We start from the raw sequence: 122,932 nt of genomic DNA, 5'->3' as shown, positions 1-122,932 counted from the left end.
GTTTTTTCTTGAATTGTCGTTTTTGGCTGAATGCTGGTGAAGAGCCACTCCAATACCTTGGTCTTTCCCTTTTTCTTCAATTGTGTGAGGGCACCTATGAACTGTGATTGTTCTTGTAAAATTGTTAAGTCCACTGGAAGAGACGGATCTATTCTGTCTACTGCACGATCTACAATGATTTCAGAAAGATGTTGTACCATGTCTAATTGTTCTTTTGTAGGTTGGATAGGTTGTGCTGGATCTGTTCCTTTTAATAAGGGTCGCAAAACCTCAAGCTGGTCGTTGGAAATTCCTACCACTGGTCTGAGCCATTGCAGATCTCCTAATAATCTCTGCGCATCGTTTACAGTCTTTAAGGACATATTAAGTGTTAATTTCTGTGGTTGTATTTGTGATGCAGTTATGGCCCAGCCTAGGTATTTCCATTGAGGAAATCGCTGAATTTTTTCTTGTGCAATAATCAGTCCCTTGATGGTCATTTGTCTAACGATGTATTGTTCCTGTTGTTGTGTAAAAGGCTGTTCCTGGGCGAACAAAATGTCATCCATGTAATGATATATCATTGTTCTCGGCCATTCTTCTCGTATAGTTCGCAGGGCAACATCAACAAATATTTGACACAGTGTTGGGCTATTCTTCATTCCTTGAGGTAACACTGTCCATTCAAATCGAAGATCTGGACTTTCTCTGTTGATTGCAGGCAGGGTAAAAGCAAATCGTTGAGTATCATTAGGATGTAACTGAATGGTAAAAAAGCAATCTTTCAAATCGATGATTAAAAGATGCCAATTCTCTGGAATCATTGCTGGATTAGGTAAACCTGGCTGTAATGCCCTCATAGCTTGCATCTGTTGATTAACTGCTCTTAAATCATGTAACAAGCGATACTTGCCAGATTTTTTCTTTATGACAAAAATAGGAGTGTTCCATGGGCTAGTAGAAGGTTTCAAATGTCCTTGATTTAGCTGTTCTTGTACTAATTGATGAGCATGCTGAAGACTTTCCCTTTTTAGCGGCCACTGCCCAATCCATACTGGCTCATCTGTTAGCCACTTCAAAGGGATCGGGAAAGTCCATTCTGCAGTGACCGATATTAAAAATGTGTCTCAGTAGTTAATATCACACCAAGCTGATCAAGAACATCTCTCCCCAAAAGTGCTTGGACCCCTGTGGGTAAGGGCATGACAGTAACAAAGAGCTGTGCTGTTTTTCCTTCTAGTGTGACAAAAACTCTGTTACAACTTTGTTTTACTGCTTTTGACCCTCCAATGCCCTCTACACCTCCAAAAACTGGGCGCAAGGGCCACTGAGTTGGCCACTGTTTTTCTGAGATGATGGTGATATCGGCTCCCGTATCTACTAAGGCATCAAGTCTCTGATTTTCATTTAAATGTTGGAGAATGATAACAACAATTGGTCTCTTGCTAAGAGGCAGAGTTAACAAAACCATTTGTCCTGTTGAACCAAATCCCTCATTCTGTCTGGCCTCTTGTTTCAGTGGCACTAAATCTTGAGTATATTGTGGAATTGGAACCAATTGAGCAATCTTGCTCCCTGCTGGGATATGAATGGGGGGAAAGTTTGTTTGAACTACAATTTGTATTTCCCCTGTGTAGTCACAATCTATCACTCCAGGGAGAATAAAAAGACCCTTTAACCCACTGGAGGATCGTCCTAATAACAATGCCCCAAAAGGTTGATTATTAATACACACTGGTCCCCTTATTCCGGTTGGTACTTTTTGTGGCTGTTTATCAATCAGGGTTACATCTACTGTGGTTGCCAAGTCCAAGCCGATGCTTCCCTTGGTTGCTGGTTGTAAGCCGTTGTCAGACCTGAATTTGTTGACTGATGCTGAACCAATGCGGCAGCTCGTGGAGTCGCATTTGGGGTCTGCACGTGGCGACTCTTCGCGCTCATTCCTCCGTTTCCCGAGCGACGACAGGCTTCAGCGTTATGATTATTCATTTGGCATGCTGGACACCAGACTTTCATCACCCTGCAATTTCTGCGCATGTGTCCCAATCGTCTGCATCGGAAACATCTCATGATTTCTTTTCTCTGGGTGTTAGCCAGAGGACCGTTAAGTGGTTGCAATGGTGCGAGAGCAGCAAATACTTGAGTCTGCGCTTTAATCAAGTTGTCCCCTAATTCTTTAATTGTTCCCACTAAAAGGGCCTGATTCCCTACTGGCACCCTACTCATCCTCTCTAGCATGCTTTCAATAGTGGCATCAAGAGGGAGAGTTACTAAAATATTACGTGTAACAGCATTGCAATTTTCTAAAACACACTGTTTTAGTATGGAAGCTTTCATAAAGTCAGGCAAATCAGTGCATAAAATAGCGTCCGAAACTCTGTCTACAAAAGAAGCAAAAGATTCCTCCCTGCCTTGTTTGATAGACATGTACGATGGAGTAGTGGGGGAGGTCTTAACTCATTGTAAAGCCTCTCTGGCTAGCCTCATAGATTCCAAAAGGACATGCGGTCCCGCCTGAACTTGCATCTCAATGGTGGCAAAAGCTCCCGTGCCGGTAAGTTGTTCTGCTGTAACTCCTACTAACCTATCGCCTTGATCTCTTGGGGTATTAGCTGATAGCTCACAAAGACGTGTCCAATGTGCTGAGAATAAAAGCTGTTGAGACTGCTTTAGAATCAGCCTCATAATATTTTTTATGTCTTCCGAACATAAAATTCCACTGCCCCAGATGTAGTTAATCATTTGCCTTACTGGCTCACTATGCAGACCTGATTCATTGACAGTATTTCTAAGCTGATTTAAAATTTTCCAATCCAATGCTTCATGTGCTCCAGCTAAACCCCCTGCATTATCCATCTGATATACTACTGGAAAAGCAAGGGAATCAAGTTGTTCTAAGATTTCAAAATCTTGTTGCACCATAGCCTCTCGGGCTATATCTCCCCATTTGATCCTAACAATTTGTGGTCGTCTTTTGTCAGGATCTTGGCATTTTTCTTCCTTTACCTGCGTAGACTCTGTGCTCGTGCTAACCGCATCATCATTTGTCGAACCCTCATTGTCTGCCTGTTCCTCCGGGGGTGCCGAAGGTTGGACAGATATTCGGGGTATCTCTTGTAGCGGTCGCACTGGAATAGGTATTCCCGTGGGGGGTGGAGAAAAATAATCATTGCCAAATCCAAGACGACCATTATTTGGATCTGAGGGGTTAATTGGATCTGAGGGGTTAAGTCGTGCTGTAGCAGCTGCAGCAATTCGTTTTTCTGCCTGATATTTTTTCAAACAATTTGTAACCTCCCTCCATGATCTCATTAATTTTTTGGCTGTTTTATCGTTATCTATTACTGCATTCCATAAGGTTTCTCCTAAATTCTTCCATTCCTCTACTTCGAATACAGTATCTGGATTCATAAAATACCCCTTTGTTTTCCCTAGAGATATTAAACCTGCAAGGTCTTTCATAGGACCTGCTCCCAGCTTTTCTAAAAAGCGTTGTAAAATCTCAAGTGCTACCTCCCGCTCCATTGCGCGCGCTTACGGACCCTCTTATGTTAGCCGGTCCGGACCCTCTTAAGTTAGCCGGTCATTAAAAAAAAAAGGTGCAGCCTTACGTATCGCGAGTCAGGTAGTCTTCTTACTCGGCCGGCGAACCCCCTTTTTTGTTATCCGGGTTCAGGCGCGGATCGTAAGTACTGATTCAGTGTTGCCGATCTTCCGCCCCCTGGTCGCTGCTACCAGTGCTTCGCCGAGCTCGCCGTCCGGTGGAAACAGAGATTGGGGGTCCCTGTTCTTTTCGGTCCCTGTTCTTTACAGGTCCCTGTTCTTTACATGTCCCTGTTCGGGCGCCACTTGCGACGGGCGAGGGAAGCAAGCGGACGACTCAATATGAGTGATAAAGCAAGCTTCAACTTCATTCAAAATCAGCCCGGATTATATACCCTAACATTCAAAAGATGCTTTGTGCTTTATGCTTTATGCCTTAATGCTTTGTTACAACTTATACATGATTAGTTACTTAAAACCATTTGCTCTTTGTTAATTCATTATTGATTCATTGTCCGTTATTAATTCATTATTACAATATTGCTACTTCGAGTTTCATGTATCTTCTTGCAGGTATGTTACAGTTCAGCACTGAATACATTATTAGTTACTTAAACTATTTGCTCTTTATTAATTCATTGTCTATTGTTAATTCAGTGTCCTTTGTTAATTCATTATTACTATACTGCTACTTTGAGTTGTGTCTTTCTTGCAGGTATGTTACAGTTACAGCACTAAATAGTTACTTAAAACTATTTGCTCTTTATTGATTCATTGTCTATTGTTAATTCATTATTGATTCAGTGTCCTTTGTTAGTTCATTATTACTATACTGCTACTTTGAGTTGTATCTTTCTTGCAGGTATGTTACAGTTACAGCTGGGCTCAGTGCTCCATCCTGTTTCCTTGGGAAAGATTCACTTGTCCTTCAAAAGTTTCTTCTTAGAAATTCCTTCTTGTATGCCTTCTTGTTCTTTCAGTCCGTATCTACACTCAGAATTTAACAAGGTTTCTACTTTACACAATACGTGTCTCACAAAGCTTTTCTGTTAAATCATGTCCTTGTTCACTTAACCATTCCTCAATCCATTTTTCAACATTCTCATATCCTTTTTCACTTAACCATTTCCCAACAAGCAGCGATGTTCCTGCATTGCACCCGAAGCAGGACCTGCAGTAAAACACCCCGTTTGCTGTCTGAGGTGGAGTGTTCAGCGCTCCGAGCAGGCTCTGCCGATGCTGCTGCCCATCTCTCCATCTCCATTCCTTTGCTGGGACTTTGCAGCCCCGTGGCAGCGTCTGTTCAGGCCGAGGGCTCGGTCTGCTGCCTTTCCAGGTCAGAGAATCATGGAATCATTGCGGCTGGAAAAGCTCTCTCAGCTCATCCGATCCAACCATCAGCCCAGCCCCACCATGCCGGCTGAACCGTGTCCCCAAGTGCTGCGGCCACACGGTTTTTGGACCTCCCCAGGGATGGAGACTCCACCATTGCCCTGGGCAGCCTCTGATAGGGCTTCAATCCTCAGGAAAGACATTTTCCCCAATATCCAATCTAAGCCCTCCCTGCTGCAACTTTCTTCTCGTCCCATAACCTGTCACTTGGGAGAAGAGACCAACACCCACCTCACCACAACCTCCTTTTAGGTAGTGGTAGAGAGTGATGAGGTCCCCTCTCAGCCTCCTCTTCTCCAGCTAAACAGCCCCAGGACCCTCAGACGCTCCCAGAACCCCTGTTCTCCAGACCCTTCCCCAGCTCCGTTCCCCTCTCTGGATGCACTCCAGCCCCTCAAGGTCCTTCTTGCACTGAGAGACCCAAAGCTGAACCCAGGATTCGAGGTGCAGCCTCACCAGCACCAAGTCCAGGGGGACGATCCCTTCCCTGCTCCTGCTGGCTGCACCGTGGCTGATCCGAGTCAGGATGCTGGTGGCCTTCTTGGCCACTGCTGGCTCATGTTCTGAAGCCCCTGCAGGCGCTTTCTGCCCGGATCCCCTGCTCTGACCCTTGGGTGAGGGGTAGGGGAATAAGGACAATAACCAAGCAGTCAGCGGCTGCGGCCGTTTGAGGGTATTGGGGATTCCGCTTTGCTTTCACAATGGTTTGTAAGTGCAGAAGGGCGAGAATCCACTTGGAAAACAGAATTCCCTTTTGATGTGGGCTTGCAAACTCAGCTCTGCAGGCGGAGCCCTTCACCAGGCACCAACTGACCTTCTGCCTGACGTGGATGGCTACGAACTCCCTCCAACATCACCCTTGGTGACGTTCATTCTCGCTTCGGGCTCCTCGCCGTAGCCAGTTGTTCAACGTGAAGCCGACGCTGATGGATTTCTGGGCGCGGGTTTGTTTTCCCGCAGGTTGAGGCTCGGGACCACATGGAGTCAGTGTTGCTCTGTGCAGGAGACGCTTCCACCCAACCCCTCCAAAGCAATGGCAGAGCAGCTCCTCTGCCCTCTGTGTCCCAACAGCCTCCCCAGAGCGTTTGGTGGTGGCTTTTCTCAAAGCGACACTTTTCTGGCATTTTATTTTCATGAAACCGGCTGGAAGCGGGGAAAGAAATCCCTCCCCTGTGGGTGGCTTTGGCAGCAACGTTTTGCAGCCACCGACGTCGCGGTTCGCGTCACCTCTGCGGTCGCAGCCCTGTGGTAGTCGCGGTGACGTCCCAGTACGGGTGATGGTGTTTGCTGGTGTGGGGTTGGGGGGCAGAGGTGCCGCTGCCCGTCACACGCGGGAGTCCATCGCGTACATCTTGCGGGGCTGGGGGTGGTTCTGGGGCTGCCGGCGGCTGTCGGGGGCTGCCAGCAAAGAGTTGGGGTTGTGTCACGGCTGGCAAATAGTGGGGGGCTCGGGGTTGCCACAGCATGGGGACATGGTGGAGAAATCATGGAATGGGTTGAGTTGGAAGGGACCTGAAAGATCATCTAATTCCATACCCCTCCCCTGCCATGGGCAGGGACACCTCCCACTGGATCAGGGGCCCAAACCTCCATCCAACCTGGCCTTGAACCCCTCCAGGGATGGGGCAGCCACCACTTCTTGGGGTGTTCCAGGGCCTCTCCACCCTCATTGTGAAGAAATCCCTCCCTATGTCCAGTCTAACTCTGCCCCTCTCCAGTTTACACCCATTGCCCCTCATCCTATCACTCCAAGCCTTTGTGAACAGCCCCTCCACAGCTTTCCTGTAGCCCCTTCAGGCCCTGGGAGGTCGCTATAAGATCTCCTCGGAGCTTTCTCTTCTCCAGGCTGAACAAGCCCAGCCTGTCCTCGCAGGGAAGGTGCTCCAGGTGAACCCAGGTGGCCAGGGCTGTGGGGTCACCTCCCACTCTGTAGGGCCAGGCACCAGGGTTGGAGAAAGTGGCTGCCACAGTATCTCCTGATGGTGGAACAGCCAGGTTTCTGCAGGCGCATCGTTGTGACCGCCGGCTAAGGCTTTGCCTGGTCACTGAGTTCCAGCATGGCCACTACTTTAGGTAAAGGTCAACTCGCCTTCACCAGGACCTCAAGATCATAGTATCATAGTATCATAGAACAGTTTGGGTTGGAAGGGACCTTAAAGATCATCCAGTTCCAACCTTCGTGCCATGGGAAGGGACATCCCACTGGCTCAGGCTGCCCAAGGCCCATCCAACCTGGCCTGGAACACCTCCAGGGATGGGGCAGCCACCACTGCTCTGGGAACCTGTTCCAGGGTCTCACCACTCTCATGGTGAAGAAATTCTTCCTAATGTCCAGTCTAAATCTGCCCCTCTCCAGTTTATATCCATTCCCCCTCATCCTATCCCCACAAACCTTTATGAACAGCCCCTCTCCAGCTTTTCTGTAGCCCCTTCAGGCATTGGAAGGTCACTATAAGGTCTCCTCAGAGCCTTCTCTTCTCCAGGCTGAACAACCCCAACTTTCTCAGCCTGTCCTCGTAGGGAATCCACAGGAATCCTCTTGTAAAGATCCCACAGGAACGTTTCTGCACCCCCTCCGTGCCCCTAAGGGGCTCACGGGGCCCTCACCCAGTCCAGTCCTGCCCGGTGTCCTCCTGGTTTGGCGCTGGGCCCCCACCCTCTGCTCCGCTCCTTCATCCCATGCGTATCTCTGAGGGGGCAAAGGGTGTCTGGGGTGGGACAGAACAGACCGACCTGTGCAGGCGTGGAGGCAGCAGGTGAGCAGGATGGATGCCACAAGGCAGCCTGTTGAACCAGCCATCCCCAACCAGCACGACCACCCGAAGTCGTAGTGGACCCCCAGGAATATATTGTGGGACACCAACATGGCCCTCTCCACGTAGACGTCCACCGCGTACCACACGGAGCCCACAAGGCCCAGGATGCCTAGGAGGAATGGGGCTGGTTAAGAAAGAACTGTAGAACCCCCCCAACTCCCCAAGACCCCTCTTGGGTGTCCAAGCTCTCAGCATCCCCCCCTGCTCCCTGTTGGGACACCAGATCCATTTGCCCCGAGCTCTCCCAACAACGCACTCCCAATGCCGAGGATGACACCGGCCCCGTAGCACATCTTCAGTTTGACATAAGGATCTTCCTTGAGGAATTTGATGCAGTCAAGCCCAAGGAGCAACGTGGTCAGAGCCAGGCCAGCCAGGAGGTCCGCTGCGATCAGCAGGGTCCGCGTCACCACGATCTTCACTGGGCAGGGGAGGAGAACCAACAGAAAGGAGACTGAGGAATGGTCAGATACATGATGGGGGATGATGTGACCGAGAGCAGCCCTGAGGAGAAGGACTTGGGGTGCTGGTCAAAGAGAAGCTCGACATGAGCCATCAATGTGTGCTCACAGTCTAGAAACCAACCGTGTCCTGGGCTGCATCAAAAGAAGTGTGACCAGCAGGACCAGGAAAGGGATTCTGCCCCTCTGGTGAGACCTCATCTGGACCCTCATGTCCAGTTATGGAATCCTCAGCACTGGGAGGACATGTTGCTTTTGGAGCAAGTCCAGAGGAGGCCACAGAGATGATGCGAGAGCTGGAGAACCTCCTGTACGAGGCCCAGCTGAGAGGGTTGGGGCTGTTCAGCCTGGAGACGAGAAGGCTGCGGGAGACCTTATAACGACCTTATAGGAGCTGCACCTCATCTCGGAGTGCAGAACACCTTTGTTGAGAGATGGCAGAATTTCATGACCTCTCTCCTACTTGGTGCCCCCATGGCAGACCTCCTGGCCCATGGGTCGCTGCCCAAACCGTGTAGATGGGACAGGAGACCAGGAGAAACCTTAGGCCTTCATCACTAAGTGGTGAAGGCCACCCCTTTGCAGCAAGGGTCATCTTGTCAAAAAGGGAGGACAGGAAACTCTTAGCTGTGAACTTAACAGATGTCTCGAGGCCGTGCTGTCTCACCTGGATGGTCAGCCAAGATGGAGTCATACTGGTCACAGGTCCTGACCCCATCCTGCATGTTGGTGACACACTCCCTCCAAAGGCCTCGGCATTTGTGGCTCACCTGGAGGCAGGAGAGAGACACTCAAGCAAAAAGCACCAAGAAGCACCCTGGCTCCCCAAAGATGTCCCAGCCTGGCAAGGCAGATCTCCAGCTCCCTCCACCCAAGCTGGACACATCCTGGTGACTCCTTTCCCATGCCTTGCTCTCTTATCTTCTTCTCCTGCTCCAGCATGTCCCTGCCTCTCTCATCCTCCAACTCATGCAGAAAGGGTCATGTCCCACCATGACCCCTTTCCAAGCCCTCAGAGACGTGGTGCAAGCCCATGGATGTCAAGGCACCCACCACTTTGCTCCCAGTTGCTAACCTCAAACATGACTGTCCTGCTAACCTCAAAGATGGTTGCTCTGCTCACCTCCAAGCTGTCATCAGCGTTCACCATCCAGCAGTCGGTGCACGTGGCCAGGAGCAGGAAGAGGGTTGAGAGAAGAGCAAGACCAAATGCCGTCATCTGCAAGGCTGCACTCATGAGGTCACCTGCAAGTGTGCAGAGAAGTCCACCGCTTCTTCTCTGGCCACTTCCCAGGTACCTGATCTACCAAGGACATGGTGTCCTCTAGATCCCTGTGGGTCAGCTGGAACCCATCTCATGGTCCTCAGCGCCTCCAAAATGCTCTGATACCCTTAGGCAAGGTTGGGCCACCAGCTGGGCACGTAGACTGGGTCTTCAGGGGGGACACATGATTTTGCAGTGGAGACACCGGGGCTGCTCTCTGGGTGGCTTCTCTTCCAAACAGAGTCTGAAGTTTCCAACTGGCCCTTTGGGAATGAAGAGCTGCTGGAAATCACGGTCAAATCCTGATGGCAAACCCTGTGATCTCTGCATGTGCCTCCTGATATCCTGAGGTTTCTCTTGATGCCTCCATCTTCACGTCCATGTGATTCCCTGGGCAGGTCGCCTGCTTTTTATGGATTGTTTGGTTTTTTGAAGAAATTTCATCAAGTGTGGAAAGATCTGGAGTGGGGAATCAGCGAGTGTCCCATGGAGATGTCCTAAACGCTAGCAGCAAACCCGAAGAAAACATCTCCCACTGGGGAGGTTGGTGGTGGCTGATGGGGAAGGGAAAGGGAAAGGGAAAGGGAAAGGGAAAGGGAAAGGGAAAGGGAAAGGGAAAGGGAAAGGGAAAGGGAAAGGGAAAGGGAAAGGGAAAGGGAAAGGGAAAGGGAAAGGGAAAGGGAAAGGGAAAGGGAGGGAAAGGGAAAGGGAGGGAAAGGGAAGGGAAGGGAAGGGAAGGGAAGGGAAGGGAAGGGAAGGGAAGGGAAGGGAAGGGAAGGGAAGGGAAGGGAAGGGAAGGGAAGGGAAGGGAAGGGAAGGGAAGGGAAGGGAAGGGAAGGGAAGGGAAGGGAAGGGAAGGGAAGGGAAGGGAAGGGAAGGGAAGGGAAGGGAAGGGAAGGGAAGGGAAGGGAAGGGAAGGGAAGGGAAGGGAAGGGAAGGGAAGGGAAGGGAAGGGAAGGGAAGGGAAGGGAAGGGAAGGGAAGGGAAGGGAAGGGAAGGGAAGGGAAGGGAAGGGAAGGGAAGGGAAGGGAAGGGAAGGGAAGGGAAGGGAAGGGAAGGGAAGGGAAGGGAAGGGAAGGGAAGGGAAGGGAAGGGAAGGGAAGGGAAGGGAAGGGAAGGGAAGGGAAGGGAAGGGAAGGGAAGGGAAGGGAAGGGAAGGGAAGGGAAGGGAAGGGAAGGGAAGGGAAGGGAAGGGAAGGGAAGGGAAGGGAAGGGAAGGGAAGGGAAGGGAAGGGAAGGGAAGGGAAGGAAAGGAAAGGAAAGGAAAGGAAAGGAAAGGAAAGGAAAGGAAAGGAAAGGAAAGGAAAGGAAAGGAAAGGAAAGGAAAGGAAAGGAAAGGAAAGGAAAGGAAAGGAAAGGAAAGGAAAGGAAAGGAAAGGAAAGGAAAGGAAAGGAAAGGAAAGGAAAGGAAAGGAAAGGAAAGGAAAGGAAAGGAAAGGAAAGGAAAGGAAAGGAAAGGAAAAAGAGCCCTATTCAGACGGACAAGGGGCTCGGGGGCAACAGTACCTTTACTGCCAGGTCATCACTGCAGTGGAACTATGGCCAACCTCTTTGTCGCCGATGGCTGAGGCTGCGGCCGTGAGTCATGAAGGCTTTCAGGTGCCAATGGGATTTAATCCTGACCCACCTGCTGGAGTCCCGGCGATGCAGCACCAGACGGAGCCTGCGCTGGGCTATTTAAGGTTTTTCCAGGGCACGTCAGATGGGGTTTGCATTCCCCGGCGTGATGGGCATCCCTGCTGTGAAAGTGGTCAGAGGTTGGAATGGAGCCTCCTCAAAGCACATCACGTGTGGAAACCTGCGGGAACCCACTGGGAACGCTCCCTGGGTGGTGGACGCTGTGTCCCGGGCAAATATCCCACAATTTTCAATTAGACCTTTTAATTACTGCCCAGGAGCGAGTGGCGTGAGAGATGCTGGGACTCCACAACTGGTGCAGGAGAACCAGGGGGGTGCGGGTGGCTGGAGAAAGCAGCTGAAATGCAAGGAGGAAAGTAAGAACCCTTCGGGAGGGCTTGTGGCCCATCATGAAGACCCTGTTTCCCTCTCCATTAAGTGGAAACAAGTGACAAACACTGCAGTGGCTCTGGCTCAGGGGTGGTTATGGCTCAGGTGAGGCGTCCAGGTGGACCTCAGGGAGGTTTTTGTGACCCTGGGAAGTGGTTTCCCAGCTGCCCGGCACCGGGAACTGCCCCAAGGGATTCAGGTCCGTTTCCTGGTCCCCCGTTACTGGTAAAAGAAATTGCTTTTGCTCTTGAGCGATGCTGCATCAAACTGGAAACACAGGACATGGGGCTGTTGGAACGGGTCTGGAGGAGACCACGGAGATGATCCGAGGGCTGGAGCACCTTCCGTATGAGGACAGGCTGAGAGAGTTGGGGTTCCTCAGCCTGGAGAAGAGAAGGCTGTGGGGAGAGATTAGAGCAGCTTCCAGTATGGAAAGGGGCTCCAGGAAAGCTGGGGATGGGGTCTTCATCGCAGAGTGCAGGGAGAGGGTGAGGGGGAGGATTTTGAGCTGGAAGAGGGGAGATTGAGATGAGATCTTAGGGAGAAATGCTTTGCTGTTCAGGTGGTGAGGCCCTGGCCCAGGTTGCCCAGGGAAGCTGTGGCTGCCCCATCCATGGAGGTGTTCAAGGCCAGGTTGGATGGTTCTTGGAGCCCCTGATGCAGTGGGAAGTGTCCCTGCCCATGGCAGGGGTTGGAACTGGATGGGCTTTGAGGTCCCTTCCAACCCAAACCATTCCATGATCCTCTCCTCATCCCTGGGACCACCCTCAGCTCCCAGACCGGTGGAAAACGCAGCCTCACTCCCTTGTCACGGGTTAGATTCGAGACCCACTTGGGTTTTTAGGTTCGTTTGGGTTTTTTTTTTTTTTCCCCTCTCACTAATCCTCTGTGGCGTTGAACTGTGGGGATTTTGGGAACACAGCTCATCCTTGGCAAAGCTTTGAGCTCCAGCCCTGCAGAATCACCCGATGTGTGCAATTGCTAAGGCTTTCTTTGGGGTTATCCTGTTTTCCTGGGATTTCAGCACATGGCAGGGCCAGTGCTTGGGTGAAAATATCCAGGAGGATGTTTTCCTTCAGTTCCCAACGAGAAATCATGGTACTTGGATACCTATGACAAAGGTAAAACCTATTGCTAAAACTGCAATAGGTTTATATTCACAGAATCACGGAATCACCAGGTTGGAAAGGACCCACCGGATCATCGAGTCCAACCATTCCTAACACTCCCTTAAACCATGTCCCTCAGCACTTCATACTTCAAACAATCACTTTATGAGATATATATATATATATAAAATAATCAACTTGATTGTTGATTCCCACCTGAAACCCTTTGGAGGGGTGAGAAGGTGTGGGTAGACCTACCGGCCAGTGAAAAATGAAGGAATTTCCCTGGTTAATGAGGGTGAAAATAAGATCTTGTGGCCCACGAGGGTGGTAAAACCCATTTGTTAAAAAAAATGGTGCTGAGAGGAGACCCCAAACCTTTGTATTTTAGCACATGCTGTGCAGGATAAACCTGCTGTGGCTGGAAGGGAAAATAAAGAAATGAAGTTGTTTTCATCGCCTGGACGAGGCGGGGAGGGCTCTGCAGATGCCCTTGGGGCAGGGCAGCAAGTGAAAATGAATAAAAAGGATAAAAATGGATAAAACCACCATGGAACACAACCAGTCACAGCTCAGAGGCGTGAGAAACGCTGCGCTGCATGCAGAGCAGCTGCAGGCGTCGTGCCGAGGGCAGCAATGCCACAGGGATTTCTTGGTGCTAAAACCACCGTTAGCAAAGAAACGGGCTTTGAAAATTATTTTAATAGTTTTAATTTTAAGAAAAAAAAAAAGATTATTTTTATTTTCCTGCTTTATTATCTTGGTGGGATTTGCTGCGATCAGGGGTGTCATTTTCCCTTATTTCTGCCTATTTTAAAGTGGATGTGAGTTCATGGATTGATAGAATCATGGAATGGTTGGAGTTGGAAGGGACTTTAAAGCCCATATAGTTACACCCCCTGCCATGGGCAGGGACATCCCACTGGATCAGGGGTTCCAAGTCCCATCCAGCCTGGCCTTGGACACCTCCAGGGATGGGGCATCAATGACTTCTCCGGGCAACCTGTTCCAGGGCCTCCCCACCTGAACAGCAAACATTTCTCCCCAAGATCTCATCTCCATCTCCACTCTTTCAGCTGAAAACCCTTCCCCTCATCCTCTCCCTGCTCTCCTGATCCAGAGCCCCTCCCCAGCTTTCCTGGAGCCCCTTTCAGCCCTGGAAGCTGCTCTAAGGTCTCCCTGCAGCCTTCTCTTCTCCAGACTGAACAACTCAAACTCTCTCAGCAGGTCTTCATAGAAGAGGTGGGACTCTACAGGGATGTCCCTGCCCATGGAAGGGGGGTTGGAACTAGATGATCATTAAGGTCCCTTCCAACCCAAACTATTCTATGATTCTACAATTCTAAGAGGTTCTCCAGCCCTCAGATCATCTCCATGGCCTCCTCTGGACTTGTTCCAACAGTTCCATGTCCTTCCTGTGATGAGGACTCCACAATTGGACACGAAGTTCCAAGGGGGTCTCACCAGAGCGGAGCAGAAGGGCAGAATCCTCTCCCTGGTCCTGCTGGTCCCACTGCTCCGGGCGCAGCCCAGGACACGGTTGGTTTCTGGGCTGTCAGTGACGCAACAGCTACACCAAAACACCTCAATATTGTTCATCACACTGATTTTTATTTGGCAAAAGCAGAGTGGTGGAAGGGGACGGACACATTTCAGCCTGGATGCGCTATGGACAAAGGCAGATCCCACGTATTGCAGTGAGCCCAACATCCCGTTCCCATATTTTATCACGCTTCGCCCTGTGCAGAACACACGAGGGATTGTTTGGAGGACAGTGGGGGCCTTTGTACCCCCAAACACGTTATCGCAGCTCAACTATTTTTCCCACCCAGCACCCCACCCTTGACGTGCTTCCAGGCTGGGCATCCATTCCCAGGGAGCCCTTGGGTGACCCACAGAGCTGTCACGGGAGTCACCAAGGACCCCAAATCGCTGTTTGCAGAGGTGGGATGCAGTGTATCCGTGGTCCAGGTGCTGTGGGCAGGACAAGGATGCTGAGATAAGACATCAGCCATGTAAAAACGTAGGTGGGAAGCATCATCTTCCAAGGAAAACCAAGCATTGCATCACAAGGAGTGGTCCCCGCCCCTCCACAGGGAAAGCAAAAATCAGCTTTAATTAGCAAAGCAGCCCGTTAGGCACAAACCAGCTCTGAGATGACAGCAAATAAAGGAAAGCCCAGCTTTGAGGGTCCATCAGAGGAGGATGCTGGTGACATTCCAGCCTCCAGAAGAGCCCTGCGAGGGGACTGAACCTGAGATCCTCGGTGCAGCGCTGCTCTGGGGGACACCTGGGCTCTTCTGTGGGCTCAGCCTTAAATCCAGCACTTTTTAAGGCCAAATTCCCTCCTTTCACAGCAACACCTAGCAAAAAAAACTTGAGTTTTTTTAGCCAGAGACGCAGAAAACGGTCAGGATGGGGAGAATCCCCTTCGTCGAAGCCAAGGAGCAGCTTGGGATTTGGGAGAGGAAAGAACAAAGAGGCGATTGCAGAAAGATGACCACAATCAGAAATATTTTAATACCACTGAGTCACAAAAAAAAAGCATTTAAAACCCCAACCCGGCCCCATTCCCACCACACACCCGGAGGGGAGTGAATGTAATTTTATAGTAAAAGAATAAAACCGTTTTTTTTTTTTTCCTGCAGCACGCTGGGCTTGATACAAAAACATCTTTGGGATGGGTTTTCTTCCCAATCCTCACACGGGAGCTTTAGGTGGGGGTTTCTGGACCCCCATCACTTGGGTGCAGCCACCCCAGCACCCATGGGTGAAGCCAGGCTACAGGCGCTGCTCTGCCCTGAGGGGTGAAGGAGGCTTTTTTACAGGGGGTCTGCGATTTAAAAGAGAAAAAAAGGGGCTGTCAGCCTGCGGGAGAGAGAGAAATGACCCCCCTGGAGGGAAAAACCAGCATCGCTTCCCATCCAGCAGGATCTGACCCGAAGCAGCGCACTGGCATAGAATAAAATAGAGGGAAAGGAGGGAAAAGAAGGGGGAAAGGAGGTAAAAAGGGGGAGAAAGGAGGTAAAAGAGGTGGGAAGGAGGTAGAAGAGAGGGAAAGGAGGTAGAAGAGGGGGGAAGGAGGAAGAAGGGGGGAAAGGAGGAAGAAGGGGGGAAAGGACGTAAAAGAGGGGGAAAGGAGGTAGAAGAGGGGGGAAAGGAGGTAGAAGAGGGGGAAAGGAGGTAGAAGAGGGGGGAAAGGAGGTAGAAGAGGGGGAAAGGAGGTAGAAGAGAGGGAAAGGAGGTAAAAGAGGGGGAAAAGGAGGTTGAAGAGGGGGGAAAGGAGGTAAAAGGGGTGGAAAGGAGGTAGAAGAGGGGGAAATGGAGGGAAAAGGAGGGAAGACGGAGGGAAAAGGGGGGGAAACGGAGAGAAAAGGGGGAAATGGAGGGAAAAGAAGAGGAAGTGGAGGTAAAAGGGGAGGAAAGGAGGGAAAAGAGGGGAGAAAGGAAATTAAAAACATAGAATTATAGAATGGTTTGGGTTGGAAGGGACCTCAAAGCCCATCCAGTTCCACAACCCCCGCCATGGGCAGGGACACCTCCCACTGGATCAGGGGCTCCAAGCCCCATCCAACCTGGCCTGGAACCCCTCCAGGGATGGGGCAGCCACCACTGCTCTGGGCAACCTGGGCCAGGGCCTCCCCACCCTCACAGCAAAACATTTCTCCCTAAGATCTCATCTCAATCTCCCCTCTTGCAGCTTAAACATCAGCTACTTCAGGTCACTGGGATTAGAAAACACTAAAATATCGATATTCAAGCTCTTTGGGTCATTCCTGCTGGTTTTCCCTACAGGACACCTGGCCCGGCACATGCGATAAGGATGGATGGATGGATGGATGGATGGATGGATGGATGGATGGAGTTTCAGTGGAATGGGGGGATTTACAGAGGTATCAGAGCTGCGGTGCTCAAAGAGACGTTAGTAGTGCTCCAGGCGAGGTACAAGGAGGTGGAGGCAATTAGAACATCAGCATTTGGAGACTTCACCACCCACTTCAGGGGATTCTGTCAGGGCAAGAGGGATGCAGACCCAGCGGGGAGGCATCAGACCCCATGGCTCTGTCCATCTGTTACCTGGAACAGCCGCGCTGGGCACCAAAAGTGAAAACAAACCACAGCTTTGTGCTCCAAGCCCCTTCTTTCCCTGTTTTAATTTGCCCTACGCCGTTTATTCTTCTGCCTAACAAGGCTACATATTTGTGCCTGGGGAGAAACGAGCCCCGGGCAGGTTTTAGCTCAGCTGGATCCCAGCAACCAGTCTCCAATCAAGAAGTAATCATGATTATAATAAAGCGGCGTTCGGGTAGCAGGGAGGGAAGGGCCTCGCACCCCGATGCTCTCTGCCAAGGCTGGGCTGGCTCTGATGGAGGTGGGTGCTGCTTCATCCCGGGAAAACCAAGCATCGTCTTCATTCCCTGCTTGTTCCCCAAACCAGGGCTGCAGGAACAGCAGAGGAGGACAGCACAAAGCGCCTCTGTGCAGCCCACCCCCGCGGGACCAGCATCGCGCCCCCATGGGACCGCAGCACCCCGGCGCTCCGCAGAGTCCACGTGATGGATGGACGTGGTCCAGCCACCCACAATCCCGGCCATCCTTGGTGGGGGGACCCACCCGGCAGCCTGGATATGGAAGCTACAAGCCCCAAATCCCCTATTTTAGAGGCTGGTGCTGCACACAGCGCCGAAACCTGGAAGCTGAGGAGGAGCAGAAAGGTCTCCTGGGGCATCCAGGGACGGGATGCTCCAGGGTCTTGCCTGATTTTGGGAGGGAAGGGAGCGCTGGGCAGTGGGAAGGGTTGGGATCAGACGTACTCCCGAGCCGTGGAAGGCTGCGACTGCCGGTAGTACGGCTGCGCCCGACGCTCCTTGGTGGAGCAGGAGCAGCAGAGCAGAGCACCTCCCAGCATGCTGAGGCTGGCGGCCCCCCAGCCGATGAAGAGAGCGGAGCCGAACTCGTACCTGTGGGGAGAGAGGGGAGCGTCAGGGAGTGGGGAGAAAAGGGAGAGCAAACTGAGATGGGCACAGGGATGCTGGAAGCCCTGGCAAGGTGATGTTGAGGCAGATGTTGGGTCTTCTTCGCTCTGTCAATCCCCATCCGTCACACTGATCCAGCAACTATGTTTAATCCTCCCTTGCTCTGAAACTCATGGAATCACAGAATCATGGAATGGTTTGGGTCAGAAGGGATCTAAAAGCCCATCCAGTCCTACCCCCTGCCATGGGCAGGGACACCTCCCACTGGATCAGGGGCTCCAAGTCCCATCCAACCTGGCCTGGAACCCCTCCAGGGATGGGGCAGCCACCACTGCTCTGGGCAACCTGGGCCAGGGCCTCCCCACCCTCACAGATCTTATCTCAATCTTCCCTCTTGCAGCGGAAATCATTCCCCCTCATCCTATCCCTGCAATCCCTGATCCAGAGCCCCTCCCCAGCTTTACTGGAGCCCCTTTCAGCACTGGAAGCTGCTCTAAGGTCTCCCCATAGCCTTCTCTTCTCCAGAGTGAACAGCCCCAACTCTCTCAGCCTATCCTTGTACAGGAGGTTCTCCAGCCCTCGGATCATCTCCATGGCCTCCTCTGGGCTCTCTCCAACAGCTCCATGTCCTTCCTGTGCTGAGGACTCCAGAACTGGACGCAGAGCTCCAGGTGGGGTCTCACCAGAGCAGAGCAGAGAGTGAAATCCCTTCCCTCGCTCTGGATGCATCCTAGGACACGGTTGGTTTCTGGACTCCCCATGAACACTCTCACTCTGCCGCAGCGTAAACTCATGGGTGATACCAACTAAGGCATCAGGGAGATCTAAAACACAGCAGCTATTGGTGACACAGGTCCCACCCTGGCTGCCCGGCACGTCTGCCCGTGACCCAACATGTTGACAGAACCAGAGAGAGAAGGTCCTACGGGATTCAGATAAAGAGCATCCCCCAAGCAGGGCTCTTACTTGGCATTCTTGGGGACACCGTTGTCCCTGAAGAACTCTTGAGTCACCCGTGCTGCATACATGGACACGGCGGTCAACGTGCACAAACCTGGACATAGAATCATGGAATGGTTTGGGTTGGAAGGGACCTTTAAGGTCATTTAGTCTACACCCTCTATGAGTCTATGATTAAATGAGCAGTTCAACCAGACGTCAAACATCAAACATCAGCAACACTCAGCCCATCACCTCCTTCCATCAAACAACTCAAAAGGTGTCTGAGGTCTTTTGCATCAGAGAGGTGCAAATGTTGGAAAACGTTAATTGCACCACATATAACCTTCCTGGAATGGTTATGTGTTTGTCTCTACGCTAAAACAAGGGTTGGAGCTGCCTTACCGGAGAGGATGAAGAAGACACCACCAGCAACAGCAACGCGGCCCTTGGTAACGGGATCACTTTCCCCAACTTTGGTGCATTTCATGCCCACCACGCTCACAACGACTCCGAAGAATCCCAGGAGGAGAGAAATCACCATGAGAGCCCGGGTGGTCTGGATGTGAACTACAAGGGTGAGGGAGAAAAGCCGCTCGCCAAGGGTGTGCTTTCGGCCACAGCCGTCTCTCTCAAAGCAAGGTCACCTCAACCCACGCTGGGGATGAACCTGTCCTTAACCCCATCCTCGCTGCCGCGCTCCCATGTCACCTGCACAGCTGGTGGGGAGCCCTCAGCACAACCCAGTGCCCTCCCTGACCTTCTCACCCATCACACTCCTCCTCGCTGTGATTTCCCAAGCTGGGAAACCCCTTGCCTGCAGCGCTGCCACGGTCCACAAATGCCACAGGGGTGACACAAAGTCCCTGGGCTGTAATATCCCCATGCGGCACTGTCTGTCCCCAAACGTGATGCCCACCCTGGAGCTCAGACCCACACAGACCGGGGGTCTCAGACCCACAGAGGGGCTCAGACCCATAGGAGAGGGGTGTCAGACCCACAGAGGGGCTCAGACCCATAGGAGAAGGGTGTCAGACCCACAGGAGAGCTCAGACCCATAGGAGAAGGGTGTCAGACCCACAGAGGGGCTCAGACCCATAGGAGAAGGGTGTCAGACCCACAGGAGAGCTCAGACCCATAGGAGAAGGGGGGGGGGGATCAGACCCACAGAGGGGCTCAGACCCATAGGAGGAGGGTGTCAGACCCACAGAATATCTCAGACCTATAGGAGAAGGGGGGGATCAGACCCACAGAGGGGCTCAGACCCATAGGAGGAGGGTGTCAGACCCACAGAAGATCTCAGACCCATATGAGAGAGGTGTCAGACCCACAGGAGAGCTCAGACCCATAGGAGAAGGGGGTATCAGACCCACAGAGGGACTCAGACCCATAGGAGAGGGGTATCAGACCCACAGAGGGGCTCAGACCCATAGGAGAGGGGTGTCAGACCCACAGAGGGACTCAGACCCACAGGAGGGGGTTCAGACCCGCAGGGGGGACTCAGACCCAGAGGTCCCCTGACTCTCCCCGGGCGGAGCTGCCCCGGTACCCACCGTCGAGGGAGAGGAGCGACTCGTGGAGGCGGCACTGCACCTGTCCGGTGCTCTGCGCGGCGCAGCTCATCCACAGACCCTGGTGCAGCCCCACGGCCGTGATGATGGCGTCCCCGGCGTAGGAGCTCTGCCTCCAGTGGGGCAGCACTGCGGCCGCTATCGCCGCCACCCACCCGCCCAGCGCCGCCAGGTACCCTGCGAGCTCCCGTGCCGCGCCCATCGCCCCGAACCGGCCCCGCACTAACAGCACCGGCCCCGCCGACCGCCCCGCACCGAACGGGCTGCCCAGGACCGGGACACACCCGACCCCGCCCCGCGAGGCCCCGCCCCAACCGGCATGGCCACGCCCCGAGCCAGCATGGCCACGCCCCCAGCCAGCATGGCCACACCCACGTCCAGTATGGTCCCGTCCTCAGTCAGGCATGGCCACGCCCCCATCCACCATGGCTATGCCTCCATCCAGCATGGCCACACCCCCAGCCAGCATAACCACGCCCACATCCAGTATGGCCCCATCCTCTATCCAGCATGGCCACGCCCCTGTCCAGCATGGCCACACCCCCACCCAGCATGGTCACGCCCCATCCAGCATAGTCACGCCCTGTAAGCATGGCCACGCCCCCTTCCAACATGGCCACGCCCCATAAAGCATGACCATGCCCCCAGCCAGCATAGTCCCGCTCCCCATCCAGCATGGCCACGCCCCATCCAGCATGGCCACACCCCATCCAGCATGGCCACGCCCCTTCACTCTAACCACGCCCCACTAGCCCCGCCCCAATCCAGCCTGGCCGTGCCCTTATTCGGTCTGGCCACGCCCCCCAAAGATGCCCACGCCCCATCCATTTTGGCCATGCCCCTTCAACCTGGCCACACCCTATCCAGCCTCTACATCCCTATCCCGACTGGCCACGCCCCATCCATCCTGGCCACGCCCCTTCAGTCTGGCCACGCCCCATCCTGCGCCTCTACACCCCTATTCCCACTGGCCATGCCTCCATCGACCAGGCCACACCCCCACTCAGTCTGGTCACGCCTCCAACCGGTCTGGTCACGCCCCCATCAGTCTGACCACGCCTCCTTCAGCATGGCCATGCCACAATCCAAGCTGACCACGCCCCTATCTCGAATGGCCAAGCCCCATCCCACCTGTCCACGCCCCCATCCCATGTGACCATCCAGCCCCAGCCCCGCCCCATTCTCTCTGGCCACGCCCCTATCTTTTCTGGCTCTGCCCTCACCCCACTCGACCACGCCCCATCCTGGCAAGCCACACCTACTTTCCCAGCCTGGCCACGCCCCTTTTCACCAGGCCACGCCCCCAGGAGATGGGGTCTTCCCAAGAGGAGGGACAAGGGCATTGGGGGGGGCAGTGCAGGGGGTCCTGGCAAGGGGAAGATCCAGGGCCTTCGGGGAGATTGAGGGCTTCTGGGGAGGAGATAAGGGTTGGAGGGGAGATTTAGGTGGGAGTAGGGAGAGCCTGGGATTCCGGAGCAGATTTGGGTTATGGAGGGGCAGGAGATTTGGGGCATGGGGGAAAAGACTGGGGTCCAGGGGAGGGGTGATGTGGAGTCTGAGGAGGAAGATTTGGATTTTAAAGGGGAGATTTGGGCTGGAGCCGGATGGAGGCGGGAATCCTGGGGCAGATTTTGGTTGGGTGGGAGAAGATATGGGGCCTGAGGGGTGAGTTTTGTGTAGGAGATGGAAGGTTTAGGGCTTTGGGGAGTGATTTAGGGACTGGGGGGGGAGGATGGGGGTTGAATGAGGGCAGATTTGGGTCTGAGGTGGGAGATTTGGGGCCTAAAGGGGAGACGGGTCCTGGGCGTGTCGGAGAGGGGGAAAAATTTGGGGACTTAGGGTGGGGATTTGAGTCTGGGGCCAGAGATTTGGGGCCTGGGGGGGTGACTGGGGGCTCGTGGGGGGAATTGGATCAAAGGGGGGGGAGATTTGGGGTCTTAGGGGGAGGCTGGGGTCCTGGGGGAGATGTGGGTCGAAGGGGGCACAGATTGGGTTTGGGGGGATTTGGGGGGCAGTCGGGGGTCCAGAGGGGGGAGATGTGGGAGGAAGGAGAGGCTGAATCTGGGGGAATGTGGTTATTGGGGGAGGTGTGGGGGGAGATTTGGGTCTGAAGGGGAAAACTAAGGACCTGGAGGAGGACTTAGAGTGATAATTGGGTTGGGGAGGGGGGAAGATTTGAGGGGATTTGGGTCCTGGGGGGGGATTATGGGTCTGGGGTGGGGTGTGGGAAGGCCTGGAAGGGGGTGTGATTTGGGTCTAGAGGTGAAGACTTGGTGCCTGGGAGAAGATTTGGATCCAGAGGGGGAGATTTGGAGCCCGGGGATGGAGGGGGAGACTGTTTCCTGGAGGGGGGATACTGAAGTTCTGGGAGGGGGCAGCAACTTTGGGGCTGATTTGGGACCAGGGAGGGGAGATTTAGGTCTTGAGGGAGATGGAGATGGGGCCATGGTTGTCCCCAAGGGGGGGCACACCCCATCTTTGGCTCATGTGCCCCTACCGTGGGCCAGGACCCCCTCCCTGGCTGCAGAGGCCACAGGAGTGGGTGGTGCTCCTCTCACCTCCTGGCCAAAGACAACACCACAGCCTCAACAAGAGCCACCATTGATGGCAGAGTCCCCGCCGTGGGAGGGGGACACAGGGCGTGGGGAGACACACACGTGCCACCGCCCTGGTGACACCAAGCAAGTGGCAGCCCCAGGACCTGGCAATCATTAATGAACCCAACCTCATCAGCAATCTGCTCACGAATGCGGCCACCCGGGGTCGGACACCGGCATGGTGGGCAATCCCTGGTGGAACCATCCATTCCTCCTGGAGAAATTGTCCCCCAGGGTCCCCCTTCCACGCTGGTGCGGAATGGGCGCTGCTCTGCACCCTCTCCCCCCACGATAGGGGTGCTGGGCTCGGCCAGGATTCATTTACTCACATTCCCGGCGTGGTTATGGAAATGGCTGGGGCCCAGCTCCTACAGGAACAATTCCATGCCCTGTCCGGGGGTGCCCCGGCACTCAATGTCCTTCTTGTTCAAGGACAGATCCCTCCTTCCTGCAAGCGCGGGGCCCTTCCCACGCGGGGACCAGGGATGCTGGGGGGCTAATGGAGGAGATGCAGCGCACCTCGGACCTCCTTGCCCCTCAAAAAGACCCCTTTGCCCCCAGAAATGCCTTCCTGGGGTCGCACAGCTGCAAAACCCTGGGCTAAACATACAATCATGGAATCACAGACCACTTCCAGTGATGGAGCATCCCCAGTTCCTCCAGGAAACCCATCCAGTGTCTCACCACCTCCATCATAAAATAATTCTTCCTTATCTCCAATCTAAACGATCAATCTCGTTCAAATCGCTGCCCCTGGCCCTACACTACAGGCCTGGGTTTAAAGTCTCTCACTCTCTTTCTTATAAAACTCCTTTTAGACCTGGAAGCTGCTCTAAGGTCCCCCCACAGCCTTCTCTTCTCCAGCCTGAACAACCCCAACTCTCTCAGCCTGTCCTCGTACGGGAGGTTCTCCAGCCCTTGGATCATCTCCATGGCCTCCTCTGGACTCGCTCCAACAGCTCCATGTCCTTCCTGTGCTGAGGACTCCAGAACTGGATGCAGAGCTCCAGGTAGGGTTTCACGAGAGCAGAGCAGAGGGGCAGAATCCCCTCCCTGGCCCTGTTGGTCCTACTGCTTTGGATGTAGTCGGCCTTCTGGCCTGCAAGCGCACATTGGCGGCTCACGTCCAGCTTTTCATCCACTTAATCCTTCTCCACAAGACTGCTCTCAATTTCTTCACCCCTCAGCCCGTACTGACGCTGGGGACTGCCCTGACCCAGATGCAGGACCTTGCACTTGACCTTGAAGCCCATGAGGTTTGCACCAGCTCACTTCTCAAGCCTGTCCAGGTCCCTCTGGATCCACCCCTTCCCTCCAGCAAATTATTGGCATCACTTATAGAATAACAGAATGTCCTGAGCTGGAAGGGACCCACAAGGATCATCGAGTCCAACTCCTGTCCCTGCACAGCACACCCCAACATTCACACCGTGGGGATGAGGGCCTTGCCCAAACGCTTCTGGAATATTGTCAGGCTGTGACTGCTTCCCTGGGATCTGTTCCAGTGCTCCACTACCCTCTGGGGGAAGAACCTTCTCCTAATGTCCAATCTAACCCTCCCCTGGCATCTTCCTGCCATTCCCTTGGATCAGAGAGAAGAGCTCAGTGCCTACTCCTCCTCCTCCCCATGTGAGGAAGCTGCAAAGCATGATGAGGTCTCCCCTCAGTCTCCTCTTCTCCAGGCTGGACAGACCAAGGGACTTCCCTGCTTTTCATGCTCTTCCCCTCTAAACCCTTCCCCAACTCTATGCCCTCCTCTGGATGTTCTCCAGTACCTTGAGATCCCTTTTATCCTGTGGTGCCCAAAGCTGCCCCCAGAGCTCAAGGCGAGGCCGCCCCAGTGTGGAGCAGAGTGGGACAATGCCCTCCCTCACCCGGCTGGCGATGCCGCGCTGGATGCACAGGACACAGTTGCCCTATTGGCTATAAACTGGAGAGAGGCAGATTTAAATTAGACCTAAGGAGGAACTTCTTCACTATGAGGGTGGGGAGGCTCTGATCCGGTTGCCCAGAGCAGTGGTGGCTGCCCCATCCCTGGAGGTGATCAAGGCCAGGTTGGATGGGCCTTGGGCAGCCTGAGCCAGTGAGAGGTGTCCCTGCCCATGGCAGTGGTGTTGGAACTGGATGATCTTTAAGGTCCCTTCCAAACCAAACTATTCCATGATTTCACCAGGGCCCTGCAGGCTCGTGTTCCACCTGAGGGAAGTTCACAAGGAGGGAAGCATGTGTCCCAACACTGGAGAGCAGCCAAGCAGGGGACCGCAGCCTCCAATCCCTGCTCAGCAAGGAACAACTTAGAAAAATCTCTCCTTTATTCACCCATTTTCTGCAGAAGGCACTTAAATAGCGGCAGCCTGAGCCAAGGGGAAGGCACAGCACCAGGTCCTCACCCTCAAAGAACATCCCTCCCTCGTTCCCATGTCCCCACCCTAGAGTCTCTGTGACATCCCACATCAAGTGGCAGCTCCACAGGGCGATGCTGGACCCAGGAGTTGTGCTTGGCACCCCCAGTTCCCAGTCCCTGAGGGGGTCCCATCCAGCAGCTCAACAGCCTCCTGAAGCCACAATGCTGGTGTTGCCGGTCCCAACAGGGATGTCCTGGTCCCTGTGGGACATCACAGCTCGTCCTTCACCACAACGGCAACCGGTGGTTTCTGCTCCAGCTCCTGCAGCAAATCCCTCTCTTCCGTGCCAAAAAGCATCTTCACCAGGTCATCCGCCTGCACGCGCTCCTGTGGGGCAGCCCCATGAGCTTGAGCATGGCCACTGTCCCCTCAAAGCCACCCACCCGCTGGAAAGGGAGCTTACCCGCTCGCCGTGGCGAGGGTCCAGGGTGAACCAGAGGGCGATGGCGCAGCGCTGGCCCTTGGTCACAGCTTTCACCCCATGGGGGTTCTCTGAACCAGAAGAGAAGCCCACAGCACGGCCACACTGTGGCTGCACCTTGGCCTGCGATGGATGGGAGACTTCGGTTGGGATGCAATCGGTGGGAGAGGGCATGAGTTGGTCCCCTCAGCCCGTGAACCCAACTTCACCCCTTGTGGTGGCACAAGGGCAAGAGCTGGGTTTGGTGCTGCATGTGGATCCTCAAGGAGCTGAGCTACTTACAGTCTCTGTCTTGGCATCCAGCTCGGTGAAGTAGAAAGCTCCTCCTTCGAAATCCCCATTGAGGTAGAGGATGGCACTAAAGGAAGCAGGAGACAAGTGGATGTGACAATCATCACCACTGGTCCTGCAAGCACGTGAGTCTGGAGCTCCCCAACACCACAGCAAGAGCCAGAGGTAGGAGAACCCAGGCTGGGTTCTCCTCTCACCCTGCTCCTCCCATCCCAAGCCATGGTGCCCTCAGGAGGGGAAGCTCTGGCTGACAGACATCACCAGTACCTGTAATCCCGGAAGGTGTAGGCTGGAGGTTCTTTCACACACACCAGAGCCTCCGCGTTGAGGATGCAGTTGTCCACATGCACCTCGTGACTGTTGTCACTCCGGCCTTCTTGCTTCTCTAGGGTGGAACGAGACCTCCCACATCAGGATCCCTTTGTCCCTCCGAGACTCGGGTCTGCCCCCGAATGCCACATTCTTGGAGGTGACAAGATAGTCACCTGTAGTCTAAACCCCTTCCAGTTGCTGGAGCGTGGACCACGAGAGGCCATTTAGGTGGCACAAGCCTCCACTGACTTGTCCCATGGTATCTCCATAACCCTCCAGACACAGTCTATCTCAGCATCCAATCCCAAATACCTCCAGATGCTGAAATCCAGTATGGCATGAAGCCACCTGTCCCACTGGAGGCAGCCAACAAAGCTGCTTATCTTCCCAAACCAGGCTTAGGGACAAACTCCGCGCACCTTCCTTTTGGGAAGAGAAGGTTAGGGAGCAGTGAGGACAGGTCCAAAGCCAGCCCAACCCAGCTGCTGGAGGGGACCTAACAGGACAAGAGGCTGGAGAAGACTCATTTCTCCTTGGGTTGTGCTCCTCCAAGGCCGTGCTCACCATCGATGGCTGTGCGGCACACCAGGTGGGAGTAGGAGAAGTGGAGCGGGACCTCCAGGCGGAAGTAGGACTCCATCATGTGCCGTACCTTCTCCGTCACATTGTAATAGAGGTAGGCGCTCCGCAGGGGCACCTTGCCCTCCTGGCCCAGCTGTGGGGACAGATGGGACACAGGCTCAGCCCTACGCAGGTTGGGTGAGCGTGGGCAGCCACCTGCATCCCAACCTCCATCCCTGGTCTCCACAGTGTTCCTCTCCCCACATCCTCACCAACCTTGAGGGCCTTGAGGACAGTCACACCATAGAAGGTCTCGCTGGGGGTGTGAGGAGAAGTCTTCCCACGATAGCCATCCCCGGCTGAGGCAGCTGCCTGCAAAACGCAACTGGTGTCACCGGTTCTTCTGAGCTGCAAGGTGGGACCCTTCAGCATCCCCCACCCCATCCCTGCCCACTCCTCCCATCCCCGTGCTCACGTTGGTGAGTCTCTGCAGCTCACGGCACTCCTCATCAGAGAGGACTCCATCCACCACAACGCGCTGGGAGCCGTTCAGGGCTTTGGAGTTCATGGTGACACTGGCTCCTTCATACACCAAGGGGCCACCTGCGGCACAAACAGGATCAGGAAGACACAGAGATGGGTGCCACCAGCTCTGGGGTACGGTGCTGGGGAAGCTGAGCTCCTGCCACCATCCACGTGGAGGGATTGTGAGCTGGCAGAGGGTACATGGAGCTTCACATCCCACCTCCCCTTCCAGCCCTCCACACCTTCTCGGATGAACTTGCTCATATCAGCAGACTCCTTGGCCTTTTCCTCCACCAGCGTCTCAATCTCCTTCATGAGGTTGCCGATCTCCTCTGAGATGCGTGCTGCTGTCTCCCGCTCCACCCTGGACATGTAGCAGCCATCAGCTCCATCGCCCCACTGTCCCAGTGTCAGGAATGAGGGACACCAGGACAAGGGCAGGACAAGGGCAGGACAAGGTGTCTCCAAGGGCCAGTGACAAAGTCCAAGGCTTTGAGAGTCATTTCAATGCATCCCACTCCCTGAGATTCCTGGGATGTCCTACCTGTTATCATCCCAAAGGGTGGATGGGGAGCAAAGTTCTGCCCTCCAGCAGCCTCTCCCAGCCCCAAAAACACCAAAAAAATCCTCCCTGGCAGCAGCTCCATGGCCTCTGAGCCAAACCCCAGGGAGGAGGTATGTCCCACCAGCCCCACCACTAGGTAGGCTTGGCCACCAGCTTCAGAGAGCACTCACTTCTGTTTCTCTCGTAGCCTTTTTGGTATCACCTCCTCAGGTGTCCACGTGTCCTGCCGCCAAAAGAACATCATCAGAACCTGGACAAGGATCTAATTGGGTTGTAGAGGCCTCATCCCTTCCCATCTGCTCACTGTGTCCAGCCCGGTCCAGCACCACTCACCGGGTCCACAAAGGGGATGCCGAAGACATCGTAGCTGAAAAAGAGCAGCTCTTTCTCCATGAGGCTTCGCTGGTGGTACGCCCGGATCTCCTGTGGGGAAAGGCAGAAGGATGGGGTTAGGGCATGGCACGAGGGCTCCGGATCGGCTCTGAGTGAAGGCAGGAAGGTGCAGTGTCTACACCATTCCCGCAGTCCTTGCTCCAGACCCACAGCCCTGCTTTCCTGGTCCCTCTGGCAGCCAAGGAAGCAAGGGCTTTCTCCATCCTGCATGAACTTCCCTGCCCCATGTGGATGAGCTCTGGGAACAGGATGGGGGAGACAGGCACGGGCACGTCCTTCCTGCAAGAAGCTCTTTGGAAGCAGAACCCTTCCTTGCTCCAACTGACATGGGGTAGACAACTCCATCCCTTCCCACCACTGCCCAGACAGCACCTAATCCAGCTATTTTGAGGTCAGATCCTCTCTTTTTTTGAAGTTTCACTTCAGCTGGAGAAGTCCATAGCAGAGGAGGTTCAGATACTCCTAAGGAGCCTGTCTGTCTGCCTCTCGCAGACCTCTCCCGCAGCAGCTGATCCATCTGTCCAAGCCATCAAGCCTTCACTTGGCCAAAGATCCTTCGACAGTGATGTTCCTCAGTCCCTCAGCCGTTTTCCAGCCTGCTGGGTCTTGCATCCATCCACTCCTCCCCATGCCACCACCGATGAATGACTGGACCACAGCAGACCTCAAAAGCTCTGCAAGGGTTACAGGCCCTGGGAGTGGAGAAGATGTTCCTGCAATGGCTCATTCCAGCCAGTCACTCACCTCTCGGGGTTGAATGGGTCCCGCCAGTTTTTCCCCCAGAACGGCAGTGTAATAGGCCAAATTCTGGTTCATCACTTCATCGTTTGGGAAGAAGAGCAGGTAGGTCTTGGCGCATTCAATGGCTTTTTCGTAATTCCCGTCTGCAAAAAGAAAAGCGGCTCTGACTGCACGGCCAAGAGCATTGGAGAAAGAGCACACAAAAGTAGACAGAACCATGGAATGGGTTGGGTTGGAAGGGACCTCAAAGTCCATCCAGTCCCAGCCCCTGCCATAGGCAGGGACACCTCCCACTGGATCAGGAGGCTCCGAGTCCCATCCAACCTGGCCTTAAACCCCTCCAGGGATGGGGCAGCCACCACTGCTCTGGGCAACCTGGGCCAGGGCCTCCCCACCTGAACAGCAAAACATTTCTCCACAAGATCTCTTCTCAATCTCCCCTCTTGCAGCTGAAAACTCTTCCCCCTCATCCTCTCCCTGCACTCCCTGATCAGGAGCCCCTCCCCAGCTTTCCTGGAGCCTCTTTCAGTCCTGGAAGCTGCCCTAAGGTCTCCCCACGGCCTTCTCTTCTCCAGCCTGAACAACCTCAACTCTCTCAGCGTGTCCTTATATAGGAGGTGCTTCAGCCCTTGGATCATCTCTGTGGCCTCCTCTGGACTTGCTCCAACAGATCCACGTCCTTCCTGTGATGAGGACTCCAGAACTGGACTCAGGGCTCCAGGTGGGGACTGACGAGAGCAGAGCAGAAGGGCAGAATCCCCTCCCTGGTCCTGCTGCTCCCACTGCTTTGGATGCAGCCCAGGACACAGTTGGTTTCTGGGCTGTGAGCACACGTTGCCAGCTCATGTTGAGCTTCTCCCCCTGCCCACAGCATCCCAAGCCCTTCTCCTCAGGGCTGCTCCAAATCCATTCTCTGCCCAGACTGTGTTTGTGCTGGGATTGCCCTGACCCAGGTGCAGGACCTTGCCCTTGGCCATGTTGAACTCCAAGAGGTTCACACAGCCCCACCTCTCCAGCCTGTCCAGGTCCCTCTGGATCCATCTCTTCCCTCCAATGTGTCGACTGCATCACATTTTGGTGTCATTGGCAAACTTGCTGAGGGTGCCCTCAATCCCACCGTCCATGCCTGCGACAAAGATGTTAAACACTGGTCCCAGTAGTGACCCCTCAGGAATACCACTTGTCACCAGTCTCCACTTGTACATTGAGCCATTGACCACAACTCTTTGAGTGCAAACATCCAGTCAATTCTTTATCGACCAGGTCGTCCATCCATCAAATCCGTGTATCTCCAATTTAGAGACCAGAATGTCTTGCTGGATTGTGTCAAAAAAGTTCATGTTGTTCTTCAAAGTGTTTCCCAAGTCGGGTAGATACCCTGGAGCAAAGATTACTCCTGCCACAAAAGCAAAATTAAGAGTCCAAGCTGCTCTCCTGCCTCAAGAAACCACCTCACCAGAAATCAGGGCCACTGCCTGGGTGGTTTGCCTGCTTGGAAAACACAGAATCATGGAATCATTAAGGCTGGAAAAGCCCTCTCAGCTCCTCCATCCAACCATCAGCCCAATCCCACCGTGTCTGCTAAACCATGTCCCCACGTGCCATGGCCACATGGTTTCTGAACCCCTACAGGGATGCAGACTCCACCACTGCCCTGGGCAGCCTCTGCCACAGCTTCACCATCCTGAAGCCCATCTCCAGGCAACATGACCCAACCATTTCCAGGCTAACTTGCAATTTTCAGCCACTTTTTCACCCCGTCCCATGTCTATCTGCAGGACCAAAGCCTCTCAGGCTTCTTGGACCTCAGTTTTTCTCTCCTTTTGGAGAAATTTGCTCATAAACAGTTGAGATTTTTCTAAGGAGGTGAATAAAAACAATAAAATGGGGGGTTGCCTGGGTTGTAATAGTTCTGGAGCAGGAGGAGGCATTGTGGTTTGGAGCAAGGGGTGGAGATCCGGCAAGAGTGAAAAGAAACGCTTCTCTAGGCTGTTCTTTCACTTGGAAAGTGAACTTGTCTGGGAACTGGCAATTCCTGAGGGAATTGGCTGATGTGGTGGCCAAGCCACTCTCCATGATATAAGTGATAGAAGCCACTCTCCATAAGTCATGGCAGTCAGGAGAAGCTGCCGGTGACTGGAAGAAGGGTGACACTGTGCCCATTTTTAAGAAGGGTAGAAAAGATGACCCTGGGAACTCCCAACCTGTCAGCCTCACCTCTGTGCCTGGGAAGATCATGGAACAGATCCTCCTAGAAGCTCTGCTAAAGCACATGGAGGACAGCAAGGTGATTAACGGCAGCCAGCACGGCTTCACCAGGGGCAAGACCTGCATGACCAACTTGGTGGCCTTCTGTGATGGGGTAACCGCAGCAGTGGACACGGGTAAACCGACGGATGTGATCTATCTGGACTGCTGTAAAGCCTTAGACACAGTCCCCCACAACATCCTTCTCTCTAAATTGGAGAGAAATGGATTTGATGGGGTGGAATGTTCAGTGGGTAAGAAACTGCTTGGATGGTCATATTCAGAGAGTAGTGGTCAATGGCTCAAAGTCCAGATGGAGATCCATGACCAGTGGTGTCCCTCAAGGATTCGTACTGGGACCGGTGCTGTTTAATATCTTCATCAATGACATAGACAGCAATATCGAGTGCACTCTCAGCAAGTTTGCAGATGACACCAAGCTGAGTGGTGCAGTTGCCACACTGGAAGGACGGGATGTCATCCAGAGGGATCTGAACAGGCTGGAGAAGAAGGCCTGTGAAAACCTCATGAGGTTCAACAAGGCCAAGTGTAAGGTCTTACACCTGGTCGGGGCAATCCCCAATTTCAATAGAGGACGGGGGTGATGTGGTTGAGAGCAGCCCTGCAGAGAAGGACTTGGGGTGGTGGTTGATGAGAAGCTCGACATGAGCCGGCAATGTGCGCTCACAGCCCAGAAGGCCAACTGTGTCCTGGGCTGCATCCAAAGCAGCGTGGCCAGCAGGGAGGGAGGGGATTCTGCCCCTCTATTCCTCTCTTGTGAGATCTCATCTGGAGTATTGTGTCCAGTTCTGAAATCCTCAATGTAAAAAGGAGATGGAACTTTGGAACGGGTCCAGAGGAGGCCACAAAGATGATCTGAGGGCTGGAGCACCTCCCATACGAGGACAGGCTGAGAGAGTTGGGGTTGTTCAGCCTGGAGAAGAGAAGGCTCCGAGGAGATCTTACACTGACCTTCCAGTACCTGAAGGTGCTACAAGAAAGCTGGAGAGGAACTATTGATAGAGGTTTGTGGGGATAGGATGAGGGGCAATGGGTATAAACTGGAGAGGGGCAGATTTAGACTGGACATAAGGGGGAATTTCTTCACTATGAGAGTGGTGAGGCACTGAAACAGGTTGCCCAGGGGTTTGGAACTGGATGTCTTTAAGGTCCCTTCCAACCCAAACTATTCTATGATTCTATGATAACTGAGCACCTAAAGTGACACAGAGTTCTTGGAACCAGGCGCAGTGAGATCCAGTTCTTCCGCTCCACATTCCAGGTTGGAGGAATGGGGCTGGATGAACCTCATAAAGATCAATTAGGTTAAGTGGAAGGTCTTGCACCAGTATCAGTGAAGACTGGGAAATGGATGGATTCAGAGCAGCCATGTGGGAAGGACTTTGAGATTCTGGTGGATGAAAAATTAGACATAAGCCAGCAACGTGGACTTGTAGACCAGAAAGCCAGGAGTATTCTGGGCTGCATCACAAGAGGCGTGGCCAGCAGGTCAATGGAGGTGATGCTCCTTCTCTACTCCAGTCTCACGAGATCCCACCTGGAGCTCAGTGTCCAGCTCTGGAGCCCTCAGCACAGGAAAGACATGGACCTGTTGGAGCAAATCCAGAGGAGGCCAAAAAAATAGCCAGAGGGATGGAAGACCTCTGTGAAGAAAGGCTGAGAGAGATGGGGCTGTTGAGCCTGGAGAGGAGAAAGATCAAGGGAGACCTTTTTGTAGTCTTTCCATATAGAACAGGGGCTTACAAGGAAGATGGAGACAACCTTTTCCCAAGGCTGGTAGTGACAGGACAAGGGGCAACAGTTTTAAATAAAATAAAAGGTGGGTTTAGGTTGGGCACAAGAGGAAATCTTTTGCTGTGAGGGCAGAGAGGCCCTAGGTGCCCAGAGAAGTGGCGGCTGCCCCATCCCTGGAGGTGTTCAAGACCAGGTTGGATGAAGCTTTGAACAACTTGGTCCAGTGGGAAGTGTTCCTGCATCTTGGGTTGGACTAGATGACCTTTGAAGGTCCTTTCCCAATCCAAACCGTGAGTCTCTGCTTTCTGCCCATGAACAACACTTTACGCAGAGCACAATGTCCAACAGAAGAGAGGGCAAAGAGGCACTTACTGTTGTAGTAGGCAAACTGGAGGTAGTTGAAGTGTGAGGGCAGGAAATCCTCCAAGGGCTTCTCCCTGCTGGGCTCAGAGGCCAGCTCCGTCACGCAGCCCTGCTTGCAGCTTAGCACCTGCATGTAGTGATCTGAGGGAGAAAAACCCCGTGTCCATCCAAGAGGTGGTGGACAGGCCCTTGAGGGGCCTCCACTCCAACCTCCTGCTCCTAGTGGAGCTGCTGCCAGCTTTTTGGTGGTGGAAACCCTCAATTATGATGGTTGCCCACCTCTGCGCAATCAGTAGTGGGGCTATGCTGCTCTCTGGAGGCAGAATGGCCATGCCCAGCCTCCTGCCTTTGTGTCCTGGTGACCCTCTGCCAGCCCCTCTCCTGTTTCTCTATATCCCTTTGGAATTTTGGGGATCCCTGGACATCATCCGCAGTACCAAGCATGAGCAAACGCCTCCTGCCACTTACTGGCCACAGAGAAACCTAGGATGGGCTTTGAACTCTTTGGTGACTCATCATCCCCCAGATCTTTGGAGACACACCACCCCCTTGGTCTTTGGGGACACTATGGGGACTACCGCCCTCCAAGACTGTCCACAACCCTTGAGGTGGGATGCAGCACGTGCGGCTCCCACCTGTGATGGCCTGGAAAAGGTCCGCATTGTACTCCAGGTAGTTGTAGCCCTCGTAGTCGTAGGGTCCCTCGCAGAGCGCACGGCACTCAGCATCTGCCACAAAATACTCTTCCAGCGCCTTCTCCAGGTGCAGGATGGCAGCAGCTGGCTGCTCCTCCGAGTAAAACCGGACACCGAGCCTGAACTCCTTCTGCAAAGGAATGAGAAACAACATGGTGAGATCAAGGCTTCCCAGCGTGCCTCATCCTCATGGACTGCCCCATCCATGGAGGTGTTCAAGGACAGGTTGGATGGGGTGTTGGTAAACCTCATCCAGTGTGAGGTGTCTCTACCCATGGCAGGGAGATCGAACTGGATGGGCTTTTAGGTCCCTTCTAAACCAAATGATTCCATGATTCTGTGATGTGGGATCTCCACGCTGTCCATGCTTTATGTGCTCTATTTCACATCCCAGAGCGGTTTTGGAGTGTGATAGCTGGATTTGGATTAGGTAAAACTGAACTGAGTGATGTCTGCCAGCAGCCAGTGGGGACAGTGGCCCAGGTTGCCCAGAGCAATGGTGGCTGCCCCTTTTCTGGAGGGGTTCAAGGCCAGGTTGGATGGGGCTTTGGTCAACCTGATCCAGTGGGAGATGTCCCTGCCTATGGCATAGGGTTGGAACTGGATGGGCTTTGAGGTCCTTTCAAACCCAAACCATCCCACGGTTCTGTGATTCTACGATCTCCACCTCCACGAAGCCTCACGAGCTGTGTGTCAAGCGACGTCACCTGGGCTCTGGCCGAGAGGCAGGAGCATTTGCTGCCATCTCTTTTCAAGTGTGGAAATGTTAAATTTGATTTTCAGGTCTTTGTACGAAGCAAACAGAGATGCTGATCTGCACCATGTGGCCTCGTGAAGAAGCCAGGGAATGTTTATTGCATGTACAGGCGGGAGAGCGGCCAGTGATACTTCTCCATCCTGTTTCCCCAGGTGGGTGGGAACAGCCCAAAGCAAAGCATGGAAGGAAAGACCAAACCATTCTGTGATTCTATGATGGACTTGAGCACCATGGTGGCATCCCGTGAGCTTGTGAAGCCAAAAGCCGTGGTGGGACATGCCCAGGTCTGGCACTGGAGGGGTGCTCTGGGAGGGGGGTATCTCACCAGGTGGGGTTTGGCCTCCAGGTCGGTGAAGTCGTCCTCACGGACACCTGCCATAGCTTGGTAGTACTCCAGGTTCTGCCGCATCTCCTGGTGCCCGGGATTGGCCATGAAGAAGGTGTGCGCGGCTGCGGCCGCCTGTGCCGGCCGGTTCATCTGGGTGGGATGGGACCCAGAGGTGAGACTATGGCCACCCCATGGTATGGAACCCCAGGAACAGAGGGGACCTTGGGAGAGGAGGGAGACCCTGGGAACGGAGGGGACCCTAAAGCGGGGCAGCAGGGACCTCCAGGAGCAGAGGGGGAGCCTTGGGAGAAGAGGGGATCCCAGGAGCAGAGACGGAACCCTCGGGAGTGGAGGGGGACCCTAAAGTGGGGCATTAGGGACCCTGGAGAGCAGAGGGGGACCCTAAAGTGGGACAGCAGGGACCCTTGGGAGCAGAGAGGGACCCTGAGGACAGAGGGGGACCCTGAAGTGGGGCATTGGGGACCCTTGGAAGTGGAAGGGACCCCCGGGAGCAGTGGGGAACCCTAAAGTAGGGCAGCAGTGACCCCCAGGAGCAAAGAAGGACCCTGGGGAGTGGAGGGGGACCCCCAGGAGCAGAGGGGAGGGCCTAAAATAAGGCACTGGGGACACTTAGGAGCAGAGTGGGATCCTGGGAACTGGAGGGGGACCCTAAAGTGTGGCAGCAGGGACCCCCCGGAGCAGAGGGAGAACCTTGGGAGCTGAGGGGGACCCGAAAGTTGGGCACTGGCGACCCTTCGGAGTAGAGTGGGACCCCCGGGAGCAGAGGGAGACCCTAAAGTGGGGGATTTGGGACACTTGGGAGCAGAGTGGGACCCCCAGGAGCAGAGGGGAACCCTTGGGAGCAGAAGGGGGGCCCTAACACGGGGCACTGGGGACCCTGGAGAGTGGAGGGGGACCCTGGGAAGTAGAGGGGGGACCCCCAGAAGCAGAGGGGGGACCCTAAAGTGGGGCACTGGGGACCCTCGGGAGCAGAGGGGGACCATAAAGTGGCGCAGCGGGGGCCCTTGGGAGCCCAGGGGGACCCCGACGAGGGGCAATGGGGACCCTGGGGACAGACAGGGGACCCCCGGGCGAGGGGGGGGTCCGGTAGCCGGGGCGGGGGCGGGGCGGGGGCGGCCCCGACAGCGACCAACGTGGCACTGGGGGGGGGGCAGGGAGGGGCCGGGGCCGCCGTTCGATCCCCACCCCGGCACAGAGAACCGGGTGCCGAGCATCCCCCACCCCCCGGTGCCACCACTGCGCCCCAGCCCGGCTCCCGGGACCCCGCCGGGCATCCCCCCTACCGCCGCTCCCGCTGCACCGGGACCAGCCCCGCCCCTTACCGGGAGCCTCCGGCAGCCCCCCCGCTGCATTCCCGGTCCCGGGGGCTCCGGACCCCTTCCGCCGCCCTCCCGGTTCTATCGCCCCGGGACACCCCTACTGCTCTCCCGTTACCGATGCCCCGGGACTCCCGTTACTCTCCCGTTACGGGGGCCCCCCCGGGACTCCTGTTGCTCTCCCGTTACCGATATCCCCCAGGACACTCCCGCCACTCTCCCGTTACCGAGGACCCACGGAACACCCCTGCTGCTCTCCCGGTCCCGGTGCCCCCCAGCCCCCCCTCCGCTGCTCTCCCGTTACCGATACCCTCGGGACACTCTTATTGCTCTCCCGCCACCGATATTCCCCGGGACACTCCTGTTATTCTCCCTTTATCGATGCCCTCGGGACTCCCCTGTTCTTCTCCCGGTCCCGGTGCTCCCCGGGACACCCCTATTGCTCTCCCGTTACCGAGGACCCCGGAACACCCCTCCGTTGCTCTCCCGGTCCCGGTGCGCTCCAGCCCCCCCCCGCCGCTGCTCTCCCGGTCCTATCGCCCCAGGACACCCCCATTGCTCTCCCGTTACCAATTCCCCCCGGGACACTCCCGTTGCTCTCCCGTTACCGATGCCCTCCGGGACATCCCCATTGCTCTTCCGTTACCGATGCCCCACGGGACACCCTCATTGCTCTCCCGGTCCCGGTGCCCCCCAGCCTCCCTCCGCTGCTCTCCCGTTACCGATGCCCCCGGGACTTCCGTTGCTCTCCCGGTCCCGGTGCCCCTCAGCCCCCTCTCCGCTGTTCTCTCGGTGCTCTCGCCCCGAGCCACTCCTATTGCTCTCCCATTACCGATAACCCCCAGGACACCCCTGTTTACTCTCCCGGTCCCGATGTCCCCCGGGACACCCCGTTGCTCTCCCGGTCCCGGTATTCCCCGGGACACCCCGTTGCTCTCCCGGTCCCGGTATTCCCCGGGACACCCCGTTGCTCTCCCGTTACCGATGGCCCCGGGACACGCCGTTGCTCTCCCGGTCCCGGTCCCGGTTCCGTACCTTGAAGTAGGCGACCTGCAGATAGTTGTAGGGGCTGCGCTTGGCGAACTCCCGCTCCAGCTCCTCGCCCAGCCGGTACCGGGAGGGCGCCCCGCAGCCGCGCAGGCAGGCGGCGCGGCGGAGCAGCGCTCGGAAGAAGAGTAAATCGCGGAGCACGGGCTCGGTGCGGGGCTCGGTGAAGGGCTCGGTGCCTGCCGTAACGTTTGCGCAGCGCAGGCGGCACCGAACGGAGCGGGAGCGCAGGGCGGCTCGGGCCCGCAGCGCCCGCTCCATGTGCAGCACCACGGCGGGCCAGTCCCCCCGCGAGTAAGCCTCGGCACCAGCGGCGAACAGAGCGTCCGGGGGCTGTGCCGGGAGCGGCGGATCCACCGGCTCCGGGGCCGCCCGGGCCAACAGGGCCAGCACCAGCAGCAGCGCCCGCAGCGCCATGGCTGAGCCTGGCGGCTGCACCGCCCCGAACCGAAGCCGAAGCGCGCCCCGCCCGAGGCCACGCCCCTCCGCGAGAGCCAGCCAATCAGCGCCCAGGACCCTGCCCGAAGCCACGCCCCTTCCTGACCGCCGGCCAATCAGCTCCTGAGGCCACGCCCAAGCCCCAGCCCCTTCCAGCGCAGCGGCCAATCAGCACGTGAGGCCCCGCCCAAGGCCCCGCCCCTTCCTGACCGCCGGCCAATCAGCGCCCCAGCCCCTCCCAGGCCACGCCCCTTAGGCGATGTCGGCCAATCAGCGGGCAAAGCACCGCCCTCCGCTCGTGGCCCCTACCCTCCTGTCAATCAACTCCTGCAGTCTCGCACCGCACCGCCCGTATCCAAGCCTGTCATCCAATCGGCGACAAGGGCTCCGGCCCTCCCGCCTCGCCGTCGTGACCCCGCCTACCACTAGCTGCCCCGCCCCTCTCGACGGACAATCAGTGCCCGCAGCCCCGCTCGAGGCCCCGCCCAATCAAAGCCGGCAGCTCCGCCTCTCCCCTCGCTCCGCCCATTGCCTTGGCCCCGCCCTTTCCGCTGGCCAACCAGAGCTCGCATTCTCTTACGTCATCGCCCTTAGCAACTCTACCGCCAATCAGCTCCTGCGGCCTCGCTCTGCCCCGCCCACCTGCCAGAGAGCGCCAGCGGCACAGCCCCTTTCGCCAGTGGCCAATCAGCGCCCCAAGCCCCGCCCAGCTCAGCGCGTGAAACCTCCCCTCTCCCTGGCCCCGCCTCCCGCCCAATCAGCGCGAGTGTCCCCGCCGCACGGGCCGGAAGTTCCGCCCCGTGGACCGGAAGGGTCGAGTACGGCGGGTGGCGATGGCGGAGGAGGAGGGTGGTGAGGGGCCCGGGGGCGGCGCGGGGTTTGCACTGGTGGAACGCGGTGCCCGCCGCACCGCGGAGCCCGCGGACTTGGTGGCTCTTGCCCAGCAGGTGCAGCAGGTGAGGCGCCCGCCGCCCCGGGGTCCTGTCGGTGGGGTCACGGTGTGGCCGCCCGGTGCTCCCGTGCCTCCCAGTGTCCTCCTGTGCCTCCCAATGACTCCCACCACCTTTCCGTGTCCCCCCAGTGCGCTACGCGCTGCTCCAGCACCTTCCCTTGTGTCTGGCTGCTCCCCAGTGATTCCCAGAACATCCTACTAAGCTCTTGTTGCATCCCAGTACATCCCACTGCTTCTAGTCCACCCCAGTGTGTCCGGATGTGTCCTGCCGCCCACTCTCCGTCCATTCCAGCACTCCTTGACATGTCTTGTTTGATTTTCAGTGCCTTCCAGCCCATCCCAGTACCTTCTGATACATCTTACCGCCACTCCTAGTGCCTTCCTGTCTATCCCAGTGGCTTTCTGCCCTAGTCCCTCCTGATAGGTCGTAGTGCCATCCCAATGTCTCCCAGTCCATCCCAGTGCCTTTCAGCCCACCCTAGTTCCTTCTGATATGTCCTACTGCCATTCCCAGTGCCTCCTAGTCCATCCCAGTGCCTTTCAGCCCACCCAGCGCCTCTCACCCCACCCCAGTCCCTCTTGGTAAGTCCTACTGCCATTCCCAGTGCTTCCCAATCCACCCCAGTGCCTCCCAGTTTATTCTGTTATCGCCTCAGAGCCTCTGAGCACATTCCAGTACCACTTCTTAGCCCAGTGTGACCCCTAGAGCTTCTCAGTCCACCCAGGTGACTCCCCCTGAGTCCTCCTGCCTCTTCCCAGTGCCTCCCAGTAGGTCCCACTGCCCTAGTTCTCTGCCTCCCTGTATATCTGGGCTGGAATCTCCAGTGCCCAGTCCCAGGCTGTCCTCCTGGGGGTGCGGTGGCCAGTTCAGCCACACATGGAGTGGCTTTCATGCCATCCACGTCCTTGTGAGGTCGAAATGGCCGTGGTTCTTCCTTGTCCTGTCCAAACCTTCTTTTTCCTTGCAGGCAGATGACTTCATCCGAGCCAACGCCTGTAACAAACTGACTGTCATCGCCGAGCAGATCCGGTACCTGCAGGAGCAGGCTCGGAAGGTGAGGATGAATCTATGAGCTGGGCAGAAGTCTTCTTGCCTTGTGCTTGCAAAAGGACATCAGAGTCCATCTTTAACCACCAGAGGATTGGGAAGAGCCGTGGCTTGGATGAGAATGGTAGCCAAGAGCCAAGAGGAGGAGGTTCTGTGGGAAAATAGGGAGGGTTTATCATCTGGTGGCAGATGGGGACTGGTCTGGTGGTGGTGGTGCTTCCCCGAGTCCGCTGCGACGGTAGCTGGTCAAGACCAGCACGGGTGTCAAGAAGGATGGGGAGGTGACTCTGGCTTTGCGACGACAACTTTTGCCACCGGGACATGGGCACTGTGCTCCCAAGAGGACTCAGTAGAGTTGGGGGACAACGCGGCTCTGGCTGGATTGGAGCCCCTGGAAGCAGATGAGCTGTTACCTGTCCCCAGGCTTGGCTTTCCAGCTTCATAGAACCATAGAATCTAGGTTGGAAAAGGCTTTTGAGATCATGGAATCCAACTGTGCCTGTCCATTACTGACCCATCCCTTAGCACCTCATCCACCCGTCCTTTAAACCCCTCCAGGGATAGTGACTCCACCACCTCCCTGGGCAGCCTCTGACAGTGCCCGAGAACCCTTTCGGTGTAGAAATGTTTCCTGATATCTGATCTGAACCTCCCGTGGCACAACTTGAGGCCATTTGCTCTCGTCCTGTTGCCTGTCACTTGGCAGAAGAGACCAACACCTGCCTCACTACAACCTCCTTTCAAGCAGCTGCAGACAGTGATGAGCTTGTCCCAGTAGCCCTGCAGTGAGCCCAGCGGGGCTTGGCTGTCCCCTTCAGTGCTGGCTTCACCCTTGGAGGTGGAATCCCAGGGCCTGAGTGGGGAAGGATCTGCCAGGCCCTGCGACTGGCCCGCTGCCACCAAGGCCACCAAGTCACATAATTCTTAGCTGTTGGAGCCAGAGCTGTGGAGATGAATTCCCTATTGTCTGCTGTCCCTTGCCTGGGGAACAGCAACAGCGGAGCCAGGAAGCCCCCAGGGTCTGGCAGCTGCCTACGGAGGCAAGGAATGAGCCCAGCATGGTGGGTCAGGCACAGAGTGAACTTAGGGCTGCAGTGAAGCTTGGAGGCTGAAAGAGTTGGGGTTGTTCAGCCTGGAGAAGAGAAGGCTGCAGGGAGACCTTAGAGGAGCTTCTCGTACTGAAAGGGGCTCCAGGAAAGCTGGGGAGGGGCTTCTGATCAGGGAGTGCAGGGAGAGGATGAGGGGGAATGGTTTGGGTCTGAAAGAGGGGAGATTGAATCATAGAATCATCATAGGCCCCATCCAACCTGGCCTTGAACACATCCAGGGGTGGAGCATCCATCATTGAGATGAGATCTTAGGGAGAAGTGTTTTGCTGTGAGAGTGGGGAGGCCCTGGCCCAGGTTGCCCAGAGCAGTGGTGGCTGCCCCATCCCTGGAGGGGTTCAAGGCCAGGTTGGATGGGGCTTTGGGCCCCTGATCCAGTGGGAGGTGTCCCTGCCCGTGGCAGGGAGTGGGACTGGATGGGCTTTGAGGTCACTTCCAACCCAAACCATTCCATGATTCTGTGATTTTATGATCTTCACCTCCATGGGTGCAGGCCCAACTGGCAGAAAACTTGGAGAAAACTTTATCTCTTTGGTAAAGATCTGCTTCCCGGGTGAAGTAAAGATGTGCCACGTGAAGCCAGACGTGCTGAGGAGGATGAGGCTTCGCGAGCCGTGTGTCAAGTGACATCACCTGGGCTCTGGCTGAGAGGCAGGAGCATTTGCTGCCCTCTTTTTTCAGGCGTGGAAATGTTAAATTTGATTTTCAGGTCTTGGATGAAGCGAACAGAGATGCTGATCTGCACCGTGTGGCCTGCAACCTCGTGAAGAAGCCAGGGAACATTTATTACATGTACAGGCGGGAGAGCGGCCAGCGATACTTCTCCATCCTGTCTCCCCAGGTGGGTGGGAACAGCCCCCAAGGAAGCAGGGAGGGAAAAAAACCCGTCTGTGGGGCTTGGGTGCTTCTGGACCTTGGTCAAAAGCCCCAACTTGTTGGGACATTCGTTTGATTGGCTCCTGCTCAGCTGGCATTTCTCCTTGTGAGTTTGTCTTTATCCAAGTTTGTCCTTGTCCGAGTTACTCTGCTAGTGTGAGAGCCTCATTGTGAAGTTCTCTTGGCTCTTGGTAGATGGTGGGCAAGGAGACCTTCAGTGCATGGACCTCAGTTCTGCCTTTCAGTCCCTGCAGTTCTTCCTCTGGCAGTCATAAACTACATCCATGCCCTGGGGCCTCCCTGTTCCGTGTGGATTTTGGCTTCCCAGGTGTCTCAGTCCAGGGTGTGGCTCTGTCTGCATTCAGCAGGAGTGGTCTTGGAGGCAGTATCATAGAATCATGGAATATCCTTAGCTGGAAGGGACCCACAAGGATCATCACGTCAACTCCTGTCCCTGCACAGCACACCCCAACTTTCACACCATGGGGCTGAGGGTCTCGGCCAAATGCTTCTGGAATATTTTCAGGCCTGGCACCATGACTGCTTCCCTGGGATCTGTTCCAGTGCTCCATGACCCTCTGGGGGAAGAACCTTCTCCCAGTGTCCAACCTAACCCTCCCGTTGGCATCTTCCTGCCATTCCCTTGGATCAGAGAGAAGAGCTCGGCACATGCTCCTCCTCCTTCCTGTGTGAGGAAGCTGCAAAGCGTGATGAGGTCTCCCCTCAGTCTCCTCTTCTCCAGGCTGGACAGACCCAGTGAATTCAGATACTCCTCACAGGCTTCCCCTCTAAAGCCTTCCCCAACGCCATGCCCTCCTCTGGATGCTCTCCAGCACCTTTAGATCCTTTTTTATCCTGTGGTGCCCAAAGCTGCCCCCAGAGCTCAAGGTGGGGCCATCCCAGTGCGGAGCAGAGTGGGACAATCCCCTCCTTCACCTGGCTGGTGATGCCGCGCTGGATGCACCCAGGATGTTGTTGCCCTCTGGGCTGCCAGGGCCCTGCTGGCTTGTGTTTCTCCTTCCAGGCCACCCCTTTTCTTCTGTGCAGAGTGAAGGCTTCAGAGCAAAGCACTGAGCACTCCGAGGAGCTCTGCGCAAGTTGTGGAGATCCCCAGCACTCCCTGCACCAGCAGCTCTGTAGCGTGACCTGGTTGTAGACTCAGGCCTAACAGCTGAGCCTCGTTTTAGGTTAGAAAATGGGATGGCCACGTAGCTGGGGCAGCTCTAAAGGTGTTAGGGCTGTCCATCATAGGCAGAGCTTGGGCTGAGGGACAGCAGAGCCCAGCTCCAAGGGAGACAAAGCTGGGAAGGGTCTGGGGAACAAGTTTTATGAGAAGCGGCTGAAGGCTCTGGGGCTGTTTAGCCTGGAGGAGGCTGAGGGGAGATCTCATTGCTCTCTGCAGCTCCCAGAAAGGAGGTTGTGGTGAGGTGAGTGCTGAGCTCTCCTCACAGGTAACAAGTGACGAGAGGAAATGGCCTCAAGTTGTGCCAGGGAGGTTTAGGTTGGATATTGGGAAAAATGTCTTTACTGAATGAGTTGGGAAGCCCTGTCAGAGGCTGCCCAGGGCACTGGTGGAGTCTCCATCCCTGGAGAGGTTCAGAAAACATGCAGACGTGGCACCTGGGGACATGGTTTAGCAGGCACGGTGGGGTTGGGCTGACGATTGGACTGGATGAGCTTAGAGGTCCTTTCCAACCTCAATGATTCCACAATTCTATGAAACTGTGAAGCAATTCCAATGTCTCCTTTCTCCTCCAGGAATGGGGGACCAGTCCCCACGAATTTCTTGGTGCCTACAAGCTCCAGCACGACCTTTCCTGGACTCCGTTTGAGCACATCGAGAGACGAGATGCTGAAATAAACATCCTGGATAAGCTGCTGAGCCGGCAGGCAGCGCTGCCACCGTGTACGGAGCCCAATTTCCAAGGCCTCACCAAGTGACAGGAGTGACTATCTGGGACCCCTGGATCAGGACATGCAGGGTGAAGAAAGAGACCAAAAAACAGAAACGCTGATGCCGCCTGTTTTGCTCTGTGCTTTAATGAGACTTTAATTCCGCATTCAGTCCTACTGGATTTTCTTGTAATCAAGTGATTTATTTCTTTGACTCATGCTGAGCTGTGGCTGATAAAATCAGGTGGAGTCGATGCCAAGAGGGCTTGGGGCAAGAAGCAGAAATGCTTGGGGCAGATGTGATAACACTATAAAATAAGCCCAGCCTGTCTGGCTCCGATGCCTCACTGTGCCTGGCAATGAGTTCAGGGCTGGATTCTTCCCCTGCTTAATATATTCATGTTTAGGAAGCTCAATGGCCTGGGAAGAGCGGTCAGAACCTCGCCCAGAAGGGGCTGTTGTGGCTGGAGTCTGCAGGTCTCTGTCTCACTGGTCCGGACCCCTGGTCTGGCATACAGGGTGACCTGGAGCTCTCTCTGCTGGGAAGAGCGTTCTCGAAAGTGCCACATAGGCTTCAGGTGCTCTTCGGGAAGTGGGTGTTTCACAGCCCTTGTGTGTTCCTCTGGGCTTCAGGTGGGACAGGAGCATGCAGGCATGCTGAACACCTCTGCCAGGGTAGAAAACAAATCAGTCTTGATCTCAAATGCACCTCTGAGACACCTGCATCCTGTCTGCGTGGCAAGCATCCTGCTGGCTTTCACAGGGAGACTTGGTGGCATGTGGGACTAGTAGGACATCTCCAGACCTTCTTTTTCCACCAAGAACCGGGAGAGGCAAAGGTCAGAGCTGCTGAGATGTCCTCCCTCTGCCTAGTGTGCAGAGCTCCTCCAGGAGCTCACCTGCTTCTCTGTGAGGAGCCAAGTTGGGAATGAAGATGTTCAGGTTGGATGTAATATCAGATCTGGTCAGATCCTCCCAGGGTTTGTTCATCTCCCCAAGACAACAAGGCAGTGACCTTACGTGCTGCTGAAGGTATCGCAGTACGTTGGCCTCATCCTCCTCCTCCACTGGGGATGTGTGAGGGCTGGGGAGTGGGAATTGTGACCCTGGGGTCTGGGCCCACCAAGAGTGAAGGTGGTGCTTCTTGGTGGAGCTCAACCACGAGTGCCCTTGTGTTTGGGCTCCACCAAGAGGCTGCCTCCCCCTGTGTTTGTGGTTAGGTTCTCCCGGCTTCCAAGGTGGTGGTGAAAGAGCTGGGGTCGTGTTCTGCATGGCCCAGTCATGACCTTCCTGGGGGCTGGCTCGTTCCTGGCAGTCACTCATCTCCAAGTGACCTTCCCAAGTGTTGCCCCGTCTCCGTACCCACTGCCAAGGAAGACCCTGCTGCCTTCGCCTCTGCTGGGTGACTCCTGACACAATTTGGGGCTTAGTCAGTGCCTCAGGCTCGGATCAGATCATGCATGCGCTCTCAAAACAATCTCTTTAACTCCATTAAAATTCCTTGTTCCCTTTCTGGCCGTGGTTTGTCTCATGCCAACTCTCCAGTGCTGTCACTGCCACCTGGGAGGGCTCTGGGTGCTCCACCAGAGGCCGATGCCACAACACGGTGTTCTCCCAGCGCACCCTCAACTCGTGCGTCTCCATCGATGTCTGAAACTGCTGCTCAGGTCAGGGACCGCAGTGACTGCCGAAGGCTGGGAGGACCTCTCTGCATCCCCGAGAGACCCGTGGAGACCAGCACCATCGTTGGCTCTCGCCATTGCTGCAATTTATTTCCCTTTGGTAGCACCTGGCTTCGCCTCCAGCAGCTTCACGGCCCCACCCCCTGGGAGCTGCCTTGAGAGATGCGTGGGGCTGCCGACAGCACTAGATTCCCCCAGGGAAGAGCCATGGCAGAGGGATGGGAGGTTTGAGACAGCTCCAGGATGTTATTGACCTAGATTTTCATCTCGCTGCTTAGTAGCTTAGCCCCATCCTGGCATGGCTGACCCTCTGGCTGGCAGAAACCTAGTCATGGAATCACAGAACCATGGAATGGTTTGGGCTGGAAAGGACCTCAAAGCCCATCCAGTTCCACCCCCTGCCATGGGCAGGGACACCTCCCACTGCATCAGGGGCTCCAAGCCCCATCCAACCTGGCCTTGAACCCCTCCAAGGATGGGGCAGCCACCACTGCTCTGGGCAACCTGCGCCAGGGCCTCCCCACCCTCACAGCAAAACATTGTTCCATAAGATCTCATCTCACTCTCCCCTCCTGCAGCTGAAAATGTTCCCTCATCCTCTCCCTGCACTCCCCGATCCAGAGCCCCTCCCCAGCTTTCCTGGAGCCCCTTTCAGTACTGGAAGCTGCTCTAAGGTCTCCCCACAGCCTTCTCTTCTCCAGGCTGAACAACCCCAACTGTCTCAGCTTCTACTCATACAGCAGGTGCTCCAGCCCTCAGATCACCTCCATGGCCTCCTCTGAGGACTCCAGAGGAGGGTTGAGGACTCCAGAACTGGACGCAGGGCCCTAGGTGAGGTCTGGTCTCACTCCAACAGCTCCATGTCCTTCCTTGTCCTTGGAGTCAACATGGGACACTCCAAGCACCTTTTCTCAGTTTGTGTTCCCTCCCTGGGAGTGCAAGGGCAGGTTAAAAGTGATGTGTTGTTATTATTAGACCAAGGTGTAATTAATTCCTTATCGAGTCACAAGAGTCTAATTTGATGGGTTTTTTCCCTGCTTGTTACTTCGCCCCAGGTTGGATTTTGCTGCATGTTATTAAATCTTAACTTGGAAGGGGGAAAGTTAATTACTGCATGGGCTTTGCCATGGTGCTAATTACAGTAGCATCAGAGATCTTCAAGTGTTGATTTATGCTCCTCTGGGAAGAGGGGATTCTTGACACAGTTTTATCCCAGTTTCCCATCATTACAATCTGTATGATGTTGTGTGTGTGGGGAAGGAGCCTCTACAGAGCTGAGGAACCATGGGAAATGGGCAAGGATGGAGCCGGTGGTAGGAATCATAGAATCCCTAGGTTGGAAAAGACCTTTGAGATCACGGAGTCCAACTGTACCTGTCCTCTACTGAACTATCCCTGAGCACCTCATCCACCCATCTTTTAAACGTCTCCAGGTATGGTGACTCTACCACCTCCCTGGGCAGCCTCTGACAGTGCCCAAGAACCCTTTCAGAGAAGACATTTTTCCTGATGTCCAATATAAACCTGTCCTGGTGCAATTTGAGGACATTCCTTCTCGTTCTATCGCCTGTCACTTGGTAGAAGAGACCAACACCCACCTCGCTACCACCTCCTTTCAGGCAGTTGTAGACAGTGATGTGCTCTCCCATCAGCCTTCTTTACTTCAGGCTAAATAAACTCAGTTCCCTCCGTTGTCTCTCATAACCCTTGTTCTCCAGACCCTTCCCCAGCTCCATTCCCCTCTCTGGATGTGTTCCAGTCCCTCACAGTCCTTCTTGTAATGACGGGCCCCAAAACTGAAACCAGGATTCAAGGGGTGGCCTCACCAATGCTAAGTACAGCGACACAATCCCTTCCCTGCTCTTGCTGGCCACCCTGTTTCTGATCCAAGCCAGGATGCTGTTGTCCTTCTTGGCCACCTGGGTCAAGGTGAACTGAAGTCTCCTGCAGAGCTGAGCAACCATGGAAATGGGCAACAATGGTGTGGAAGTAGGAGGATGAGCTGGAGCCTCCTGCAGCACCTGGCAGTGCTGTTTCTAGAGAAGTGGCGCTCAGTGGAGGATTCCTTGAGGCTCACGGTATCATCTGCTCAGCTTCAGCCTCTACTGAGCTGTTCCCTTTATGGGTTTTTGGTTTGATGGAGCAAATGGTTTGATGGTTTGATTGCATCAAAAAAAAACAGCTGGGAAGGGCCAGCAGGACATGGTGCTGGAAGGCAGAAGAGGTAGAGGGCATGTCTTGCTCCAATGTGTTTTCCAAGCCGGCCATTGAGGAGAGCTCATCCTCTGCCCTCTGCTTTGCTCTGAGGAAAAACGAGGCAGGTGAGGAATGAACAGGGAAGAACTTGGGGCTGTGGGCTGTTGGCTGCTCTTCCCACAGCCGGATGTAATGCGTTTGATAGAATCATGGAATGGCTTGGGATGGAAGGGACCATGAAGCTCATCCAGCCCAACCCTTCATAAAAAGCTTAAAAATCAGCTGCCTCCTCCCAGACTTCATCTCCATTCGTGGTTTCATCTTCAAAGTCCATTTTGATAACATTCCTCGCCCTTTGGTGAGCACTTAGGGCAGAGGTGGGGATGGTCCAAGATCCCCAGGGATGGAGAACATCTGCAGGAGAAGGCGGGGTTGTGCTTCTGACACCATTAACCTTGGGCAGAGAGGTTTTCGCTCCATTTTTGGACACACTCATGGAAAAGGCTGATGGAACGATGCTCCTGGTGCCTGTCCTACTCCTGGTTGCTCCCCAGGGCCGATGTTTGTGGACTTGGAGCCTCACAGCCTCGAAGAAATCAAATTTCTCTGACCAATTTTGTGTTTCAGGGCAGATTTTGGCTCCTGCTTTGCAAATCGGCAGGGCTGGAGCCTTCCCTCCTTGCTCCCGAAGGGCAGTTCTTATTTTATTTGGGTTTTTTTGGGAGGTATTTGCTTACAACGGCCTTTCACGGCGGGGTCACCTCCTCCTCCGACAGGACTTGGGTTTTTTCGGACTCCTTTTTATTGCAGCTCCAGCGAGGGGAAAAATGGGATTAAAACTTGAGGCAATTTGATTGAGGGGCACCCGCTGGGGCAGGCCTGGAGCCCTCCGGGTGCTCCTGCAGCCCCGGGGGGTGTCCCCGGTTTCTCCCCCCGGTTCTGCTCCCTTCCCGGCCCGATCCCCTCCCCGCTTCGGTTCTCTCGCACCGCCGCCCCCCCAATCCCCTTCAGCGCCCGCCAGCCCGCAGTGGGCGTGGCTTCCCGCCCCGTGCGCGATGACGTCAGACGGCGTACCCTGTGCGCGATGACGTCAGGCGGCGTGCCCCTGCGCCGCAGCCGAGGAGACCCCGCAGCGCTGCCAACGCCCGGCGGAGGCTGAGGTGAGCGGCGGCCGGGGCAGAGCGGGGCGGTGCGGGGCACCCAGCCTCGGGGCCCGGGCTGGGGGGGCAGGGCCTGAGGATGAGAGGGGCCCGGTTGGGCCGGCGGGGCTCGGGGTCCGGTGCCCGAGGAGGGAGGCTCGGTTGGGGCCGGAGCTCGGGTCCCGGTGCCTGAAGATGGGGATGGGTTCAGTCCTCGTCCCGGTGCCTGTGGAGGTGGGGGCTCGGTTAGGGTAGGGGGCTCGGGGTCCAGTGCCCGTTTGGGGCGGGGGGCTCGGGTCCCGGTGCCCGAAGTGGGGAGGCTCGGTTGGGGCGGGGGCTCAGGTCCCGGTGCCTGAGGATGTGGGTGGAGCTCGGGGTGCCGGTGCCCGAGGGGAGAGGCTCGGTTGGAGTGGGGGTTCGGGCCTCGGTGCCTGAGGATGGGGATGGGTTCGGCCCTCGTCCCGGTGTCTGTGGAGGTGGGGGCTCGGTTGGGGCGGGATCTTGGATCCCGGTGCCTGAAGATGGGGGTGGGTTCGGCCCCCACCCCGGTGCCTGTGGAGGCGGAGGCTCGGGGGGAGGGCTGTGAGAGGTCGGTCCAGGTTCCCGTAGGAGGCGAGGGCTCCGTTGAGGCTGCAGGGTTGGGGCCCCGGTGCCTGAAGATTGTCGGGGCTCAGTGTCTGAGACGGAGAGGTTCGGTTGGAGGGGGGCTCGGTCCCGGTGCTGAGATCCCCGTGAAGGCGGGGGCTTGGATGGGGTGACGAGCTTGAGGCCCGGGGGCCTGGGATGTTCGTGTCCCGGTGCCCGTAGATGAGGAGGGGCACTCGGTCCCGATGCCTGAAGACGAAGAGTCTCGTCCTCCGCCCCGGTGCCGGTTGGGGCGGGGATCCCGGTCCCGCTGCCGGGGGATCCGGGCCGCTGTGGAGCGGCGGTGCCGGTTCCACGCCGCCCGCTTCCCCCCCTTCTCCATCCCGGCTTCCCGGTGCGGCTCGGGGGCTCCTCCCCGCGGGGCCGGCCTTGACGGGCGGGGACGCCGAGGGGCTCTGCTGGGGAGAGAGGGGCGGCTCGGGGTTCCCCAGGTTTGGGGGCCCTGACTTGTGTGGGGATGCCTCGCCTTTGCGTGGGGACTCTTGCCATAAGTGGTGATGATGCTGGGTAGGAGCTTCGAGGGCTGGCGTTGATATGCATTTTTTCCTCCTCTCAAATCTCAGCGTGTCTGTGCTGCAGCAGTGCTTGCCCAGCTGTATTTAAAGGTTTGGCCCAGCGATCAGGGCTTTTCAGCAGTGTTTTTGCTGTATAAGCGAGTGGAATTGCAGCTGATGGCGATGCTCACATAGCCAGGGAGCTGCGAGCAGAACAGCCCACGTTGTGAAATTTGTGCTTAATGAAGAATTGCAAAATGGGCTGAATGCCTCTTGCCCGGTCCGTGTGGGTCCTGCAGGTGGTGGAGCTGGGGCAGCTTTGCTGTGTGACAAAAGCCCAGGGAAGATGGGGCCTTGGCAAGGAGGCCATGTTAGATGAGAACTGTGCTCAGGAGTGGTTCCGTCTGGCCATCTGTGATGGGCTTTTTCTCATGTTGATCTGTGCTGCTTCTCTTGGAAAGGAGATGCGAGCTCTTTTCATCCAAAGTGTTGGATCGTGGTACCTCATGGCTGTTTCTTTGGAAGGATGTTTAAAACCTGGATCAGGCTCCTCAAACTGCTGATTGGGATAACTCAGGAAAGCACTTCTCTCTCTCAGCTAGCAAAAGGGGTTTATGCAAAACCAACTTCAGATAGAAAGCCTTTGTGTTCAGCCAGCGATATGTGGGGAATCCGTTGTTCTGCTTTGTAAACTGCTCCTCCTTGTTGGAGTGGGATTGTGGGGGAGCAGCAGGGGCAGATGTGTGTTGGAAACGGGTGTGACAGTCGCGCGCCGGACTGGAATCTTAACACGGGAACTGTAGGAACGATTCCATGTGAGAAGTGTTCACTCGTATGCATTGGTAACAATGAAGAAAGGGACTTCTAAGTCTTGGCAAGGAATAAAAATGACTGGGATACAAGATAAAACATGTTTGCAGTTTGGTAATGTGTTGTAGGCAGAAATTTTAATCATTCAATTTGCATACTTTGAACTTGGTTATTCCTGACCTGCAACTGATGCTCCTTGTTCATTGTGTGCCCTGCTTTGGGGCTGTTTGTTTGCCTGGAACCGGTGGCAACTTCTGAGAGGTTTGTGGTATTTTCACTGCTTAATAGAAAAGATCTGGAAGTCCTGGAGTGTCTGGAGTATTGAAAATGGTAGCTCTACTGACACAGCAATAGTAGAGCTGTGGAGCCCCCCTGAAGCTCCTAGGGATTTCCCTGCTGAGTGTGCGACTGTGCTTTTCTTGCTTTCCTGTAAATCACACGGCAGGCTGATGCAAAGGGCAGTGTGAAGCTGAGTTCTCGTCCTGATATAAGAGTTCCTTTTGGTGAAACTACAGCTGTAGCATTAAAATTCTCAAGCCTCGCATGCATGGACAGCCAAGCATCTTAATTAAATCCCAACAGCTCCCTGTTACCTTTTGAGCCTTGGAGTTTCTTGCTGTAGCTGGGTTCCAGCCCTGCCTCTCAGAACCTGTACAATAAAGAAGTGCGTGTAACAGTTAAGGTGTGTGATCCTTTCTACACTATCATGAGTGCTCTCAGCTTTTAAGTCATCTGAGGGCCTGTGTATCTCAGCCCTCTCCTTCCTCTGCCTGCCCTTTGTGGTCAGCCGAGCTCTCATGCTGTCGTTAGGCTCAATCATATGAATTTCAGCACTCTGAGCCTTTGGAGTAAAAGCCTGTAAGGAGGAGTTGTGGGGGATGCAGTTATCCTTGCTCTTGAGGCTCCGTTCCTCAGGAGAGAACACCACCTTATTTTTGTAGCAGATGAAGGTGCTGTCAAATTAAACAGAAGCAAAATTGATTCTTGGTGCTCCAGTATCAAGAAGCCCTTTAACCCCTTAGCACACTGTAGGCCTTTGCCTCGGCTCCTCTCACCCATTATGCCCAGTGCAGGTGAAACCCCTTATTTTAGTAGTTCATATATGACAAATAAAACAACGTTTTTACTAAGCATTTAAATTGGGGGGGGGAGGACAGCTTCCTCCAATTCACTTCAACTAGTTAAGGGTGCTCATCACAAGGGATTGCTCCTGGAAATGGCAGGCAAAACCCTTCCACTGGGGCCTGGCTGAGCAAGCCCTCCTGGCTGTGTGGCCGTCCTTGTGCAGGGGCCACTGTCTTGCGCAGCCCCGGCCGCATCCCGGTGATGGTGTGTAGGTAGGTGACAAAAATGGCACCAAGGCAAGGGATTCCCAGCTTCTGGTGGGGGATCCTTGGGATTGGATCCTTGTGACTGTTGTTGGATGGAAGAACTGGGTTTGTTTATCCAGCTCTAGGTGTACAGTAAACTTAAAATAGTGAGCACAAGCAGCAGGGTTCCAATGTTGGTGCCATGTTGTTATTCTTTGTGATCTTCCCTTTGAATTTCAGATGCCACTTCTGTTTTAATGAATTTTACAAAGTTTCAGAGCACCGTTTGGCTGGTTTTCTCCTCAGTGAAGCTGCTGACCTTTCTTTGAGATGTGCTGGCTTTCGTTCTAAATAAGTGACACTTCGTAAAGAGAAAACGAAGAGTTGATTCTGCAAAGCTTTTAAAACCCCTTGTTCTGTTTACGCACCTGTGCTGTGAATTCACCCCATTCCTTTTGAATGTTAAGGTCTATTTCCTGGCATGGGAGCTGTTCTGTGTGCTATTCCCTGCCCTCTGAAAAACCAACCCAAACCAAAATAGTGTGTGTGTGGCTTTCTTTGAGCCTTTTCATCTGGAGGTGTGTGGATAGCAGCTCATCTGTATGGAGACGTATGCTGGTGATCAGATTGGTGTACACTGAAAACACGCACGGATACAGTGCAAACTCGGGGAGGGTGGATGCTTTCACTGAGCTAATACGGTGTCAGAGGAACCTTGAGCTGCGTGGTTGAGGCCAGTGGCAGTTACACACAGAGAGAACCGCTGTCACTCGTGGTGCCAGGCTCCCAGCAAGAGCCACGGCTGCTGGAATTGTCGGGTTGGAACAAGCTGGTTTGAATTACTCAGCTCTCAAGTTGAAGGATGCTGTGCTGTGCTTTTGGCCAATGACGAGTATTCTGTTTTGGAGCAAAAATGACCCAAATGCTCCTGCAGCTTTGGCTGTAAGGGGAGAAGGTGGCCTCGGACCCTTGATAAGGTGGTGTAGCTGTGTGCGTAGCTGGCTGAGGTCAGTAACCAGCTGAAGGCAGCAGGGGTGGCTGTGGTAGGGCGGTGTGCTGGGGTGGCTGCAGGCATGTTGTGGTTCACCTTGGCAGCACAGCACGTTGAAGCAGTTAGCACGACTTCAGTGATGTTTATTTTAGTGCTCATGAAGTATTGCTGAGCTAAAGGCTTAGTTCCGCTCTGAAGGATCCTTCTCTTCCATATCCTGGAGTGGGGGCTGGTATTTCTTCTCAACTGTCTTCCTCATCTCTGGTGCTGCTGCCTCAGCCGTGGTGCTGCAGGTGGCTTGGCTTCTGCGGGGGTTCCAGCTGCTCCGGTGCCTTCCACTGGTGAGTGTATGCTGGAAAACCTCTCTCACTTAAGTCCTGCTGCTAGTGAGCTTTCCAGCTACTTCGTTAGATTTCATAGGAACACCAAGGTAGCTCAAGGGCTGGGAAAACCTCTTTGGGAACATTTTTTTAACACTACTTCGTCTGTGTAGTTGTGAGGTGACTTGGCCTGAGCTGTCCCCTGAATACACCGTTCCCGTGAGGCACCAACCCTCCGGGCTGCGTGCCCCTGGCACCTGCAGCCATCCTGTCCCCTGAGTGCAGCAGGAATGAGGGGGAGCTCTGCTGCAGCTGGTGTTCATGCAGGGGGCTTCCCACTAGACAAAAATGTGCCTCAAAATAGAGGAACTGCCACCAGGGTCTGGTTTACCTCTGTGAAATGCAGTGGCTCTGGGTATGGGGAGAGAAACATCGAGGCTGGTGCACGCCATGAGCTGTCAGCCTGTTTGAATAGGAGCATAGGTATGGCTCGTGGTTTTGAACAACAGCTGTATGAAACCAAGCTGATAAAGGTAGGGTTTTAATGTGGTGTTAAAATACTGAACAAGGGTTTGTTACACAGTGCAGTAGAACAGATCCTGTGGAGTGTGGAAGCAAAGAGGAATAATGTAAGTTTAAAACACGTTTGACAGAGAAGGGCTCAGAGTAAGCCCACACACGTCCCAGTGCTTCACTAGGATGGGTTTTCCCAGTGCTGATGGCTGGGTTTGGCAGTGTAACCTTAATGCAAATCGTGACAGAAGCTGACACTTTTGCTTTTTTCTGTTGAGTTTGTAATAAAGGTGTGACTATTTGAGCCATGCAGTGGGATGGGTTGGCAGTGCTGGTGCTGAGGCGAGCAGAGGTGGGCATGGCTGTATTGCACCAATTGGGGTGGCTGCAGGGCCCACTGAATCCCCCTCTGTCTGACTGGGCTGCAGGGACAGCTCTCTATTTGAAATTAGTACCAAAATGCACTGACATGGCTTTCCTCTCTTTTTTTTGAAGTCATAGAGCTTGACACAGGGCTGCTGGTAGCTTAGGCTGAGGCCTTTAAAATTCCCCCACCCTGCTGCTTCACTTCCTATCTTGAGCGTGCCTCTGCTTCACTGGTTTGTTGCAAGGAGCCTTTGCGGAGGTGTGCAAAGAGCTGCCAGTTCTTGCAGAACTAGCAAAAGAAAGCTTCATGAAGTGTAGAAAATACAAACTGGTCTCAGACAGTTGCTTTTTGAGAAGAGTTCTCTTACTTCTTCATCTGTAATTTGCAGTAACTTGTCCAGAAATGAGTGCTTCAAAACCACAGTGGTGTTTGCATGCACACACTCCGAGTGGCAGCCTCAGGGATGCTCCAGGATCCCAGTCACTAGCTTCGTCTCAGACAGGGATTCCCATATGACAGCAGTTGTGCGTATCAAGCACATCATCAGCCAGAGCACTAAAGTGGGTCTGTGTGGTGCCTGTGCATTGGTGATGGTGATCCCGGCTCTTTTCACACGACTTGTTTCTGTGGGTCTGCTGGATATTTCCAGTTCCTGCATCCAGCTCTGGGATGAGTGTGGGAGATGGAGCCTGCATGTGTGCTCTGCGGCTCTGAGGCTCTGTGGCTGCAGACAGAGGTCTGCCGGCTGCAGATCTAGATCTTTACTCCAGTTCTTGTGTTTGCCCTGGCACCAGCTTAGCACAACAAGGCTTTTCTTGGCTCTGTGGCTTATGTGTGGCCAGCAGGATGAGGGAGGGAATTCTGCTCCTTTCTCGTGAGACCCTACCTGGAGTCCTGTGTCCAGTTCTGGAGTCCTCAGCACAGGAAGGACATGAAGAAGTTGGAGCAAAGCCAGAGGAGGCCACAGAGATAATTTGAGGGCTGAAGCACCTCCTGTTCAAGGACAGGCTGAGAGAGTTGAGGTTGTTCAGCCTGGAGAAGAGAAGGCTGTGAGGAGACCTTAGAGCAGCTTCCAGTACTGAAAGGGGCTTCAGGAAAGCTGGGGAGGGGCTGTTCACAAGGGCGAGGAGTGATAGGGTGAGGGGGAATTTTTAATTTGGAAGGGGGGAGATTTAGTCCTCTTCACGCTGAGGGTGGGGAAGCCCTGGCCCAGGTGGCACAGAGTAGTGGTGTCTGCCCCATTCCTGTAGGTGTTCAAGGCCAGGTTGGATGGGGCTTTGACTCCCCTGATCCAGTGGAGGGTGTCTCTGCCCTTGATAGGGGGATGGAACTGGATGGACTTTGAGGTCCCTCCCGAGCCAAAGCATCCCGTGACTGTATGATAACGAGGCACCTTCTACACAAACCAAATAGCAGCACTCTTCTGGGGTGGTTCTGCCTTGTAGGGAGCAAGTTCTGAGGCAGGATTTAAAGGAATGTCTGCACTCTTAGTGGCTGTTAAAAAAAAAAAAGCAAGCAACACTTACAAAGAAAGATGTTTTTGTCAGGATCCTGTACTGATATGATACAATATTTTTTTGAGTTGGTCCCTTCTGCTCTGCAGGCTTTGCCTTGGACTTGGTGATTGCAGGGCTCTAATGGAGAGCAGCTGCTATGCGAGCAGGCAGTTCAACAGTCTTTAAGCTCTATTTAAGAAACTGAATACCCAGGTGTTATGCTTGGCTTAGGCCCTTTGGAAACATGTTTGTGGATGGAGCTGATGTGCATGCAGTCTGAGCTGTGAGCAAGACGGTAGATCATCCTGGGCATCAGGTGGGTTAAAGCATGATACGTGCTTTTAAACTTCATTTACTCCATGGTTAGCATGGAAGTGGTGAGTGTGTCTAGTTGTGGGGTGAGATCTTGATGCAGGAGATTCTTAGTAGTCTTCAGGGTGGGCTTTGGGCTGGAGGATGTGGGTAACATCGTAAATGGCTGCTGTGCATCTGCAGAGGAGAGCACTGACCATGGGAATCCTGCTTGGGAAACCAGTTTCGCCTTCTGTGTCTGTCTGTCTTCTTGGAATTCATCCCTTAATCAGAGTGCGGCTTCTGTGGGTGTTTTGCATTGTAGGTTTGTGGCACTATCAGTGTGCCAAGAGGTCCAAGGTCTCTTAACTGACAGCTGAACTTGTGTGGTCTCTTCATTAGTGGTTTGCGATCTCTATGGAGAACTGGTGTTGTGTGTGGCGATCCCTGTGATGGAGAGTCCATTGCGCTGGGTTTATAACACCAGCATGCAGCTGATACCTCCTCCTGATGGGCATCTTTGGTCAGGATCACAGGAGCTGGTTTTTGCTTTGGCAGCCCTGATTTGGGAGACTCATTGCTTCGGAAAGCAAGGGGAGAGGTCCAGAGGGACTCAACAGGCTGGATCCATGGGCTGAGCCTAATTGCATGAGGTTGAACGAGGCCAGGTGCTGGGTCCTGCACTTGGGTCACAACCCCGTGCAGCACTCCAGGCTTGCAGAGGAGTGGCTGGAAAGCTGTCTTGAGGAGAAGGACCTGGGGGTATTGGTTGACAGTGGTTGAACATAAGCCAGCAGCGGCTTAGGTGGCCAAGACCACTAACAGCATCCTGGCTTGGATCAGCTGTGGGGTGGCCAGCAGTAGGGAAGGGATCATCCCCCTGTACTTGGCACTGGTGAGGCCACACCTCAAATCCTGGATTCAGTTTTGGGTCCCTCACTCCAAGGACATTGAGATGCTGGAGCCTGTCCAGAGAAGGGTTTAGAGCTCAAGCCTTGTGAGGGGTGGCTGAGGGAGCTGAGTTTGTTTAGCCTGGAGAAAAGGAGTCTGAGGGGAGATCTCATTGCTCTCTACAACTGCCTGAAAGAAGGTTGTAGTGAGCTGGAGATTGGTCTCTTCTCCCTGGTAACCGGTGACAGAACAAGGGAAAATGGCCTCAAGATGCACCAGGAAAGATTTATTTTGAATATCAGAGGAATTTCTTTACTGAAAGGGTTCTTAGGCACCGGCAGAGGCTGCCTGGAGAGGTGGTGGAGGCCCCATCCTGGGAGGGGATTAATAGACGAGTAGATCTTGTACTTGGGGACATGGTCTGGTGGCAGACTTAGCAGGATCAGTGCTTGGACTTGAGGATCTTAGAAGTCTTTTCCAACTGAAACCATTCTGAGGTTCTGTGAAAAGTCTTGGTTTGTAGTGGAGGTAGAGGAGATGGTAGAGGGCAAGGCCCTTGCAATGGATGTAATTAGTCTGGGAACAAATTATCAAATACAAATATTTTATAGAAATGTGTGGATTTTGTAAGATTGGAAATGAGGTTTGTGTAGAAGGGTAAAAGTGGTTGAGATGAGCACAAATGAAATGCTGGGAATGTTGTTTCTTTCACTGCAGACTCCTGAGCGCTGTGACCCCACAGATGAATAGCCTGTCAACTGTAAAATGACATTGATTTTTGGGGGAAGAAACTCTGTGGTCTTAGTGTTCAGGGCTGTGCTTGTCTTCTTGCAATGTGGAGCAAGCTCTCCAGCAGGATCAGGAAGCTGTGGTGGGCTGGTTAAGCCTCAATCCATGAGTTAATGGCGTGTGCTACAGAGCATCCTGAAATGGTTCTTGGCCATCGGCTGCAGCCGCTTGCAGCAAGCTGCCTGAAGCCGGTACCTGTGATGAAATGGCAGCAGTTTCAGTCCCGCCTGAAAGAGGAAGCTGCGGGGCTGCCGAGACTCTGCAGGAAGCTGGTGCCGGATGTGTAAACAGATTTGACAGCTCCATTTCCTCTGGCTGGGAGAATGTACATGTTTTAACCTGAAAACAGACTTCAGGAGCTTAAAAATAAGAAGAATCTTAATGAGCTTGAAGGCTCGTAGCTTCTACTTCAAATTGCAGGTACAGCAGGAGTGAAGGCAAGACTGCAGATTCTGACCTCTTGGGGTAGCAGGGAACGCCGATTGTGTGCAGAAATCCACAAAATCTCCCTTAATTCTTCACAGCCTGGAATAAACCACAGCTACTCTGACTTATGGGCAGTTTTTAAAGAGCCTCATGGTGACACTGCATTTCATGTGCCTGCTGCTAAGATGGGAATGTCAGTCTGGCACAGGAGGGGTTGTGGCCCTTGGTGTCGGGTGCATTTGGGACAGCATTCCTTGCAACTTGAGCTTAAAAGTGGAAATGTGCCATAGGCACCATAGATTTCTTCAGCCTTTGTCATCTGTCAGAGTCTTCAGGTCTGTGAACAGGCCTGTGAGGAGGCAGCGCAGCATTCCAGCTGTTCCTTTGTACCAGAGAAGATTTTCTGTCCACACAGCAGCCCATGGAGACTGCAGTCAGCTTTCAATGCTTCCATCTCTGCTCTTGGAGATAAATCCAAAATGCAGATGAGCGTCTGTCTTAAAGATCTAACCGAGCTGTAAAGCGAAACTCTGAAATGGGCTGTTTTACCTGGAATATGGTCTTGACAAAGCTTCCAAGGCTTTGTAATCCACGGTTCCCAGGATACTGTATCCTAGTTTTCCAGGATACTTTAGAGTTCTGTGCAGTCCTGATGGTGTGATTGCGTTGAAATCCCCCAAAATTACAAGTATGATCAGTTAATGTGGACTATAGTGAGACATTTATTGTTTTGATTACAGTACAGAGAGCTATGATAAGTTATATCAGTTCAGAGTTGTGTGGGTGGCTTTTTTAAGAAGTTTTTTGATCTTGTTGAACAGAACAGACTCACATTGCCTGGCATCACATTCCCATCTATTGGCTCTCCTCTCTTGTTTGGGCTTGGCTGGATGGCTCATGATTACATGGCTCAAAATCCCCTCCCTGCACTCTGACTGGGATGGCTTTTGCACTTTCAGTTCCCTCAGATATTTAAAGCTGTGTGTTTTCTGGCCCCTCTCGGTACTGTGTACATGGGCTTCCTGTTCTTCAGCTGCTTCGGAGGGGAACAAACCCAGCCCCTTGTCTGGGCTTTGCTGCTTCCTTCCTCGGCATTGCCCCTTGGGATAGTTTGTTTTCCAGTTCTATCTCAGATTGGACTGAATTGCTTCTCAACCACAGTCAGCGATGTCAGTGTCTAAAGTTTTTCCTGCAGAAGAGTGGGTCCCAGGATGGTACATCCCGGCTCCCTCAAACCGAGCTGTGTCAGCTGTGTCTGTGGGCCTCTTGAAAGTGGAGAATAAAGGAGCTCATCTAGCTGATTGAGAAAGCTGCCTAATCCAAGTGAAATATCTTATCTACTGGCTCCACTTTCCCACCAGTGAGACTGGGGGTGTGTGCTTGAGGCTCTAAATCTGTTTAAAACTTAGGCCATCTGATTTCAGTATTTAAAGGTGAAGTTCTATTCCTGTACCTGAAGATGTATTTGAACACAGTTTGATCCTTTAAAGATGCCAACCTGAAGTGCGCGTTTGGGAGGAGTGGAATTTAACAACAGTGTGAGGGACATGGTTGCCCCTTGGTCCACAAATGCCTTTCAGTGGCTGGTTCAGTGTTTTTGTGGTGAATTTTGTTAATGTGTCCCTTTAGAAAGGAAAAAAGAACCACCCTGCCCTGCTCAGACTTTTCCAGGCCTCTCTTGTGCAGTTTGGGTTCTGCCTTGTGTTCCAGAAGGAGACTGTGGGGTGTTTGCACTCTGTTCTGTTCACACTGCAAGAAACCCTTGAGGATGGGGTCATCTTGTAGGAAAAGGCAGTTTTGAGTTCGGAGCCTTTGCTTCATGCTCAGCCCAGCGCAGCGTGGTGCCCGTTTTATCTGGGCTTGCCTGAGTGAATTGGAGCCGCAGGGTGGGAGTAAGCAGGGCTTTTGTGGAAGTGTTCTGAATTTGGGCTCTCTTTGAGAGCTGTAGTTTAGGGAAAGCTGATCGTTTGCTGGGAGAGTTGGACTGTACGGGAGTAATGCAGTCTGTGTGGCAGGAGTGTGTAGAGCATGTGCTCCACCTTCACTGGAGGCTTCGACCTGAGCCCCTGCAGAGCGCAGCAGCTTCTCTCCCGGTCATGGCACAGGGACCTGGTGGTCGCTAAAACCAGGGAAGCCTTGGAGGTGGCAGCACAGTCTTGTGTCTTGATGCACCTTCTGGTTCATCTCATTGCTTGCTTGATGCCCTCTGGAGCAGTGAGTTTTAGAAAGGAACACTAAACACAGCCATTCTTTTTTCATAAAGGCACAAGCGAGCTTTCCTTGTCTGAGTGCATGTGCAGAACGCTCAGGTTTGGACTTACTCACAGGTTGGGATGATGCAATGTGTGGGAAGGGCTTCAGAACCTGGACTTCCCTGGACTCTGCTCCACAGGTTCTGGAAGGGCTGTCTGGAAGCGGTCGTGTAGCCTACACATTGTGGGCAAACACGGAAATGCGAATCTGTTTGCAGGAGGGTGGGAGGGAAGTGGAGCAGGCAGGAAGGGGAGGAACACGGAGAGGAGGTGGCGCCCACAGGGGCGGGGTGGGGAGTGTAATGAGATTTGTGTGAGCATGGCTGCACGGTGCTGTTAACCTGAAACTGGGTGGACTCGGCACTGGGGGCGAGCAAGCGCAGCCAGAGATAGGGTTTCTGAGTCTGGGTGGGCAGCGCAGTGAATTCCAGCTGGAGCTGGAAAAGCATCCAGCGAGTGGCTGGGAAACCCAGTGTGGAGAGTTGTTCTGTACTGCATTTATTGACTCTGAGGGGAGTTCATGAAGGCTTCTGCCTGTGTTGTGCAGTGACAAAAGGCAGATGACGCTGCCTTACTGTGTGGAGGGGGCTGGCCAAAGCAGTGAGGCACTCCAGTAACTGGGGCTGGTTCTAGTTGGAATGTGCTTGAGTTGGATAGCAAGGCCTCTTTTGATGTGTTTTCCTTTTAAAATCTACTTAACTAGTGACTCATCCCTTTCCACCTTTGCTTTGAGCTTGAAGCCTCTGTTAATGTGGGGCTGGGCTGCTCAGTTCCGTTGCCTGCTTGCTTTCTGGTGTTTTTTTTTAATCCTAAATGTGATGTTTCCTTTCTGACTGGTGTCACCAGTGCAGTGAGGTGGGACTACAGCAGCGCCTGAGCAGCTGGGGCAATAGTGACTGCTATCAGTGGGATTTAAACAATTGGGCTGACCTGGACACAGAAAACATAATTTGAAATGAAAACAATTGCTTTGTCCTTCTGAGTAAATGTGTTTGTGTCAGGGCTGCATTTTGGAGCTTTCTGTGGTGTTAATGAAGCTGTTGGTGGGACTTTATCCTGTGCTGCTGATCCTGCCTGAGCTGGGCCTGCTGCATCCACCAACAGATTGCTGGTCTGACACTGAAATATGGCATCACGTAGAGGACTGGCAATAACGCCCAATCCCCCCACAGATCAGTCATTGTCTCTGTCTATGCTGAAAGCAGATGTATAGATAAGTGTCCCAAGTGCCTGACACACCAGATGCTGGTGGATGTCCTCTTCACTGCCATATGGTGTGGCCAGCAGCAGCAGGGAAGGGATCGTCCCCCTGGACTCGGCACTGGTGAGGCTGCACCTGGAATCCTGCGTTCAGTTTTGGGCTTCTCACTACAAGAAAGACAGTGAGGGGCTGGAGCGCATCTGGAGAAGGGAACGGAGCTGAAGAATGGTCTGGAGCCCAGGGGTTCTGGGAGCAGCTGAGGGCCCTGGCGTTGTTAAGCCTGGAGAAGAGGAGGCTGAGGGGAGTCCTCATCACACTCTGCAGCTCCCGCAAAGGAGGTTGTGGTGAGGTGGGTGCCTGGCTCTGCTGCCATGTAACAAGTGATAAGATGAGAGGAAATGGCCTGAAGTTGCACCAGGGAAGGCTTAGATTGGATATTAGGGAAAAATCTCTACTGAAAGGTGGTAAAGCCCTGTCAGAGGCTGCCCAGGGCAATGGTGGAGTCTCCATCCCTGGATGGTATCAAAAACCATGTGCCTATGGCACTTGGGACGTGTCTTAGCAGGCACGGTGGCGTTGGGTTGATGATTGGACTGGATGAGCTTAGAGGGCTTTTCAACCTTAATCATTCTGAGATTCCTAACGTTGGCTTCATGTGGATCTGTCTGTGGATTGTGGGAACAGCAGGGATTAATATTCCCCTACCAGTGCTGATTTTAGGAACTTTTGAGGATGTTCATTCTGAAGGCAGCTGGCTTTGTCTACAGCTTTGAGCATCCCTGCCCCATCTGTAGAAAGGCTACTGGTTCAAGCTTTGTTATGAGTTGCTAGCAATGGTGTTTCCTTGCAGGTGTGAGGATGTGATCCACACCATCAAACCATGTTGCCAACTGCCAGCAGAGCACTCCAGAACCTGAAGGTGCATTGTGTTTCTTCCAGATCACTCTGAGGAGTGAAATCCCCAGGAGGTGCCCAAATGCACAGTTTGGTAGGGACCAATTTCATAGGTTTTGTGTAGTTCCCTAGAACTGAGAGCTGTGGCAGCATCTTTGCTAGGGTAAAGCACGGCTACCGTCCTGAAGATCAGTTTGCTGTGGTGAGTTTCTCCCCTCGTCTTCTCCCCCACGCCCTTGCGGGGTAACTCACTTTGTGAGTCTTTACTGCTGTAAATAAAACTGCTTCCAGTAATACAGAAATTCTGGAAGTCAGTAGGAGCTTTGCCACTGGTCTGGGTTTGGGATTTCACCTCTGTGTGTGGATGAATTGTCAGGAATCTGATGTCTTTCTAATTAAATGATATATTAATGAAGGGCAGTTGTGCCTGGCACTGGAGGAACCTGGCTGTTGTTTGCAGGATGTATTGATAGCAAATACTGATTCGGGTCATGTGCTGAAGTCTGTGCTGGGACACAGGTGAAGTAGCTGGGTCCCTCATGATTGTGTCGTGTCTGGAGAGCGGTGGGGTGGCTCCTTTGGATCCAGGTGCCCCACTGGACTGCTCAGCACTGTTGCCCACTTCAAAATACATACTGAGCAGCACCTTTAACCAAAGGAGTGGGGACTGTGCTTAGGCCTTGAAAAGGATAAGAGGAGGAATTAATCATGTTTGTCTGTACCTGCTTATATTTACCCCATAAACTGGCTTTAAAGCTCATGCTGCTGTGTTTCCTGCTGAGCTCTGCTGAAGGTCCTTTACAAGGCTTGTGTTACCCAGCAGCTGCCAAGGCCCACTTGGCATTTGGTGCATCGAGCGCTGGGCGCTTCCATGCATTAAAAACAGTCTGGAAAGGCCTTAAGACCCTTTATCCATACTTGTAGGTAAAAATCACACTGGATTTGTTTAGCCCTTCATCCCAGGGTAGGAAAGCGATGCTGCCAAGCATTGTCATAGGTGCTGTTTGGTGATGATTTGTGGTGGGAGAGGATTGGCTGCTGGGAGGAGGTGTTTGCATTTATGAAAATGAGCAGTTTCCTCTCTCATGTGTGTGATGGAGAGAGCGAATCTGTCCACTCATCTGGGAACATCTTGCTCTCAGCTCTTGTAAGTGCCATCAGTGCTTTGGGCTCCATCAGCGACACATTCTGCTATCAAGTGACAGTGAGAAACACCTAAACACGTTTGCGTCTTTTCTTTCAGGTTCTCGTTGGAGTCGCTGTTCTCGTAGCCTTCAGCCATGCAGACGATCAAGTGCGTAGTCGTGGGCGATGGCGCTGTTGGTAAAACCTGTCTCTTAATTTCTTACACAACAAATAAATTCCCATCGGAATATGTACCAACGGTAAGTGGCAGAATGGCTCCAGCTGTTCTTTGGGCATAAGGGGGTAGGGCAGCAAGAGTTTCCTTCATAACCTTTGTGGCCTGCGTGCCTTAATTCTTGTTCTTACGCCTTGCTTCCCTGTTGGAGACTGATGGATATGCCATGGGAGAGCAGTGGCTGGTGTGTTTGCTGCACTGCTGTTGTCTCTGTATTACCTGCTGGTGCTGGGATGCTTTTCCTGTGTCTGGTCCATTCCTGCAGGATCTGGGAATCCCTGGCTACCAGCTGGATTGTGGGAGCAAGGTTCTTTTCTGTTGTCGGGACTGAGCAGAAAAATGCCCGCTCAGCTCTTGCCACGTCTTTGTCCTTAGGGATGGCAATATTGTGTGTTGCTGGAATGGTTTGCGACTACAGGTGACGTTTGCTGATGCTCAGTTTTGCTCTGCAGCTCTGGAGGTCGTGCAGTGACCTGTGGAGAGTGGCTCAGTGTTTCTCTCATGCTTGGCGGAGGTCAGGTTTGGATCTAGACCATACAGTCTCATTCAAGTTGTACTTCCAAACATTTGCCAACTATGTGTAGTCCTGGACTCCTCAAGTAATCTTTTTGAGCTTCGTTTGCTGAGGTACTGAATTCCTTGGCTTATCTAATGATGGAGGCCATTTGATGGCCAGCGGGGCTCACGTGCATGCTCTTTTCAACAGAAAAGTTGACATTGCATACACAGAACCAGTGTCCTGATACGGAGTAGCTCAGGGTTTTAGTGAGGTTCCTGCAAGAGGCTTTGACATCTGGATGCTCTTTTTACTGGTTTTCTCTGTTACGGCCCCAAAAGGCCATCTTCTGTGGGTGTGCCCAATAGAGAGCTCACCTGGGGACCTCACACCAGTTTGGACCTGGAAATAGGTAGCAAAGAGGTTGAACACCTGCTGATGGAAGGGTCAATAATTCTTTCTGCTATTATAAAGCAACTGGAAAGACAGATGGCTCTTCTGAGACAGTAGACAGCAGTGCTGGATCCCTCTGCTGGAATAGTCACCACTTCATGGAAACACCTCTTGCTGTGGCAAAGGAGTTGCAGTGGATGTTATGGCCTCTTTGAGGTGTGGGCTCTGTACGCTGTCCATGGATTTCCAGCTTGCTGAATGTGAAGTTTGTTAGGAACAGAACAGAACTCCACAGGGTGAAAAGGTTTGTGTTCAGTTGTAGATTTGGATCTGAAGATGAAAGGGCTCTCAAAGCTGGGAGGGTTCTGGTTGGACGCAGTGGCCGCTGTTAGGAACTGGGGAGTTGTGCTATGGGTGTGGAAACCCACATTAAGCTTCTCTCGTTGGGGTCCCCTGTTATAGGCTGGTTGCATTTTAAGCTGCGTTTTGCCATTCTCAAGTTTGAGAGTGGTGCAGGGTATCCTGGTGTGATGCTTCCAGGGCAACTGCATGCTGTGCTGGACCTGTAGCAGCTGGCGTACCATACTGAAGCAATGTCTGGATGTCTCGAATATCCCTGGAGGTGCTCAAGGCCAGGTTTGTTGGGGCTTGGAGCAACTTGATCCAATGGGAGCTGTCCTTGCCTGTGGCAGGGGAGCTGAATGGGCTTTGAGGTCCCTTCCAACTCAAACCATTCTGTGATTCTGTGATTACGTTGCAAGGCTGTAGGTGTCAGGTCTGTCTGAAGGCTGGTCTGTAACCCTGGGCTCCCTGGGACTGAACCCTAGAGCTGGTCGATCGTGGCTATACCTTAAACACAAAATTCCCATTTTGCAGACAGAAAGCTAAACAAAAAAAATCATCCTGAGGGAGCAGGCATGTGGATTTCCCAAGGGCAGCTCCTAGACTTCCTGTTCACTGGGTGAAAGTGAAGGGAAGTCTGTGGGAAATTGAGCTGCAGAGACCATCTTAGGACTGAGAGAGATGGGGTTGTTCAGCCTGGAGAAGAGAAAGCTCCGGGGAGACCTTAGAGCAGCTTCCAGTAGTGAAAGGGGCTGCAGGAAAGCTGGGGAGGCTCCCTTGATCAGGGAGTGCAAGGATAGGATGAGGGAAATGGTTTTCAGCTGAAAGAGGGGGGCTGAGATGACATCTTAGGGAGAAATGTTTTGCTGCGGGGGTAGAGAGGCCCTGGCCCAGGTCACCCAGAGCAGTGGTGGCTGCCCCATCTCTGGAGGTGTTCAAGGCCAGGCTGGATGGGGCTTGGAGCAGCCTGGTCTGGTTGAAGATGTTCCTGCAAGGTGTTGGACTGGATGACCTATAAAGGTCCCTTCCAAAGCAAACCATTCCATGATTGTTTCATCTTCTGACACCTGAAAGAGCAAATGCTGTGACCTTCAGCACAGAGCATTCCAGGTTCTTGTTCTTTACCTCACAGTAGAGGGGTTCTTATCCCCACCCGTGCTGAGGAGTCTCGAAGTGGTGGTCACAACATCTGTAACAGCCTTGGAAACTGCTTATTGTTCTCTACCACCCTGAGGCTGTGTTTGTAGCTGGACTCTTTCTGGGGTGTCCAGTCAGGCAAACTCTGTGCTGTGTGTGAAGGATTGGACTCCAGGTGAGGGTATCAGCCTGAAAAATCTCTTGCAATTCTTTAAAAGCTTGAATGCTAATCCTGAATAGTTTGAGAGGAGACTTGTGCTTCCAGAAACGTTCCTGGGAACAGGCAGCATGCAGCGGCTGTAGCTGTGAGCTGAGAAAAGTTGAAGCAACTGGTATCTCGGGTCTTGCTTTAACCAGGACAGCTCAGTGGGAAGGAGATGGGTTGACACTCCTGGAGGTTCAGCCTTGAAGCTCTGTCTCACTGGTCTTATCTCAGTTTTCAGTTGGATTTGTTCAAGGCCAGCAGCTCTCACTAAATCCTGTTAATGGCTGCAGGTGACGGCTTATTGCTCTGTGTCCCTCCATCCGCACTTCCATGAAAAAGCCTTTGTGATGGCTGCTGGCCTCTCATGTAGGGTTTACTCCAGCTGCAGGAGCAGCTCAGACTTCACTTGTGTTGAAGCAGAACTTCCGTACTCTTGTTCAGCGATCTCAGCTGTCTCCTAGCCTGGCTTTGCAGCGTGCAGGGGCAGGCTGGGTTGTTTCGCAGTGGGAGTGGTACAGGTACTTTCTGTTGCCGTGCTGAAGATGAAATGGTTATGGAAATTCTGGATGCTAACTTAAGTCTGCTGAATGTGTAGGTGTTGGAGAAGGCTTTGGGCAGGTCCTCATGTTCACCTGTGTTGTAAACAAGTTCCTGGGTGGAACAACTTTAGCAGTGTTGGCTGCCCTAGAGGACAACTACTGGAAAGGAGGTTGTGGTGAGATGGGTGCTGGTCTCCTCTCCCAAGTAACAAGTGATAGGGCAAGAGTAAATGGCCTCAAGTTGTGCCAGAGGAGGCTTAGATTGGATATCAGGAAAAATTTCTGTACTGACGTGTGGTGAAGGCCTGGCAGAGGCTGCCCAGGGCAGTGGGGGAGTATCCGTCCCTGGAGGGGTTCAAAAACCGTGAGGCCATGGCACCTGGGGACATGGTTTAGCAGGCATTGTGGGGTTAGGCTGACGTTTAGACTGGATAAGCTTAGAGGTCTTTTCCAACCTCAGTGATTCCATAATTCTATGACTGGGCTGTTGTGCTGGATGCTGTGCAGAGATGGTGGAACTTGGCATGGCAGAGCTGGGTCTTCTGCTTAGACCGAGAGTGACTGACACATGCTGATTTGTGACCAGCTCTATTGTGTCCTCCAGAGGTTCCTGCTGAGATGAACTCTAGACTGAAGTCCCTAGATGTCCAGCAGGATGAACCACAGAGGGCTCTGGTGCAGCCCCATAGCTCTGTATCCCAGTGGGCTGGGCTGAGGTTGATCAGTTCTATCTGTGCGGGGACGCATTTGCTGTGTCAGACTGGGTGTGGAGGTGGGAATTTCTGTGGCAGTGTGGGAAATCTCTTTGCAATCACAGGCAAGAGCTGTTGCAGGTGTTGTTGTGCTCGGTGGCTTTTTACCCTGTTACCTGTGCTTGTATCCCCATGTGCCTTTGCTCTGGGTACCTCATGGAAACAGCACCCGCATCCCTGTTCCAGACTAAAATGGGCCCCTCGCTACAAGAAGGACCTTGAGGGATTGGAAAATGTCCAGAGAAGGGATATGGAGCTGAGGAAGGATCTGGAGAAGAAGGGTTATGAGAGGTGGCTGAGGGACATGGGGTTGTATAGCCTGGAGAAGAGGAGGCTGAGGTTAGACCTCATTGCTCTCTGCAGCTCCTGTAAAGGAGGTTGTGGTGAGGTCGGTGTTGATCTTTTCTCCCAAGTAACAGGCAATAGTACAAGAGGGAATTGTCTCAAGTTGTGCCAGGACAGGTTTAGATTGGACATCAGGAAAAATTTCTTCACTGGAAGGGTTCTCGGGCACTGTCAGAGGCTGCCCAGGGAGGTGGTGGAGTCTCCATCCCTGGAAGTGTTTAAAAGACAGGTAGATGAGGTGCTCAGGGATGCTTTAGTAGTGGACAGGTACAGTTGGACTCTACCTCAAAGGTCTTTTCCAACCAAAGGATTCTGTGATCTGTCTGCAGCCTTGTAAGCCCCCTGGCTTCTACTCTCCTGTGCGGACACCTCTTGTAAAGATTGGAACAGGATGATGGTTTGAAATATGGTATATTCACCTCCTTTAAATGTGTTTCTCTTCACAGGTTTTTGATAACTATGCTGTAACAGTGATGATCGGAGGAGAGCCTTACACCCTAGGCCTCTTTGACACCGCAGGTGAGAGATTGACTGCTTGTGCCCCTGTAATTGCCCAGGGTTTGGTTGGTGTTGAATGAGGAGACACACAGCTGGTTCCTTTTTTAAACTGTTTTTTAGTGAAAGGGGAAACTCCTTCCTTGTTTTTTTGTTCCTGAGCTCTGGAGAGTTGCTAGATTGAATTTATTTAAACAAAATCCCATTCAACCAAACGAAGAAGCCGTTCCATTTCTGTTAGAGCTATTTTATTTTGTGATACAGGTGACAAGGTTCATATGTCCACCTCTAATCCAGGTGAACCTGAAGGACAGGGATTCTCTATGGTTTTAAAGAAAATCAAAGGAGAAGGTTGTGTTGAATAAAATACGTGGGTTGTATAATGTTTTTTTGTTGAGTAAATAGCTTGTTTCTTGACCAAATGTCAAGACAGAATGGCTAATGTGAGCATAGCAGGTGACATGTCTCTGCGTTTGTCACACAGGTGAAGTCAGGATGTTAGGTGGACTTTTTTGAGATGAAATCTGCAGATTTTGGTTATGGATATGAGGCTGTATCTCAGTCTCTGGCTGGAGAAATGCAGAGTGATTGAACAGCCACACCTGGTGCTTTGCACATGGGAAAGCTTAGCAGGAAATGGTAGGAACGGGTTCCTCTGCTGGTTACCCAACCCCAACCTGTAATGAAACCCAAGTGGCGTGGCAGCATTGGGTAAGCCATCCTTCAGAAGGGCCCTTGCAGAAAGCTCAGTTGATAAGCTGCTGCCTAAAACTATCTATCTGAAGCTTAACCTCACTATTTCCAGCTGTATTCTTAGAGATGCATCATTAATTTCTTATTTGATTAATGAAACTATCTTAGGCTTCCTATTAAACAGCATAGCTTCAATTAGCTCTTCACAGTCTTTTCCCAAACTTGGTTGTGTATTGATGCAAACCTCTTTTTCCTGGGTGAGGAGTTAGAGGAGAGGGGCTCCTCCCTGACACACAATGTGTAGACTCCTTTGGGACTGGGACTGTGGGACCAGCTACAGCGGCCTGGTGCCTGTGTGGGTCAGAGCTGTGTTAGGTCCTTCTCTCTTTGTTTTCCTGCTGACGCCCTGGGGAAATGGTTGGGTTTGCAGATTTCCCTGTCCCTGTGCTGCTCACAGAGTGCAGTAACTCACCCAGGGATTCTGAAACCTTGCCAAGGGGCTCCATGTATGTTGGGGATTCTGCGCACTTGAGTGTAAAGGCTTTCGTTCTGGAGCTTTTGTTCCTTAAAGGTCACCTGCATTTTGCTGATAGCAGCCAGCACAAGTTATAGAACTTAAGGATGGATGAAACCCCTATTGCTAACTGTGAAATTAAGAAAAGAAAAAAAAGTCTGTGTTGACCTTATGCTCTGAAGGCAAAGCTTCTTGAAGGAATCTGTTAATGGCAATAAGGTGTTTGGTTACGCTGTAGCTCTGCTGTGTCCAGCCAAGCACGATAGCTCTAACAAGCTGTTTAGACCTCCATCTTCCAACTGCAGACCTTCCATTAGTGAGGTGCCCCAGGTGTTGAGTCATCTCCTTCAGGATCTCAGAGGTCTTTGTCCTGCATGATTGGTGAGAGCATCTGTTGGAATCTGAGGCATTTTGAACAAGAGTTCCTGATTTCACAGAATCCTATTGCCAGGGTGGGAAGGGCCCTCTGAGCTCATCCAGTCCCACCTTGGCTACAGCATGGGCGCCTCCAGCAGTGGCACAGGAGCATGTCCAGGCGGGCTGGATTTCTCTGGAGGAGACTCCACACCCTCCCTGGGCAGCTGGTTTCAGGGCTTCACCTGCACAGTTTTTCCTCGTGTCCAGATGGAACTTCCCTTGTTCCACTTTGTGCCCGGTGCCTCTTGTTCTGTGTCTGGGCACCACTGAGCAGAGTCTGACCCTTCCTCCTGCCCCCCACCTGTTGGATATGGATCAGCATCGATGGGATTCCCTCTCTGTCTCCTCCTCTCCAGGCTGGACAGACTCGGGTGTCTCAGCCTTGCCTCATGGGATACTGCAGGCCCCTTATCTCTGTGGCCTCTGCTGGACTTTCTCGCAGTCATTCCTTGTCTTTCCTGAGCTGGGGAGCCCAGAACTGGACACAGGACTCTAGATGGGGTCTCCCTAGGGCAGAGCAGAGGGAGAGGGAACATCCCTCGCCCTGCTGGCCACACTCCTCTTCGTGCACCACAGGCACCATTGGCTGCCTTGGCCACGAGGGCTTGTTTCTGGCTCATGATTGGCTTGGTGTCCACCAGGATCCCAGATCCTTCTCTGCAGGGCTGCTTCCCAGCCAGTCAGCCCCTCACCTGTCCTGGTGTGTGAGGTTGTTCCTCCCCAGGTGCTCCCACATGCGCTTGCCTGTGTTGAACTCCATGAGGTTCCTTTCCACCCAACTCTCCAACCTGTCCCGGTGTGGCTGAATGGCTGCACAGGCTCACGTGTACCCGCTGTTCCTCCCGGTCCTGTGTCACCAGCCAAACAAGTGTGTTTGCCAGCGAGCACAGCAGCTCCTTTGGTGCCAGGTTTGCTTTCTAAAAACAGAATATGGCTTCATCAAGAGGAGGTTTACGGCTGAGCTCAGGCAGTGTCAAGCTAGTTGGTCAGCACTGACGGAGCCCTGCAGTGACTGCCTGCTCCCTCAAGGATGCAAAGGGAAGAGCCTGGCTTCCTCAGGAGCACAGCCAGCATGGAGACTTGGGATGGTGTTTGGGGAACGCTGCTGGGTGTCGGCACATGCTCTCCCCTTTGACAGCAGTGCTCTCCTCTTCCTGCTTGGAGGATGCTTCACTAAGTGCTCACAAGCAGAAGTCAGAACATTCCAGTGAACAAAACTGCCTTTTTATTCCTTCTCCAAACTGCAGGAGTTTTGCAGGGTCCTGAAATCTGGTGACATAGGACATCTAATGCATGGATCGAGTGCAGGAAACCTCATCCATAACCGCATCCACCTCCTTCTGCTTCTTGTTACAATTGAGTAGAGTCTTACACAGTTTGAGGGTGTTTGATATCAGAATGTATTCCGGTGGGTTCCCATCGAGTGCTCAGCTCGCCTGTGACTTTAAGCAGCTCTTTGTTACGTAGCAACTGAATGAATTCTGGATTTGTAAACTCCAATCTCAGTGTTTGGGTTCAGGGCATGTGTATTTGCTTAAGAACTGGGATTAGTCACAGTAATGCTATTGTGCTGGAATATGTGTCCTAACCGCCCATAAAGAGCTGTGGTCCATCGTCTGGGTCTAATCCTGTGTTACTTTTCTCCTCCTCCAGGTCAGGAAGACTATGATAGATTACGACCCCTCAGCTACCCGCAGACAGATGTCTTTCTGGTCTGTTTTTCAGTGGTGTCTCCTTCTTCATTTGAAAATGTGAAAGAAAAGGTTGGTTGAACTCTGCTTAGATGGGAGCTGCTGCTGTCATTTCAGACATGTTGGGGGTTACTTTGGGTGCTTAGTGACAAATCTTGTGTCTTCTGTCTTTAGTGGGTACCTGAAATTACTCACCACTGTCCAAAGACTCCTTTCCTGCTTGTTGGGACCCAGATTGATCTAAGAGATGATCCCTCAACAATTGAGAAACTTGCCAAGAACAAGCAGAAGCCCATAACTCCAGAGACGGCTGAAAAACTGGCCCGGGACCTGAAGGCCGTCAAATACGTGGAATGCTCTGCGCTTACGCAGGTGAGGTCTTTGACCAGTTTTGGCCAGTTTATATTCCATACTTCTTTCAGTTATGGGGAAAACCAGCTCAATGTGGATGTAGAAGGGTATAAGCTCTGGTTCTTCTGTCAACACTGTAGCTTTCTCTTTGTCCTGCTGTTCTGAAGCACAAGAAGTTGGCAGTTGTACAAAGAATCGGGCTGTGAAGATGTAGTGTAGTGTAGAGGGGTGATGGAGGAGGATGTGCTTGCTGTGTTTGCTTTTGTGCTGGAGGAAAAAGCTACTGCAAACCTCAAAGATGTGTTATGGATAAGAGGATTAGGACACAGAACACAGCTCACTGCTGAGGAGACCAGGCAGAGAAAAACCTCATGGAAAAGGCAGTTGGGGCCTGTGGGACTGGAAGCCTTTAGAGTCGAGAGCTGCTTCCTCTTCCTGTGTGGCTGTGGTGAGCTGTTTCCTGTGCCTGCCTTGAGGTGGAAGCGATGTTGAAACAGAAAATAACAATGAAATAGTTCCTTGGATGTAAACACGGTGATGTGGAGTGAACTGACTGGAGAACATGAGTCTAAAGCCAGCTAAACCATCTGATTTGAGGTCAGGGAACCCAATTATCCTTTCCCTTTAAGTCAGGAATACTGCCTGGGGTGGGACCCACTGGCTTGCTGGTACCTTGCCTTGACTTGGAGGCCCTGGAAACTTAATCTTGTGTTCCTACTGTGCAGAATTGACTACAACTCTTTTAAATATTTCCTTAGTGCCACTATGTCCCTCTTGATAGGCATGGACCGAGGGCTGCACAGTGTCAAGTCCTCACTCCTATCAGTTCTGCTGTGCTTCATCTCGAGTACCTTGAGCACAAAGCTTTATCACTGAACTCTATGAAGCCTGAAATTCTGCTCATCTTGCACCTTTTGCCGAGACTCCATGTTAACTCTTCCATTTGGTATGCCGAGGATTCTTTATAACAAAGCTTTGCCTGAGTGTCTGCTGGGAATAGGCCCTGGATTTGTGCTGGACACCAAGGCACACTGCCTGAGTCCTGGGAATCCCTGATCAAGAGGTGGTCTCGGCTGCCTTTACTTGCTGTCCACACACAAGCTGAGGGCTCTTTGTGTGTAGGCTGTAGTTCTTAGATCTATTTTAGATGATGTCTGGCGCATCCCAAATGCTGCTGCGGATTCGGCTGTAGAACCTTTTAGCTGGTTAAATATCTACCAGGGCTTTGTCCTGGATCGCTCACCAAGAGCCTTTCCTCTGTAGCTCTATACTCGCCCTGTTCAGTTTGCTCAGATTGCATGGAAACACTTAAAATTCCCTGAGTAAGAGTTGATACAATTAAAAATGTCAGTGTTTATCCGCTTTTTCTGTTTCCAGATAGACTAAGCTGTATCTTTGCAGAGAAAAGCTTTGTGCCCTTGGAAGCTCAGCCCGAATTTCTTCCAGAGCTCTAGTGCTTTGTACCCACGGATGGTTTTAGGAGTCAGGAGTAACCTGGAAAGAGGGCTCGGAAGCCCTGTGACCTGAAGACCATTCGGTTGGCATCTGCTCTGTTCTTCTTCCTTTGTTATTGACACCCCCCCTTCCCCAAACACCTTTTTCCTCTGTCAGTAACAGCGGCCCACGGAAAGGTGGTTCGTCTGCATGGAGTGGTTTGGACTTCCCAGCAGCAATCCAGCTGGCACTTGCTAAACACGGGGGCGGCTGGCTGTCCTGGCTGGGAAGGCTGTTTTCCTGCCTGCAAGGCTGTGCTGTAGTAGCTGGTTTCCATTGAACCAAGGCTCTGCTGGGAAGTTCAGACTCTTTTTACCTCAGCTTCTGTCTCCGCACTTTGCTTCCGCAGCATAGGATACTTTTTTTTTTCTTTCCAACAATTAGTTGGAAGTGATTTTGACAGCACAGTAGCAAGGAATCATAAAATCCTGGAGCCAGAGCATGCTTTTCTTTTTTTTTCTGGGAGGAAGAATTTTTTTGTCTGTGTTCTGAAAATAATGAGTGAGCTGTAAGGGTCTGAGTCTGAGCCTTTCCTGTTAAGGATGGATTATCTGCTCCTCTCTGAGTCTGGATGACTCCGCAGTGCCGAGAAATCTGTTCTGCTCCTTTTCCTTAGGCTGGGGAATCCCTTTGTGTAACAAAGCCACTTCCAGCGTCTGTCTGCAACTGTCAGTACTGCTGTAAAAGTGGAGAGCGCTCAATGTTAGGAAAGGGCGACTGACGTGTATTACAACTAAAATCACTATTGCTTCTGCTGCTCTTAGGAGTTAAATGGCTGAGTGGACTTTCTCAAGCTCAGTGCTCATGCCTGACACGGAGGGGAGCTTTGAATTCTGTGCCTTTTCCCTCCTAATGCTGGCTGACAGTTCTGCTCACAGTTGTCTTAAACTGGATGTGAACGGAGCGAGTAAAGGCAGCCTGAGCTCAGCCTGTTCCGCAGGGCAGCACAGGAGCCAAGTTGCTTTATCCACACTGCAGAGTCTGTGCGCCAGTGGTACTGAACACCGCTCCCTTTGTGGTCTTCCTCTCATGTCATTCTGGGTCTTAACCCTAGTTCCCTTTTCCACACCTGTTTTGTCCCTGTCCTGTTCTTTCCTCTTCCCTCATCCCAGTTTTTTGCTAGTTCCTTCAAAACAAATCCCGTTCTCTTGAACGAATGAATTTCTCCTGCGCAACAGGAGAACAGAAGAGAAGTCCCCATGCAGGAGAACTAAGGAAGTGTGTTTTCCTGACTCTTGCCCTGCCTGCTTCTTTATCTGACAGGATGTAATTGAGTTTATACCGCAGGCTTGTTCTCCCAGAGAAGGAAAATCTCATTAGCACTCAGGCTTTATACAAGCATTCATTATTTGAGGTCTGTATTTTCTGGCAGCCTCGGCTGTAACTCATTTAAAACAAAAGTCTCTGAGGAGGCTGTGCAGAGCGATCGCACATGGGGATTCCCTTCACTTCTACTCTTTCAAGTATGATCTTGCATGTAATGTGATGGACTTGAACGCTTCCAGATGAAATTGCCTTAGAGATCTCCCACGTCTATGCTTCAGGAAAACAAGATTAAAGCCCTCCTGAAAGGGGTGTATCCAGTCTGATCTGTGAGAGAGAAACCAGCTACATCTGAATGATGTAAAATAAAATAGGGCTTCATTGTGCCATGACTGCAGTTGCTTACAGGGACTAAATAAGCTTTGCTCTTTCTCTGTGCTGGGGATGAAGCAGTTCTTGGGGGTTTCTGAAGGTCACGCTCATGACAGTAGATTTAGGCGAGTCCAGTTAGCACAACCGGAGCCAGGTTTCCCTGCTGGTGTGCATGGTGACTTGGCAGAGCCATGCAGGAGTGGGAGCTGCAGCGTTCCCGTTGTGCTTACAGCAAATGCAGCGCATGCCTCGTGCTCTGGTGTAACCCCTGCCATTCTGTGACTGCGTGTCTGGTGTTAGATCTCGGTTATGCCCGTCCTAGCACCATTCCTGTCTCCCCGTGGTTGTACTTGCTTTGGGAACTGAACTGAATAACTGAAACGCACTGTCTCCACACTGGCTCTGGGTGTCAAACAGCAGCCCCAGTACAGTGTAGCATCACTGTTTAGAGACTGATAACCAGTGTTTGAGGATGCCAGTGGCTTACTGGAGAGGTGCTGCTTCCATCGCACACCCTGCTTTCGCAGCCATCTGGAGCCCTTCAGTTATTCAGGAGCTGAATTCACAAAGCAGAAGGGTTGTTGGAGCCTTTGCTCTGGACTTGGTGCCACCAGCATAGCTGGGAGCTGTGAGTCCATGCCTCCTGAGGTGCTTGCTCCTCCCCAGTGGGTGATGACAAAAGGTTTCCCTGACCTTTTGGACCCCTGCGGTGGGGTGAGCTGCTTTCCACTCTGTTTATTCCCCATAAACTCCCACGTATGCATCTGCAGTTCAGAGGAAACCACTGCCCATTGTGCAGCCCTCTCCACCCCCTGTTCCCTGCCTGTGTGCCTCTGCCCTCCTGGGTGTTCAGTTTGTGTAATGTGGTCCCTCCCGTGCTCTGTCTCCAACACTGACTTCTGGGCCATCCAAATGAGGTTTCCTCCTGGGATCTACTTTGTTTTGCAAAGTAGATGTGGTCACTGAGTCTGTGAGTTCAGCCTGCTCTATCCTGACTGCTCTTTGTATCTGCTTGTTTTTCTCTAACCCTCTAACCTGGCTGCTGTTTTCTCTCCTCCCCTCTGTCTTGTAGAGAGGTCTGAAGAATGTGTTTGATGAGGCTATCCTAGCTGCCCTCGAGCCTCCGGAAACTCAGCCCAAAAGGAAGTGCTGTATATTCTAAACTTTCTCCTTCCCCTCTTGCTGCTGCTTCCTCTGTCCCACTGCTGTAGAAACCTGGTTAAAACTGAACAAACCCACCTTGACTGAAAGCTGTTGTGTCTGCTTCCCATCCCAGAGCAACCTCTGTATTGGCTCCTGGACTGAAAACAATCCCTTTTAGCCAAACCTTGTGACCGTGGAACACGAACTGGACTCGCTTAACTCTCTGCTGCATGGGGTGCCAGATGTGGGTAGAGTTATAATTCAGGCTGTTGTGGGAAAGGGTCTGGGTATATCAGCGTTTATAAAAGAAAGATCAAAAGAATAAGACGTGATGTTTGATCTTCCCAACTCCGGAAGAACCGTTGGGTGTGTGTTCGATTCCTCTTTGTGACTCTCTTAACTGTATCTGCATGACCAAGTACACGAGACGGTGCCGCTGTAACGTGAGGGTTCCTGGTTCTCCTTTGTGCAGTGAGAAGTTGTGCTGTTGCTGTCGCTTTGGCTGTCTGTGCTGTGGTGGAGTATTTGTCGGTCCTGGGGGAAAGAAAATATCGATGTACTTGCTACTGCTTTCTGAACTGTTAACCCGCTTTCACTAACATGGTAGAGCTCTTCATTTCAACACTAGATCCTTAGAGCCTGTTTCTGTAAGATGTAAAGCTGCCACTTAACGATCATGCTTCTGATTTTTATTGTTTTAAGGAGAAAACATCAATTGTAGCTTGTCTTTCAATTTTGAAATTAAAAGTCGCCGTTGTTTGTATCAGTGACTGATGGAGCTTTATTCCGGTGTGCACCTCCTGGCCGCAGTCTCTCACCTCACGCTGCCTACGGCACCCGCTTCGTCCTCCTCTGACACCACGTGCTGCCTGCTTCTACCACCTGGTAGTGGGGCCGGGAGCCCGACTGGAGCGTGTGCCGCACTGGTTCATCCCTGCATGCCTGCCTTGTCCCCTCCTGGCACCTGGGGTCTACCCTGCTGTGTCGGCCTGCTCCGGGCCGAGTGCTTCCCTTGGAATGCAGCGCCTTCTGCTTTGCCATTCGCATGTGGGGTGTGTTGGTGGCCAACTAACCGTACAGGTTGCCTTCAGGAAGTGACTTTGGGATGCGTGTTCTGCTTCTTGTGGAGTCCACTGCTCTGCTCCTGAGGGATCCATGCTCCCTTTCGGACAATCAAAGGAACCGCTAACACGGCCGCGCAGCTGGGGCAGGAGCAAGGGCGGCTCTGGGCACTGCGGCTGGCAAACCTCGCCTTGCCAGTGGAGGGGTTTGTTGCCCGTGTGGCTCTTGGTGGGGTTTGTGTGAACACTCACAAATCAGCCTGCCCCTCTCTCTCTTTGCCCCTTTCCAGAAAGGCCTAAAGAATGTATTTGACGAAGCGATATTGGCTGCCCTGGAGCCTCCGGAGCCGAAGAAGACTCGCAGGTGTGTGCTGCTATGAGCGTCCCTCCAGAGCCCCTTCCGCAGAGCTGGTGTTTGATGTCGTACTAAAAGCAATGTTTAAATCAAACTAAAGATACCAATTTTAAGATTTGTTTTTGCAATAATGACAAACGCCCTGCACTCCTGTCTCCCCACACGGCCCCTGTGTGAGATGAGAATGTTAGTGTCTTCCCCAATGCCCCCAGTTCAGTTAAACTAGTTAATTTTGAGTAATTGTCTTACCAGGAAACACTGATCAATACTAGGTTTTTATTTTGTTTACTGTTTCTAATGTTTTGGTTTAAAATCCAGGCATGCTTGTGCTGACTTTTCTGTAATAGACTAATTCCAGGCTGGTTTACTGCAGCCTTGGCCCTCGCACCAGTCTGGCCAGACTGGGTTCTGTTTTCCAGAGCCGCTGGGGCTGCTCTGAGCCAGCCAGCAGCCTGGGTGTGGACAGAACCTGCACAGAGACAAACACAGGCAAGGAAAACATCCCCACCTGGTGCTCCTCTAAGGAGGAGTGTGCAAAACTGATCTGCATCTCCTCTGAAGTTGCCTTGTATCCCTTTCCCTGGCTTTCCACTGTACAGGTCAGAAATTCCTGCCCCATCCTCTAAATTATGAAGCCTTAGAAATAGGAGAATCCTTTTCTCTGGTTGCACCATCTGACTTGAAACAAATTTGCCGGTCTCTTCCTTAATCTTGACAGCAGAAGCTGTTGTCATGTGATGGAGGCAGTTGAAGCACACCTGACTGAGTTGGTGGGCTGTGAACAAACCCATCTTCTGCCAATCCTTAATCATTAGAGAGACGCTTACAGTGAGCAGCACCTATGCTGCTGTTTGGATGCTCTGAAAGGACATGGTGCACGTTAGGATGAGTTCTGGAGCTGGTCCTGGTGGTGCATCCCTTGCTGGGGAGGTGGCCTCCTTCAGGGAGGGGTGGAAAGACCGACCTGTGTCAGTGGGAGCCGTGGGGAGGGTTTCTGGTGGTGCTTGAGGCACCATGCAGGACCCAGGGAAGGGAATCCCCTTGTTCTGCGTTTGGCTTGTAAGTCACCCTGCAGTGTGGGATGGGCTTGTGCTCATGGAGAGCTGGGGGTAGGGCCTTCTCGGCGCCCAATGGCAGCGTCGGAGGGCTTGTACCAAAACCAGAGTTTGGCTTGCAAATTCAAAGTTTTTTAGGACTTAATCTTCTCCATCTTCCAAAATTCCAATTCCTTGTAGACTCATTAGTGTCAAACCAATGCTTTTCCGTGTCTAAGTTCTTTGTATATGCATTCTTTTCAGATGTATTAAACATAAAGTATCTTCACAAGCCTGCCTGCGGGTAGTTATTTCCCTTGTCCTCCTTTGGAGGGTGGAGGACCCGTTTTGTTCCTTGCAAGTTTGAGTCTTCCCTCAATACTTACTCCTGTTGGTTCCCATCTTCCCTCATCTCTCCTGGCTGCGTGGCATTGATCTTTGCTGCAGAGCCTTTGCTATCATACCTGACCTTGAAGAAAGGGCGCAGTGGTTTGTAACGAAGGGAATGCTTAGTGTGCCTGTTCCCCAATATTAGATATTGGCTTGTGGGGCTCTTGGGCTCTGGCACCTCTCCTGCTGAGGCGCTGTGGAAGTTCCCTGTTCATGGGCAGAGAGCAGAAACTGCAAAGGGACAAACAACGTCCTACCTGTCTCCCTCCCCAAAATGCACTGGATTTATTGCCCCTTTCTGTTAATTCTCTGAAGAAACAGAGAAGTCTTACACTGCTGATGCATACTTTATGTTAATTACTAAACCACATTCCCAAGAGCCTCGTTAAAGGTCACTTAAGAAGCTGACTTGTGGGTGCTGTGATCGAGAAGCTCAGTTAAAGTGTGTGCTATTCACTTTTTTGTAACGTTTAGTGCTGCTGTTCCACATTGTAGTTCAGTTTTTGATCACTGTCTTTAGTGAGGGGCTGAGGTCTGTGAGTGCTGGGCACTGTTTAAGCACCAGCTCCTAAGAGCGCAGGATCAGGCAATCCCAAAACACTGGGAGTCACGCAGGCTGTGCAGAAGTCAGCCAGGCTGAGCAAAGTTCTACGCAAACTGAAGTGTGTGGCCAGGGGAAGCAAGGACAGGTGACAGTGGGAGGATAAGGAGATGCCGTTTGCCACTGTATGGCAGAAATGTGTGCAATGAGAGTTGAAGGTGGCCAGTACCCTGCAGGACAATAAAAAAATGGCTTTTAAATACGTTAACAGCAAAAGGCAGGGCAGAAATAATATTGGCCCACTGCTTGATGAGCACGGACACCTCTCAAACAGGAAGGCGGTGATGGTCTCGGTTGGAGGACGACGACGGCCTGACGGGGTTCATCTGAGGGTACTTAAAGAGCTGGTTGAGGTCTGAGCGAAGCCTCTCTCAATGATTTTCCAGTGCTCTTGAGAATCTGGACAGGTACTGGTTGACTGGAAGCTGGCAAATGTTGTCTCTGTCTTCAAGAAGGGCAGCAGGGATGACCCCAGTAACTCCAGGCCTGTCAGTGTCACTCCAGTGCCTGGAAAGATCATGGAGAAGATTCTTCTGGGAGCTACTATAAAACATGCAAAAGACAACACAGTCCTTGGTCCCAGCCAGCGCAGGGTCACAAGGGAAAGGTCCTGCTGGACATAACTCATGCCTGTCTCTGAGAAGGTCACCCACCCAGCTGAGCAGGGGCAGCCAGGTGATGTAACCTTTTTGGATTTCAGCAGAGCCCTCGATCCTGTGTCTCACAGGATCCTCCTGAACAAAGTGTCCAGCAGCCAGGTGGACAACCACACGATGTGATGGGTGAGCAATTGGCTGAGAGACTGGGCTCAAAGGGTCACTGTAAATAAGGACACGTTGAGGTGGTGACAGTCCCTAGTGTTCTGCAGGGATCCATCCTCACGCCCGTGCTCTTTAACAACTGCATAAATGACCTGGAGGCAGGACTTGAAGGTTTAATAACTAGGGTTACACAAAACTGGGGGAAAGCTGTTGATTCTCCTTAGGGCAGAGAGACCTGCAGGAGGGTCTGGACAGATTGGAGAGCTGGGCTATCACCAACCATATGAAGTTTAACCAGGGAACGTGCTGTGTGTTGCTCTTGGGACACTGCAACCGTGATTGTCCACACAGCCTGGGGAGCGAGAGCCTAGAGAGCAGCCCTGTGGAAAGAGATCTGGAGGCTCTGCCCAACAGCAAGTGGAACACAAGCCAGCAGTGCACTGGCAGCCAAGAGGGCAACTGTGTCCTGTGCATCCAGCATGGCATCGCCAGACGGGTGAGGGAGGGAATGGGGTGGCCCCACCAGGACCAGGTCAGTGACCGCTGGGTCTCTGTTGGCTCTCGTGCACCTCTGGTTCCTACTCCTAAATCACATTTCCTTACAGGCAGTCAATGAGCGGAGCTCTTGTGTCTGTGGCTGCTGTGAACAAGCAGCTCTGTGTCTTTATGAGCCACTTGTTGTCTCTGGTGCAGCGATCGCCCCTTCCCCGCTCTGGCTTTCTGCTCCTGCTCCGTCCCACCTCGGCTCTGCTCAGCTGTGCAGGGTCACCATTCCATTCACTGATCACATGGAAAGCTCACATCCTGCGGGATGCTTTCCTGTGGAACCAGTGCGCTGGGCTGCCTCTTGTTCGTGGTTGATGCCGAAATGGCGTCAGGGGAGGAGGTGGGAGCGTGCCTGCAGTCTAACCAGTTCAACTCCATCAAGTAAACACACGCCCACTGTGGTGACTGACAAACAGTGTGGATCAATCTGGTTTTCCCACTGTGCTATTGTCAACAGAGTTGGAATTTGGGAATTGAGGGCTATCAGCTAAACGGGCGAGTTCTTAATGTGGAGAATAGTCCTGCCTCTCTTGTGAGGGACCAACTGGTATGAGATTTCCAGACCAAGAGGCTGGGCTCCAGGGCTGGTTACTGCTGGGAAGAGCGCTCCAGGGCACTGTGGGGCTTTGGGAAGCGATGTTTTACCTTGGAAGAAATGGTGCTGCTGGACAGCAGGAGAGTTTGAGATGGCTTTTGTCAGCAAGACAGGCTGAGCTCTGCAGCTTCCCTAGGACATTCATCTCAGCCATGTTCCCTGCTCCTCTCCTCCCTCTCCTTCCTGTGGGCTCTTGCCATCAGTGCTGTGCGTTATCCTTGCCCAGCCGTGGCCCTGATTATCAGGTGGGGAGGGCATCCTCTGAGGAACAATGAGCAAGGTTGATGCAGCGGCTGACAGAAGAGCAGTTTGAAGGAACTGCTTCCTCACCAGCATCACCGAGGCACCCCGGCACTTTGTGTGGTGGCATTGCCTGTCCTGTGGAACAGTGCCAGGAAAAGGCTGCCCCTTGTCTGAAAGGCTTTCCAAGCAGTGTGTCTTATCCAACCTGGGATGGTTCCTCTTCAGAGTTTGCTCTCCCTGCTTGGGTCACGGCTGCCTGCTCCCTCTTTCTTAAGGAGCTTCCAGAGGGAGGTGTGACAAGGCAGAGCTCCTTCAGTGTGTCAGCTTGGATCAGGAAGGAGATGGAGCTGTTGGTGTGAGTCCAGAGGAGGCCACAGAGATGATCCTAGAGCTGGAGCACCTCATATATGAGAACAGGCTGAGAGAGTTGAGGTTGTTCAGCCTGGAGAAGAGAAGGCTGTGGGGAGACCTTAGAGCAGCTTCCAGTACTGAAAGGGGCTCCAGGAAAGCTGGGGAGGGGCTCTTGATGAGGGAGTGCAGGGATAGGATGAGAGGAATGGTTTTGAACTGACAGAGGGGAGATTGAGATAAGATCTTGGTGAGACATGTTTTGCTGTGAGGGTGGGGAGGCCCTGGCCCAGTTTGCCCAGAGAATCAGTGGCTGCTCCATCCCTGGCGGTGTTCAAAGCCAGGTTATGGGGCTTGGAGCGCCTGATCCAGTGGGAGGTGTCCCTGCCCATGGCAGGGGGTGGAACTGGATGGGCTTTGAGATCCCTTCCAACCCAAACAATTCTATGATGTGGGATCTCCAAGTTGTCCTTACTTTACGTGCTCTATTTCACATCCCAGAGTAGTTTTGGAGTGTGCTAGCTGGATTTGGATTAGCTAAAACTTAACTGGGTGATGTCCTCCAGCAGCTGATGGGGTTTGGGTCTTTGGAACCCAGCTGAAGTTGGCTTGAAGAGTGTGTGGTATTGCTGCTAGGTACGGTTTCACTTGGCAGATCCACTCCAGCCGTTAATGCCGTAGACATAGCTAAAAACAGATTGAAGACGTTGGCGTGTTCCCAAGTGTCCTCTGGTACTCGGCCACCCTCTAGGTCTTATTTTGCAGCTGGTGGCAGCTGCCTCTGTGAGAGCTGTTGTGTCAGCACTGCCCCAACCCAGCCTTCCCACAACCTCTCGTGCTGTGCTGTGGTTTGGGGGGAGCTTCTGGGATCCTTTGTTGGGGAGCTGCCTCTTTCCCATGCTGCCCATACTCTTCTCTGCTTCCTTGGAGAACGTTCCACCCCATTGTTCCTCTCCAAGCCCTGCTCTCCTGTCTCAGGACTGCAAGTCCCTGCTTGGGCACCCGGAGACCTTCCTGCTTGTGAGTCGTAAAACAAATAGAGGAGATGAAACATGGAAGAGGAACGTCCTGCTTCAAAACCCATCAAGAGGAATCCTGAAGTGATTTAATTATGAATAACTTGGTTCTGGCTGGCAGAGGGAGCAGGGCCCTGCTTCTAGCTGTGTATTTCTGCTGGTGCGGTCACCTCGGTCCCCGTGGTGACCTGTCCTCTGTATGAGCTGACTCAGTTCCTGAAACTCAGCCTGGGAAAGAGAAACCAGAAGCCGGGAGCTGTGTGCTCGCTGGAGCTTTCCTGTGAACTCCTGCCCTAAATGACCTGTCCAGGATTGCACAAGGAAACCGGGAGCAGGGCACGGGCTTGGGGTTATCTGCCCTGGTGATCCTCTGCCCTGGCGCGAGCACGCTGGCAAGTCCAGGATCTCCTCACTCATCCCGTGTGAGCCGGTGCCAACTGATCAGCTCCTCACTGTGGGGAGGGAAGATAAAAATAACACTACTGGGGGCTTAGACCGGGATAAAAAGCGTGGATAAAAAAGAAATTTGCTTTAGTTCAGACAGAAGAGCCTGGATGAGGGGCAGGGGAATGAGACTCCTGATGTCCTGCCTGATTCTGAGGACTCTCGGGTGTAGGTGCAGTATTGTTTCAGACCCAGCCTCTTGCTGCTGCCCTCTGCTCAGCTTTGTGAAAGCTGAGAGTAACAAAGGCAGTGTTTGTTGGTGCATTTGTTGGATCTGCCTTGATCGCATGAGACCTCACATGGAATCCCGTGTCCAGTTCTGGAATCCCCAAAATAAGAAGGACATGGCTCTGTTAGTGTGAGTCCAGAGGAGGCCACAGAGATGATCAAGGGCTGGAGCACCTCATATATGAGGACAGGCTGAGAGAGTTGGAGTTGTTCAGCCTGGAGAAGAGAAGGCTATGAGGAGACCTTAGAGCAGCTTCCAGTGCTGAAAGGGGCTCCAGGAAAGCTGGGGAGGGGCTCTTGATGAGAGAGTGCAGGGATGGGATGAGGGGAAATGGCTTTAAATTGGGAAGGGGAAGATCTAGATTAGACCTTAGGAAGAAATTCTTCACGCCGAGGGTGGGGAGGCCCTGGCCCGGGTTGCCCAGGGAAGCTGTGGCTGCCCCATCCCTGGAGGTGTTCAAGGCCAGGTTGGATGGGGCTTGGAGCAACCTGATCCAGTGGGAGGTGTCCCTGCCCGTGGCAGGGGGTTGGGACTGGATGGGCTTTGAGGTCTCTTCCCAGCCAAACCATTCCATGATTCTATGATTCCTTGGAAGCTGGCAGAGTCTTACGTCAAGGAGCTTCTGGGCCTGAATTGTCGAAGTCATCATCAGTTCTAAGGACCGAATTGATGCAGACTCTGTGGTGGGTGCTGGCTGGGCTCTGTGCAGGCAAGAGATCTTCGTTGAGCTGCCGACGCTCATCCCATCACAGCTGAGGGTGCAGTGGGTGGTGGGGCACCCCCTACCATGGGGCAGCAGCTGGGCAAGGACATTCCAGTGCTCAGAAACATTGAACACGTTTGCATTTCCAGCTGCCCTCTGGTGGTTTTGTACAGGACTGAGATGAACGATCTGCCTGTGTTGTTGACGTCACCTGCTCTTGTAAGAGCCTGTGCCGCAAACTGGACTGGGCGTTCTCCACACCACACCCGGGAGCTTCCGGAGCGGAGCCGTTCTCCAAGCGGGAGGTGATGAGGTGGGACACAGTGGGTTTGGCTCCAACAGCCTCCGGGTCAGCGTGCAGTGACGCTTGGGTTGTGGGTGCTGCTGTCAGAGCCTGGTGAGGGACGTGTGCGTGAGGGACATGGCTCTGTCTGGGTGAGGTGATTGGGTGTTCCAGGTGAGATGCCGGGTGCAGAAGGAGGCTGAGAGCCTTACGGCAGCTCTTTCAGGGCTTCTGATAAGGGAAGGGCTTGAGCTGTAGAGTGCAGGTTTGCAATCACCTTTAATCATAGAATCATAGAGTGGTTTGGGTTGGAAGAGACCGTGAAGGCCATCCAGTCCAACCCCCTTGTCACAGGCAGGAACATCTTCAACCACATCAGGTGACATTGGTGTTTTTGCTTGGATGAACTACAGCCATGCTAACGGTCCAGGTCAATTTTATATTTCAAGTTCCTGACCTCAGCTTTTATGCATTTGTGAAAACGCTTCCTTCTGTTAGTTCTGGATTTCCAGCTTTCCCTTGGTTTTGAAGGAATGGAGACTCTGGGATGTGCATGTGCCACTGTTCGCGCCTCCCGGGCCTCTCCTGCTGCGCTGCCCAGCCTGGAGAAGCACCCGTGGGAAAGATGTAGTTCTAAATGTGAGCAAAAAGCCACTCCCTCCCCAGTCCAATGAGTGTACTGGGCCCCTCTGACCCTCACTGGAGATACTGGTCAGAGCTGGGTGAACGCTGTGCAGCTGTGTCTGATGGACTGGTATTCCCTGGCGGCAGGGACAGCGGAGGAGCTGTACAAAGGTGTTGGACACCTGTGAGGGCTATGCCGACAGTTCGGCAGTTGCAAGGGTTGCAGACGTTGCTTCTGAAAGCCCAGCTCCTCTCCTTCCTCAGTAGAATCATAAAATCCCTAGGCTGGAAAAGACCTTTGAGATTGTTGAGTCCAACCGTACTTGTCCACTGCTGAACCTTCCCTAAGAACCTCATCCACCCATCTTTTAAGTCCCCCCAGGGATGGAGGCTCCATCACCTCCCTGGGCAGCCTCTAACAGTACCCAAGAACCCTTTCAGAGAAGACATTTTTCCTGATATCCAATCTCCACTTGCCCTGGCACAATTTGAGGCCATTCCTTCTCATCCTATCACCTGTCACCTGGGAGAAGAGACCAACACCCACCTCGCTACCACCTCCTTTCAGACAGTTGTAGACAGTGATGAGGTCTCCCCTCAGCCGCCTTCTTTCCAGGCTAAACAACCCCAATTCCCTCAGCTGCCTCTCATAACCCTTGTTCTCTAGACCCTTTCCCAGATCCACTGACCTTTTCTGGACATGGACCAGGATCTCAATGTCCTTCTTGTAGTGAGAGGCCCAAAACTGAACCCATGATTTGAGGTGCAGCCTCACCAATGCCAAGTGCAAGGACAGAATCCCTTCCCTGCTCCTACAGTGGTTTCTTTACAAGTCCAGAAATCCTGCCAGTGCTCAGCACGTGGAAAGAGGTCAGGAGCTCTTGTTTTGATGTGGTGGTGTTCACCAAAGCATCCCTGTGACTGTGTGGGGAGGGCATTTCTCTCTCATGCAAGGGGGAATGGTGGCTTTACCTGGAATGCAGCCCTGGGAAGACAGATGGGGGTAAGCAGAGCGCTGCACACGTCTTCCTTGAATTCCGCATGAGATCTAGCGTTTAAGGATGCTCTTTCTTACCTAGATGTGGCCTCCCTGTGCGCCCAGTGACAGGGTGGCACTTCAAGGGAGCTTATCCAGGAGAAACTCAGCTTCAGACTCTTCCTGAATTCTTGGGAAGCATCAGAGAGGTGGGAGGTTCCCCTGCACAGAGCTATTACAGCAGTGGAGCAGGTGGGTATCTTGCCCCCTCCATGATGCTGTGTTGGTTTGAAGGAGTTTCTCTTCTCATTCCCATCAGGTGGGAGCCTTTGAGAAGTCCTACATTCCATCTGGTCCTGGTTTGGGTAATTTCTTTCCCAAATCTCCTCCTTCCCATCTGTGACAGTTTGGTACCCAAGGGAACTCAAGCTGCCAGCACAGTGCAGCATCCTTCCCAGGGCGCTCTGCAAGGTGGGCTCTTCTGAGTTGTTTGCTGAACTCCACCTGCCTGTCCCAATTCTGGGCTGGGCGACTTCCTTACACACAAGGGCTGGCGTAGAGTGAGATGCAATTCCTTTTAAATGCAACTGCGGGCAGAGAGTGAGGCTAACGCAGGCAAAGCCAGGAGCATTGGACGGCAGCTGGAAGCACCTTCCTGCCTGAGTTAGGAACTGGTTTCTTCTAAGCAAGGTAAGTGACCTCTCTGGCCCTCAAGGAGTGTTTCATCCTTCTCATCTCCTTCCTCCTGCCTTGCATGGGCTGAGGGTGTGCTGGGTGTGGAGGGGATGCTTGAATGTAAGTAGGAGCCACCAGCACACGAAAGGCTTGCCCTGTAAATACACTCTGGCTGCTTCCTTTCTCCTGGGAGTGTCTGACCCGGACACCGCTTTTAGAAACTGCTGAGACATCGTCCTGGCAGCCAAGAGCCCGTTCCTCGTTTCCTGTGTGGGATGGATCTCCGGTGTACGTCTGTGCCGCCAGAGAGAGCCATCTGTGCCCAAGCCATGCGGCTGTGGAGGGAAAGCCGCTCCGCTTTCTCAACAGCAGAAGCGGGAGGAGGCAGAAGGGCTGCTGGTCGTGTGGTCACAGCTCTCCAGTATCCAGAGTTGGGTTTTAAAAGGCATGGGCTGGCTCACAGCACAACATCGCTGGCTTCATTGCAAGCAGTGGCAGTGTTGGTGGCTCCTGAAGTCACCACTGATGGTGAAGGATCCTTGGCGGCCCCAGAGGTGGCTGTGGCCACCCCCCTGCAGCTTTCAGTCCTGCTGAGGAGCTGGAGCCTCCTGGGCCGGCAGAGGGTGAGCAAACCAGATTCAGCTGGGACTTTGTCCTGAGTCTGGGCTGTGTCCTGCTGGAGGATGGGCTGTGCTGAACTCTCCATCTCTGTGTAGCAGGAACTGGGGGCACAGTGGCTTCTGTAGAGCCTCCCACCCCTGGAGGTGTTCCAGGCCAGTGGGAGGTGTCCCTGCCCATGGCAAGGGGGTTGGAATTAAATGATCTTTATGGTCCCTTCCAACTCAAACCATTCTATGATTCTAAATCAGGAATAACATGGGCAGAATGGATGTGGCCCTGCACCCGCTGCCAGATTTGCCTGTGGCAGTTCTCACGCCTGTCCTGCTCTGTGTTGCCTTCACTCAGTCTGACTCGCTGGAGCACGTAGCAGCAATCGCAGCTTTCTCGCACCCAAAGATCTGGTGCTGAAGGAGAAGAAGCCTTTTCTATGACACCGGATTTCCCCACTTCAGGAGTGGGGCTTTGGGGGTGAACGAGGCAGGTATCACTTGCTGTGTAGTTCATACCGGACAGGGGCACTTGGGTGATTTTTGGATTGAGGGCAAAGAAATGAGCCCACCACCCTCTCCTGAGGACAGCAGCTGCACGCTTACCTCACCCGGATGAAACTGGGGCTGCTCTGGCTCTGCTGGTGGCCCCTGAGTGCTGGGAATATGCCTGGCATCACTGGGAGATGCAGGTGATAACCTTGGAAGCTGTGTGGCTTTTGGTGGGTATGGAGAGCATCTGTGGTGCAATCTGACATCTCCTGGGTGCTCTGCCCACCGGGGCAGGGTGAGGCTGCGCCAGCCCCGCTGTCCCCTGGGGCGTGAGAAGCTTTGGTGCCAGGAAGGGACTCGGTCTTTGCTCCTGGCATCAGCTCACGGGAGAGAAGGACCAACCCAGGCTGTGTGTAAGTGAGCATCACTGCTCTCTGCAGTTCATGGAGACTGTGGTGAGGTTGGTGCTGGTCTCTTCTCCCAAGCAACAAGGGATGGGGCAAGAGGAAATGGCCACAAGTTCTGTCAGGGGAGGTTTAGGTTGGACGTTGGGAGAAATACCTTTACTGACAGAGTGGTGAAGCCCTGGCAGAGGCTTCCTTGGGACAGTGGTGGAGTCTCCATGCCTGGAAGGGTTCAAAACTATGTGGCCGTGGCACCTGGGGACACGGTTTAGCAGGCACGGTGGGATTGGGCTGATGATTGGACTGGATGAGCCGAGAGAGCTTTTCCAACCTTAACAATTAATGATTCTTAGTGATCTCTGTACAGCAGCGCTGGCATTGCTCAGTGCAGTGTGCATCCTCTGATGGGACAGGTGCCCTCATTGCTGGCCCGGAAGGCAGCACTCTTCCTTTTTATTTCCTTTGAATTAAAAGAAAAATGCCCCATCCCAGAGGTGCCCAAGGCCAGGTTGGATGGGGCTTGGAGCAACCTGATCCAGTGCGAGGTGTCCCTGCACATTGCAGGAGATTGGAACTGCTGCTTCTTTTCCCACTGGCAGTCTTTTCCCATGTCTTGGTTCCCTGTGTGTCTTCCCGGTATCCTCTGGCCCTGTGACCAGCAGGGAGGGAGGGGATTCTGTCCCTCTGCTCTGCTCTGCTCTCTCTGCTCTGGTCTGGTGAGACCCCACCTGGAGCCCCGCGTCCAGCTCTGGAGTCCTCAGCACAGGAGGGACATGGAGCTGTTGGAGCAAGTCCAGAGGAGGACATAGAGATTATCTGAGGGCTGAAGCACCTCCCGTGTGAGGGCAGTCTGAGAGTTGGGGTCGTTCAGCCTGGAGAAGAGAAGGCTGTGAGGAAACCTTAGAGCAGCTTCCAGTGCTGAAAGGGGCTCCAGGAAAGCTGGGGAGGGCCTCTGGATCAGGGAGTGCGGGGAGAGGATGAGGGAAATGGTTTTGAACTGAAAAAGGGGAGATTGAGATGAGATCTTAGGGAGAAATGTTTTTCTGTTCAGGTGGGGAGGCCCTGGCCCAGGTTGCCCAGAGCAGTGGTGGCTGCCCCATCCCTGGAGGGGTTCCAGGCCAGGTTGGATGGGGCTTGGAGCCCCTGATCCAGTGGGAGGTGTCCCTGCCCATGGCAGGGGGTGGAACTGGATGGGCTTTGAGGTCCCTTCTGACCCAAACCATTCCATGGTTTAGATCCCCTTCTCTGTGGTACCTCAAACCTCTCCACCTCTTCTGCATCCTCTGCAACTGCTCCCTTTCCATCTTTCTCTCCCCCCACAGCTCCCTTCTCCTTCCCACTGCTCCCTTTTTGCCCTCTGTCATTTTGAGCCCTCCCTTGCCGTGTTCATGGAGCCACCTGGAGAGATGCTGTCAGGGAACGTCAGGAGTTGAGTCCGGGCAGCAGATCCTGTTTCCTCAAGCCTTGTGGCCGACATCCCGGCATGTTGTAGGACCTGCTGGCAGATCTACACCTGATTCCCATGGGGTCATAGATTGCTGAAGCCTTTAGGGAGGAAAAAGGTGCTGCTGGAGCTGTCCTGGCCGTGCTGCCACCTCCTGAGGTGACATGGGGAGAGCTGTCTGTGGGCTCCGGGATGTGGTGGCAACCACAGACCCCTCTCTTGGGGCAGGAGAAGCGGCGTCAGCCCTTTGGAGCTTCAGGGGCCAGGAACTGATGCTGTGAGGTTCTTTTTCCAGCTGTGATGCTCCTGTAGAGCCTGTTCCAAGAGGCGAAGCAGAAGTGATTAGTGTTGTGTTTGCTCAACCTTAGCTACAGCTGAACAAACTTTGCTTTTCCTCCTTAGGAATTCTTATACGGTGAAAATTAAAACAGTTTACTTGTTAGTGCTGTTACGTAGTGCCTTGTGTTTTTCTGTCCCCTTTTCTTTCCTATCCCAAGGACTCTCTGGTGGTCGCTGGGGCAGCAGTCCCATGGGTCTAAAGAGACCAAAGGGGTTTTGATGGAGCCAGCAGCCAAGCTGGTGAGGAACACAGTGGAAATGTGAAGCCCTTTTCCCATAAAACTGCTTATTTAAAACATGAAAATATTATTCCTAAAAAAAGCACTTAGCCTCTTCTACGAGTAGGCGAAGCAGATGGTGCTGGCAGCATCCTTGCTTTTGTGACGTGTGGCCACCTGAGCTCTCCTGGGGTGGCTTTGCAGGCTCCTACCATGGGTTGCAGCCCCTGGTGGATGTTGTCCTGTCCCATGACAGGTTATAGAATCACAGGATGGAAGATACCTCAAAGCCCATCCAGTTCCATACCCTGCCATGGGCAGGGACACCTTCCCATGGATCAGGGGCTCCGAGCCCCGTCCAACCTGGCCTTGGACATCTCTGGGGATGGGGCATTTTTCTTTTAATTCAAAGGAAATAAAAAGGAAGAGTGCTGCCTTCCGGGGCAGCAATGAGGGCACCTGTCCCATCAGAGGACGCACACTGTGCTGAGCAATGCCAGCGCTGCTGTACAGAGATCACTAAGAATCATTAATTGTTAAGGTTGGAAAAGCTCTCTCAGCTGCTACAGGAGGTGCTTCCACCCTTGATCATATTTGTGGCCTCCTCTGGGCTCGCTCCAACAGCTCCATGTCCTTCCCGTGCTGAGGACTCCAGAACTGGACTCAGGGTTCCAGGTGGGGATTGATGAGAGCGGTGCAGATGAGCAGAATCCCCTCCCTGGTCCTGCTGGTCCCACTGCTTTGGATGCAGCCCAGGACACGGTTGGTTTCTGGGCTGTGAGCACACGTTGCCGGCTCATATTGAGTTTCTCATCCCCCAGCACCCCAAGTCCTTCTCCTCGGGGCTGTTCCGAATCACGTCATCCTGCCAGTCCCACTTCTTCTGACGCAGCCCAGCAAGATTCTTTGCAAGGTCGTGGTCCACCCCTAACCCCAACACCATTGCAGACCATCCCTGGGATGCCTGGGAACCCAACAGAGCTTCCTTGGCCCCATGGCAGGGGTTGATGCCCCTGTGCAGGCTTTCCCAAGCCCACTAGATGGCAAGCACGTAAAAGCTTTGCTGCTATGCTCCTGTTCCCAGCGCCAAGGAGGAGTTGGAGATGGATGTTTGCTGTTTTCTTGCCCCAGCAGCCGCCGGCTGTGGTTCTGGGCAAGCATTTACATTTCCAGCTCCTTTGTATAACACCGATGGTGGAGAGAGGACAAAGTGGAGAGCTGTTTACAGCTGCACCGAGGTTCTGCCATCAGTGTCCAGCTGGGTCCGACTGCTGCCGGACTGCAGCGAGCAGCCTCAGTTCGGTTGGTTTTGGTGTCCTCCTGGTGATCCCAGCCCTGGTTTGGAGAGGATGGGGAGGACGAGGAGTGAGGGGAGGGGGGTTAGTGGGGAGTTGGTTCCACTGCTGGGAGCATGCTGATTGAGGAGGAGCTCGATCGGACCCGGCAGCATGTGCTTGCAGCCCAGAAACCAACTGTGTCCTGGGCTGGATCTAGAGAAGCGTGACAGCAGGTCGAGGGAGGGGATTCTGCCCCTCTGTTCCTCTCTTGTGAGACCTCATCTGGAGTATTGTGTCCAGTTCTGGAATCCCCAGAATAAGAAGGGCATAGATCTGTTGGAGCAAGTCCAGAGGAGGCCACGGAGATGATCAAGGGCTGGAGCACTTCCCATCCAAGGACAGGCTGAGAGAGTTGGGGTTGTTCAGTCTGGAGAAGAGAAGGCTATGGGGAAACCTTAGAGCAGCTTCCAGTGCTGAAAGGGGCTCCACGAAAGCTGGGGAGGGACTTTTTACAAAGGTGTGGAGTGACAGGATGAAGGGGAATGACTTTAAATCAGAGAGGGAAAGATTTAGGTTGGACATAAGGAAGAAATTCTTCACGCTCAGGGTGGGGAAGCACTGGCCCAGGTTGCCCAGGGAAGCTGTGGCTGCCCCATCCCTGGAGGTGTTCAAGGTCAGGTTGGATGGAGCTTTGAGCCTCCTGATCTCCATGCAGGGGTGTTGGAATTAGATGATCTTTAAAGTCCCTTCCAACTCGCACCATTCTATGATTCCCTGTTTCTCATCCTGAGCACCTGGCTGCCCTCAAGCTGTGTCTCCACGGAGCAGGAGAGTGTGCAGAAGGTGCTGAGCCCATCTCGGGTGCTCTGACCCAGAGGCTGTAGGACCCTGTGATGCTGCCCAGACGCTCCATCCCTCTCTGTGGAACTCCCTCTGGTGCTGGTCTGTTCCCTGACATGGTGGCCCTGAGGAACCTGGGATGCTTTGGCCTCCTTGGTCACAGACGTGGCTAAGGTGGACAGGACAAACCTGTCCCAGGGAGAATGCTGTCACCAGGCTGATGCCTCTTCCCAGGAGCTAAAATATCTTTGGAAATCTGGCTGGAGCTCAGCTGCTGTGCCTAGGAAGCAGCGTCATTTTTGAAGATGGGACCATTGCTCGGGGAGACTTTTGGAAATGTGAGCTTCGACCCTGTGTCCTGATCAAGCCTATGCTGATCCGAGTCCTGTCTGGAGATGGGAGAGGGTTGATGTGCCCTGGGGCTGCCGGCTGTGGCCGGGGTGGGTGCTCACCTGCCCTCCTAACCCTGGGAGGGATGAGAAGGGCTTGGGCCATATGATGCGTCCGCAGCACCAGCGGGATGTGCCGGGAGCTCATGCAGTGCTTGCATCCAGCGATGGCCTTGGCTGTGCGTGCGGGAGAGCATTAACATGACGCTTGGGCATCGACTTTGTGCTTTGGACCCCTGCCTTGGTCCCTGCCCTGCTGCGTGGTACGGGCTTTGCCTCTGCAGGGAGGAGCACCTACAGTTTGATTCCTCCCTCATTTTTGAGTGTCTGCCCCTTACGCTGCTCCCTTCGATTTTCTCCCCGGCGAGGCTGCAGCCTGGCTCCAGCGTGGGTTAATCTGTCAAAACTGTTTGTGACAAACCCACTTGGACAATGAGCAACCTCTGAGATCTCTGATCTTTGCCTCCTCCGGCGGCAGTTTGGGCTGGAAAACAATGGTCCCGGTCTCCCAGCCCTGATTTCAGTCTCTGGGGAGATTGCAGCTTTGGTTGCTGAAGATAACGGAGTTTACGCGGTTGATGTAAAGGCTCCAGCTCTGCAAAAGGTTCCCTTTATTATCATGGGGTTTAAAACTTAGCACAGGGCACAGCAAAACCAGTGCTTGTGTCCCACAGGGGAGAGGTGCCAAAGGGAGCAGGGGATCCCTGCTCCTGGACATCCCTGCTCCTGGCGGGGGGAGCTGGGGGTTTAGCTCAGTTTTTGGCCGCTCTTCCCAAAGGGCAGAGCCTCAGGGCACCACCTTGGCATGGAAAGGGAGATGGAGCAGCATCCATCTCTGCCCTGAGGAGCTCCAAGGTGACGGCAGCTTCTGAAATCCCTGTGGGTCACTCAGCGGTGCCATCGCTGTGGTCAGTGGTGATGTCCATCACCCTTGCCCAGCTTTTCATGTGTGGAAGGAGGTGCATGGACAATACGCAGGGCACTGTTCCTTGTTGGAGATGCAGGTGAGCCTGGCTCCCAACCCTGGAGCTTAGGACTTGCTCCAGGCCTGCCCCCGGGCAGGGTTTCCAGTCCCTTCCCTGCCTTCAAGTGAGAGATCTAAATGTGTGCAGATAATGAAGCCCAAGAGCTGCAGCCGCATTGTTCCCCAGCTGCGCCAGATGTGGTTTTTTGCTGTCCTGGGTGAAGTGAGGGAATGTCAGGCCAGAGAGACCTGGGTGCATCCACAGGTCCTGCCACGACTGGAGAGGCTCAGTGTGCTGTGTCCATCACCAGATCCCCACCCCTGCCCAGCGGCACCCAGAGAAAGCCGGAGGGAAAAAGCCTCCCAGGTACCCAAGCAACCCTGCAGCTTTCCGTGGATGATGTCCATAGGATCGTTTAGCCTGGAGAAGAGGAGGCTGAGGCTCATTGCTCTCTGCAGCTGTTGTGGAGGTTGTGGTGAGGTGGGTGTTGGTCTCTTCTCCCAAGTAACAGAGGATGGGGCAAGAGGAAATGGCCTCAAGTTGTGTCAGGGGAGGACATTGGAAGGAATATCTTTACTGACAGAGTGGTGAAGCCCTGGCAGAGGCTTCCCCAGGGCAGTGGTGGAGTCTCCTTCCCTGCAAGGGTTCAAAATACGTGTGGCCGTAGCACTTGGGGACACGGTTTTACAGGCACGGTGGGGTTGGGCTGATGGTTGGACTGGATGAGCCGAGAGGTTCTTTTCCAACCTTCATGATTCCATGATTCTATGTATGTATCCAAAGACTGACAGTGGGACTTGGAGTCTTGGAGAATGAGGATGTGTAGGTGGGGGAAACATGAAAACAAGCCACACTGGAGAAGCTCCTGCAGACTCTGATGTCCTATGGGAAAACCTTGGGAGCAGGATGCTGCTTTAGGGAGGTCCGTGTGCTGTGTTTTCATTCCCAGGAGCAGGTTGGAGGAGCAAGGCTCTGGTATGTAGCTGGGTCTTTGACACTGTCCCATCCAAAACGCCCCTGAACCTGCTGGCTTAGCATTCCAGCTCTGGCTCCTTTCCCGCTGCTCTCCTGAAAGCTGTCCGGAAGGCACAGAGATGGGCAGAGCGAGCGCTTATATCTATCGAGATGTCACTGCAACAGCAAAGAGGATCGTTTTGGTCACTTCGGTTGCTGTCAGGATGAGGGACTGTCACGACTGCCAGCAGCAGGGGTTGACCTGTCTGTGTGCTGGCCGGATGCCATACATTGGGATCTGGGAAGGGCTGGCTGGGAAGGTCTCCTCTGGTTTGGGGAGGGATGGCACCTGGGAAGCCAAGATGAAATGGAAGCATTAGTTTATCCGAGCTTTCCTGAGCCAGGGCAGTGGTTGCAGCAGGTCCCTGGTTTTGAGGGACATCAGTGGGTGGCAGCACACTGTGGCTGGTGATGCTTGGTGGCATCACTGGTGGCAGAGCACACTGGGTGTGACTTGACTGGGCTGGAGCTTGTGGGACTGGCTCTGTTCCTGGCTTTTGGAGCTTTGTTCCTTCGTGGCCCTGACTCTTAACCTGTCCCGGAAGACCTTGTGTGACTAGAGTGGAAATCTTGTGGGTAGATGTCCTAGGAGTTCTTCTGCCTCTTTGACATTCCCACAATGAGCTGCTGTCCGTATAGGCTGTCTCAGGGCAGGCTCCACAGTTTGTGGCTTCTTTTCTCCTTACATCCACCCTGTGAAGGATGAGACCCTGGGGCTGTGACTGCAGCCACATCACAGAATCATGAAATGGTTTGGGTTGGAAAGGACCACAAATCCCATCCAGTTCCAACCCCCTGCCATGGGCAAGGACATCTCCCACTGGGTCGGGGGCTCCAAGCCCCATCCAACCTGGCCTTGAACCCCTCCAGGGATGGGGCATCCACCACTGCTCTGGGCACCCTGGGCCAGGGCCTCCCCACCCTCACAGCAAAACATTTCTTCCTGAGATCTCATCTTGATCTCCCCTCACTCAGCTGAAAACCGTTCCCCCTTGTCCTATCCCTGAATCCCCGATCAAGAGCCCCTCCCCAGCTTTCCTGGAGCCCCTTTCAGTACTGGAAGCTGCTCTGAGGTCTCCCCACAGCCTTCTCTTCTCCAGGTGGACACCTCCCACCAGACCAAATTGTTAAATCCCAGCCACGGAGTACACTGGAATAGTGGAATATACTGAGGAGACACGGAGCAGCACCCAAGCCAGGATTAAGTGCGCTAGGACATCCTGATCCTGCCAGGAACATCAAGACCCCAACCCACATCCATCCATCTGCCAGCCTCTGTCCTGTCCCAGTTGTGTTTTCCTCTCCTGTGCCTTTGTGGATGCATGCAGAGGATGGAGGCTGCTGGGCACACACAGGAAAGGAGCCCAAGGGCTAGGCAGAGGTGGAAAAGGGACTGTTTTGTGCCATGGGACCTTCCCAGCCTGCTGGCAGCCCCCCAAGCCCTCCACCTCCTGGCACTCCCCCCATCCCGGCACCCCCATCCCTTAGCTCCTTGGGGCGCTTCCCTGAGGCGTTAAGCATCCCCGTCTCTCCCCACCGCGGGCTCCAGCGTGGGGACACCTGGCCAAGATCACAGGACAGCTTAAGGGGTTAAACAGATAGGAGGCTTAATATTGACCGAGGGCCCTCGCCGTGAGTTCACGGTGCGTGTGGGAACGTGTCCAGAGGCAGGGATCGCTGCACTGGGATGGATCTCCAGCCGTGCCTTGCAACAGGGGCCGGACAGACAAGGGCCGGACAGAAGTCTGCCTGCACCGGAGAACGTGGGCCAGAAGCTTGTGTGCACGCTGGGCCTCTTGGAGATGTCCACCACCATGTCCAGCAGGACGATGCAAGCCTGGCTTCTGCCAGGGCAGTTGTGGTCACCTCTCTGCTGGGTCCTGGGCTGGCTGGAGGACCATGGGCAAGGGGGGCAACCAAACCCCTGAGTCTGCTTGATGGGACCTTATAGAGGCAGGAGTTTGTCTCTGGCCACGCGTGGGTGATGTGGGTTTGGGGCTGATGTGGGTTTGGGGCTGATGCTCAGTGACACAATGACACAACTCCCATCTCCATTCCTCTGGTGGGTGCTCCCAGCACGATCCCAGCCATGTCCTGGCATGGATGATGAGTGGGAGAAACACATCCCCAGCTTCAGGAGCAGTGAATGCTGAGGAGGAGCTGGCACACCGGAGTCCCGGTCTCTCTTATGCCACCTGGAATCCCCAGTACACGCTGCTCCCAGGCCAGACGCTGCTCAGCGCTACCGTAACCCCACCGGCTGCTCTCCTGCACCATTCCTGACACATCTCCTTGCGTGCCAGCTCCATGGGTGCCTGGCAGCTGCCCAGGGGCTGCCTGGGCGTGTTTGCACAAGGCGGGCAGCCCTGACCTGCTCGGGGCCGTGTGGGTGGCAGCGCGGTGCCCTGTGCCAAAGGAGGAGGATCTGCTGCCATCTCCCCTCCTGTCTGTGTCTATCAGTGGGTTTATCTCCTGGAGAGCAGCTTGGGTCCCTTCCTTGTCGCAAGATGTGTCCTGCATTCTCTTCTTGGAGAGACGAGGCCTGATTTTACCTCTGCTAAGTCCTTGCACCCAAAATCACAGGATGCCTCAGAAAAGCCAGACAGCCCCGATTGCGCTATAGCGTCCTGAGGTTCAAACAGGAGCAGTGTGGGTGAGTCCCCAAACCCTGCCAGGGGCTGTCACCGAGCCCAGGAACATTCCTGGCTCCAGAAGGGATCCTCATGGTGACCCATCACCCTACATCCCAGCAGTGCCCGAGCTGAGCAGCGGGGACCAGCGTCGAGGCGAGGGGGCCCAAGCAGCATTTCCCCCCACTTTCCCCAGTTGTTATTTCAGCTGTGGGAGCCTCTACAGAGCTGACAAACACCCTGCAGGTGCTGTTTGTAAGTACCTTCTCCCCCCAAACTACTTGCTCCTTGGCTCGGGACTCCCTCGCTGCCCTCCCCCAGCCCTCGCACCTCTCCCTCCCGGCCCCCTGGGACAAGCTCTGCATACACGAATCCTTGTTGCCTGCCTCCGTCCTGACCCGAGCTGTAACAGAGGCTGCTTTTCTGCCGGCTGTGGAGCTGGCGGGAACGCGCACAGCCCTGGCCACCAAGCTCCAGCCCTCCAGGGCTGCCTCTTAACCCGGAGAAGCAGCGGGTTATTTGTGTTGCTCTTGGCAGGGATGCCCTGGCCCTCCGAAACAGAGGTGAATGTGCGCAGAGGTGTGGGGCGCGGGCCAGCGCACCCTGTTTGTGTTGGACACACCATGCAGGGAATTAGTTCAACTCGGCTGTTAATTGCTCCTGAAGTGCGGGGCTCTGTCAAATGGAGGCGAATGCCGGACTGGGGTGGCGAGCACAGATGGAGAGGAGAGTTGGCTCCTCACTGCTGCTTCGCTCTCAAGACCTTGATGTCGCTCCTCTCCTGGCTGTATTAACCCCACGTAATCGGCAGGGAACAGAGGGATTTTGGCTGTGCCGCATTTGCTCAGGAGCCCTGGGACTGAGCTGCTCTGCTCTGCTTTTGGTGGAGAAGGAGCAACACCCTTCACACAATCATAGAATTGTTCGGTTGGAAAAGACCTTTGAGATCATTGAGTCCAACCGCACCTGTCCACTACTAAACCAGATCCCGAAGCACCTCATGAACCCGTCTTTTAAACACCTCCGGGATGGTGACTCCACCACCTCCCTGGGCAGCCTCTGACAGTGCCCGAGAACCCTTTTGGTGAAGACATTTTTCATGATTTTTCATTTTAAACCTGCCCTGGCGCAACCTGAGGCCATTCCTTCTCATCCTATCGCCTGTCACTTGGGAGAAGAGACCAACACCCACCTCACTATCACCTCCTTTCAGGCAGTGGTAGTGAGGTCTCCCCTCAGCCTTCTTTACTTCAGGCTAAACAACCCCAATTCCCTCAGCCACCTCCCATAACCCTTGTTCTCCAGACCCGTCCCCAGCTCCATTCCCCTCTCTGGATGCATTCCAGCCCCTCAATGTCCTCGTAGTGAGGGACCCCAAACCCGAATGCAGGATTCCAGGTGCAGCCTCACCAATGCCGAGTGCAGGGACACAATCCCTTCTCTGCTCTTGCTGGCCACCCTGTTTCTGATCCAAGCCAGGATGCTGGTGGCCTTCTGGCCGCCTGGGTCACTGCTGGCTCATCTTAAGCCACTCACAACCAACACCCTCAATGTCCTTCTCTGCCAGGCAGCTTTCCAGCCACCCTTCCCCAAGCCTGGAGCGCTGCACGGGGTCGTTGTGTCCCAAGTGAAGCACTCGGCGCTTGGCCTCATTGAACCTCATCCCGTTGGTCTCAGCCCATTGATCCAGCGTGTCCAGATCCCTCTGCAGAGCCTCCCTACTGCCCGTCACATGCTCACATCCCTGCTGGATGCTGCTGATCGGCTCGCTGTACTGCTGGCCTCCATCCTGCGATCCCGCCTGTGCCCTCTCCCACCCCTCGCTGCTTCCCTCCCTCCCTCCTCTGCTTTCGTTTAGCAGTTGTCGTTTCAAAGCCCGGACGCCCATTGTCCAAATGAGGATTAAACACCATCTGTGCAAACTTTGAGGCCATTTTCAGTGACAGGGAGGAAACGGATGACTCAGAGAGCCATTGCGACACAGATCGGCCTTGACCCCGGCCGAGCGGGGTGGTTCTCGGTGGAGCAGCCCTGTTAACTCAGGCACCTCCTGGCAGAATTTTGGGGCTCCTGGCACTGGAGGCAGCAGCGGATTTTGTAGGGCTGTGGGGTCTCACCTGAACTGTGAGGGGCTTCCAACCAGTGGCGTCTCATGTCTGGATGGAGAATGGATTGGGAGCAGCCCCGAGGAGAAGGACTTGGGGTGCTGCGGGATGAGAAACTCAACATGAGCCGGCAACGTGCGCTTGCAACCCAGAAACCAACCGTGTCCTGGGCTGCATCCAAAGCAGTGGGACCAGCAGCGTCAGGGAGGGGATCCTGCTCCTCTGCTCCACTCTGGTGAGACCCCAACTGGAGCCCTGCGTCCACTTCTGGAGTCCTCAGCATGGGAAGGACATGGAGCTGTTAGAGTGAGTCCAGAGGAGAACATGGAGATGATCTAAGGGCTGGAGCACCTCCTGTACGAGGACAGGCTGAGAGTTGGGGTTGTTCATCCTGGAGAAGAGAAGGCTATACAGAGAGATTAGAGCAGCTTCCAGGACTGAAAGGGGCTCCAGGAAAGCTGGGGAGGGGCTCTGGATCAGGGAGTGCAGGCACAGGACTAGAGGGAATGGTTTTCAGCTGAAAAAGCTCAGGTTGCCCAGAGCAGTGGTGGCTGCCCCATCCCTGGAGGGGTTCAAGGCCAGGTTGGATGGGGCTTGGAGCCCCTGATCCAGTGGGAGGTGTCCCTGCCCATGGCAGGGGGTGGAATCGGATAGGCTTTGAGGTCCCTTCCAACTCAAGCCACTCCCTGATTCCTTGATGTCAGACCTTTAGTTCATCTGGTCCTGTTGGTGGCTCCTGAGTTCTGGTATTAAGTGGTGCTCGTGGGAAAGGGACATGATGTTCTCACTCCACGGTGGAACACCGAGGCCAGTCTGTATTACAGTGGGACCTCCTGAGACCATCGTGTTTTGGCTCTTTTCCCCAAAATGATGCCTGAAGGATGGTGAAGTGGCCCTGGAGGAAGGTGACAGAAAGCATTGTATCCACTGTGAGATAAATAGCTTGAGATGCTTTCTGACAGGAGCAAGAATGTTGTGCTCCAAGTATCTCCTCTCCACACTGCCACACGTGCTCCATGGGTATTCCTGTAACCCATCTGGACTGGAATGAGGCCTGCACCAGCCCTGTTGGTGGTGAGGCACGTGGGAAAGAGGTTCAAACCTTCACTGGGGCTCCCTGCAAACCTCCTGCCTTGGCAAACTCCAGCCCAAACCCTCTTTCATCCATCATCCTGAAGGATGAAGTTTGGGGAAATACAACACAAGTTAAGGTTGGGAAGATAGAGAGGATCAGAAGTCTTGAAGGATGGTGATTTCCCTGATCCCATGATCACTGGAGGTGGATCTGTGTGCTGAGGAGGCTGGCACAGCTAAGCCCAAGGAGCTGAACAGGGATCCCTGGGTGATGGATGTGGGATTGATGAGGGAAATGCTCCTGATTTTCTTTTGTAGGGAAAAAAAAGAGATTTCTAACTTGCAACTCTTCCCTGTGCCCCATGGTTTTGTTGCTCCCCAGCTCCACCACGACTCGTTTCCTGCTCACCAGGACACTGCCAATGTGCAAGAGGCGATGCTAGAGCGACTCTGAGCTCAGTTCCAACAGCAGGGATGAGGGAGGGCTGCACTTGGTGTGATATGGAAGGAGCAGCAGGAAAATGCTACTCATTTGGGAGTGTTTTGCTCAGCTCCTTCTCGTGGTGCTGTCTTTGCCCATCACACTGGGATGGGAGATGGGCGCGAGATGTGTCAGCTCCCTGCTTCGCTGCAGGCAGGTCCGTATCTAACTCTGGTATCCTGTGCACAGCTCAGGAGCTTCGAATCCTGAGAGGTGGGAAGAAATTCTTCATGATGAGGATGGGGAAGCTCCGGCCCAGGTTGCCCAGAGAAGTGGTTGCTGTGCCATCCCTGAAGATATTCAAGGCCAGGTTGGATGGGGCTTGGAGTAACCTGATCCAGTGGGAGGTGTCCATGACCATGGCAGAGCACTGGAACTGGATGTGCTTTGAGGTCCCTTCCAACCCAAACCATTCCATGATTCTATGGTTGGGGCATGAAATAAGAAGCCTTCAACAAGGAGCTGTGATGAAGACAGCTTTTCACCACTAGTCCGGCCCAGACAGCTACAATAACCCCAGAAAGTGGTGAAATTATTAGGCAGAGCTTAAGTAAAATGATCTGAAGACAGCACTAAGGCAGGTGAGAGTTTGCTTGGCTTAACACACAAAACAGAGAAGGAAAGGAGAGGAAAGAATTTCCCCTGTGAAAGTCTTGCCTGGTTTGATTGCCAGCGACGGTCAAAGAGTTAAAGTGATGTGTTGGGAGTTCTGAGTGTTTATCTAAAAGAAAAGTGGCAGGTGAAAGGGATAAAATAACACAGTTTGTAAAGCAATGCAATATGTTCGAATTATTGAAGGATCAGAGCTGGAATTTGGAAGGTAATATTGGATAGAGGGAAATGGGAGATGGAGACGGAAATAGGATGGGGAGAAAACAGCTCGAGGTGACTTCTCCGTTGGTTCTTACAGAGGAGAACAAAGATGTTGGCATCGTTAAGACCGTTGTGAAGTTGCTTATTAGAGGGGATTTTAATTGTGCTTTCAGAATTAAGCTCACGGCTTCTGCTGTATCGGTGCAGAATGGACCCTCCTGAGCTGGATAAACACGGGCAGAGCCTGTTCCTGGGCTTGCAAACAGCACTGGAAACAGCCGCTGTGCTCAGATGACCTGTGAAATGCCCTCTGCCGGCCTCCAGCGAGCACTGGGACCCTTCCCTTCCTCCTCTGGGTCTCAGCCCCGTGGCACAACTCGGTTCTTCCCAACTGTTCTCAATCAAGTCCCTACTTCTGCTCCATAGCGCTGGAGCATCTTCTCCATGGGAAGCACACAGGCAGGAGGCTCTTGGCACCACGGGAAGATGTGGAGCATGCAGGTGGGAAACCGCTCTGCTAGGGCTCCTCCAAAGAGCTCCGCTTAAAAGAGGGCAGAGCCACGCAGGAAGATCCCAGGTAAATTGGTCCCAGTGCCCTCACTCTCAACTGGCTTTTACAACCTCGGCTTTATCAGCTCTCCAGGCACCATCTCACTGGTCCAGAGCTCAGCTCCTGCAGGGCTGCTTGCCTGCTTCTGGGAAGTTTCCAGCTCGTGCTGGCTGTGAACTCGGAGAGGGCTTGGAGAATTTGTAGCACCTCCACCACTGCCTCTGCCCTCAGCCTTCTGCCTGCACAGGTGCCCCAGCTCCAAAACCTCCGTTTGCCACCTCAGCCACGTCTCTGTCCCGACCTCTGCTCCTCCAGGTGCTGTGCAGTCACCTCCAGCATCTCCACCTGTTCAAGCCCTCATGTTGGCAGCTCTCTCATGGCCATAGTGTTGGAAGATCCCCTCCTCTTGCATGACTCTTCTCTCTTATCAGGGCTTCTGTGACTTTGACACTCACCAAGGTGACCAGGACTGTGTTTGAACCTCAGTGGGATTTGCAGGTATAATACCGTGCTCCGGGGTGCTCTAAGCAAGAGAAGGAGAAAGGAAAAAGCTCCGGAGAGGAGTGTGATGGGTGCATTGTCTTCCTGAATGAAGGCGACCTGAGGGCTGGAGCACCTCCTGTATGAGGACAGGCTGAGAGAGTTGGGGTTGTTCAGCCTGGAGAAGAGAAGGCTGTGGGGAGACCTTAGAGCAGCTTCCAGTGCTGGAAGGGGCTGCAGGAAAGCTGGGAGGGGCTCTTGATCGGGGAGCGCAGGGAGAGGATGAGGGGAGTGGTTTTGAGCTGCAAGAATGGAGATTGAGATGAGATCTTAGGGAGAAATGTTTTTCTGTTCAGGTGGGGAGGCCCTGGCCCAGGTTGCCCAGAGCAGTGGTGGCTGCCCCATCCCTGGAGGGGTTCCAGGCCAGGTTGGATGGGGCTTGCAGCCCCTGAGCTGTGTCCCTGCCCGTGGCTTTGGGTGGGACTGGATGGTCTTTGAGGTCCCTTCCAACCCAAACCATTCCATGGTTCCGTGAAGCTGCAGGCAGCCCGGAGCAGACGCTCTGAGGTTTCCATCATCCCACTGTGTTTCCTTATCAGCTGGACCTTTCCTAACTGCAGTACGCGGAAAATTGAGATGGCAAAGTGACTTTATTGAGGAAAAGAGACACAAAGGACTGATTTATTTTCCATTTAATTCAGCTCTGAGGCCCTCCTTGACGGAGTGAATTTCTTGATGGAAATGAAACGGCTGCAGATTTTCCAGCTGGCCATGGAAAGCAGAGCACTTACACCAGGCCAGGTCCCAGATGAGCTATCTGCAGGGCTTCCACTGCTGCTGTTTCACATTGGCTGTTCTGACTTTCCCCATGTTCTTCTCCAAGTTAATTTTTCTTAATAGCATCCTGGGAGTCCCATCCCACTTTCTGCCTCGTTGGCCTGATCCTCTAGAGAACATCTTCCTGCTGTACTGTGGGCTGTAGGTTTTCTCCCTTCTTTCACCCCTTCGGTTACTTGTTCGTCCCGCTTTCTGTCCAGACCTGGTGTCTTTCTTTGCTTAACTTTGATGGAACAGCAAAGACGTGGCACCATCACAGCAGCTTCTGTGAATCACAGAATCATAAACATTGGAAAACACCTCTAAGCTCATCCGGTGCCATCATCAGCCCAAACCCACTGTTTCTGCTAAACCATGTTCCCAAGTACCACAACCACATGGTTTTTGAACCTCTCCAGGGATGGAGACTCCACCACTGCCCTTGGCAGCCTCTGCCAGGGCTTCACCACTCTTTCGGTGAAGACTTTTTTTCCTTGAATGTCATACAAGTGGCCTCAGCTGCTGATGCAGCTCGTCTGGGTCTCTCTGCAGAGCCTTCCTGCCCTCCAGCAGATCAACACTCTCATCCAATTTCATGTCATCTGTAAACTGACTGAGGGAGCAGTTGATCCCCATGTCCAGATCATGGATAAAGGGATCAAACACAATTCACCCCAACACGGAGCCCCCGGGGACACCACTTGTGACCCGCTGCAAACTGGATTAGCTCCATTCACCACAACACTCTTGGTCCAGACATACAGCCCATTTTTTACCCAGTGAAGAGTATGCCCGTCCAAGCCATAAGCCACCAGCTTCTCTAGGAGGATGCTGTGGGAGACCTCCCCTTCCATGCTCATACCCAGTTGTCTTTACTACTGCGGTTCTAGTGAGGTCTCCTGATTGTCTTGGAAGTCCAAGCCTGCTGTTTGCTCCAAAACAAAGCTAACCTTGTGGGAAGAAGCATGGCTTGTTGCTAACAGAGCAAGAGATGAAGCATTCAAGTTCACTTGCCTCTGACTTTCTGGAGGCAGAACTTTGCTCTAGAATAGAAAGCTGCACTACAAAACCTTCTGAGATGCATTTCCTACAGCCCCTCAATGAACCTGGAGAATGTGGTTACCATGCAAAATGGCTTCCACCTGCCAAACTGGTCTCCTTTAGAGACGTTGAAGTTTTGAGACTGGAAATTTTCAGGTTTTGAGGGTCTTGGGTTTCTTTGGTGGGAACTGTAGATAAAAGACAAGATGCAGGAGCACTTCTGGTGTCCTGTGTCCTTTCTGGGCCATGGCAATTTTCCAGACTATTCCTTGATGCATTGTGGGAACACATGGTGCATCTCTTGTTTCTGGACTCGCAAGGCAATGCCTGTATGTTGGTGTAGTTGAAATCATCTTGCAGGCAGAACAATGGGAACCGGAGAAGTGAATGGCTCCTTGGATTGTGGTGTGGGGAAGAAGTCACGGTTCTGCTGAGCTCCTACTTGGTAAGCAGTGGTCCTGCTCTGGCAAAGAGACCATGAGACCATCTTCTGGGCACCTGATAAGGCAGGTGAGAGAAGTGACCAGCTCTTATGGTTTTACGTCCTGGTCTGTAAGCCAGGAGTCAGTTTTGAAGGGACTTTATCTAACTGGTGGTTGCCTGCTTTGTAATCTTTGCAGCTTGTTGCTTGACAGCCTTCTTTTGGAGCCACCTGGAGGCAGTGATCATAGAATCATGGAATGGTTGGGGTTGGAAAGGACCTCAAAGCCCATCCAGTTCTATTGCCGTGGGCGGGGACACCTCTCACCGGATGAGAGTGCTCCAAGCCCCATCTAAACTGGCCTTCAACACTTCCAGGGTCGGGGAACACCTCCAGGGATGAGATGTTCTGTACTGAATTCAGCTACCACCCAGATCAGGGAGGCTGGGACACCTGAAGAAACAGGACATTGCATTTTCCAACCCCTTCTCACTACGCCTTGATGTAACAGCTCTCCATTGTGATGTGTGTGGAGGAGCTCACATGGATGTTTCTGTGCTGTTGTCCCTCAGCTTTACATGACCATGGTGCAACAACTGTCCTAGATCAGAGCCAGACGAACAAGTGGATTCAACAGCATCTCAGGGTTTTGGGTGTTTCTTTTCCACACAGTTGATTCTATTTAAGGCTTAGAGTTTGTGCTTTTGGAGGTCTGTGAGGAAAGGACCCCTGATGTGTGATTTAGCTGCTTTGGATCAAGCATCTGCCATTGAGGTACTGTGTGGGGTGGGCTGGAGTTTATCTGTGGTGCCAAGGATCTTCACAACCATCCAGGCAATGAGCCTTACTCCAGAAAAAATTAATGGCCAGGTTTGGGATGTCCTGCCAGGTTGGGTGGCCAGTCTACATAATCTTGTGGCTCCTGAGCTCCGAGCACAGGAGTAAGGATGAGGCTTGTGTGTAGCCACATCTCTGGGACCCTGAGGAGGGACTCCGCAGCTGCAGAAACATCGTGGGAAATCTACAAGAGATGAAGAGGGAATGCCTCGTGCAGGCGCTGCTCAAGCACCAGATGTGAGTGTGGTCCAGTCTGAATCATAGAATAGTTTGGGTTGGAAGGGACTTTAAAGGTCATCTAGTTCCAAACCCCCTGCCATGGGCAGGGACACCTCCCGCTGGATCAGGCTGCCCAAGCCCCATCCAACCTGGCCTGGAACACCTCCAGGGATGGGGCAGCCACAACTTCCCTGGGCAACCTGGGCCAGGGCCTCACCACCCTCATGGTGAAGAAATTCTTCCAAATGTCCAGTCTAAATCTGCCCCTCTCCGGTTTATACTCATTGCCCCTCATCCTATCCCCACAAACCTTTACGAATAGCTCCTCTCCAGCTTTCTTGTAGCCCCTCCAGGTACTGGAAGGTCACTATAAGATCTCCTCTAAGCCTTCTCTTCTCCAGGCTGAACAACCCCAACTCTCTCAGCCTGTCCTCCTATGGAAGGTGCTCCAACCATTGGATCATCTTTGTAGCCCTCCTCTGGACCTGTTCCAACAGCTCCATCTCCTTCTGATGGTGAGGATTCCAGAACTGGACACACCTCCAGATGAGGTCTCACAAGAGAGGAATAGAGGGGCAGAATCCCCTCCCTCCCTGCTGGCCACGCTGCTTTGGATGCAGCCCAGGGCACAGTTGGCCTTCTGGACTGTGAGCACACATTGACGGCTCATGTCGAGCTTCTCATCCACCAGCACTCCACATCCTTCTCTGCAGAACTGCTCTCAATCACATCACCTCCCATCGTGTACTGATTCTGAGATGCAGGGGCCTGATCCTCAGCCCAGCTCCCGCCCCTTCCTCCCCCTCCATCTCATGGGATGTAACCATCCAGGCCGGGGCAGGTTGCACAATTTATTTTCCTGTACTTAAAGCAGGATTTTGGCAGTCAGGGGCGAGAGGCCTCTCTGAGGAGCGCTGGCTGGGCGCCCTCCCGCTGTCACGGGATCACGCTGCTGTCAAAGGCTCTGCTCCGACGAGTGTCCTTCAGCGTGGCCTTCGCTGCAGCTTCAGGGCTGATGGGGACAGTGCCAAGGTGGCCAAGAAACCATTAACATCTTCAGCAAGTGGAGGTGGGAGCAGCCGTCACCCCGACATGGGTGCTCTTGTGCCAGACTGAGCTGAGACTCATCATTCCCAGTTGCCGTGATGTGGCAGCTATCGGGAGGACTCATCCTCTTCCGCCGTCTGCCCAGGCAGAGACACCCCATTCCATCCTTAAAGCGGGACGTGGCCTCAAGTTGCACAGGGGATATTTAGATTGGATATTAGGAAGAATTCCATTACTAAAAGAGTGGTGAAGCCCTGGCAGAGGCTGCCTGGGGCAGTGGTGGAGTCTCCATCCCTGGAGAGGTTGAGAACTCGCGTGGCAGTGGTGCCTGGGGACATGGTTTAGCAGCACGGTGGGGTTAGGCTGATGGTTGGACTGGATGAGCTGAGAGGGTTCTTCAAGCCTCAATGATTCCACTTTTCTCAGTGGCCCCAGGCTCTTTGTTCCTGCTGTCTCCATCACTTGGCTTTCCTACAGCCTGCTGGCATTGGGAGATAGGGATATAGGATATATTGGATATAGGGAGAGCAGGAGATACAGGAGAATTATGATGGGCACTGCTGCAGGAACATGCAGTAGGATTTGCTATTGTTTGCCGATGGCACAGGGAAGAGAAAAGCTGCAAGTGCTAATTCATGCTCTGCATGAGCACTGTTAATGATGATTTAATTGGTGATTTAATTGCTTCTCTAGGAGAGCAGTGGGTGAGGCTGAGCCTGCCCCAGGAGGGAGGATGAGATAGTTGGGAGTGATGAAAGTGTTCATGGCCAAGAAATATCGGCTCTGCCCAGGCGCCTGGCCATGCCGTGCTCAGCCCAGAGGGTGGAGAGGTGGCAAACGTGGAGCCCAGAGCGTGGAGTGGATGAGGTTGAAGGTGTGTGACACAGGGAGTGAGTTTCCCATGAGATGAGCCTGAAGGTACGTTACACGTGGAGTGAGTTTTCCAGGAGAAAAGGTGAAAAAAAAGAAGGTGCAGAAGATGGTGGTGAAGTTGGGACTTCAGGGAATAGTTACCCCTCCGCTGGTGCAGGGTGGGGAGGACTTGGAGAGGATGTCCTGGTTTTGCCACGATGATCTCGAGTTGGCAGTGGGACATTCAGGAAGGTTTATGAGTGGGTGAGGCTGGGTGGAGATGTTGGCTTGGGAGTTTAGGAGGAGGGATGACCTCACCAGGGAGAGGGTGTCAAGGGGGCCGAGCAGAAGCACTGAGAGCCAAGCCTGTGGGTCTGGCGTGGAGGTGAGCACGTGGAGGGATGTGATGGTGAGGATGGGTTTAGCGGATGTTCTCAGATACATAGGGGTTGTAGAAGACAGGCTGAGCGGTGGGAGGCAGTGGAGGAGGAGAAGGACATGAATGTCTTCTCCAAGTACAATTGCAGAGAAGCTGGCATCTCCCTGCACCTTGCTTCAGCACAGGGGTTCACATCTTCATTCCGGCACTTTGCTGGGAGGACTGAGGGGGAATGGAGACCATCCCTCACCAGGGGCCGAAGCTGGCGCTGAGAGGGGAAAAGACACCACTGGGAGGCTGTGGAGTGGGATCCACCAGGGCAAGAGAAGAGCTGCTTGAAGGAAGGGTTGTTTGGAGGCTCAGGGCTCTTTTTCTCCCATGCCACCATCCTATTCCTGCAACGGTGGTGAAACTTCAAACATTGCCCTCAGCAAAGTGGGAGAAACCATTGGATTTACAATAAGTCCTGTGGAAAAGTGAGCTTGGAGACCACAAAGGCAGAGAGCTACAACTTCTGAAAGGAAAGAAGACAAAGCATTCGTGCAGCTGGACCCAGCAGCAGCCCGTGCTGAAGCGAGCAGTTCCAGGCTATAGGGAATGGCATGGAAAAGGAGGCAGCTGAGTGTCCTAGCTTGTGGAAGGACAGAGGACAAGAGAAATGCACTGGCTGGAGGCAGCTTGGAGCACGCTGGGCATCTGGCACTGCATCCCCTCCAAATCCATCTCCGTGCAGCACAGGGATAGAGGTGAGAGGCAGCAGGTCCCTGACTGCATCTGTGGGCAGCTCTTGCCCCCTCGCAGCTCCAACAACCCTTGAGAGCTCTGGCAAAGTGTCTGCAGTGCACGGAGCAGCTGTGGTCCCTTGGCTGCATGCAGGGGAGGGGAACGCTGTTCCAAGCAGATAAATATCTATGCCCTCTCAACAGGAGGAAGTCGCAGACTTACTGAAATCAAAGATAAGTGACCTCTTAAGCCAGCAGTGGGTCAAGCGGTTAAGGCAGAAGATTAGCGAGCAAGCTCTCCTTCCACTGATGGCAAAGCAGGAATGCAGCCTGTGGTCCAACATCAGCATCTTCCAAGAAGAGACAGGAGAAGGGACAGGGACACCTCAGTGTCCCCTTTATACTGTCAAGAGGCACCACCCGGGCACCTCTCCCACTGGCTCATGGCTCTCGGGAGGAAACCAGCAATGGTTGGGTGTCTACAGCACGTGTTGGTTATACACAGCCTGGTGGAACCAGATTACTGAGAGAAGCAAAACCCGTGGCTCATTCAGGACCAACTCATTTTTTTAACAAAGTACATAGAAAAAAAAGGCATTTTCCCTGCTCTGGTGCTGAAATTTCCAGTTGTGAGAAAAGCCAGAGAGCAGCAGAGCCGGGGTATCTCCGGGTGACATTTATAGGGCTCAGCTTTCATCGCAGCTTCAAAACAATCCCTTGAACAGAGATTATCTCCCCACTGATCTGGATTGTCTTGTTCAGCTTTGGCCCGCGTCCTAGATGGACAACAGGCAGAAAGCTTGGCCAGTGGCCTGAGGTCTGTGGCCTCCTCTGTGTGAGCTGGGAAAGAGAGGATCAGTCTTTAAGGTATTTGGGAACTTACAGCCCTTGAAGGGTGAAGGAGATGGAACTGGTAGGGGCAAAGCTCAGTTCCTCCCCTGAGGGTTTAAAACTACCCTTGGCCAACAGAGCTGTTGAGAGCGGTGATGCCTGCTGTGGGGAGATCATAGAACCATGGAATGGTTTGGGTTGGAAGGGACCTCAAAGCCCATCCAGTGCCATCCCCTGCCATGGGCAGGGACACCTCCCACTGGATCAGGGGCTCCAAGCCCCATCCAACCTGGCCTTGAACACCTCCAGGGATGGGGCAGCCACCACTGCTCTGGGCAACCTGGGCCAGGGCCTCCCCACCTGAACAGAAAAACATTTCTCCCTAAGATCTCATCTCAATCTCTCCTCTTGTGGCTCAAAACCATTCCCCTCATCCCGTTCCTACACTCCCCGATCAAGAGCCCCTCCCAGCTTTCCTGCAGCCCCTTTCAGTCCTGGAAGCTGCTCTAAGGTCACCCCACAGCCTTCTCTTCTCCAGGCTGAACAACCCCAATCTCTCAGCCTGTCCTCATACAGGAGGTGCTCCAGCCCTCAGGTCACCTTCATTCAGGAAGACGATGCACCCATCACACTCCTCTCCTGGGCTTTTTCCTTTCTCCTTCTCTTGCTTAGAGCAGCCCGGAGCACGGTATTGTACTGCAAACCCCACCGAGGTTCAAACACAGTCCTGGTCACCTTGGTGAGCGTCAAAGTCACAGAAGCCCTGATAAGAGAGAAGAGTCGTGCAACAGGAGGGGATCTTCCAACACTATGGCCATGAGAGAGCTGCCAACATGAGGGCTTGAACAGGTGGAGATGCTGGAGGTGACTACACAGCACCTGGAGGAGCAGAGGTCGGGACAGAGACGTGGCTGAGGTGGCAAACGGAGGTTTTGGAGCTGGGGCACCTGCGCAGGCAGGAGGCTGAGGGCAGAGGCAGTGGTGGAGGTGCTACAAATTCTCCAAGCCCTCTCCGAGTTCACAGCCAGCACGAGCTGGAAACTTCCCAGAAGCAGGCAAGCAGCCCTGCAGGAGCTGAGCTCTGGACCAGTGAGATGGTGCCTGGAGAGCTGATAAAGCCGAGGTTGTAAAAGCCAGTTGAGAGTGAGGGCACTGGGACCAATTTACCCGGGATCTTCCTGCGTGGCTCTGCCCTCTTTTAAGCGGAGCTCTTTGGAGGAGCCCTAGCAGAGTGGTTTCCCACCTGCATGCCCCACATCTTCTCGTGGTGCCAAGAGCCTCCTGCCTGCGTGCTTCCCATGGAGAAGATGCTCCAGCGCTATGCAGCAGAAGTAGGGACTTGATTGAGGACAGTTGGGGAGAACCGAGTTGTGCCACGGGGCTGAGCATCCCCCTCGTCCTCTCCCTGCACTCCCTGATCAAGAGCCCCTCCCCAGCTTTCCTGCAGTCCCTTTCCATACTGGAAGCTGCTCTAAGGTCTCCATGGAGCCTTCTCTTCTCCAGGCTGAACAACCCCAACTCTCTCAGCCTGTCCTCATACAGGAGGTGCTCCAGCCCTCAAATCTCTGGTTTCTGTTGCAGTGGATCAACTTCCAGTGGCTGCACCTTGGGGTCTCCCCTGGTGTCAATTCCCCCACCACAGGACACCCTTTGCTGAAGGATTTTTGGAGCTGGGGCCGGGCAGGCAGGATGATGGCATAGGGAGCAGACTCGAGGGGCTGCCTTGGGGCAAACCTCACCCACCCTGTACAACTTCGTGTTGGTTGTCAGCAGCTTTCCAGCCGGACGGTGTCTGGAGACCTTCCAGCGACCACGGGCTCTCCCCCAGCCCATCACTGCCACAGCCCAGACAGGATTTAAATTATGTCTGAGCCTCCCCCCAGCCTTTCCCCTCTCAAGATGAAGATAGGAAGAAAAACACGACCACAGGTTTGCAAAGACACCCCCCAGCCCAGAGGGTGATGCCTCAGCTCTGGGCTTTTCTGAGCCACGTAGGGAGCTCCCAGTTTGTCCTGGAGGGCTCAGCAATGCCACCCCACGCCGACTCCTCGTCGCAGGCAGATGTTCCTGTTGGCTCAAGGTGCCCATTTGAGGTTTTTCTCTGCTCCCCTTTTGCCTCTCGATTCGCAGACAAGTGGGTGAGGGAGAGAGGAACCAGTTCCCTTTCCACCTCCCCTCGCAGTGCCCCTCTGCTTATTAGTTCTCCAAATATTCCGTCCCGCAGCCCAGCAGTGAGGACTCTGCTCTAACCCCAGCCCAGGCGGAGGGGAAGCCGGAGCGCGTAGGACAGTGCGTTATCCTCGTGGCATCGCTCCAGGTCAGCCTGCGGAGAGGGAGACGGGGCAGCTGGGGCCCTGCTGCACTAAATCCTGGGGGCCGGGGTGCAGCATCCCTCGGGCTCAGCCCCCCCCTCTCCTGCTGCCCAAGGGAAACAGTGGAGCACAAGCATTGCTTTTCCCTCACCACCATCTCTCCCCAACCCTCAGTGACCCTTCGCTTTAGAATTGTGCTTTTCTCAGCAGCCGATGGGATGGGGACTGAACCTAGAGCCCACAGCGGGCATGAGGAAACGGCATGTGGAAGAAGAAGAGACTTGGTGGTGGGATGCTGGTGAGCAGGGTGGGGGCAGTTATAGGACAGAGGAAAATAAATTCTGTGGGATTTCCTCCTGTCAGCTCCCAGCTCCATTTTGAGGCATTGGATTGCAGGTACCGTGGCCTCGCTGGACCCTCTTCAGAGCCTCCAGCTGAAAAAAATGCTGGAGAATTGAGGAGGGAAGGGGGCTTGCGAGGAGAAGGGAAGCGTAGTGGGAACATTGCGTCCTCCAGCAGCCCAGGGCAGCTGCTGAGGAGCTTCTGTAAATCAGAGTGGCCACTGGAGCTGCTCCAAAATCCATCCAGTGCTCAGGAGGCCACTGAGCATCCCACAAGAAGGGGATGCAAGAGCGATTTGTGACCTCTTCATGTACTGAGCACCCTGGCTGGGGTCTCCCTGAATTGAACTGAACTCTGGGGTCATTGCCATCTCGCCACCATCTGCCATCCTCTGTAGGGCACCTGGCTGCACGCGCTGGCTGCGCTCCATCCCCTCCTGAGGCTCAGCCAAGGCAAGCAGCGTGCTGGGATGCTCAGCGCATGCCTTAAACAAAAATAACTGTGGCAGAAGCTACCGAGTGCCCAACACACGCCTCGGCTTAAACACCTCCTGTGTGCAATGCTCCGGAGCCAGCAGGAGCTCATCCGATGAGAGCAGGCATCGCGCAGGTCCCCAGCCAGCCGCCGAGAGCAGACACGTCCCTGCTGGCACAGGACCCCGAGGCTCAGCAAGAAATAAAGTAAACAAACCAAAAAAAGCCAACAATGATCGATTTTTTGAAACTTTAAATATTTTTTTTTCTTTAAAATCTGCTTTCCTCTGGGGCTCTGTCTCTGTACGGAGCTTTGCTCTCCCTGCAGCGTCTGGGTTACTTCCTCAGTCCTGGCTGTGGGCAAAGGGAGAAGCAGGGTCAGTTAGAGAGGGGGACGGATGGATGCCCTCCGCTGTGCATCACCGGCAGGTGTGGATTTCCACCACTCGATGGCAGGGTTTGCACTTGACGGAGCAGCACCAGTGGAATTTGCAACTGCACCTTTCCACAACCTCCACCTCGTCCGTATGAAAGCCCCGGCCGCAGCACATCAGCTCGCAGCCGTCAATAGCCTTGGAGGTCTTGTTGCAGTGCCGGCCGCTGGTGCCCAGCACCCCGTTCTTGAGGTCGTGGTCACAGAAGTCAGGACTGGAGTCCAGATAGACGAGGTCCTCATCCGTGTGTGGCTTGAACTGGGAGTTTTTCGGCACCAGCACTTTGGTGGATCCAATCTCACTCTGTTCGACCTCCGTGGCGCCGTCGAATTTCTCCTTCAGGACATTGCCCACTTTGCGGAAGGGGGGCATGGCTTTCCAGCACGTCTTGAACTCACACGAGCCCGACACGCCGTGGCACTTGCACTCCACCCGCATGTTGTTCAGGATTGCCTGGAGGAACAGACACAAGTAATAAGATGGGACCATCAGCTCAGGATAGACATAGCATGAAGGGAGCAGCATAGAGGGTCTGGAATGGCTGGACAGAAAGCAGTACTGATGTAGGTGAGCTGATGGGATTAAATAAAGCTAAAAAGGCTCAAGCAATCGCTGCAGAGCCCAGCTGGGATGCTGCAGAGCCACACCGGCTGCCTCAGTTTCCCCCTCACCATTACCTTCCTCCCTGCCTCATTGTTGTGGAGGTTCATCAATGCTCTGTTAGAAGAAGCCCCTTTGCTCCTTTCGCGGACGTCGACGAAGGACTGTGAAAAGGCCACACCATAGGCGATGTTATCGGAGCAGCCCGACCACTGGAAGCCTAAGACAGAGAGCACGGATGAGATGGATGACAGCGCCCATCCTGCTTGTCCTCTCCAGCCCTTCTCTTGTTGACCTGCCACCCCTTCTGTCTTGTCACCCACAAGGCTGGGCTGCCCAGGGCACTGGGGAAGCTGGGGAGCGCGGCCCGGGGAGGGACGTGGACAAGATGCTTTCTTTGCCCCACGGGCGATGCTCCCAGACACCTTTCTGAGGGACTCGTGTGGATTAAAAGGAGTTGTAGAGGGTTTAAAAGTATTTTTCCCTCCTCTCTGGATAGTTCCAGAGTGGGCATTTCCACGCTTGGCCATTTGGAAGCCGTGCTCGGCTGCCCCGCGCCCCTCGGGATGCTCACCCTGTGGGCTGCCCCCCTGCACCGTGCGGTCACATCCACACTTGTCCAGCTCGCCGCTGCTGCAGGCTCGGGTCACGGCGAAGGCCACCCCTGCCGAAGAGATGGCATAGACGAACGCTGCCTCCCGCGTCCCTGCAACAGCACAAATGGTAGTGGGAAACGTGGCAGCAAGTCTGAGGCAGGCGAGAGAGCTTTCTGGAGGGTGTGCAGCCAGGTGGCCAAAAGCCCTCGGTAAGCAGTTCATGGAATCACAGAATGGTTTGGGTTGGAAGGGACCTCAAAGCCCATCCAGTGCCACTCCCTGCCATGGGCAGGGACACCTCCCACTGGATCAGGGGCTCAAATCCGCATCCAGCCTGGCCTTGAACACCTCCAGGGATGGGGCAGCCACCACTTCTCCATGGCAAACCCCACCCTCACAGGAAAACATTTCCCCCTAAGATCTCATCTCAGTCTCCACTCTTTCAGCTCAAAACCATTCCCCCTTGTCCTCTCCCTGCACTCCCTGATCCAGAGCCCCTCCCCAGCTCCCCTGGAGCCCCTTTCAGCACACAAAGCTGCTCTAAGGTCTCCCCGCAGCCTTCTCTTCTCCAGACTGAACACCCCCAACTCTCAGCCTGTCGTCGTACAGGAGGTGCTTCAGCCCTGGCATCATCTCCGTGGCCTCCTCTGGACTCACTCCAACAGCTCTGTGTCCTTCCTGTGCTGAGGTCTCCAGAGCTGGACACAGGGCTCCACGTACTGTAGTGGATGTCTCTGTTCCTCTTCCCTCCTAACGCTGGCGTTGCACATAGAACCCCTTGAAAAGCTGGTCTGAACACTGGCTTTTGGCAGAACATGCTCCGCTGAGCCATCAAGCCAAGCTCTTTGCTACATCGCCTCCTGCTAAGCTGGGGTGCCCCATGCAGGACACATCCTCCCTGCTCCTAGGCACACAGTTTGCTTTGTGCCACGCTTGGACCAGCCTCAGCAGAGACTGCGCTGGGAGGTTATTTGCAGCAGTGAGAGCCCTGTCTTGCAGTAGTGAAGGAGCTGGTAACTGCCCCACAAGGTTAAAAATATGAATATAATGGCAAATTATAACCTAGCAGTGAGGAAGCTGCAAAGACTGTGTTACCAGTGTGGAAAGAGCTCTCCAGAGTTTATATGGAGTGACTTGCCTGGTGCGTTCAAGGTGCCTCTGCCATGAAATCTTTCCTGCCTCCAAAACATTTGGTTGCTTTCCACATCCAGAAATATCCCCCGCAGCTGCAGATCCTCACAGAAAGGGTCTTGTAGGTCCCACCACTTCCCAAGCTACCCTGCAACACTCCCCAACCCTGCTGCCAAAGGGCCTCGCAAAACTATGCCGGTCCCTAGGGTGCAGCCCCTTCCCAGCTCTTGCATTTGAGGTGCCACAGGGTTGGGAAGAGCTTGTTTGGGAAGTCAGGAGACATCCCTGGGCATAAACACAGAGCGTGGTGCAGCCAGGGATCAGCTGTTGCAACACCCAAGTCCCCACCATCCTCCGAGGCCAGCTGAGGACACATCCCTTCTGTCTCCAAGCAAGGAGGGTTGGCATTTGGGGTATTCCCATGCTGGGGGTAGAGGGGTGATGGCTCGAGAGCAGACAGAGCCCCAGCTCGCCGGTCGGACAGAGGGCAGCTACTTTGGTGGCCCAGCTGTAATCCAGCCCGGGCGGCAGTGGCTGGGGAGGACCCAGCCAGCGTGGGGACTGAACCGCCTCCAAGTTAATCGAGGTTAATAGTAGGATCGTGTTGGTTGGTTTGTACTGTGGCTGCCTAAAAAGAGAAGACTTTTAGTTTCTGGTATTTCTGGTATTTCCAGTCCCTGAACCTTCACAAGAAGAGATCTTCACCCCTGCATTGAGAGGAGGAAAGTCAAACAAGGAGCCGGGGGGGAGGACTTGGTCCTGGGATGGGAAGCAAGACAGCGCATGGGAGATGGCAGTGGAGGCAAGGGCCGCTTTGGTGGTCTCCAGGGGTTGCAAAGGGGCTTTCTCCTCTATCTCCTCATCCTGATGCTCTGCCTCTTTGCATGGTTTGATCGCAGCCCTGTGTCTCCAGGATGCCTGCATGCCACTGGGATCAGAGGGACTGGGGGTCTGCCCTGGCCATAACGCCCTTCGCCCCTCGGGCTGGCAGCTGGGTGGTGGTGGGCGATGGTGCTGTTCTCGGAGGCTCCTGCTCCCATGTGTTTTACTCGTATCGGGCGGCAGAGGGCTGCCCTCCCAAGGTCTTGTCCGCAGATGGCTCTGCTCAAAAGCCGTGCGCCAGCTTGACAGTGGACACCGCTTTGGTGCTGCTAGAGAAGAGGCTGAATAAATCCAGCACCCTGCTGTGCCTGTGGCTTTGCGGAGCAAAGCTCCTGCCTCGGTGGGGCAGAGATGGGACCACAGGGTGACTGTAGGGCTCTGCTCAAACTTAACATGTCCTTGTAAAAGGCCCAAATCTCTGGATGCCCTGGGCTGGTGCCTCCATGTGATGGAAAAAAAAAAGTTTGGGAGAGGAAGGACCCAGAAGCTGAGGAACTCCAAGAGTCTGGATGTGCTGCCCCCAGTCCAGTCAGAAGAGCCCTGCTGAGATGCCCAGGGAAGATCCAGCAGCCCCAAGAGCCAACACTGGGCTGGTACCAACTCTTCCCAGCCGCTTCCTCAGGGGCAAGCAAGCAAAACCTGTTTGTGACCCACCTGCCTGCTTCTGCAGCCACTCCCCGCCCCCAGCAGTACCCCAGGCACGCATCCTCCTGGCTGACCTTGCGTTACCACCTTGCCGAAGACAGGCAGGGTGTCCAGTGTGGAGCAGTTCCAGCGGCGGTTGCGGAACTGGTACTGGCATTCCTCGATGGCCAGCTGGGCTCCGCGCCGCACTGAGTCCATCACCTCTAGGTTCCTCTTGCACATCTGCACCTGGCGCTGGATCAAGCCCTTCAGCTTCTCGCAGGTCTCCTCCTCGGAGATGCTCCCTACTGAAGACAGCTTCGCCAGGTACCTGCCACGAGAGCCAGCAGAGCGGGTTAGGAGACAGGGACCGGGGAGCACAAACCCATTTTCAGCTGGGACACCCACCGAGGAGTCCAAGCTCCTCATCCCCTCCGTAGCTGAGACCTGGTGCCCATCTGGGGCCACCTTCAGCCTCTGTGGTGGCTCCACAGGATGCATTTTTGGCTGGCAGAGAGCAAGCCCAAACAAAACAAGCATCCTTCAGTCCCGTGTCTCGCACGGAGCCCAGCTGCTGGCTCCCCTTTGCCTCTATTGCCTGCAAGGAAGATATTTTCGGCGTTGTCTGAATGTACCCGGTCAGGTCTCCTGAGTACCGGCACATCCAAGTGCTACTAGGAAAAGCCAGAGGTCTCTGAAGTCAGCCAAAACAAGCAGGACGGGTGCTTGGCTGCCAGCTCCAGCTACCACACGGCTCCCACAGTGTGGCTGTGTGCTCGTCACCAACAAACATCACCCACTTCCCTCCTGGAGCCTGCTTTTAGCTCCTCTGGCCCCCAGCAGGCAGGGATGGCCTCTGGGACCTGCCAGGCTTCCTGTCACTTGGGATTCAGGCAGGGCTTGAAGTGGGGAGGACAGAGCCAGGAGCCGGCCATGGGCAAAGCCACACACGCTGGGCATGTCTTCCACCAGCCCGGCTCGTGAATGTGGCCATGAGGGCTTTGCCGGCCTGGAAAAGACTGTCCCTGTGTGGAGGTGACCAGCTGCTCTGCTTTCCATCACCCCATTCCCAGCAGAAGGCGTTACAGAGCTGCTCTGGAGTGTCAGACCCTTTTGGGGCAAGCACCCCATAAGCTCTTGGCATCTCCTGACCAAGCACGTGGGAGGGTCCATCCAGCACATCCCAGTAACCCATTCTACTGCACACAACGTGTGCACACCTATTTGCCAGGTCCCTCTTCCCGCCTCAGCCTCTGGATCTCAGAATGGATTTAAGATGGACCTGCACTGCTTGGTCAAGCTGTTGGACAATCCCAGATCCAATCTCTGTGCCTCTGCTTGCACTGGCCCAGCCGAGGCTCCCTCTTTCCCGTGGTTGCTGGCTCTGCTTCCAGTGCCACTGCCACCCCTGCAGCCCCGTCCTGCTGTGGAGCAGGGAGATCCCCTGCACCAGACTCACGCTTGCAGCCACTGACCGCAGGTTGCTTGAACATCCTCAGGAATCGCCAGCGTCAGCTCGCGCTGCTGCCTCACCACGAGACGCGAGTGCCGAGCGAAGGCTTTCTGAAAAACCTCATCCCTTGACGCTGCATTTCCCAGCCCTACAGATCTTGTGGGTTTTTTTGTTTGCTTGTTTTTTTTTCTTTCCTCCTCCTCCCAAGTTGCGACATCCTGCTAAGGATTTTTCCTTTGAAGCCCTGCTCGCCTCCAAGAAGTGACTGCGCAAAAGTGGCTCCTGCTCCCTGCCTGTTCCCATGTGTCCCGGGAGCCAGATTTGCTGACTTCAGCCACAAAATCAAGTTGTCACAGCCTCTTCCTCCCATTAGCCCTGCCAGGCTGCCCCAGGAGGAGAGAATGGGATTTTCTCTTCTGTGCATCAGCAGAAATATTCACCAGCTTGGTTTCACGCTGACAACTGGGGGGGCCGTGGGAGACAGTGAGAAAGCCGGCTTGGCTTGCACTGTCCGTAGGGAGTCTGCATGGCTCACTGTCAACAGCATTCAGTTTTCCTTGTGCATGGAGATCACTCGATGCAATGCCTCTTGGATAGCGGGAAGTGGCAGGCTGCCGTGGTTCCAAAGCCAAGTTCTTTTCTAGCCTTTATAATAGCCAAACACCTTTGCCCAGGGCTTTCTGCTCCTGCAAGGGCACTGCGCCGTTTGCAGAGGACCGGCTGCGCGGCTGCCGCATGCATGCAGCTGGCTTGGAACCCCCACTGCGGCCAAATCCAGAGCCTCCACCTTTCTCTTGGCCTCACAGAGTGCACTAAGTGTCCCCGTCCCTGTGCTGCAGTCCCGCACACGGGGTGTGACAGTCGCTGCTCTGCATCTCCCTGCGCTCGGCTGACCTGGGATGAAGGCAGCAAACCACCCTGGGGAGCTTTGATGTTGAGCAGTCCCGGGGGTGACTGTGCCAGCCCTGTCCCCTCCCAGGTCCAGCCGTTGTTCTGGTTTGAGCATGGAGAAGCTCCCAAAGAGTCAAGCAGGAAGATTCATCCCAAGGCATCAGGGCTTGGTTGATCAGCTTTGGGCCTGGAAGCTAAGAAAACCAGATCCTGCCTCAAGTATGGTCCCCTTTGTGCTGATTTGGCTTTCCCCTCCTCCTTCTACTTAGACATCATTTATGCCTACAGGACCAGCAAAGCAGCATCAATCCTGCTGGTGAGCCAGTGCCCAGCCGGGCTGCAGCACCCTGGCAGGAGAAAGCCGTGCCACAGGTGTAACCGCCCCACGAATACCAGCGCTGCTCAGGATGGGGGCACCGTCTCCTTTTCTAACACATTTCCCAGCTCGGTGCAATTCTCCAGAGAATGGGGAGCTATAAATTCCAAGCACACATGGAAAGAAGCGTGACAAGAGCCTTTCAAGCCTTTCCAAGTAGATGCGCCTGATAAGATGCCTCCCCAACAAGCATTTAATGCTGTTCGGGATGATGAAACGAAGGCCAAGGATGCTTCAAAGATAGGTACAGCTCTCCAAGAACAGGTCTGGTAATTTGTTTTGCAAAGCAGGCAAATAAGATGAAGTTATCCAGAATGGTGCTCTGGCCTCTCTTCCCTATGACAGATCCTCTGTGTGCCAGCATCCCTCCTCAGCCCATGTGTGTCTGCCTCTCCCTGGGGATTAGAGGCAACTCTCCCTAAAGTTCCGTGGCCCCATCAGGTTCCCAGCTTGCTCCAGTCTCTACATCCCATGAGTACCACTCCTGCCTTCAAAAAAGGCATTTTTTTTTGGGGCACGAGGCTCCCATCCTGGTTCCTGGTCCAGAAAGGATCCAGAGGTTGACTCAAGGATGTAAGGAGGATGCTTACAGTACGACTTCAGCTTTGACATTTTCACATGGCATCGCTGTACAACACATTCAGAGGCACTGGGCAGGAGCATCTCACCTCTTTTCTCCTCTCTGGGATAGCTGAAGGGTGTGATAAAAGCCAGGAAATGACTCTGCTCCCACCAGGATTCAAAGATGCTTCTACCCAGCGACGCACAGTGTTTCTCAGGGCTGGAGAGCCCGAGCAAAGTACCAAACCCATCCGCAGCATCCCACGGTCACCATGGAAACCTGACTCCAGCACTGCGCCTGGTCCTTAATGAGGACCTTGATCCAAACTTCATTTTCCTGGACTGGGGTGGCAGAAAGCGCAGGCAAAGCCTTAGTCTACCCAGGACACAGCAAGACAGGCACGACAGGAGGAAACCCAACCATTCCTGCCCTCTGCAAGCTCTCGGTGTGGATCTCTGTCCTGGTATCACCTCCCGATTGCTGCACAGAGCTGTAGGTTATGGCTTACATCTCGCATGCAGCCCCAAAACAGCCCTGCCTGTGGGGAAAAAAAATCACCCAAAAATGATATTTTCTTCCTTTTCCAAACCCGGACAAAGAACATTTCAAGGGGTGCTGCCCAAGCCATTTGTTCAAGTTCTGTCTTGCTTCATCATGGCATTTATGTTCCTCTCTTTAAATCCAGACAAGTTGCTCACGGAACAAGCCTTCTTTTAATAAAAGTCACTGATTTAACACAAAACTGATGGAAAGCCCTTCCTTTTTTTTCCATCCACAGTACAGAGATCAAGATTGAAGCCCCATAATTTAAGCAGCTGCAGTTGATCTACTCTGCAAGATGGCAAAGAAGGAAACCTCAAACCCAGGAAGCTTTTAAAGGACTGGGGTGGGGGGAAGCTCTGCTTAAATAAAAATGAAGATGATTATTTCAGGAGGAAGAAATAGAGGTGGAAGAGGAAGAATATAATCAGTGGGATGACAAGAAGACATTGGAAGAGCTGCAGCAGAGAGACAGAAGGAGCAGGGAGGAGATTCCCTGCCGTGGGAAGGTGTGGAAATTAGAGTCATTGACAAAGTCTCAATAGAGGTCAGGGAAGATGTGCCAGATGTCTTGGAGGAAGCAGAACTCTCTGGTGTTTCTTTTATTTAAACAAATGAGTTTCAAGTATGAGAACTGGTCGTATTGTCTCATTTTGGGAATATTTTGCTGTAGATGGTAAGTTGGAGCCAGGCCAGTGGTGTCACTGCTCCATCACTCAGAGGCGCTGAGAAGTCGGATGGGCTCAGAAACTTCACCCTGCTCAGCAAATACTCAACCTGCCTGGGATACCGGCCCGGCCAAGGCCAATAGAGGTTGTTCAAGCCTTGAAATGCAGAGATACTTCAGCTCTGCTTCTCTCTGAGCAGCAGCCTCTGCAAACATCCTCCCTGCTCAAGGAGAAACAAAGTCAGCCTGGATCAGCAGCGCCTGGGACTTGCGTGCCTCTTGTGGCTGGACCTATGGTCAGCCAGGGACTTGGGTTGTACTTGGGGCCAAGAATGCCTTGTGCAGAGAGGTTTCCTTGAAGGAACAAGAAAAGGCACGTTTAGGATGGAAAAACTAAGAGTGTACGAGGATAGTTTGGAAATTGATGATCTTTAAGGTCCCTTCCAACCCAAAACATT

At 53.8% G+C, this 122,932-nt stretch overlaps 6 protein-coding genes across 13 annotated transcripts in view; 2 read left to right on the top strand and 4 right to left on the bottom strand.

Annotated features, from left to right (window-relative positions):
- Positions 1-5,254: 5,254 nt before the first annotated feature.
- LOC104068860 (claudin-16) lies at positions 5,255-11,825 on the bottom strand. Of its 6 annotated transcripts, none has more exons than XM_054086138.1 (7): positions 10,962-11,813; positions 9,582-9,990; positions 9,315-9,436; positions 8,859-8,961; positions 7,987-8,151; positions 7,522-7,839; positions 5,321-6,312 (listed from the first exon to the last, which is right to left on the bottom strand). In XM_054086138.1, the coding sequence occupies exons 3-7, from the start codon at positions 9,426-9,428 to the stop codon at positions 6,239-6,241; spliced, it is 774 nt and encodes a 257-aa protein (XP_053942113.1). In that variant the 5' UTR covers positions 9,429-9,436; positions 9,582-9,990; positions 10,962-11,813; the 3' UTR covers positions 5,321-6,238. The 6 variants fall into 6 exon arrangements, with proteins under 6 accessions (XP_053942117.1, XP_053942113.1, XP_053942112.1 ...); XM_054086137.1 differs by having other exon boundaries at positions 9,582-9,952; XM_054086139.1 differs by having other exon boundaries at positions 9,582-9,914.
- Positions 11,826-13,786: 1,961 nt separating this feature from the next.
- On the bottom strand, positions 13,787-20,318 carry CLDN19 (claudin 19). The gene is made up of 5 exons (XM_054085842.1): positions 20,040-20,318; positions 18,892-19,056; positions 18,514-18,601; positions 17,386-17,532; positions 13,787-15,404 (listed from the first exon to the last, which is right to left on the bottom strand). Exons 1-5 carry the CDS (start codon positions 20,257-20,259, stop codon positions 15,353-15,355), a joined length of 672 nt encoding a protein of 223 aa, XP_053941817.1. The 5' UTR covers positions 20,260-20,318; the 3' UTR covers positions 13,787-15,352.
- A 4,669-nt stretch (positions 20,319-24,987) lies between these two features.
- P3H1 (prolyl 3-hydroxylase 1) lies at positions 24,988-37,853 on the bottom strand. The gene is made up of 15 exons (XM_054086116.1): positions 37,386-37,853; positions 35,011-35,163; positions 33,869-34,058; positions 33,243-33,374; positions 28,872-29,011; positions 28,068-28,157; positions 27,905-27,957; positions 27,412-27,533; positions 27,120-27,247; positions 26,921-27,016; positions 26,648-26,798; positions 26,039-26,156; positions 25,763-25,838; positions 25,463-25,603; positions 24,988-25,386 (listed from the first exon to the last, which is right to left on the bottom strand). Exons 1-15 carry the CDS (start codon positions 37,812-37,814, stop codon positions 25,270-25,272), a joined length of 2,136 nt encoding a protein of 711 aa, XP_053942091.1. The 5' UTR covers positions 37,815-37,853; the 3' UTR covers positions 24,988-25,269.
- A 786-nt stretch (positions 37,854-38,639) lies between these two features.
- C21H1orf50 (chromosome 21 C1orf50 homolog) lies at positions 38,640-45,255 on the top strand. The gene is made up of 4 exons (XM_009567890.2): positions 38,640-38,791; positions 39,756-39,842; positions 41,651-41,782; positions 43,576-45,255. Exons 1-4 carry the CDS (start codon positions 38,669-38,671, stop codon positions 43,756-43,758), a joined length of 525 nt encoding a protein of 174 aa, XP_009566185.2. The 5' UTR covers positions 38,640-38,668; the 3' UTR covers positions 43,759-45,255.
- Positions 45,256-48,629: 3,374 nt separating this feature from the next.
- CDC42 (cell division cycle 42) lies at positions 48,630-79,133 on the top strand. 2 transcript variants are annotated; one of them, XM_054085686.1, is made up of 6 exons: positions 48,630-48,748; positions 63,661-63,802; positions 68,433-68,505; positions 71,759-71,868; positions 71,971-72,168; positions 77,771-79,133. In XM_054085686.1, the coding sequence occupies exons 2-6, from the start codon at positions 63,698-63,700 to the stop codon at positions 77,858-77,860; spliced, it is 576 nt and encodes a 191-aa protein (XP_053941661.1). In that variant the 5' UTR covers positions 48,630-48,748; positions 63,661-63,697; the 3' UTR covers positions 77,861-79,133. The 2 variants fall into 2 exon arrangements, with proteins under 2 accessions (XP_053941661.1, XP_009566181.1); XM_009567886.2 differs by lacking the exons at positions 48,630-48,748; positions 77,771-79,133 and adding an exon at positions 76,349-77,746.
- Positions 79,134-113,945: 34,812 nt separating this feature from the next.
- The window catches only part of WNT4 (Wnt family member 4), a 17,879-nt gene continuing 8,892 nt past the window's right edge, over positions 113,946-122,932 (bottom strand). Inside the window, exons 1-5 of one of the 2 annotated variants that reach the window (XM_054085915.1) lie at positions 119,461-122,932; positions 118,081-118,316; positions 115,327-115,458; positions 114,830-114,972; positions 113,952-114,605 (exon numbers count right to left, since the gene is read on the bottom strand). The exon at positions 119,461-122,932 is cut by the window's right edge and continues 977 nt beyond it. In XM_054085915.1, coding sequence (XP_053941890.1) covers positions 114,138-114,605; positions 114,830-114,972; positions 115,327-115,458; positions 118,081-118,228 — 891 coding nt within the window. In that variant the 5' untranslated portion in view covers positions 118,229-118,316; positions 119,461-122,932 and the 3' untranslated portion in view covers positions 113,952-114,137. Of the gene's footprint in view, positions 114,606-114,829; positions 114,973-115,326; positions 115,459-118,080; positions 118,317-119,460 lie in introns of both variants that reach the window. The other variant, XM_054085914.1, reaches the window with a different exon arrangement.

Source organism: Cuculus canorus, chromosome 21 (assembly GCF_017976375.1).
Source record: "Cuculus canorus isolate bCucCan1 chromosome 21, bCucCan1.pri, whole genome shotgun sequence".
In the NCBI taxonomy this organism is placed as follows: Eukaryota; Metazoa; Chordata; class Aves; order Cuculiformes; family Cuculidae; genus Cuculus; species Cuculus canorus.
This window is presented reverse-complemented; position numbering and strand designations above follow the sequence as displayed.

What these genes read in the sequence shown, in the direction of transcription:
- LOC104068860 (XM_054086138.1), bottom strand. Translation starts at nt 9,428, where the DNA reads ATGAGTGCAGCCTTGCAGATGACGGCATTTGGTCTTGCTCTTCTCTCA. An exon ending in TGTCATCCTCGGCATTGGGA is followed by an intron (nt 7,840 to 7,986) that starts GTGCGTTGTTGG and finishes CATTCCTCCTAG; the next exon opens with GCATCCTGGGCCTTGTGGGC. An exon ending in ACCGGGCAGGACTGGACTGG is followed by an intron (nt 6,313 to 7,521) that starts GTGAGGGCCCCG and finishes CTTTGCTGGCAG; the next exon opens with CCCCCGACAGCCGCCGGCAG.
- CLDN19 (XM_054085842.1), bottom strand. Translation starts at nt 20,259, where the DNA reads ATGGGCGCGGCACGGGAGCTCGCAGGGTACCTGGCGGCGCTGGGCGGG. An exon ending in GGTGTCCCCAAGAATGCCAA is followed by an intron (nt 17,533 to 18,513) that starts GTAAGAGCCCTG and finishes CTCTCCCCACAG; the next exon opens with GTACGAGTTCGGCTCCGCTC. An exon ending in CAGCCTTCCACGGCTCGGGA is followed by an intron (nt 15,405 to 17,385) that starts GTACGTCTGATC and finishes TTTAAATCGCAG; the next exon opens with ACCCCCTGTAAAAAAGCCTC.
- P3H1 (XM_054086116.1), bottom strand. Translation starts at nt 37,814, where the DNA reads ATGGCGCTGCGGGCGCTGCTGCTGGTGCTGGCCCTGTTGGCCCGGGCG. An exon ending in GTGCCGCACAGCCATCGATG is followed by an intron (nt 26,157 to 26,647) that starts GTGAGCACGGCC and finishes GTTCCACCCTAG; the next exon opens with AGAAGCAAGAAGGCCGGAGT. An exon ending in TACACCTTCCGGGATTACAG is followed by an intron (nt 25,839 to 26,038) that starts GTACTGGTGATG and finishes TGCTTCCTTTAG; the next exon opens with TGCCATCCTCTACCTCAATG.
- C21H1orf50 (XM_009567890.2), top strand. Translation starts at nt 38,669, where the DNA reads ATGGCGGAGGAGGAGGGTGGTGAGGGGCCCGGGGGCGGCGCGGGGTTT. An exon ending in TTGCCCAGCAGGTGCAGCAG is followed by an intron (nt 38,792 to 39,755) that starts GTGAGGCGCCCG and finishes TTTTCCTTGCAG; the next exon opens with GCAGATGACTTCATCCGAGC. An exon ending in TGCAGGAGCAGGCTCGGAAG is followed by an intron (nt 39,843 to 41,650) that starts GTGAGGATGAAT and finishes TTTGATTTTCAG; the next exon opens with GTCTTGGATGAAGCGAACAG.
- CDC42 (XM_054085686.1), top strand. Translation starts at nt 63,698, where the DNA reads ATGCAGACGATCAAGTGCGTAGTCGTGGGCGATGGCGCTGTTGGTAAA. An exon ending in CATCGGAATATGTACCAACG is followed by an intron (nt 63,803 to 68,432) that starts GTAAGTGGCAGA and finishes TTCTCTTCACAG; the next exon opens with GTTTTTGATAACTATGCTGT. An exon ending in AGGCCTCTTTGACACCGCAG is followed by an intron (nt 68,506 to 71,758) that starts GTGAGAGATTGA and finishes CTCCTCCTCCAG; the next exon opens with GTCAGGAAGACTATGATAGA.